Raw genomic sequence first — 144,179 nt, 5'->3', positions numbered from 1 at the left:
ATGCTTCAAAACTCACCAAATTTAACACACACATCAAGACTAGCGAAAATTGCTATCTAATCAAAAAAAACAAACCCTAAAACTCAAAATATGCCCTCTAGCGCCCCCTAGGAGGAAAACACAGACAAAACTGTCTCTAACTTCCAGTAGGAATGTCGGAGAAACATGAAACAAAAACCACTATGTAGGTCTCAGTCAGACCTATATTTCATCCACTGACATCCCATGGCTAAAATCAACAGGAAGTTCGCTACTCCCACTTTAATACAAAAGTTGGCTAAAAAAATGTCGTTTTTTTCCAAACGTCATCTCCTCTGAAGCCGTTTATCGTTTCGGCTTCAAATAATAATAATAATAATAATAATAATAATAATGGATTAGATTTATATCGCGCTTTTCTATTGTTAGATACTCAAAGCGCTCACAGAGAAAACAAGCTGACTCCAATTGTTCCCGTACGGGAGGTCTAGACGCTCCTCTTTGGGATCGCAAATTGGATTACCTTTTATCTTCAGAAAAGGGGAAATGAACGTCCGCATGTGTTCATCTCAACACCCTACTATTTATATAAAGTCACGTGTTACCCACCGGGAGAGAAGCCAAATATATAACTCGCATTATATCCCTCATTATTAGGGACCGATGTCCCTTTGGGACGGAGGACCCTATTGAATTTCTAAGGTTTTATTATTATTCTATATTATTATTCCGCCGCCTCTTTGAGCTATAATTTGACCCTCTTAACATGCTTCAAAACTCACCAAATTTAACACACACATCAGGACTGGCAAAAATTGCGATCTAATAAAAAAAACAAAAAAAACCTAAAACTCAAAATATGCCCTCTAGCGCCCCCTAGGAAGAAACACAGACAAAACTGTCTCTAACTTCCAGTAGGAATGTCGGAGAAACATGAAACAAAACGCACTATGTAGGTCTCAGTCAGACCTATATTTCATCCACTGACATCCCAAGGTTAAAATCAACAGGAAGTTTGCTATTCCCACTTTAATACAAAAGTTGGCTAAAACATGTCGTTTTTTTCCAAACATCATGTCCTCTGAAGCCGTTTATCGTTTCGGCTTCAAATAATAATAATAATAATAATAATAATAATAATGGATTAGATTTATATCGCGCTTTTCTATTGTTAGATACTCAAAGCACTCACAGAGAAAACAAGCTGACTCCAATTGTTCCCGTACGGGAGGTCTAGACGCTCCTCTTTGGGATCGCAAATTGGATTACCTTTTATCTTCAGAAAAGGGGAAATGAACGTCCGCATGTGTTCATCTCAACACCCTACTATTTATATAAAGTCACGTGTTACCCACCGGGAGAGAAACCAAATATATAACTCGCATTATATCCCTCATTATTAGGGACCGATGTCCCTTTGGGACGGAGGACCCTATTGAATTTCTAAGGTTTTATTATTATTCTATATTATAATTCCGCCGCCTCTTTGAGCTATAATTTGACCCCTTAACATTCTTCAAAACTCACCAAATTTAACACACACATCAAGACTAGCGAAAATTGCTATCTAATCAAAAAAAACAAACCCTAAAACTCAAAATATGCCCTCTAGCGCCCCCTAGAAAGAAAACACAGACAAAACCGTCTCTAACTTCCAGTAGGAATGTCGGAGAAACATGAAACAAAAACCACTATGTAGGTCTCAGTCAGACCTATATTTCATCCACTGACATCCCATGGCTAAAATCAACAGGAAGTTCGCTACTCCCACTTTAATACAAAAGTTGGCTAAAAAAATGTCGTTTTTTTTCCAAACATCATCTCCTCTGAAGCCGTTTATCGTTTCGGCTTCAAATAATAATAATAATAATAATAATAATAATAATGGATTAGATTTATATCGCGCTTTTCTATTGTTAGATACTCAAAGCGCTCACAGAGAAAACAAGCTGACTCCAATTGTTCCCGTACGGGAGGTCTAGACGCTCCTCTTTGGGATCGCAAATTGGATTACCTTTTATCTTCAGAAAAGGGGAAATGAACGTCCGCATGTGTTCATCTCAACACCCTACTATTTATATAAAGTCACGTGTTACCCACCGGGAGAGAAACCAAATATATAACTCGCATTATATCCCTCATTATTAGGGACCGATGTCCCTTTGGGACGGAGGACCCTATTGAATTTCTAAGGTTTTATTATTATTCTATATTATAATTCCGCCGCCTCTTTGAGCTATAATTTGACCCCTTAACATTCTTCAAAACTCACCAAATTTAACACACACATCAAGACTAGCGAAAATTGCTATCTAATCAAAAAAAACAAACCCTAAAACTCAAAATATGCCCTCTAGCGCCCCCTAGAAAGAAAACACAGACAAAACCGTCTCTAACTTCCAGTAGGAATGTCGGAGAAACATGAAACAAAAACCCCTATGTAGGTCTCAGTCAGACCTATATTTCATCCACTGACATCCCATGGCTAAAATCAACAGGAAGTTCGCTACTCCCACTTTAATACAAAAGTTGGCTAAAAAAATGTCGTTTTTTTTCCAAACATCATCTCCTCTGAAGCCGTTTATCGTTTCGGCTTCAAATAATAATAATAATAATAATAATAATAATAATGGATTAGATTTATATCGCGCTTTTCTATTGTTAGATACTCAAAGCGCTCACAGAGAAAACAAGCTGACTCCAATTGTTCCCGTACGGGAGGTCTAGACGCTCCTCTTTGGGATCGCAAATTGGATTACCTTTTATCTTCAGAAAAGGGGAAATGAACGTCCGCATGTGTTCATCTCAACACCCTACTATTTATATAAAGTCACGTGTTACCCACCGGGAGAGAAACCAAATATATAACTCGCATTATATCCCTCATTATTAGGGACCGATGTCCCTTTGGGACGGAGGACCCTATTGAATTTCTAAGGTTTTATTATTATTATTCTTTATTATTATTCCGCCGCCTCTTTGAGCTATAATTTGACCCCTTAACATGCTTCAAAACTCACCAAATTTAACACACACATCAGGACTAGCGAAAATTGCTATCTAATCAAAAAAAACAAACCCTAAAACTCAAAATATGCCCTCAAGCGCCCCCTAGGAAGAAAACACAGACAAAACTGTCTCTAACTTCCAGTAGGAATGTCGGAGAAACATGAAACAAAACGCACTATGTAGGTCTCAGTCAGACCTATATTTCATGCACTGACATCCCAAGGTTAAAATCAACAGGAAGTTTGCTATTCCCACTTCAATACAAAAGTTGGCTAAAACATGTCGTTTTTTTCCAAACATCATGTCCTCTGAAGCCGTTTGTCGTTTCGGCTTCAAAAAATAAATAAATGATAAATGGGTTGTACTTGTATAGCGCTTTTCTACCTTCAAGGTACTCAAAGCGCTTTGACACTACTTCCACATTCACCCATTCACACACACATTCACACACTGATGGAGGGAGCTGCCATGCAAGGCGCCAACCAGCACCCATCAGGAGCAAGGGTGAAGTGTCTTGCTCAGGACACAACGGACGTGATGAGGTTGGTACTAGGTGGGATTTGAACCAGGGCCCCTCGGGTTGCGCACGGCCACTCTACCACTGCGCCACGCCGTCCCTTAATAATAATAATAGTAATAATAATAATAATGGATTAGATTTATATCGCGCTTTTCTATTGTTAGATACTCAAAGCGCTCACAGAGAAAATGGGAACCCATCATTCATTCGCACCTGGTGGTGGTAAGCTACATCTGTAGCCACAGCTGCCCTGGGGTAGACTGACGGAAGCGTGGCTGCCAGTTTTGCGCCTACGGCCTCCTCCGACCACCACCTATCATTCATTCATCATTCATTCACCAGTGTGAGCGGCACCGGGGGCAAAGGGTGAAGTGTCCTGCCCAAGGACACAACGGCAGCAATTTGGATGTCAATAGGTGGGAAGCGAACCTGCAACCCTTAAGTTTCTGGCACGGCCGCTCTACCCACTACGCCACGCCTCTTCCAACATGAATGTGCACCAGTGCACAAAACAAGGTCCATAAAGACATGGGTGTGGATGAACTTGACTGGCTTGCACAGAGTCCTGACCGGAACTCAATAAGACACATTTGAGATGAATTAAAACCATGCCTTCTCCTGTCACCTTACCAATACGCTTTTGGAAAAACGGTGGAAAGTTCCTATAAACACACCCCGCAACCTTGTGGACAGCCTTCCCAGAAGAATTGAAGTTGTATTAGCTGCAAAAGGTGGACCGACATCATATTGAACCCTATGGGTTAGGAATGGGATGGCACGTCAAGTTCATATGTGAGTCAAGGCCGGTGGCCAAATACTTCTGGCAAATTAGCGTATGTCATTGTTATGTGCTAACCCTGCTAATTGCCCCCTAGTGGCCATTCCAGCACCCCCTAATACCCCCTTTAGGATGTCGGAATGGTGGGTTTAAGTTCTTTGCGCTTCTCATTTCCTGTTTCCAGCGGACCGCTCCATGTATATATTTCTTTTAGATCCTGATCCTCCGCAAGTGGGAACCATGTGATTGTTATTGCAAACATGGCAACCGAGGAGTAACTTGAAGCAAAGTCTAAATGTTTTTCCGGAGCTGACCTTTCCCCCCCCGGCTCTAGCAGATGTGCGAAATGTGTCTTATTAAGTCATATCAATCAAGTAGGTCAAGTCTGAAATCAACCTGAGAGTACAAACCCCAAAACCAGTGAACTTGGCACGTCGTGAAAACGGTAAATAAAAACAGAATACAATTATTTGTTGATTATTTTAAACTTATATTCAATAGAATAGACTGCAAAGACAAGATATTTAACGTTCGAACAGGAAAACGTTGTTATTTTTTGCATATATCAGCTCATTTGGAATCTGAAGCCTGCAACATGTTTCAAAAAAGCTGGCACAAGTGGCAAAAAAGACTGAGAAAGCACTTATTTGGAACATACCACAGGTAAACATGCTAAGTGGGAACAGGTGGGTGCCATGATTGGGTTTATAACCACCTTCCATGAAATGCTCAGTCATTTGCAAACAAGGACGGGGCGAGGGTCACCACTTTGTGAACAAATGTGTGAGCAAACAGTTTATTTCCTGCCAGAATTTAGGGATTTCACCATCTACGGTCCGTAATATCATCAAAAGGATCAGAGAATCTTGAGAAATCACTGTACGTAACATTGAATGCCTTTGACCTTCGATCCCTCAGGCGATACAGCATCAAAAAGCGGCATCAGTGTGTAAAGGATATCACCACATAGGACACTCCAGAAAACTACTGTCAGTAACTACAGTTGGTCGCTACATCTGTAAGTGCAAGTTAGAACTCTACTATGCAAAGTCAAAGCCATTTATCAACAACACCCAGAAATGCCGCCGGCTTCGCTGGGGCCGAGCTCTTTTAAAATGGACTGATGCAAAGTGGAAAAAGTGTTCCGTGGTCTGAGGAGTCCACATTTCAAATAGTTTTTCTTGGAAACTGTGGATATTGTGTCCTCAGGACCAAAGAGGAAAAGAAGAAGAACATTTCTCAACGGGTTATTGCAAGGAATTTAGGGATTTTATCATCTACGGTCTGTAATATCATCAAAAGGTTCAGAGAATCTTGAGAAATAACTTCACGTAACATTGACTGCCTGTGACCTTCGATCCCTCAGGCGATACAGCATCAAAAAGCGACATCAGTGTGTAAAGGATATCACCACATAGGACACTCCAGAAAACTACTGTCAGTAACTACAGTTGGTCGCTACATCTGTAAGTGCAAGTTAGAACTCTACTATGCAAAGCCAAGCCATTTATCAACAACACCCAGAAATGCCGCCGGCTTCGCTGGGGCCGAGCTCATCTAAGATGGACTGATGCAAAGTGGAAAAGTGTTCTGTGGTCTGACGAGTCCACATTTCAAATAGTTTTTCTTGGAAACTGTGGTCATCGTGTCGTCCAGACAAAAGAGGAAAAGAAGAAGAACATTTCTCAACGGGTTATTGCAAGGAATTTAGGGATTTTATCATCTACGGTCCGTAATATCATTAAAAGGTTCAGAGAATCTTGAGAAATAACTGCACGTAACATTGAATGCCTGTGACCTTCGATCCCTCAGGCGATACTGCATCAAAAAGTGACATCAGTGTGTAAAGGATATCACCACATAGGCTCAGGAACACTCCAGAAAACTACTGTCAGTAACTACAGTTGGTCGCTACATCTGTAAGTGCAAGTTAGAACTCTACTATGCAAAGCCAAAGCCATTTATCAACAACACCCAGAAACGGCGCTGACTTCGCTGGGGCCGAGCTCATCTAAGATGGACTGATGCAAAGTGGAAAAAGTGTTCCGTGGTCTGACGAGTCCACATTTCAAATTGTTTTTCTTGGAAACTGTGGACATTGTGTCCTCAGGACCAAAGAGGAAAAGAAGAAGAACATTTCTCAACGGGCTATTGCAAGGAATTTAGGAATTTCACCATCTACGGTCTGTAATATCATCAAAAGGTTCAGAGAATCTGGAGAAATAACTGCAAGTAACATTGAATGCCTGTGACCTTCGATCCCTCAGGCGATACTGTATCAAAAAGCGACATTAGTGTGTAAAGGACATCACCACATGGGCTCAGGAACACTCCAGAAAACTACAGTCAGTGACTACAGTTGGTCACTCCATCTGTAAGTGCAATTTAGAACTCTACTATGCAAAGCGAAAGCAACAACACCCAGAAATGCCGCCAGCTTCGCTGGGGTTGAGCTCATCTAAGATGGACTGATGCAAAGTGGAAACAGTGTTCCGTGGTCTGATGAGTCCACATTTCAAATTGTTTTTCTTGGAAACTGTGGACGTTGTGTCCTCAGGACCAAAGAGGAAAAGAAGAAGAACATTTCTCAACGGGCTATTGCAAGGAATTTAGGGATTTCATCATCTACGGTCCGTAATATCATCAAAAGGATCAGAGAATCTTGAGAAATAACTGCACGTAACATTGAATGCCTGTGACCTTCGATCCCTCAGGTGATACTGCATCAAAAAGCGACATCAGTATGTAAAGGACATCACCACATGGGCTCAGGAACACTCCAGAAAACTACTGTCAGTAACTACAGTTGGTCGCTACATCTGTAAGTGCAAGTTAGAACTCTACTATGCAAAGCCAAAGCCATTTATCAACAACACCCAGAAATGCCGCCGGCTTCGCTGGGGCCGAGCTCATCTAAGATGGACTGATGCAAAGTGGAAATGTGTTCTGTGGTCTGACGAGTCCACATTTCAAATAGTTATTCTTGGAAACTGTGGACATTGTGTCCTCAGGACCAAAGAAGAAAAGAAGAAGAACATTTCTCAAGGGGCTATTGCAAGGAATTTAGGGATTTCATCATCTACGGTCTGTGATATCATCAAAAGATTCAGAGAATCTGGAGAAATCACTGCACGTAACATTCAATGCCTATGACCTTGGATCCCTCAGGCTGTATCGATGATACAGCCTGAGGGATCCAGCTTTTCGATGCTGTATGCATCGAAAAGCGACATCAGTGTGTAAAGGATATCACCACATGGGATCAGGGACACTTCAGAAAACCACCGTCAGTAACTACAGTTTGTTGCTACATCTGTAAGTTCAAGTTAAAACTCTGCTATGCAAAGCCAAAGCCATTTATCAACAACACCCAGAAATGCCGCCGGCTTCCCTGGGGCCGAGCTCATCTAAGATGGACTGATGCAAAGTGAAAAAAGTGTTCCGTGGTCTGACGAGTCCACATTTCAAATTGTTTTTCTTGGAAACAGTGGACATCGTGTCCTCCAGACCAAAGAGGAGAAGAACCATACGGAATGTTCTAGGTGCAAAGTTGAAAAGCCAGCATCTGTGATGGTATGGGGGTGCATTAGTGCTCAAGGCATGGGTAACTTACACATCTGAAGGCACCATGAATGCTGAAAGGTACATACGGGTTTGGGTTGGGATGTCCGATAATATTCCACTGCTGATATCATCGGCCGATAAATGCTTTAAAATGTAATATCGGAAATTATCGGTTTCAAAAAGTAAAATTCATGACTTGTTAAAACGCCGCTGTACGGAGTGGTACACGAACGTAGGGAGAAGTACAGAGCGCCAATAAACCTTTGCGTGCCGTCCAGATCACATATTATCTACCGCTTTTCACACACACAAGTGAATGCAAGGCATACTTGGTCACCAGCCATACAGGTCACACTGATGGTGGCCGTATAAACAACTTTAACATTGTTGCAACACACCAAAACAAGAATGACACACACATTTTGGGAGAACATCCACACCGTAACACAACATAAACACAACAGAACAAATACAGAGGAACCCCTTCCAGCACGCTGCAGTATATAGGTACACCCCCCGCACCCTCAACCCCGCCCACCTCAACCTCCTCATGCTCTCCCGGGGAGAGCATGTCCCAACATTCCAATTTGCTGTTTTGAGGCATGTAAAAAAAAAAATAATGCACTTTGTGACTTCAATAACAAATATGGCAGTGCATTTTTTTTCCCATAACTTGAGTTGATTTATTTTGGAAATCCTTATTACATTACTTAATGCATCACAACAAAATTAGGCATAACAATGTGTTGATTCCACGACTGTATATATCGGTATCGGTTGATATCGGAATCAGAATATCGGCAGAAAAAAGGCATTATCGGACATCTTGTCAGAGTCAGTTGTTGACGAACCCCAAGATGCAGAAATGGAGGCAGGCATTGAATAAGAAAACATGGTTTTAATTTACACACAACAACAAAACCAAACAAAGGGTACAAACAAAAAGCGCGTACTAGGCGGATAAAAGACAAGGCTGTGAACAAACAAAACTGGAAGCAAGGAACAAAAGACAGTAAGCTACACAAAGCTACCAAATATAGCTCACCGCTACGCTGCAACGACACGACACGACAGGAGCGACAATACAATACAATAATCCAGCACTGACTGGATGGGAAGACAGGTCTAAATAGGAATCGGGCTGATTGACACCAGGTGTGGCCAGGTGCCAATCAGCCGCAGCTGAGAGGACACAGCACTCAGGGAGAAAGACAGGAAAAAGACAAAATGAGAGCGCTGACAGGAACTAAAGACAGGAAATACTACACACACAGAAGAAAAACCAAAACACAAACAAACTGTCAGGGACAAGCCTGACGCATCTCTAGTTTTGGAGCAACATATGTTGCCATGCAGGCAACAAAATTACCATGGACGCCCCTGCTTATTTCAGCAGGACGATGCCAAGCCGCGTGTTAGAACGGCGTCGCTTAATATTAAGAGAGTGCGGGTACTAGACTGGCCTAATAAAACATTATATAATTAAAAATATATACATACCGTATTTCCTTGAATAGCCTGCCTTGAATTACTGCCGGGTCAAACTCGCTCCCCAAATTTAGTAGCGTAGTGACGCTTCCCCAGTCGTCATTTCCAAAATGGCGGCGGAGTTTTTTTTTGTGCTTTTAGTATGTGTAAACCAGGGAGTCTTGTTTCACAGCCACACAGATCACACTGACGGTTGTGATATAAAACAACTTTAACACTCTTACTAATATGCGCCACACTCTGTGAACCCACACCAAACACATTTCTGTCACTGCTGTTGTGTCCTTGGGCAAGACACTTCCCCCCCCTGCTCCCAGTGCCACCCACACCGGTTTAAATGTAACTTAGATATTGGGTTTCACTATGTAAAGCGCTTTGAGTCACTAGAGAAAAAGCGCTATATAAATATGATTCACTTCACTTCACTTCACTTCTGGAGAACATTGGCTCTGTAACACATTATGAACGCAACATAAGGATTACCCAGAATTCCAATGCATCAATGACTCTTGGCTATATTATACACCACCGTAGCACCAACCCCCCGCCGAAATGTGACAAACACATCTTGGGAGAACATCCCCACTGTAACACATTATAAACGCAACATAACAAATACCCAGAATCCCATGCATCCTTGGCTATTCCGGGCTCCTTTATACACCTCCACTAACCCCCCCGCCCCCGGGGTTGGGGGCGCGTGTATAATATAGCCAAGAGTCATGGATGCATTGGAATTCTGGGTAATTCTAATGTTGCGTTTATAATGTGTTAGCCGGCGGCTATTCGAGGAAATACGGTATTTAAAAAAAGAAGCGCCGATCCAGCCACTAAGATACATAGTTCCCACGTACCACTGCGCTTCTTTGCCCTTAAAAGCAGACGCGTCATTTCCAAAATGGCGGAGGAGGTTTTTTTTTTTTGCTTTTACTATGTGTAAACCAGGGAGTCTTGTTTCACAGCCACACAGATCACACTGACGGTTGTGATATAAAACAACTTTAACACTCTTACTAATATGCGCCACACTCTGTGAACCTACACCAAACACATTTCTGTCACTGCCGTTGTGTCCTTGGGCAAGACACTTCCCCCCCTCCCCCCCCTCCCCCCCCCTGCTTCCAGTGCCACCCACACCGGTTTTTAATGTAACTTAGATATTGGGTTTCACTATGTAAAGCGCTTTGAGTCACTAGAGAAAAAGCGCTATACAAATATGATTCACTTCACTTCACTTCTGGAGAACATTGGCTCTGTAACACATTATCAATCAATCAATCAATGTTTACTTATATAGCCCTAAATCACTAGTGTCTCAAAGGGCTGCACAAACCACTACGACATCCTCGGGCAAGGAAAACTCACACCCAGTGGGACATCGGTGACAATAATGACTATGAGAACGTGATACTGTGATACTGATGATACTGATGACTATGAGAACATATGAGAACATGATACTGTGAAAGATCAATCCATAATGGATCCAACACAGTCGCGAGAGTCCAGTCCAAAGCGGATCCAACACAGCAGCGAGAGTCCCGTTCACAGCGGAGCCAGCAGGAAACCATCCCAAGCGGAGGCTGATCAGCAGCGCAGAGATGTCCCCAGCCGATACACAGGCGAGCAGTACATGGCCACCGGATCGGACCGGACTCCCTCCACAAAGGAGAGTGGGACATAGAAGAAAAAGAAAAGAAACGGCAGATCAACTGGTCTAAAAAGGGAGTCTATTTAAAGGCTAGAGTATACAAATGAGTTTTAAGGTGAGACTTAGCGCAACATAAGAATTACCCAGAATTCCAATGCATCCATGACTCTTGGCTATATTATACACCCCGCTAGCACCAACAAACCCCCCCCCCCCCCCCCCCACTGAAGGTTGTGATATAAACAACTTTAGCACTCTTACTAATATGCGCCACACTGTGACAAACGCATTTCGGGAGAACATCCCCACTGTAACACATTATAAACGCAACATAATAAATACCCAGAATCCCATGCATCCCTGACTATTCCGGGCTCCATTATACAAGAAGTGCCGATCTAGCCACTAAGATACATAGTTCACACGTACCACTGCGCTTCTTTGCCCTTAAAAGCAGACGCGAGCGCTCTTCCGCCGCCTCACCTTTCCGTCAGAGTCCATATCTCCTCGCCGGCGTGCCGTCATCTTTTACTATTAGCTATCAATTGGCGGCTAATCGCGGTAACAAGGCAGCTAGCCGGCCGGTGACAGAGCGCTAACGGCCTCGCAGGGAGCATTAAGGAGCCCGGGTGCTGCTGTGGGCCGTTAACGACCTGCAGGCGCTGCCTAATGGCTCCAAATGACCTCCTCAGCGGCTATTAGCACATAATTAGAACCTGTAGACCAGCGGTGACCTCCGCTGGACGCACGCCATCACTCCTGGCTTCCTGTGGCCTTTCCTTCGCCGCCTCTGGTCGACTTCCTCCTTCTTTGGGATGCTTCCTGCCCGCCGCGGCCTCTAATGCGCTGCAGGATTACATTAACTCCCTGCTGGGGACACTACCACTAAAATTAATCTTTTATTTTACACCGGGGCCCCGTACAAAAATACTCCTCATCCACGCGCTCCCGATTATTCTTAACGAGGAGGTGTCATGCTTACCAAAATAATAATAAAAAAGGTATTCACTTTTGACTCCAACAAACCTCCGGTTTAGTTCCAGTATTGGGGTCTTATGGCCACTTATGTGGACGCTTATACTGCCATCTGGTGGTGGCAGAAGAGTATAATAAACAATGGAATTTTGAGGGGAAAAAAAGGTGTAAAAATAAGAATTAGCATGTCACTAAACGTGAAGTACACGTTTGTGTACTTATGGACTAAGTACATCATATCAAAAAATTATTTGTTTTTTTGTGTAATTGGGGTCCAATAAGCGACAAGATCACACTTTAGCACTTGAAAAGTGCATATTTATACTTTTAACTACAATAAACCTCCACCAGCAGTTAACAAAAGTGGAACTAAACCGTGACACTGCGGCAAAATAAAATACAAGGCAACCTCAATCAACTTTCCGGTTTGTGAACATTTAGATCGGACCTGGGCAATTATTTTGACTCGAAGGGGGGCCACATTGAGAGAAAAAAATGTGTTTGGGGGGGGCTGAATGAATGATATATACACATTCAGCTATAAAAATCTGCTGTACATTATTAAAAGGCTTAGTTGGCCACATGCGTGGACAGCACCGTTTGGCTGTTATTTCCAAAATGGTGTACACTACTGTATTGGGGTCTTATGGCCACTTATGTGGACGCTTATACTGCCATCTGTTGGTGTCAGAAGAGTTTAACAAACAATGGAATTTTGAGGAAAAAAAAGGTGTAAAAATAAGAATTAGCATCTCACTAAACGTGAAGTACACGTTTGTGTACTTATGGACTAAGTACATCATATCAAAAAATTATTTGTTTTTTTTTGTAATTGGGGTCCAATAAGCGACAAAATCACACTAGCACTTGAAAAGTGCATATTTATACTTTTAACTACAATAAACCTCCACCAGCAGTTAACAAAAGTGGAACTAAACCGTGACACCGCGGCAAAATAAAATACGAGGCAACCCCAATCAACTATCCGGTTTGTGAACATTTAGATCGGACCAGCGCAAATATTTTGACACGAAGGGGGGCCACACAGAGAAAAAAAATGGTGATATTTACATATTCAGCTGTAAAAATCTGCTGTACATTATTAAAAGGCTTAGTTGGCCACATGCGTGGACAGCACCTTTTGGCTGTTATTTCCAAAATGGTGTACACTACTGTATTGGGGTCTTATGGCCACTTATGTGGACGCTTATACTGCCATCTGTTGGTGTCAGAAGAGTTTAACAAACAATGGAATTTTGAGGGAAAAAAAGGTGTAAAAATAAGAATTAGCATGTCACTAAACGTGAAGTACACGTTTGTGTACTTATGGACTAAGTACATCATATCAAAAAATTATTTGTTTTTTTTTGTAATTGGGGTCCAATAAGCGACAAAATCACACTAGCACTTGAAAAGTGCATATTTATACTTTTAACTACAATAAACCTCCACCAGCAGTTAACAAAAGTGGAACTAAACCGTGACACCGCGGCAAAATAAAATACGAGGCAACCCCAATCAACTATCCGGTTTGTGAACATTTAGATCGGACCTGCGCAAATATTTTGACTCGAAAGGGGGCCACACTGAGAGAAAAAAAATGGTGATATTTACATATTCAGCTGTAAAAATCTGCTGTACATTATTAAAAGGCTTAGTTGGCCACATGCGTGGACAGCACCTTTTGGCTGTTATTTCCAAAATGGTGTACACTACTGTATTGGGGTCTTATGGCCACTTATGTGGACGCTTATACTGCCATCTGTTGGTGTCAGAAGAGTTTAACAAACAATGGAATTTTGAGGAAAAAAAAGGTGTAAAAATAAGAATAAGCATCTCACTAAACGTGAAGTACACGTTTGTGTACTTATGGACTAAGTACATCATATCAAAAAATTATTTGTTTTTTTGTTTTTTTGTAATTAGGGTCCAATAGGCGACAAGATCACACTTTAGCACTTGAAAAGTGCATATTTATACTTTTAACTACAATAAACCTCCGCCAGCAGTTAACAAAAGTGGAACTAAACCGTGACACCGCGGCAAAATAAAATACAAGGCAACCTCAATCAACTTTCCGGTTTGTGAACATTTAGATCGGACCTGGGCAATTATTTTGACTCGAAGGGGGGCCACATTGAGAGAAAAAATGTGTTTGGGGGGGCTGAATGAATGATATATACACATTCAGCTATACAAATCTGCTGTACATTATTAAAAGGCTTAGTTGGCCACATGCGTGGACAGCACCTTTTCGCTCTTATTTCCAAACTTGTGAACACTACTGAATTGGAGTCTTATGGCCACTTATGTGGACGCTTATACTGCTATCTGGTGGTGGCAGAAGAGTATAACATACAATGGAATTTTGGGGGGAAAAAGTGTAAAAATAAGAATTAGCATGTCACTAAACGTGAAGTACACGTTTGTGTACTTATGGACTAAGTACATCATATCAAAAGATGATTTTTAGTTTTTTTTATTCTAATTAGGGTCCAATTAGCTCAAATAGCAAAGAGAAATAATAATATAAAAAAACATGTAAACAAACAGCTTGGGCTTTAAGAGGGTATGTGTGTTTGAGTACCTTTTTTACAGGAATACTAACCATTGCTTTCGGTCTCCCCTAGAGAGAGGGGGTTGGGGGGGGGGGGGTTGCCCACACATGCGGTCCTCTCCAAGGTTTCTCATAGTCATTGTCATCGACGTCCCACTGGGGCGAGTTTTTCCTTGCCCTTATGTGGGCTCTGTAACGCAAATGGCATTGTGGCTTGTACAGCCCTTTGAGACACTTGTGATTTAGGGCTATATAAATAAACATTGATTGATCGACTAATAGCAAAAGTCACAGTGTCCGATAGTTCTAAAAACGTTATGACAGACCACCTCAAAAAAATGGAAAGTAAGTGTGAGTGTGTAAGTATGTAAGTGTATTTTTTAAGTGTATGTATGTAAGTGTAAGCGTGCAAGTATATGTGTTATTTTGTACTGTAAGTAAGTCTAAGTATGTAAGTGTAAGTGTGCAAGTATGTAAGTGTAACTGTTTTATTATGTACTGTAAGTAAGTATATAAGTATAAGTGTGGTATTATTTACTGTAAGTGGGCAAGTATGTGTTTTATTATGTACTGTAAGCAAGTGTGAGTGTGTAAGTATTTAAATGTATTTTTTAAGTGTATGGATGTAAGTGTAAGTGTGTAAGTATGTAAGTGTATTTTTTAAGTGTATGTATGTAAGTGTAAGTGTGCAAGTATATGTGTTATTTTGTACTGTAAGTAAGTCCAAGTATGTAAGTGTAAGTGTGCAAGTATGTAAGTGTGTTTTATTATGTACTGTAAGTAAGTGTAAGTGTGCAAATATGTAAGTGTATTTTTTAAGTGTACGTATGTAAGTGTGCAAGTGTAAGTGTTTTATTATGTACTGTAAGTGTGCAAAAATGTAAGTGTATTTTTTAAGTGTATGTGTGTAAGTGTGCAAGTATGTAAGTGTATTTTTTAAGTGTATGTATGTAAGTGTAAGTGTGCAAGTATGCAAGTGGTTTATTATGTACTGTAAGTAAGTGTAAGTGTGCACGTATGTAAGTGTATTTTTAAGTGTATGTATGTAAGTGTGCAAGTATGTAAGTGCAAGTGTTTTATTATGTACTGTAAGTAGTGTAAGTGTGCAAGTATGTAAGTGTATTTTTTAAGTGTATGTATGTAAGTGTAAGTATGCAAGTGTTTTATTATGTACTGTAAGTAAGTGTAAGTGTGCACATATGTAAGTGTATTTTTTAAGTGTATGTATGTAAGTGTGCAAGTATGTAAGTGTAAGTGTTTTATTATGTACTGTAAGTAAGTGTAAGTGTGCAAATATGTAAGTGTATTTTTAAGTGTACGTATGTAAGTGTGCAAGTATGCAAGTGTAAGTGTTTTATTATGTACTGTAAGTGTGCAAATATGTAAGTGTATTTTTTAAGTGTATGTATGTAAGTGTGCAAGTATGTAAGTGTATTTTTTAAGTGTATGTATGTAAGTGTAAGTGTGCAAGTATGCAAGTGTTTTATTATGTACTGTAAGTGTAAGTGTGCACGTATGTAAGTGTATTTTTAAGTGTATGTATGTAAGTGTGCAAATATGTAAGTGCAAGTGTTTTATTATGTACTGTAAGTAGTGTAAGTGTGCAAGTATGTAAGTGTATTTTTTAACTGTATGTATGTAAGTGTACGTGTGCAAGTATGCAAGTGTTTTATTATGTACTGTAAGTAAGTGTAAGTGTGCACATATGTAAGTGTATTTTTTAAGTGTATGTATGTAAGTGCAAGTGTTTTATTATGTACTGTAAGTAAGTGTAAGTGTGCAAGTATGTAAGTGTATTTTTTAAGTCTATGTATGTAAGTGTGCAAGTATGTAAGTGTAAGTGTTTTATTATGTACTGTAAGTAAGTGTAAGTGTGTAAGTATGTAAGTGTATTTTTTAAGTGTATGTATGTAAGTGTAAGTGTGCAAGTATGCAAGTGGTTTATTATGTACTGTAAGTAAGTGTAAGTGTGCACGTATGTAAGTGTATTTTTAAGTGTATGTATGTAAGTGTGCAAGTATGTAAGTGCAAGTGTTTTATTATGTACTGTAAGTTTAAGTGTGCAAGTATGTAAGTGTAAGTGTTTTATTATGTACTTTAAGTAAGTGTAAAAGTATGTAAGTGTATTTTTAAGTGTATGTATGTAAGTGTGCAAGTATGCAAGTGTAAGTGTTTTATTATGTACTATAAGTAAGTGTAAGTGTGCAAGTATGTAAGTGTATTTTTAAGTGTATGTATGTGAGTGTAAGTGTGTAAGTATGCAAGTGTAAGTGTTTTATTATGTACAGTAAGTAAGTGTAAGTGTGCAATTATGTAAGTGTAAGTGTTTTATTATGTACTGTAAGTGTGCAAGTATGTAAGGGTATTTTTTAAGTGTATGTATGTAATTGTAAGTGTGCAAGTATGCAAGTGTAAGTGTTTTATTATGTACTAAGTAAGTGTAAGTGTGCAAATATGTAAGTGTATTTTTAAGTGTATGTATGTGAGTGTGCAAGTATGCAAGTGTAAGTGTTTTATTATGTACTAAGTAAGTGTGCAAGTATGTAAGGGTATTTTTTAAGTGTATGTATGTAATTGTAAGTGTGCAAGTATGCAAGTATGTTGGTTGTGTCTGCTTTCGGTTCTCAAAAGGACAGTTTTGGAACGGATTAATGACAAAAAACCAAGGTGCCGCTTTTTCTCCGCGGTGGGGGGTGTTGTGTATTTTAAAGCCGACGTCCACCAAACAAAAAAGGGTTACAAAGTCAATCAAACCTTGGAAAGGCAACATGAACAATTTGAGGACTCCCAAGAATTCCAAACAGCCGTGAGAACGCGGCCAGAAGTTGGGAGAAGCCAGGGTGGGTGGTGGCGCTATCTCAGGTGCGGCGAGGGAGGGTCCCGAGATAAGGCGCCACCTCGCCGCAAAAAAAAAAGGACACGACCCGCGTTATGTCCCGACAAAAGCCATGCATCATTGTGGGTTGTGTAGTGTGTGTGTTGTGTAGTCAAGGACTTTGACTAGTTGCATACAACACCTTGGATTAGGTCGCTGGTGAAAAAACAAGACATTTAAAAACAGACAAGACAGTAAAAAAAAAAACAGGGGGGGGGGGGGGGGGTGATGCGTTCAAGGTCTGCTCGCTGTAAAATTGTCATTATCAAAAACTTTAAAAGTGGACCCGCCAAGGACGAGCTGCCTACCTAAAATCAGAAAATACACAATGTTGGCCTTAAAGGAGCACAAAAAAAGTCCTTTCAAAAATAAGGATGAATATTTGGTTGGACTACAGTTGGCAGAGACATCATTGGGACTATCTTTAGTTTTTAGGCCAAAAATGCGTCCGTTCTCCCTTTTCTGTCCACACTGTGTCTGCTTGTGAGTACTCTGTGCGTTTGCGCTGCCAAACATGCTCCTCTACTCGCAAAACCAGCAATGTCATTATGTGACGACTTACCGTTTTTAATTCTTTACATCGTTTGGATGACACCCCAAATTTAGGTATCGATTCGATACCAAGTCATGCGGGATCATACAGTGGTCATAACTTAAGTCTGCATGTGACATATTTCCTGAGTAATTTATATATTTTTTTAACTATTATGTGATAACTATCGCTGTAATCAGAGTAGTATCGACTAGATACGCTCCTGTATTTGGTATCATTACAGTGGATGTCAGGTGTAGATCCGCCCCTGGCATTTGTTTACATTGTGAAACCGTTGAGCTACGGTGTGTAGTAAAGCACGTTTAGCAATTCCTCGTCCTGCAGTGATAATGGTACTTGTAAGAAACTGACTTTATTTGTCGCCATGGAGGCCTTTTAAGTGTTATAACTTCACCTTTATCTTTAGTTTTTAGGCCAAAATGCGTCCGTTCTCCCTTTTCGGTCCACACACTGTGTCTGCTTGTGAGTACTCTGTGCGTGTGCGCTGCCGAACATGCTCCTCTTCTTATAAAACCAGCAATGTTGCAACGTGACGACATGCCTGTTTAAAAAAATAAATAAATAAAATAAAAAAGTGGGCCAGGTACTTTTCTAGAGGCGGTATAGTACCGAATATGATTCATTAGTATCACAGTACTATACTAGTATAGGTGAATTATATTTATATAGCACTTTTCTCTAGTGACTCAAAGCGCTTTACATAGTGAAACCCAATATCTAAGTGACATTTAAACCAGTGTGGGTGGCACTGGGAGCAGGTGGGTAAAGTGTCTTGCCCAAGGACACAACGGCAGTGACTAGGATGGCGGAAGCGGGGAATCGAACCTGCAACCCTCTAGTTGCTGGCACGGCCACTCTACCAACCGAGCTATACCGCCCCGGCAATAATTTTAGTTAGGAGCGTAAGTGTATTGGCATGTACTGTAAGTAAGTGTAAGTGTGTAAGTGTAAGTGTATTGGGATGTACTGTAAGTAAGTGTAAGTGTGTAAGTGTAAGTGTATTGGGATGTACTGTAAGTAAGTGTAAGTATGTTGGTATGTACTGTAAGTAAGTGTTAGTGTGTAAGTCTATTGGCATGTACTGTAAGTAAGTGTAAGTATGTTGGTATGTACTGTAAGTAAGTGTAAGTGTGTAAGTCTATTGGGATGTACTGTAAGTAAGTGTAAGTGTGTAAGTCTATTGGGATGTACTGTAAGTAAGTGTAAGTATGTTGGTATGTACTGTAAGTAAGTGTAAGTGTGTAAGTGTAAGTGTATTGGCATGTACTGTAAGTAAGTGTAAGTATGTTGGTATGTACTGTAAGTGTACGTGTATAAGTAATTAAAGGAAAAGTATGTAAGTAGGCGTGCAAGTGTGTTAGTATGTGTGCTACTATGTAAGTGTGCAAGCTGGTGAGTGTGCAACTATGTAAGTGTGTTGGCATGTACTGTAAGTAAGTGTAAGTGTGTAAGTGTAAGTGTATTGGCATGTACTGTAAGTAAGTGTAAGTATGTTGGTATGTACTGTAAGTAAGTGTAAGTATGTTGGTATGTACTGTAAGTGTACGTGTATAAGTAATTAAAGGAGAAGTATGTAAGTAGGCGTGCAAGTGTGTTAGTATGTGTGCTAGTATGTAAGTGTGCAAGCTTGTGAGTGTGCAACTATGTAAGTGTGTTGGTATGTACTGTAAGTACAGTAAGTGTAAGCGTGCAAGTATGTAAGTGTAAGTGTGTTGGCGTGCACTGTAAGTAAGTGTAAGAGTGTCAGTATGTAAGTGTACTGTAAGTAAGTGTAAGAGTGTCAGTATGTAAGTGTAAGAATTTAAGTGTAAGTGTGCAAGTATGTATATGTAAGTGTGCAGGTATGTAAGTGGGTTGGTATGTACTGTAAATATGTGTGCAAGTATGTAAGTATAAGTGTGTTGGCATGTACTGTAAGTAAGTGCAAATATGTAAGTGTGCAAGTATATAACTGTGTTGGGATGTACTGTAAGTAATTGTAAGCGTGTAAGTATGTAATTGTCTTACTATGTACTGTAAGTGAGTCAAAGTGTTTTAGTATGTAAGTGTAAGTATGTAAGTGTAAGTGTGCAAGTATGTAACTATAAGTGTGTTGGTATGTACTGTAAGTAAGTGTAAGCGTGCAAGTATGTAAGTGTAAGTGTGTTGGTATGTACTGTAAGTAAGTGTAAGTGTGTAAGCGTAAGTGTATTGGCATGTACTGTAAGTAAGTGTAAGTATGTACTGTAAGTGTACATGTATAAGTAATTAAAAGAAAAGTATGTAAGTAGGTGTGCAAGTGTGTTAGTATGTGTTAGTATGTAAGTGTGCAAGCTTGTAAGTGTGTTGGTATGTACTGTAAGTGTAAGCGTGCAAGTATGTAAGTGTAAGTGTGTTGGTGTGTACTGTAAGTAAGTCTAAGTGTGTCAGTATGTAAGTGTAAGAATGTAAGTGTAAGTGTGCATGTATGTATGTTTAAGTGTGCAGGTACGTAAGTGTGTTGGTATGTACTGTAAGTAAGTGTAAGCGTGCAAGTATGTAAGTGTATGTGTGTTGGCATGTACTGTAAGTAAGTGCAAGTATGTAAGTGTGCAAGTATGTAACTGTGTTGGGATGTACTGTAAGTAAGTGTAAGTGTGTAAGTATGTAATTGTCTTACTATGTACTGTAAGTGAGTCAAAGTGTGTTAGTATGTAAGTATAAGTATGTAAGTGTAAGTGTGCAAGTATGTAACTATAAGTGTGTTGCTATGTACTGTAAGTAAGTGTAAGCGTGCAAGTATGTAAGTGTAAGTGTGTTGGCATGTACTGTAAGTAAGTGCAAGTATGTAAGTGTGCAAGTATGTAACTGTGTTGGGATGTACTGTAAGTAAGTGTAAGTGTGTAAGTATGTAATTGTCTTACTATGTACTGTAAGTGAGTCAAAGTGTGTTAGTATGTAAGTATAAGTATGTAAGTGTAAGTGTGCAAGTATGTAACTATAAGTGTGTTGCTATGTACTGTAAGTAAGTGTAAGCGTGCAAGTATGTAAGTGTAAGTGTGTTGGTATGTACTGTAAGTAAGTGTAAGTGTGTAAGCGTAAGTGTATTGGCATGTACTATAAGTAAGTGTAAGTATGTACTGTAAGTGTACATGTATAAGTAATTAAAAGAAAAGTATGTAAGTAGGTGTGCAAGTGTGTTAGTATGTAAGTGTGCAGCTATGTAAGTGTGTTGGTATGTACTGTAAGTGTAAGCGTGCAAGTATGTAAGTGTAAGTGTGTTGGTGTGTACTGTAAGTAAGTCTAAGTGTGTCAGTATGTAAGTGTAAGAATGTAAGTGTAAGTGTGCATGTATGTATGTTTAAGTGTGCAGGTATGTAAGTGTTTTGGTATGTACTGTAAGTAAGTGTGCAAGTATGTAAGTATAAGTGTGTTGGCATGTACTGTAAGTAAGTGCAAATATGTAAGTGTGCAAGTATATAACTGTGTTGGGATGGACTGTAAGTAATTGTAAGTGTGTAAGTATGTAATTGTCTTACTATGTACTGTAAGTGAGTCAAAGTGTGTTAGTATGTAAGTATAAGTATGTAAGTGTAAGTGTGCAAGTATGTAACTATAAGTGTGTTGCTATGTACTGTAAGTAAGTGTAAGCGTGCAAGTATGTAAGTGTAAGTGTGTTGGTATGTACTGTAAGTAAGTGTAAGTGTGTAAGCGTAAGTGTATTGGCATGTACTGTAAGTAAGTGTAAGTATGTACTGTAAGTGTACATGTATAAGTAATTAAAAGAAAAGTATGTAAGTAGGTGTGCAAGTGTGTTAGTATGTGTTAGTATGTAAGTGTGCAAGCTTGTGAGTGTGCAGCTATGTAAGTGTGTTGGTATGTACTGTAAGTGTAAGCGTGCAAGTATGTAAGTGTAAGTGTGTTGGTGTGTACTGTAAGTAAGTCTAAGTGTGTCAGTATGTAAGTGTAAGAATGTAAGTGTAAGTGTGCATGTATGTATGTTTAAGTGTGCAGGTACGTAAGTGTGTTGGTATGTACTGTAAGTAAGTGTAAGCGTGCAAGTATGTAAGTGTATGTGTGTTGGCATGTACTGTAAGTAAGTGCAAGTATGTAAGTGTGCAAGTATGTAACTATAACTGTGTTGGGATGGACTGTAAGTAAGTGTAAGTGTGTAAGTATGTAATTGTCTTACTATGTACTGTAAGTGAGTCAAAGTGTGTTAGTATGTAAGTATAAGTATTTAAGTGTAAGTGTGCAAGTATGTAACTATAAGTGTGTTGGTATGTACTGTAAGTGTAAGCGTGCAAGTATGTAAGTGTGTTGGTATGTACTGTAAGTAAGTGCAAGCATGTAAGTGTGCAAGTATGTAACTATAAGTGTGTTGGTATGTACTGTAAGTAAGTGTAAGCGTGCAAGTATGTAAGTGTAAGTGTGTTGTATGTACTGTAATTTAGTGTAAGTGTGTAAGCGTAAGTGTATTGGCATGTACTGTAAGTAAGTGGCAGTATGTTGGTATGTACTGTAAGTGTACATGTATAAGTAATTAAAGGAAAAGTATGTAAGTAAGTGTGCAAGTGTGTTAGTATGTGTTAGTATGTAAGTGTGCAACTATGTAAGTGTGTTGGTATGTACTGTAAGTAAGTGTAAGCGTGCAAGTATGTAAGTGTAAGTGTGTTGGCGTGTACTGTAAGTAAGTGAAAATGTGTCAGCATGTAAGTGTAAGAATGTGAATGTAAGTGTAAGTGTAAGTGTGCAAGTATGTATGTGTAAGTGTGCAGGTATGTAAGTGTTTTGGTATGTACTGTAAGTAAGTGTAAGTGTGCAAGTATGTAAGTGTATGTGTGTTGGCATGTACTGTAAGTAAGTGCAAGTATGTAAGTGTGCAAATATGTAACTATAACTGTGTTAGTATGTACTGTAAGTAAGTGTAAGCATGTAAGTATGTAATTGTCTTACTATGTACTGTAAGTAAGTCAAAGTGTGTTAGTATGTAAGTTTAAGTATTTAAGTGCAAATGTGCAAGTATGTAACTATAAGTGTGTTGGTATGTACTGTAAGTAAGTGTAAGCGTGCAAGTATGTAAGTGTGTTGGTATGTACTGTAAGTAAGTGTAAGTATGTAATTGTAAGTATGTAAGTGTGCAAGTAACTATAAGTGTGTTGGTATGTACTCTAAGTGTAAGCGTATAAGTATGTAATTGTTTTATGTGCTGTAAGTAAGTCAAAATGTGTATAAGTATGTAAGTGTAAGTGTGTTTGTATGTACTGTAAGTAAGTGTAAGTGTGTAAGTTTGTAAGTGTAAGTTTGTTAGTATATACAGTAAATGAGTATAAGTGTCTAAGTGTAATGTGTAAGTCTAAGTGTGAGAATTGAAAAACAAATGGACTATTTTCAATCCTTAAGAGAATATGTTGGTTAGTAGACTAGAAAATAAGTCAATATTACTCTTGTATTTTAATTGGTTTCATCTATTTACATTTTCTTAATCAAAACCTAAAAAGTTGCCCTAGAGCCCACCAAATGAACGATATTATACTTTGTAAAACTATTAACTTCATATCCAAACTCTTCATTGCCGCAATTGTGCTCGACATAACATCTCCCCAAAGTGTACTCACGGAGCATTCAAAGTGTACTCAGCAACCCGACAAATTCCCTCTTTTTTTTCCGCGCAGGCAAGGAAAGCAACGCCGGGAAAATTGCACTTCCACATCATCCATTTCCCCCCCGCAGATGGGCCGCCAACCCTCGGACACACTTAATCAGGGAAAGGGCACACCTCCGAGTATCCGATCTTTTGTAACGGCATTAGAACGCGCGGGGAAGATTTAGCGATCCCTTAATGCGCCCGAGTCTTCTGCATAAAAGTATATACAAAGGTTAATATTGCAATAATATGTTCCTGGAGGGCATTGTAATCATTATCTCTCTGCTGGTATCAATTAGAAGCACTTTACTGCAGGTAATGACTGAGAATCCGCTGCAAAATGACATTATTATTATTATACTCATCTATAATTTCAGAGTGGATACACAAGGAAAAAAGGGAAGCGTAAGTTCAACGAAAGGTGGCCTTAAAAAGTGAGAGGATTTCAGGAAAGCAACTCAGTTCACTGTCAGTGTGTGTTCTTGTATTTCTACCCTTCTTGAGACATCAACATGGAAAAGTTTCGTCCATGTGAGGACCGGTGAACAAGTTAGGACATAAATCCTGGTCCCGATGTGGAAAACCATTGGATCCAATATAAAATGTCTCAATTGCAACCCTGGTAATGAAATAACAACAACAACATATGAAATAACAAGTGTGTGTAAAAATTGGAAGTGTTCCCCTTCTGGCCAACATATGTAATTGAAGTGTGTATAAGAAATTGGACTTCAGGAAGGAAACTCAGTTCACCTTTAGAGTGTGTGTGTGTGTGTGTGTGTGTGTGTGTGTGTGTGTGTGTGTGTGTGTGTGTGTGTGTGTGTGTGTGTGTGTGTGTGTTCTTGTATCATCAACATGGAAAAATTCCGTCCATGTGAGGACCGGCGAACAAGTTACGACATAAATCCTGGTCCCGATACGGAAAACCATTGGATCCAATATAAAATGTCTCAATTGCAACCCTGGTAATGAAATAACAACAACAACATATGAAATAACAAGTGTGTGTAAAAATTGGAAGTGTTCCCCTTCTGGCCAACATATGTAATTGAAGTGTGTATAAGAAATTGGACTTCAGGAAGGAAACTCAGTTCACCTTTAGAGTGTGTGTGTGTGTGTGTGTGTGTGTGTGTGTGTGTGTGTGTGTGTGTGTGTGTGTGTGTTCTTGTATCATCAACATGGAAAAATTCCGTCCATGTGAGGACCGGCGAACAAGTTACGACATAAATCCTGGTCCCGATACGGAAAACCATTGGATCTAATATAAAACGTCTCAATTGCACCCCTGGTAATGAAATAGCAATAACAACATATGAAATAACAAGTGTGTGTAAAAATTGGAAGTGTTCCCTTTCTGGCCAACATATGTAATTAGAAGCGTGTTTAAGAAATTGGACTTCAGGAGGGAAACTCAGTTCACCTTTAGAGTGTGTGTGTGTGTGTGTGTGTGTGTGTGTGTGTGTGTGTTCTTGTATCATCAACATGGAAAAATTCCGTCCATGTGAGGACCGGCGAACAAGTTAGGACATAAATCATGGTCCCGATACGGAAAACCATTGGATCCAATATAAAATGTCTCAATTGCACCCCTGGTAATGAAATTACAATAACAACATATGAAATAACAAGTGTGTGTAAAAATTGGAAGTGTTCCCCTTCTGGCCAACATATGTAATTGAAGTGTGTATAAGAAATTGGACTTCAGGAAGGAAACTCAGTTCACCTTTAGAGTGTGTGTGTGTGTGTGTGTTCGTGTGTGTGTGTGTGTGTGTGTGTGTGTGTGTGTGTGTGTGTGTGTGTGTGTGTGTGTTCTTGTATCATCAACATGGAAAAGTTCCGTCCATGTGAGGACCAGCGAACAAGTTAGGATATAAATCATGGTCCCGATACGGAAAACCATTGCATCTAATAGAGAATGTCTCATTGGTGGTGACATATATCAAAATGAGGGTGCATCGGTTTTAAAAGTGCTCCATCTCTGGTCAACATATGAAACAACAAGTGTGTGTAAACATTCAAAGTGTTCCCCTTCTGGCCAACATATGTAATAAGGAGTGTGTGTGAGAAATTGAAATGCACCCCCTTTGGCCAAATTAATAAAATAAATATGTATTTAGAGACATACTTTGAAATTTGAAGTAAACAGTGAAGATTAAGAAGTAATTACAAACAAAAAACAAAACTAAAAGCATCCTTAAAAAGTGAGAGGACTTCAGGAAGGTAAATCAGTTCACCGTCAGTGTGTTTGTGTGGTTTTGTTTCTACCCTTCTTGAGACATCAACAAGGAACAGTTCCGTCCATGTGAGGACCGGCGAAAAAGTTAGGACATAAACCATGGTCCTGATACGGAAAACCATTGCATCTAATAGAATATGTCATGTGTAATGAAATCTATCAGAATGAGGGTGTATCGGTTTTAAAAGTGCTCCACCTCTGGTCAAAATATGAAATAACAAGTGTGTGTAAAAATTCAAAGTGTTCCCCTTCTGGCCAACATATGTAATAAGAAGTGTGTGTGAGTAATTGAAATGCACCCCCTTTGGCCAAATTAATAATATAAATAAAATAAATATGTATGTAGAGACATACTGTAATAACGAAGTAAATAATGAAGATTAAAAAGCAATTACAAACAAAAAACCAAAACTGAAAGCAGTCATTTTCTCACAATGTGTCAACTTTTTTCTTATACAATTGGGAACAAATTCTCATATATTTTCTGTTTTTGTAATATTGCAATATTTTTCTTAAAAAGATTACTTTTTCATGTAAAATTATTACTTTTCCACGCAAAATGGTGATATTTTTCATAAATCGTGGTCTTAATACGAAAAACCTTTATCTAATAGAAAATGTCCCATGTACACCCCTGGTGGTAAGATCTATCAAAATGAGGGTGTATCGGTTTTTAAAGTGCTCCCCCTCTGGTCAACATATAAAATAACAAGTGTGTATAAAAATTCGAAGTGCTCCCCTTCTGGCTAACATATGTAATAAGCAGTGTGTGTAACAAATTGAATAAGCCCCCTTTGACCAAAATTAATCAAAGAAATAAAATAAATATGCAAGTAGATACATACTGCAATAACTTGAAGTAAATAATGATGATTAAAAAGCAATTACAAACCAAAAAAAAACTAAAAGCAGTCATTTTTTTCACAATGTGTCAACTTTTTTCTTATAAAATTGGGAACAAATTCTCATTTATTTTCTGTTTCTGTAAAATTGCAATATTTTCTGTTAAAATGACTACTTTTTCATGGAAAACGGTGACATTTGTCATATAAATTCGGACTTTTGTCACAATACTGCCAACTTTTTTGCTGTTCTTGTAAAATAGTGAAATTTTTTGAGTAAAATAATGAATTTAGTCATGATTTTGCCAAGTTAAATTTTGATCAGTCTTATAAAAATTGCCAAAATTTTACAGTTTTTTTTATAAAATTGTGACTTTTGTCGAGTAAAATTACGGCTCAAAATTTCAAGCATTTCCTTTTAAAATGCGATTGTTATTGAGTAAAATTCCAACCTTTATCTAACAGAGCACAAATGTTCAGTTTTTTTTTTTAAATGTTGACTTGCGGTGAGTAAAATTACAACTTTTATTATAACACTGCCAAAATTCTAAGTTTTTCTTGTGAAATTGTGACCTTTTTCTTGTGAAACTCCAACTCATTTTTCACAACAAGCTTTTTCTTTTATATTTGCATAATAAGCATATATTATTAATGTTGTAAATACACATTTTTACATATCAATCAATCAATGTTTATTTATAAAGCCCTAAATCACCAGTGTCTCAAAGGGCTGCACAAACCACAACGACATCCTCGGAATATCTAGAAAAGGTGGTCCTAAAGAAGTAGGCATTATTTGGAGGATCTCGAGAAGGTAAGAAATACAAAAGTGTGTGTGTGTGTGTGTGTGTGTGTGTGTGTGTGTGTGTGTGTGCAGCCTCTTTCAAAGGCGCCTAATAATACACAAATAAAAATGTGCTTCCTCTTATTCATGCCTTCACTGTGTGTGTGTGTGTGTGTGTGTGTCCCACTTTCCTCAAAGCAGCTTGTGTGCACGTGTGTGTGTGTGTGTGTGTGTGTGTGTGTGTGTGTGTGTTTTGGGGGGGGTTGGGGTTAGGGGAAGTGTTCAAAAACAACCTGGAAAACAAATATTTGCATTCCTCAAAGCAATCACACTATTGTTCTTTTGCTCTCTTTGCCGCGGAGAAAGTTGCAAAAGCTGCGCGTTTGTGACCTTTGCGTCCATCTCCCGGCGTTCCTAACGAGCACTCGGACCCCGCCCACACACACACATTAAATACGTGAATATTTGTGGGATTAAAAAAAAAAAAAAAAAAATTGCATCGGGTCACACACACTTTTAGATTGAATAAGCACAGGCGGTAACGAGCGCGCGCGGCGGCTGGCGGCGTCCTTTAATTGGCCGGCGCCGGCATCCATCACGCGGTTGTCATGGCGCTGACCTTTCAGCGCGGGCTATTCATAACCAGGAAGTTCTGCGCCGCCTCCGCGCGGTCCCGCCCCCCCCCCCCCTGTTAGCATGACGTGTTGCTTCCAGTTGACTCCGCCCCCTTTGGCCTCCCCCCAGATGGACGGATGGTCCTCGGCAGTCCACTGAGGGATCTGGCAACCACACAACCATGCGTCCCGACGACAGCCGCGTCCTCAAATCGTGACGTTTGTTGACTCAACTGCAGAGAGTGACAGGCACTTCTGTGACGCAAGTGACTACCTTTTGTACGGACTTCTGCCATGAAGTGCTATATAAATATAATTCACCTATACTAATATAGTACCGTGATACTAATGAATCATATTCGGTACTATACCGCCTCTAAAAAAGTACCTGGCCCACTCTTTTTTTTTTTTTTTTAACGGGCATTTCGTCACGTTGCAACATTGATGGTTTTATAAGAAGAGGAGCATGTTTGGCAGCGCACACGCACAGAGTACTTACAAGCAGACACAGTGTGTGGACCGAAAAGGGAGAACGGACGCGTTTTGGCCTAAAAACTAAAGATAAAAGGGAAGTTATAACACTTAAAAGGCCTCCATGGCGACAAATAAAGTCAGTTTCTTACAAGTATCATTATCACTGCAGGACGAGGAATTGCTAAACGTGCTTTACTACACATCGTAGCTCACCGGCGTCACAATGTAAACAAAAGCCATGGGCGGATCTACACCTGACATCCACTGTAATGATACCAAATACAGGAGTGTATCTAGTCGATACTACTCTGATTACAGCGATAGTTATCACATAATATTTAAAAAAATATATAAATTACTCAGGAAATATGTCACATGCAGACTTAAGTTATGACCACTGTATGATCCCGCATGACTTGGTATCGAATCGATACCCACATTTGGGGTATCATCCAAAACTGATGTAAAGAATCAAAAACGGTACTATACTGTGTTTGAAAAGTACCGCTTACCGGGCATGATGGCGCGTCGTCACATAATGAAATTACTGGTTTTGCGAGTAGAGGAGCATGTTCGGCAGCGCACACGCACAGAGTACTCACAAGCAGACACATTGTGTGGACCGAAAAGGGAGAACGGACACATTTTGGCTTCAAAACTAAAGATAAAGGTGAAGTTATAACACTGAAAAGGCCTCCATGGCGACAAATAAAGTACGTTTATTTCAAGTACCATTATCACTGCAGGACGAGGAATTGCTAAACGTGCTTTACTACACACCGTAGCTCACCGGCGTCACAATGTAAACAAAAGCCATGGGCGGATCTACACCTGACATCCACTGTAATGATACCAAATACAGGAGTGTATCTAGTCGATACTACTCTGATTACAGCGATAGTTATCACATAATATTTAAAAAATATATAAATTACTCAGGAAATATGTCACATGCAGACTTAAGTTATGACCACTGTATGATCCCGCATGACTTGGAATCGAATCGATACCTAAATTTGGGGTATCATCCAAAACTGAGGTAAAGAATCAAAAACAGTACTATACTGTGTTTGAAAAGTACCGCTTACCGGGCATGATGGTGAGTCGTCACATAATGACATTGCTGGTTTTGCGAGTAGAGGAGCATGTTCGGCAGTGCACACACACAGAGTACTTACAAGCAGACGCAGTGTGGACAGAAAAGGGAGAATGGACGCATTTTGGCTTCAAAACTAAAGATAAAGGTGAAGTTATAACACTAAAAAGGCCTCCATGGCGACAAATAAAGTCAGTTTCTTTCAAGTATCATTATCACTGCAGGACGAGGAATAGCTAAACGTGCTTCACTACACACTGTAGCTCACCGGTTTCACAATGTAAACAAAAGCCATGGGCGGATCTACACCTGACATCCACTGTAATGATACCACATACAGGAGTGTATCTAGTCGATACTACTCTGATTGCAGCGATAGTTATCACATAATATTTAACAATATATATAAATTACTCAGGAAATATGTCACATGCAGACTTAAGTTATGACCACTGTATGATCCCGCATGACTTGGTATCGAATCGATACCTAAATTTGGGGTATCATCCAAACGATGTAAAGAATTAAAAACGGTACTATACTGTGTTTGAAAAGTACCGCCATATAATGACATTACTGGTTTTGCTAGCAGGGGAGCATGTTCGGCAGCGCAAACGTACAGAGTACTTAAAAGCAGACGCAGTGTGGACAGAAAAGGGAGAACGGACACATTTTGGCTTCAAAACTAAAGATAAAGGTGAAGTTATAACACTTAAAAGGCCTCCATGGCGACAAATAAAGTGAGTTTCTTGCAAGTACCATTATCACTGCAGGAGGAGGAATTGCTAAACGTGCTTTACTACACACCGTAGCTCACCGGTTTCACAATGTAAACAAAAGCCATGGGCGGATCTACACCTGACATCCACTGTAATGATACCAAGTACAGGAGCGTATCTAGTCGATACTACTCTGATTACAGCGATAATTATCACAAAATATTTAAAAAAATATATAAATTACTCAGGAAATATGTCACATGCAGACTTAAGTTATGACCACTGTATGATCCCGCATGACTTGGTATCAGATCGATACCCAAATTTGTGGTATCATCCAAAACTGATGTAAGGAATCAAAAACGGTACTATACTGTGTTTGAAAAGTACCGCTTACCGGGCATGATGGTGAGTCGTCACAAAATGACATTGCTGGTTTTGCTAGCAGGGGAGCATGTTCGGCAGCACAAACGCACAGAGTACTTAAAAGCAGACGCAGTGTGGACAGAAAAGGGAGAACGGACGCATTTTGGCTTCAAAACTAAAGATAAAGGTGAAGTTATAACACTTAAAAGGCCTCCATGGCGACAAATAAAGTGAGTTTCTTACAAGTATCATTATCACTGCAGGACGAGGAATTGCTAAACGTGCTTTACTACACACCGTAGCTCACTGGTTTCACAATGTAAACAAATGCCATGGGCGGACCTACACCTGACATCCACTGTAATGATACCAAATACAGGAGTGTATCTAGTCGATACTACTCTGATTGCAGCAATAGTTATCACATAATATTTAAAAATATATATAAATTACTCAGGAAATATGTCACATGCAGACTTAAGTTATGACCATAGTATGATCCCGCATGACTTGGTATCAGATCGATACCTAAATTTGGGGTATCATCCAAAGCTGATGTAAAGAATCAAAAATGGTACTATACTGTGTTTGAAAAGTACCGCTTACCGGGCATGATGGCGCGTTGTCACGTAATGACATTGCTGGTTTTGCGAGTAGAGGAGCATGTTCGGCAGCGCACACGCACAGAGTACTTACAAGCAGACACAGTGTGGACAGAAAAGGGAGAACGGACACATTTTGGCTTCAAAACTAAAGATAAAGGTGAAGTTATAACACTGAAAAGGCCTCCATGGCGACAAATAAAGTGAGTTTCTTGCAAGTATCATTATCACTGCAGGACGAGGAATTGCTAAACGTGCTTCACTACACACCGTAGCTCACCGGCGTCACAATGTAAACAGACACCATGGGTGGAACTACACCTGACATCCACTGGAATGATACCAAATACAGAATCGTATCTAGTCGATACTACTATGATTCCATCGATAGTTATAAAAAATATTTTTTTCAAAAATATATATTACGTTTATAAACTCAGGAAATATGTCACATGCGGACTTAAGTTATGATCATTGTATGATCCCGCATGACTTGGTATCGGATCGAGACCCAAATGTGTGGTATCATCCAAAACTAATGTAAACTATCAAACAAAATAAGAATAAGTGATTATTACATTTTATTATAATGGAACAAACACAGCAATTTGGGAATGTCCGGCAGGTCGGATTGAAAAGCTTAACGGGCCTTAATTTGCCCAGGTCTGCTTTAGTTCCAGGAACTTAAAGTGCCAGGAACTTAAAAATCATGAACTTTTTGGTGGGGAGACTCATAACTAAAATGATTGCTTCTAACCTAAAACATAACACCTGAAAAAATGGAATGGAATTAAAAAAAATATTACTGAATGAGACATCCAGAATTACATGAAAATAAAGAAAGTGAAAAGTTGTAAAAAAAAAAAAAAAAACCGTCACACCTATGGATTTTTTTTTGTCATGTTATGTTTTGATTTTGGACAATCAGTCACGTTTTGCACTTCCTAGTTGTGTTTGTTTCCATGCCAACCTATTAGTTTTCACCTTGCCCTCCTAGTCACGCCCCTGCCCTCAGTCCCGCACCTGTTCCTAATTATCACAGTCACTATTTAAATCATTGTCTTTCTGTCCATCAGTCTGGGATTTTTGCATTCTGCTTCATGCCACATTTCTATCACAAACCTCCATGCCTTGCCACGCTGCTAAACATTTGGACCACGCCACGTAAGATCCATGTATTCTTTCGCCTAAGTGCTGATTTTTTTAACGTTTTAGCATAGATTATTATCCGCCATCCAGCGTGCTTTTTGTTTTGCCTTTTGTATTTAAGTAACAAATAAAAAATGTACTTACATTCATGCCTGATTCGTCCCACATCATCCTTGCATCGAGGGAGCACAAACACCCACAGTCCAAGCCTGACAAAAACAGAATGGAATTAAAAAAATTTTACTGACTGAAACAAGTACATGAAAACAAAGAATGTGGGATTTACAATATTAACTATAACAGATAAAACACTGAATATTGACAACATATGAACGTCACACCCCCCCTCCATCCACATATTTTACAATCAAGCGAAACGCAACAAAAATGCAACAAACACAGCAATTTGGGAATGTCCGGCAGGCCAAATTGAAAAGCTTAACGGGCCTTAATTTGCCCAGGTCTGCTTTAGTTCCAGGAACTTAAAAAGCCTGAACTTTTGATGGAAAAAGGGCCTCTTGTACGACTTGCTACACCAACTAATGGGGAGGCTCATAACTAAAATGATTGCTCCTAACCTAAAACAAAACACCTGAAAAAACGGAATGGAATTTATTTATTTTTTTTACTGAATGAGACACCCAGAATTACATAACAATAAAGAATATTAACTATGAACAATAAAACACTGAATATTGACAACAAATGAACGTCACACCCCCTCTCCATCTACATATTTTATAGAACTTTCACAGTATTATGTTAGACCCTCTCGACATCCATTGCTTTTGGTCCCCTAAGGGGGGGGGGGGGGGGGGGGGTTGTGCCCACATATGTGGTCCTCTCCAAGGATCTCATAGTCATTATTGTCACCGACGTCCCACCGGGTGTGAGTTTTCCTTGCCCTTATGTGGGCTCTAACGAGGATGTCGTAGTGGTTTGTGCAGCCCTTTGAGACACTAATGATTTAGGGCTATATAAGTAAACATTGACTGATTGATTGACATATTTTACAATCAAGCGAACGCAACAAAAATGCAACAAACACAGCAATTTGGGAATGTCCGGCAGGTCGGATTGAAAAGCTTAACGGGCCTTAATTTGCCCATGTCTACTATAGTTCCAGGAACTTAAAGTTCCTGAACTTTTGGTGGAAAAGGGCCTAATGTTAGATTTGCTACACCAACTAGTGGGGAGACTCACAACTAAAATGATTGCTTCTAACCTAAAACAAAACACCTGAAAAAACGGAATGGAATTTATTTATTTTTTTTACTGAATGAGACACCCAGAATTACATAACAATAAAGAATATTAACTATGAACAATAAAACACTGAATATTGACAACAAATGAACGTCACACCCCCTCTCCATCCACATATTAGAACTTTCACAGTATTATGTTAGACCCTCTCCACATCCATTTCTTTCGGTCCCCTAAGGGGGGTTGGGGGGGGGGGGGGGGTCGTGCCCACATATGTGGTCCTCTCCAAGGTTCTCATAGTCATCATTGTCACCGACGTCCCACTGGGTGTGAGTTTTCCTTGCCCTTATGTGGGCCTACCGAGGATGTCGTAGTGGTTTGTGCAGCCCTTTGAGACACTAGTGATTTAGGGCTATATAAGTAAACGTTGATTGACATATTTTACAATCAATTGAACAACAACAAAAATTGAACAACCACAGCAATTTGGGAATATCCGGCAGGCCGGATTGAAAAGCTTAACGGGCCTTAATTTGCCCAGGTCTGCTATAGTTCCAGGAACTAAGTGTTCCAGGAACTTAAAATTCCTGAACGTTTTGGTGGAAAAAGGCCTATTGTCAGAATCGCTACGCCGACTAGGCCACTAAGAGCCAGAGTGTCCGCCCTGAGATCGGTAGGCCGAGAGTTCAAACCCGCCCGGCCGAGCCATACCAAAGACTATAAAAATGGGACCCATTACCTCCCTGCTGGGGTCACAATTGGGGGTTAAATCACCTAAATGATTCCCGAGCACGGCCACCCGTGCTGCTCACTGCTCCCCTCATCTCCCACGGGGTGGAACAAGGGGATGGGTCAAACGCAGAGAGTAATTTCACCACACCTAGTGTATGTGAGACTATCAGTGGTACTTTAACGTTTAACTTTAGTGGGAAGGCTCGTAACTAAAATGATTGCTTCGAACCTAAAACATAAATATCCCGAATTATTAGTGAACTGGAGAATTCGTAAACTGAAGTACGATTTACTTTTTGTTTTCTTGCCTGTTTGGGTGGAATTACCAACAAAAACCAAGGTTTGACTGTTCAAATGGGGACGGACTGAGGATCCTACACACTACCAACCTTTGTCTTTAGACTTTTCTAAAAACCTAAACTTAACATCTCTGAGACTGAATAAAACTGGTTGAGAGTTCATAATCAATAGTGTTTTTTTCTTTGGAAAGCCAAGCGGACCACACGGGAACCAAACGATGACTTGAGACCCGTTGAAAAAAACGTAAACATAACAAAACATCAACTCCGAAGCAGAAACAAAACGAAAGCGGGCGCCGGATGAAACGAGGTCGGCTTTTTGTTTAGTATAGCGTGTCACGTAGCGGACAGTCTGCTGACACGGGCGCGGAGCTGAGCGCCACCTGGCAAGGCGAGCGTCCTTTTAGAGAGTCAGAAGTTTGTTTGGAACACGGGAGGTGTTTACTCGGGCTTTCATAACACCGCCAGGAGTATTTCTCTCTCGCCACGCTGCTTTTTATAACTAAAAAAAAAAAATCAAGGAACGCAAGGCGTGATGAGGGACATCGGGAACGTGACCCCGGTCACGGCGAAGCTCTGACTTCAAACCCCGTTTCCGTATGAGTTGGGAAATTGCGTTAGATGTAAATATAAACAGAATGCAATGATTTGCAAATGATTTTCAACCAACCCATATTCAGTTGAATATGCTACAAAGACAACATATTTGATGTTCAAACTGATAAACTTAATTTTTTTTTGAAAATAATCATTAACTTTAGAATTTGATGCCAGCAAAACGTGACAAAGAAGTTGGGAAAGGTGGCAATAAATACTGAAAAAGTTGAGGAATGCTCATCAAACACTTATGTGGAACATCCCACAGGTGTGCAGGCTAATTGGGAACAGGTGGGTGCCATGATTGGGTATAAAAACAGCTTCCCCAAAAAAATGCTCAGTCTTTCACAAGAAAGGATGGGGCGAGGTACACCCCTTTGTCCACAACTGCGTGAGCAAATAGTCAAACAGTTTAAGAACAACGTTTCTCAAAGTGCAATTGCAAGAAATTTAGAGATTTCAACATCTACGGTCCATAATATCATCAAAAGGTTCAGAGAATCTGGAGAAATCACTCCATGTAAGCAACATGGCTGGAAACCAACATTGAATGACCGTGACCTTCGATCCCTCAGATGGCACTGTATCAAAAACCGACATCAATCTCTAAAGGATATCACCACATTGGCTCAGGGACACTTCAGAAAACCACTGTCACTAAATACGGTTCGTCACTACATCTGTAAGTGCAAGTTAAAGCTCTACAATGCAAAGCGAAAGCCATTTATCAACAACATCCAGAAACGCCGTCGGCTTCTCTGGGCCCGAGATCATCTAAAATGGACTGATGCAAAGTGGAAAAGTGTTCCGTGGTCTGACAAGTCCATATTTCACATGTTTGGAAATATTCAACATTGTGTCATCCGGACCAAAGTGGAAGCGAACCATCCAGACTGTTATCAACGCAAAGTTCAAAAGGCAGCATGTGTGATGGTATGGGGGTGCATTAGTGCCCAAGGCATGGGTAACTTACACATCTGTGAAGGCACCATTATTGCTGAAAGTTACATGTAGGTTTTGGAACAACAAATGCTGCCATCTAAGTGCCGTCTTTTTCATGGACGCCCCTGCTTATTTCAGCAAGACAATGCCAAGCCACATCCAGCACGTTACAACAGCGTGGCTTCGTAAAAAAGAGTGCGGGTACTTTCCTGGCCCGCCTGCAGTCCAGACCTGTCTCCCATCGAAAATGTGTGGCGCATTATGAAGCGTAAAATACGACAGCGGAGACCCCGGACTGTTGAAGGACTGAAGCTCTACATAAAACAAGAATGGGAATGAATTCCACTTTCAAAGCTTCAACAATTAGTTTCCTCAGTTCCCAAACGTTTATTGAGTGTTGTTAAAAGAAAAGGTGATGTAACACAGTGGTGAACATGCCCTTTCCCAACTACTTTGGCACGTGTTGCAGCCATTAAATTCTAAGTTTATTATTATTTGCAAAAAACAAAATAAAGTTTATGAGTTTGAACATCAAATATGTTGTCTTTGTAGCGCATTCAATTGAATATGGGTTGAAAAGAATTTGCAAATCATTGTATTCTGTTTATATTTACATCTAACACAATTTCCCAACTCATATGGAAACAAGGTTTGTACAACCCACTTAACATTTACACAACGATCCAACTGCACTAGTTTTGGAGTGTGTCGTTGGGATAAGGTGTAACAAAAATACATTAAAAAAAAAAATCATATTTCATGGTAAAGTCTAGTTTTCCCTATTTTCAAGGTGGTTAAAATTAATCTTTTACATGGTGTTTGTTCAATATGTAATGAGATGATTTTGCAGGACAAAACAATATTGTCAATTTAGCGTGCATTTATGTATGTTTGTAGTTGGGATAAGGTGTAACAAAAATACATAAAAATGAATCATATTCCATGGTAAAGACAAATGCTAGTTTTCCCTATTTTCAAGGTGGTTGAAATTAATCTTTTAAATTGTGTTTGTTCAATATGTAATGAGATTAATTTGCAGGACAAAACAATAATGTCATATTAGCGTGCATTTATGTACGTTTGTAGTTGGGATAAGGTGTAACAAAATACATAAAAATAAATCCTATTTCATGGTAAAGACAAATGCTGGTTTCCCCTATTTTCAAGTGGTTAAAATTAGTCTTTTAAATGTTTTTTGTTCAATATTTAATGAGATGAATTTGCAGGAAAAAACAATAATGTCATTTTACCGTGCATTTATTTAAGTTTGTAGTTGGGATAAGGTGTAACAAAAATATATAAAAATGAATCATATTTCATGGTAAAGACAAATGTTAGTTTCCCTTATTGTCAAGGTAGTTAAAATTAATCTTTTACATGGTGTTTGTTCAATATGTAATGAGATTAATTTGAAGGACAGAAAAACAATGTCATATTAGCGTGCATTTATGTACGTTTGTAGTTGGGATAAGGTGTAACAAAAAAAATTATATTTCATGGTAAAGACAAATGCTAGTTTCCCCTATTTTCAAGGTTGTTAAAATTAATCTTTTACATGGTGTTTGATCAATATGTAATGAGATTAATTTGAAGGACAAAACAATAATGTCATATTAGCGTGCATTTATGTACATTTGTAGTTGGGATAAGGTGTAACAAAAATACATTTTAAAAAAATCATATTTCATGGTAAAGACAAATGCTAGTTTCCCCTATTTTCAAGGTGGTTAAAATTAATCTTTTACATGGTGTTTGATCAATATGTAATGAGATTAATTTGCAGGACAAAACAATGTCATATTAGCCTGCATTTATGTACAGTTGTAGTTGGGATAAGGTGTAACAAAAATACATAAAAATGAATCATATTCCATGGTAAAGACAAATGCTAGTTTTCCCTATTTTCAAGGTGGTTAAAATTAGTCTTTTAAATGGTGTTTGTTCAATATGTAATGAGATGAATTTGCAGTAAAAAACAATAATGTCATATTAGCGTGCATTTATGTACGTTTGTAGTTGGGATAAGGTGGAACAAAAATACATAAATATAAATCATATTTCATGGTAAAGACAAATGCTAGTTTTCGCTATTTTGAAGGTGGTTAAAATTAGTATTTTAAATTGTGTTTGTTCAATATTCAATGAGATTGATTTGCAGAACAAAACAATAATGTCGTATTAGCATGCATTTATTTATTTCATGTCCTGGAAATTGGCATAGATCGGGTGGAACGCAAAATAAAAAGAACATTCGACATGAATATCGTAGAAACGTGAAGGTGAAAAAGTGCTTTTTTTTTGTTCTTCGAGTGTTCAATAAGAGAAAAGGAGGAGTGTCTGAACGGATTCCGAGTTAATTCGTACGGGGCCGAGGTTATAGCACCTTCCTCCGCTGGCGCCCGCAGGCGATAGGCAGGAACATAAGAGAAATGGAAATCCACCCAAAGGGATTAGATTTTAAATAGATATCAGCCCATATATGAAGGCGGCGCTCTCGGGGCCCTCCTGTGTAAGTAGGTGTAATTTGAAGTGCGTAATGAAGGAAGAAAGCCGCTATAGGTTAATCTCATTGACCTCGCCGCTCGGGGGACGGCGGGCGACGATTTCGCCTAGATGCGCGCCGTCTCCCCAGCCGGCTCGCTCCGCCTGCCCTCCGAGAGGTAATGAAAGCTGGGGAGGTGACTGGGAGCGCCCGAGGAGAGGTATGGCGAAGGGGGCCGGGGGGGAGTGGTGGGGGGGTCTGGAGGAAAAAAAGTGGGTCTGCCGAGATAACCTGGATAAAAAGAGACAAGAGATGTTTCCTGTAGCGATACGGAGTCGCGGTTTTCACTTACGTCTCGTCACGCCTGGCCCGTGGATTTTCCTGAATGCGGCATTTTTTTTGTTTGACCGCAGCATCCTGGTTTTGTCCAATGATGATGGTGTAAAAAAATTAAAAAATGAAAAATAATTAAATCAATCACTAGGATGTTACTGACGTCACGTCCCGCCCATTAAATATGCGTGGTGGTCAAGTTCTCCTGCTGGACTGGACTCTCACACTACTTTACCACTATGGACTGGACTCTCATTATTATGTTAGATCCACTATGGACTGCACTCTCACACTATTATGTTTGATCCACTATGGACTGGACTCTCACACTATAATGTTAGATCCCCTATGGACTGGACTCTCACTATTATGTTAGATCCACAATGGACTGGACTCTCACTATTATGTTGGATCCACTATGGACTGGACTGTCACTATCATGTTAAATCCACTACGGACTGGACCGTCACTATTATGTTAGATCAACTATGGACTGGACTCTCACTATTATGTTAGATCCACTATGGACTAAACTCTCACTATCATGTTAAATCCACTATGGACTGGACTGTCACTATTATGTTAGAACCACTAAAGACTGGACTCTCTCTATTATGTTAGATCCACTATGGACTGGACTCTCACTATCATGTTAAATCCACTATGGACTGGACTGTCACTATTATGTTAGATCAACTATGGACTGGACTCTCACTATTATGTTAAATCCACTATGGACTGGAATGTCACTATTATGTTAGAACCACTAAAGACTGGACTCTCTCTATTATGTTAGATCCACTATGGACTGGACTCTCACTATCATGTTAAATCCACTATGGACTGGACTGTCACTATTATGTTAGATCAACTATGGACTGGACTCTCACTATTATGTTAAATCCACTATGGACTGGACTGTCACTATTATGTTAGATCAACTATGGACTGGACTCTCACTATTATGTTAGATCCACTATGGACTAAACTCTCTCACTATTATGTTAGATCCACTATGGACTGGACTCACACCATTATGTTAGATCTACTATAGACTGGACTCTCTCACTATTATGTTAGATCCACTATGGCCTGCAGTTTCAATATGATATTAGATCCACTATGGATTTGATTCTCACTATTATTTTAGATCCACTATGGACTGGACTCTCACTAATATGTTGGATCCACTATGGACTGGAATCTCACTATTATGTTAGATCCACTATGGACTAAAATCTCTCACTATGATGTTAGATCCACTATGGACTGGACTCTCACTAATATGTTGGATCCACTATGGACTGGACTGTCACACTATTATGTTAGATTCACTATGGCCTGCAGTCTCAATATGATATTAGATCCAGTATGGATTTGATTCTCACTATTATGTTAGATCCACTATGGACTGGACTCTCACTATTATATTAGATCCACGATGGACTGGACTCTCACTATTATGTCAGATCCACTATGGACTGGACTCTCACTATTATGTCAGATCCACTATGGACTAAACTCTCTCACTATTATGTTAGATCCACTATGGACTGGACTCTCACAATATTATGCTAGATCCACTATGGACTGGTTTCTTACATTATTATGTTAGATCCACTATGGACTGGACTCTCTCACTAATATGTTAGATCCACTATGGACTGGACTCTTACACCATTATGTTAGATCTACCATGGACTGGATTCTCACAATATAATGTTAGATCCACTATGGACTGGACACTCACTATTATGTTAGATCCATTATGGACTGGTTTCTTACATTATTATGTTAGATCCACTATGGACTGGGCTCTCACTATTATGTTAGACTGCGAAGAGGTGGCCACTTGTCCAGGGTGTAGATCACCTTCCGCCTAATTGCAGCTGAGATAAGCCCCAGCCCCCCCCCCCCACAACCCCAAAAGGAATAAGTGGTAGAAAATGGATGGATGGGTATTATGGTAAATCCACCATGGACTGGACTCTCACAATATTATGCTGGATCCACTCGATGTCCATTGCACCGGTCGCCCACATATGCGGACCTCTCCAAGGTTTTTCATAGTCACTGTCACCGACGTCCTACTGGGGTGAGTTTTTCCTCGCCCATGTGGGGGGTCTGTACCGCGGATGACAAGCTATCCTCACTAAGGTACGGCTGGAAATCGGGAGAAATACGGGAGAATGGTTGTCCCGGAAGATTTTCGGAAGAGGCGCTAAAATTTCATGAGTCCCTCGGATAATTCGGGAGTATGCGACAATGTCTTTTAAAAGTCCCCACTTTGACCGAAACGGCGAACATGGGAGGCGTTCCCCTGAAGGCCTCACGAGTAGGGCGTGCGAGGTGTGTTTTCTTTCCCACGCCTGGGACGTACAAACGTATAATAGTCTCCTTCTTGTTGTGTGTGCAGTTGCGTACTGAGTTCCAAAAGCCGTATAATGTTATATCGTGACTGGGCCGGCACGCTGTTTATCAGGAGGAAACGCGGACGTGACGGCAGGGTGTCCTCACTCAGGTCCGGCTGGAAATCGGGAGAAATTCGGGAGACTGGTTGTCCCGGGAGACGCACTGAAATTCGGGAGTGTCCCGGAATATTCGGGAGTATGCGGCAATGTCTTTTAAAAGTCCCCACTTTGTCCGAAACGGCGAACATGGGAGGTGTTCCCCTGATGGCCTCACGAGGTACCCGTGTAGATCGAGCGAGGTGTGTTTTCTTTCTCCTTCTGGTTGTGTGTGCAGTTGTGTACTGAGCTCCAAAAGCTGTAGATGTTATAACATGACTGGCCCGGCACGCTGTTTATCAGGAGGAAACGCGGACGTGACGGCAGGGTGTCCTCACTCAGGTCCGGCTGGAAATCGGGAGAAATTCAGGAAAACTGTTGTCCCGGAAGATTTTTGGGAAAGGCACTGAAATACGGGAGTCTCCCGGAAAATTTGTGAGAGTGCGGCAATGTCTTTTAAAAGTCCCCACTTTGACCGAAACGGCGAACATGGGAGGCATCCCCCTGAAGGCCTCACGACGTACCCATGTGGGTCGAGCAAAGTGTGTTTTCTTTCCCACGCCTGGGACGTACAAACGTATAATAGTCTCCTTCTTGCTGTGTGTGCAGTTGCGTACTGAGCTCCAAAAGCTGTAGATGCTATACCGTCACTGGGCCGGCACGCTGTTTATCAGGAGGAAACGCGGACGTGACGGCAGGGTGTCCTCACTCAGGTCCGGCTGGAAATGGGGAGAAATTCAGGAAAACTGTTGTCCCGGAAGATTTTCGGGAAAGGCACTGAAATACGGGAGTGTGCCGGAAAATTTGTGAGAGTGCGGCAATGTCTTTTAAAAGTCCCCACTTTGACCGAAACGGCGAACATGGGAGGCATTCCCCTGAAGGCCTCACGACGTACCCATGTGGGTCGAGCAAAGTGTGTTTTCTTTCCCACGCCTGGGACGTACAAACGTATAATAGTCTCCTTCTTGCTGTGTGTGCAGTTGCGTACTGAGCTCCAAAAGCTGTAGATGCTATACCGTCACTGGGCCGGCACGCTGTTTATAAGGAGGAAAAGCGGACGTGACGGCATGGTGTCCTCACCCAGGTCCGGCTGGAAATCGGGAGAAATTCAGGAGAACGGTTGTCCTGGGAGATTTTCGGGAGAGGCACTGAAATACGGGAGTCTCCCGGAAAATTTGTCAGTATGCGGCAATGTCTTTTAAAAGTCCCCACTTTGTCCGAAACGGCGAACATGGGAGGCGTTCCCCTGATGGCCTCACGAGGTACCCATGCAGGTCGAGCAAGGTGTGTTTTTTTTCTCCTTCTGGTTGTGTGTGCAGTTGCGTACTGAGCTCCAAAAGCTGTAGATGCTATACCGTGACTGGGCCGGCACGCTGTTTATCAGGAGGAAACGCGGACGTGACGGCAGGGTGTCCTCACCCAGGTCCGGCTGGAAATCGGGAGAAATTCAGGAAAACTGTTGTCCCGGAAGATTTTCGGGAAAGGCACTGAAATACGGGAGTCTCCCGGAAAATTTGTGAGAGTGCGGCAATGTCTTTTAAAAGTCCCCACTTTGTCCGAAACGGCGAACATGGGAGGCGTTCCCCTGATGGCCTCACGAGGTACCCATGCAGGTCGAGCAAGGTGTGTTTTTTTTCTCCTTCTGGTTGTGTGTGCAGTTGCGTACTGAGCTCCAAAAGCTGTAGATGCTATACCGTGACTGGGCCGGCACGCTGTTTATCAGGAGGAAACGCGGACGTGACGGCAGGGTGTCCTCACTCAGGTCCGGCTGGAAATCGGGAGAAATTCAGGAAAACTGTTGTCCCGGAAGATTTTCGGGAAAGGCACTGAAATACGGGAGTCTCCCGGAAAATTTGTGAGAGTGCGGCAATGTCTTTTAAAAGTCCCCACTTTGACCGAAACGGCGAACATGGGAGGCATTCCCCTGAAGGCCTCACGACGTATCCATGTGGGTCGAGCAAAGTGTGTTTTCTTTCCCACGCCTGGGACGTACAAACGTATAATAGTCTCCTTCTTGCTGTGTGTGCAGTTGCGTACTGAGCTCCAAAAGCTGTAGATGCTATACCGTGACTGGGCCGGCACGCTGTTTATAAGGAGGAAAAGCGGACGTGACGGCATGGTGTCCTCACCCAGGTCCGGCTGGAAATCGGGAGAAATTCAGGAGAACGGTTGTCCTGGGAGATTTTCGGGAGAGGCACTGAAATACGGGAGTATCCCGGAAAATTTGTCAGTATGCGGCAATGTCTTTTAAAAGTCCCCACTTTGTCCGAAACGGCGAACATGGGAGGCGTTCCCCTGATGGCCTCACGAGGTACCCATGCAGGTCGAGCAAGGTGTGTTTTCTTTCTCCTTCTGGTTGTGTGTGCAGTTGTGTACTGAGCTCCAAAAGCTGTAGATGTTATAACGTGACTGGGCCGGCACGCTGTTTATAAGGAGGAAAAGCGGACGTGACGACAGGGTGTCCTCACTCAGGTCCGGCTGGGAATGTGGGAGAAATTCAGGAAAACTGTTGTCCCGGGAGATTTTCGGGAGAGGCACTAAAATACGGGAGTGTGCCGAAAAATTCGGGAGTATGCGGCAATGTCTATTAAAAGTCCCCACTTTGTCCGAAACGGCAAACATGGGAGGTGTTCCCCTGATGGCCTCACGAGGTACCCATGTAGGGCGAGCGAGGTGTGTTTTCTTTCCCACGCCTGGGACGCACATCAACACACACACACACAGCAGGTAAACTGCGTGTGGTCCCAACACGTAGTGACATTGCGACCGCGCCTATCTTGTCCTCGGCAAATAAACAAGCCGCACGTAATCGTTGGCGAGCAGGACCATTGATACTTGTGTATTTATTACACCTGAGTGCGCGCTATCAGGCGGGCGGCGGAAGGGGGGGGGGGGGGGTTGTCCGCCGAGATATCGGCTTACAGCCCCCCCCCCTCGTGTTTAAGATAAAGGATATTTAATATCCAGCGGCTAAGTAGCGCGCAGGTAATGCCTTCATCTTTGTCTAAACACACTTTTTATGGACTTTCAAGTGTAATGATAGAAGGGGGAGAGGGGTCACAGATAAATGTAGCGTAATGGCTCAAAGCGGCAGATTAGCCGTGTAGCCTGTCTAGGGGATAACGCTTCAAGGCAATTCCTCCGAAAAGGTGTTATCTCCTCCCACACACACACACACACACACATATATATATATAAATATATATATATATATATATATTAAATAATAAGCTCCTCTACTTTGCTGTCTCTTCTCCGGAGCGTCGTGTCACTTTGCGTTAGGATGGATGGCGGCGCGGCGGCGGAGTCGGCGTGAAGGCCCGTAATGAACGTTACGATGCCGACGTGCACATTAGTGCGTGCAAACACCTCCCCGGGAGAAAGACATTACCTTTTTTTTTTTTTTTGCCCATTTTTCCGCCCTAAATGATAACGAGCGTTCAAATGATGGCCTGTATCGTTTAGCGGCGATACGACAAAAGAAGACGACGACGACGAAGAAAAAGGGAAGCGAGGAAGAGCGGGCGCACTCGAAGGCCATTTAGAGAGCTTCTTCACAGATCAATCAGGTGGCCTCTTCATCCATTACTGACGAGGAGGGGGAGGGGGGTTGGGGGGGGGTTGGGGGGGCTCGCAGTTGTGCCAGGAAGAGAATAGCGTTGTTGTCCTAATTATGCGGCGGGCCGATGCATTATTCACCGCCGCAACATACATCGGCGCGGCTGCATATGAGGAAAATTATTTATGACAACATCTCTTCTCTTTCTCTCAGCAGCATCCCCCCGCCCCCCCCCCCCTTGTGCACCCACCCACCCTTCGCTGTCTGTCCTGCATTCTCATCATTTTTTACCCCCCGCCTCCTTTAAATCAAACTTCAATAAAACGCGCCGCCCGTATTCATTTTGCATGAGTCTTCCGTGAAAGACAAAAAAAAAAAACCCTTCCCGAGTGGCGAGACGTGTTTTTGCGTCGGGAGCGGAAAAACAAAAACACTAAGAATGGGGGCTAAGGGGGGGGTTCGTAACCTTTGAGAGCGCACTTAAAACGCTCTGAAATGTTGTTTTTAAATGGAAGACGGCCCACACATGTCGGAAAGGGTACCGGCGTAGACGTATTTAACCTGCTCAGTGGTCTTGTGGTTAGAGTGTCCGCCCTGAGTCTGGAAGGTCGTGAGTTCAAACCCCGGTCGAGTCATAGCAAAGACTATAAAAATGGGATCCCATTGCCTCCCTGATTGGGGGTTAAGTCAATTAATCAATCAATCATAGTTTACTTATAAATCCCCTAAAATCATGAGTATCTCAAAGGGCTGCACAAGCCACAACGGCATCCTCGGCTCAGATCCCACATCAGGGCAAGGAAAAAAACCCAATGGGATACAATGACAAACTTTGGAGGGGACCGCAGATGTGGGGACCTAGTGTGGATCTAGTTAATGGTGTGAGAGTCCAGTCCATACTGGATCTAACATAATAATGAGAGCCCAGTCCATAGTGGATCTAACATAATAATGAGAGCCCAGTCCATAGTGGATCTAACATAATAATGAGAGCCCAGTCCATAGTGGATCTAACATAATACTGTGATAGTACAGTCCATAGTGGATCTAACATAATAATGAGAGTCCAGTCCATAGAGGATATAACATAATAGTGTGAGAGTCCAGTCCATAGTGGATCTAACATAATAATGTGAGAGTCCAGTCCATAGTGGATCTAACATAATAGTTTGATAGTTTAGTCCATAGAGGATCTAACATAATAGTGTGAGAGTCCAGTCCATAGTGGATCTAACATAATACTGTGATAGTACAGTCCATAGTGGATCTAACATAATAATGAGAGTCCAGTCCATAGAGGATATAACATAATAGTGAGAGTCCAGTCCATAGTGGATCTAACATAATAGTTTGATAGTTTAGTCCATAGAGGATCTAACATAATAGTGTGAGAGTCCAGTCCATAGGAAATCTAACATAATAGTGTGATAGTCCAGTTCATAGTAGATCTAACATAATAGTGTGCGAGTCCAGTCCATAGTGGATCTAACATAATAGTGTGAAAGTCCAGTCCATAGTGGATCTAACATAATAATGAGAGTCCAGTCCATAGTGGATCTAACAAAGTAGTGTGAGAGTCCAGTCCATTGTGGATCTAACATAATAGTGTGAGAGTCCAGTCCAAAGTGGATCTCACATAATAATGAGAGTCCAGTCCATAGTGGATCTAACATAATAGTGTGCGAGTCCAGTCCATAGTGGATCTAACATAATAGTGTGAGAGTAAAGTCCGTAGTGGATCTAAAATAATAGTGTGAGAGTCCAGTCCATAGTGGATCTAACATAATAGTGTGAGAGTCCAGTCCTTAGTGGATCTAACATAATAGCGAGAGTCCAGTCCATAGAGGATATAACATAATCGTGTGAGAGTCCAGTCCTTAGTGGTTCTAACATAATAGTGAGAGTCCAGTCCATAGGGGATCTAACATAATAATGAGAGTCCAGTCCATAGTGGATCTGACATAATAGTGTGAGAGTCCAGTCCATAGTGGATCTAACATAATAGTGTGCGAGTCCAGTCCATAGTAGATCTAACATAATAGTGTGCGAGTCCAGTCCATAGTGGATCCCCTCAACGCCCTGACTGCACCTAGAAACACATTTATTTAATCGGAATGTTGTGTACATAAATAAACTCAGTCCTTTATTGGAATTGTCTGAAGACGCCGCACCGATATGCCTGTCGATCTCACGATCCACTCTTCCCCCACTCGTGAACAAGACTACCGAGGTTCTAGAACTCCTCCACATGGGGCAAGATCTCCTCCCCAACTCGGAGATGGCACTCCACCCTTGCCTGGGCGCGAACCCTGGACTCGGACTTGGAGGTGCTGATTTTCATCTCAGTCGCTTCCCACTAAGCTGCGGACCGATTCAGTGAGAGCTGACGATCCTGGCCAGACGAAGCCATCAGGACTGAATCATCTGCAAAAAGCCGAAACCTAATCCTGCAGCCAACAAACCGGATCCCCTCAACGCCCTGACTGCGCCTAGAAATACATTTAGTTAATCGGAATTTTGTGTACGTAAATAAACTCAGTCCTTCATTGGAATTCAGTCTGAAGACACCGCACTGATCCGCCTGTCGATCTCACGATCCAGTCTTCCCCCACTCGTGGACAAGACTCCGAGGTACTTGAACTCCTGCACATGGGGCAAGATCTTTTCCCCAACTCGGAGATGGCACTCCAACCTTGCCCGGGCGCGAACCCTGGACTCGGACTTGGAGGTGCTGATTCCCATCCCAGTCGCTTCCCACTCGGCTGCGGACCGATCTAGTGAGAGCTGACGATCCTGGCCAGACGAAGCCATCAGGACCGAATCATCTGCAAAAAGCCGAGACCTAATCCTGCAGCCACCAAACCGGACCACCTCAACGCCCTGACTGCGCCTAGAAATTAATGTATCTAATCGGAATTTTGTGTTCATAAATAAACTCAGTCTTTTATTGGAACTGTGTTGGAAGGGTAGTCAACTTGACAAATCAGAGTCAGCTTTTCTGGCTGGAGAGAGACCCAGGAGCAGCACACACCCACACCCAGGAAGGAATGTGTGTGTGTTGGCGATAAGGCAAGTTTTTAAAGATAGGAAGCAGTAATTAGTAGATTTCCTGCTGGACATTCCCGTGACTTCAAGTCGCTCGTCCTGATCATCAAAGCCTCCCTGGCCTCCTCTTGTCCTCATTCATGTTCGGAGCATCTAACCAGACCTGTGCAGTCATCTGAAGACCAACCTGGGGAGGTCATTGCTCCCCCCTGAAGGGTGGGTTTTCTGATGTGTCTTCTGAAATAAGTCCCTGCTGCCATCTTTGAAGCCAAAGAAGAAAGAAAATGTCCAGGAAGTGGAACAGGAAGTCTTCATGTCCCAACCAGAAAAATACAAACGCTTTGTCGCTTTGTATGTCGGTGGTTCTTAGGGTTGCAAAGGGGTGGAAAGTTTCCGGTAAATTTTCTGGAAACTTACCACGGAAGGTGAAGCTTGGGAAGTTTTGAAATAAAGACCATTTTTTGAGTACTCAAAGGTGGACACGGTCTATGTGAATTAATGGGAATTTTTCTTTAGTTTAGTCTTTAATTGAATGGACAAGGCACAGAAACATTAAGTTCAAAGACAGATATGTTCTGTACCAGATTATAGCTAAATAGCTCATTTCCATCTGCAGTACCTGGCTACCTAAATTAAAGGGAAAAAATGACAATAAAATCATACCATATCACGTAATCAAATTCATAAAATGCCCTTTCATGGACACATACTTAATATACAACGCAACCACATCTAATTTACATCATCACATAAAGACAATACATGCTCTTGTTCACATCTGTCATCATTTGTAAGAACAACCATGATTTTAACAGACACAACTCACAATTTACAACAAAAATGCTGTCATGGATAAATACAATACACATTAAGTTGATCTGCCCAACATAGTGGCCACCTTAGTGACCGTGTGAGCAGCTTTGACTGTTCCAAAGCCACTTTTTAACTTCCATCCATTTTCTAACGCTTATTCCCTTTCGGGGTCGCGGGGGGGCGCTGGGGCCTATCTCAGCTACAATCGGGCGGAAGGCGGGGTACACCCTGGACAAGTCACCGCCTCATCGCAGGGCCAACACAGATAGACAGACAACATTCACACACTAGGGCCAATTTATTGTTGCCAATCAACTTCCATCCATCCATTTCCCACCGCTTATTCCCTTTCGGGGTCGCGGGGGGCGGTGGCGCCTATCTCAGCTACAATCGGGCGGAAGGCAGAGGACACCCTGGACAAGTCACCCCCTCATCGCAGGGCCAACACAGATAGACAGACAACATTCACACACTAGGGCCAATTTATTGTTGCCAATCAACTTCCATCCATCCATTTCCTACCGCTTTTTCCCTTTCGGGGTCGCGGGGGGCGGTGGCGCCTATCTCAGCTAAAATCGGGCGGAAGGCAGGGTACACCCTGGACAAGTCACCCCCTCATCGCAGGGCCAACACAGATAGACAGACAACATTCACACACTAGGGCCAATTTATTGTTGCCAATCAACTTCCATCCATCCATTTCCCACCGCTTATTCCCTTTCGGGGTCGCGGGGGGCGCTGGCGCCTATCTCAGCTACAATCGGGCGGAAGGCGGGGTACACCCTGGACAAGTCCCCCCCTCATCGCAGGGCCAACACAGATAGACAGACAACATTCACACTCACATTCACACACTAGGGCCAATTTATTGTTGCCAATCAACTTAAATTACAATCATTTTATATTATCGGGCACTTGTCTACATGCTTACTGCATCTTTGTGGCATTTTTGACGTAGCTCTTTCAGCCTTTCCGCCTACATTGTTCAAGGTGAAATGTCTCCACACATCGGATGGTGTAGGTGGCATTATTCGGTTTGTATTTGTTTATTCACGTAAAACACTAAAGCAGTGCCACACAATAGTCAGCTAAACAATTGGGGTAGTCTTTAAAAATATTTTACTGATGGACACATGAGTAGAAATAGGCTCGATGAATAAGTGAACACTCAAATCAGCATGCTAAGTCAAACTATAAGCTACATTCTTGTATGACGACAGAATGGCTCGCAGAGGAAACGACAGGTTTTAGTTTAGTATTAACTTTACAGATCACAAAAAAGGTCAATTCGGATCGCTAACGTTGTTAGCATAAATGAATGGGATTTAACATAGAGAAAATTAGCATCACAGCTAACGGAGAAATATTTTCGCTTCATTATGAGACTGCGGTGGTACGTAAACCTAGCTAGCGAGAGATATTGGCCCCACAATTGTTTGACAAGTACAGGAACACCTAGCTAGCTTGAGTGGAAGTCTGCTGGAGTAGTCTAGAACAGTGGTCCCCAACCACCGATTGGTACCGGGCCGCCTAATAATTTTTTATTACTTTTTTTTTTAAATGTTTAATTTTTTCATGACAAAAAGCTCCCTTTTTCATGACAAGGAAAAAAATAAAAAAATAATTAAATTTAAAAAAACCTGCCGGGCCGCAGGACAATTTATCAAGCGTTGACCGGGCCGCAGCTACAAAAAGATTGGGGACCACTGGTCTGGAAGAATTTTTAATTATTTTTTTAATTTTGTCATGAAAAAGGGAGGTTTTTGGGGTTGGTGCACTAATTATAAGTGTATCTTGTGTTTTTTATGTTGATTTAATAAAAATAAATTGAATTGAATTGAATTATATTTATATAGCGCTTTTCTCGAGTGACTCAAAGCTCTTTACATAGTGAAACCCAATATCTAAGTTACATTTAAACCAGTTTGGGTGGCACTGGGAGCAAGTGGGTAAAGTGTCTTGCCCAAGGACACAACGGCAGTGACTAGGATGGCTGAAGAAGGAATCGAACCTGGAACCCTCAAGTTGCTACCAACTGAGCTATGCTGCCCCCCAAATAGAAGAAAAGAAAAATATATATATTTTTTAAAATAATAGAAAATTCTTCTGTGGCCCGGTGGTTGGGGACTAGGGTTGGGTATCGTTTGAATTCGAACGATTCCGATTCTTTGTTTCGATTACGATTCCTGACGACTCTCGATTCCGATTCTTGTTGTGTGAGAGTCCAGTCCATAGCAAGCTTGTTTGCCAGGTAGTCCCTGGAAGGTGGTATGTATTTTGGGTTGAGAGTTTTCACCATATCCCTGCAAACATAAACAAACCGCTAACCACGAACCCATCAGGAGCAAGGTTGAAATGTCTTGCTCAAGGACACAACGGAGGTGACGAGGTTGGTAGAAGGTGGAGATTGAACCAGGAACTCTCAAGTTGCTGGCACGGACACTCTCTCAACTCTGCTACGCCGTCCCTTTAAATGACAGCTCAGAACCAGGCACAGTTTTCAAGATGGCTGGTTGCAGAAGCTCGGTGATCTTCATGTTTTTTGGGGTTTTTGTCTTTTGGTCTGAACCGTTTCAGGATTGTCTCAACAAGATGTGGAGCTGTCGGATCTTCCTCGGAGGAGCCTTTAGGCCAAGGCCATGTTTGCACCGGAGTCCATGTAGGGAGACCGGATGAGATGGGAAGGAAAAGACGGGTGTTGAACGTCGGGATGAAGGAACATGTACCGTACCCTTTGGGATTGCAAAAAAACTTGGCACAACAGTATTTTTACCACTGTGTTACATGGCCTTTCCTTTTAACGACACTCAGTAAACGTTTGGGAACTGAGGATACCACATTTTGAAGCTTTCCAGGTGGAATTCTTTCCCATTCTTAACAGTTCGAGATGCTGCCTCAGTAGAAGCATTTAAGTCTCATCTTAAAACTCATCTGTATACTCTAGCCTTTAAATAGACCTCCTTTTTAGACCAGTTGATTTGCCGCTTCTTTTCTTTCTCCTATGTCCCCCCCTCCCTTGTGGAGGGGGTCCGGTCCGATGACCATGGATGAAGTACTGACTGTCCAGAGTCGAGACCCAGGATGGACCGCTCGTCGGGACCCAGGATGGACCGCTCGCCTGTATCGGTTGGGGACATCTCTACGCAGCTGATCCGCTTGAGATGGTTTCCTGTGGACGGGACTCTCACTGCTGTGTTGGAGCCACTATGGATTGAACTTTCACAGTATCATGTTAGACCCGCTCGACATCCATTGCTTTCGGTCCCCTATAGGGGGGGGTTGCCCACATCTGAGGTCCTCTCCAAGGTTTCTCATAGTCAGCATTGTCACTGGCATCCCACTGGATGTGAGTTCTCCCTGCCCACTGGGTGTGAGTTTTCCTTGCCCTTTTGTGGGTTCTTCCGAGGATGTTGTAGTCGTAATGATTTGTGCAGTCCTTTGAGACATTTGTGATTTGGGGCTATATAAATAAACATTGATTGATTGATTCTTGCTTGATGTACAGCTTCAGTTGTTCAACTGTTCGGGGTTTCCGTTGTGGTATTTTAAGCTTCATAATGTCTAACAATTTTAATGGGAGACAGATCTGGACTACAGTCTAGTGCCCGCATTCGTGCAGAATGTGGCTTGGCATTGTCCTGCTGAAATAAGCAGGGGCGTCCATGAAAAAGACCTTGCTTTTGCCATAAAACCAGTACGTACCTTTCAGCATTAATGGTGCCTTCAAAGATGTGTAAGTTACCCATGCCTTGGACACTAATACACCCCCATACCATCACAGATGCTGGCTTTTGAACTTTGCGCCTATAAGAGTCCGAATGGTTCTTTTCTTTTTGGTCCGGAGGACTCGTCAGACCACAGAACACTTTTCCACTTTGCATCAGTCCGTCTTAGATGAGATCTGGCCCAGTGAAGCCGGCGGAATTTCTGGGTGTTGTTGATAAATGGCTTTGGCTTTGCATACAGATTAAGCGACAAACTGTAGTTACTGACGGTGGGTTTCTAAGGTGTGCCTGAGCACATGTGGTGATATCATTTACACACCGATGTCGCTTTTTTTTATGCAGTACCGCCCGAGGGATCGAAGGACACGGGCATTCAATGTTGGTTTTCGGCCTTGCCGCTTGTGTCCAGGGATTTCTCCAGATTCTATGAACCTTTTGAGGATATTACGGACCTTACAAGGTGAAATCCCTAAATTCCTTGCAAAAGCTGGTTGAGAAATGTTGTTCTCAAACTGTTGGACGATTTGCTGATCCGCCTCCGCTTGAGATGGTTTCCTGTGGACGGGACTCTCGCTGCTGTCTTGGATCCGCTTTGAACTGAACTCTCGCGGCTGTGTTGGAGCCACTAAGGATTGAACTTTCACAGTATCATGTTAGACCCGCTCGACCTCCATTGCTTTCGGTCCCCTAGAGGGGGGGGGTTGCCCACCTCTGAGGTCCTCTCCAAGGTTTCTTATAGTCAGCATTGTCACTGGCGTCCCACTGGATGTGAATTCTCCCTGCCCACTGGGTGTGAGTTTTCCTTGCCCTTTTGTGGGTTCTTCCGAGGATGTTGTAGTCGTAATGATTTGTGCAGTCCTTTGAGACATTTGTGATTTGGGGCTATATAAATAAACATTGATTGATTGCTCACGCATTTGTTGACAAAGTGGTGACCCTCGGCCCGTCCTTGTTAGTGAACAACTGAGCATTTCTTGAAAGCTGCTTTTATACCCAATCGTGGAACCCACCTGTTTCCAATGAGCCCGCTCACCCGTGGGATGTTCCAAATAAGTGTTTGATGAGCATGCCTCAACATTCTCCGTCTTTTTTGCCACTTGTGCCAACTTCCAAATGAGCTAATATTTTCAAAAACTTAAGTTTTCCAGTTCGAACGTTAAGTATCTTGTCTTTGCAGCCTATTCAGTTGATTATAGGTTGAACATTATTTGCAAATCATTGTATTTTGTTTTTATTCACCATTTACACAACGCGCCAACTTTACTGGTTTTCTAGAAACGCTACCACTAAAAGTGGCAGCTGGTTGCATCAGCTCTGGGCTCTTTTAAGGTATGTCCTTTGTGTCTCTTCTTTTCACCTTTCCTATCCCCTCTAAAATCAAACAATAATTCAATTAGAAATAGGCAAAAATGAAGATGCCAATAAACTACCAAATAGAAAATAATAATTATGATCACCTATTGACCAAAAATCTGTAAATTCCCATGTTTGGATATTTTGACAAACCGCCTATGTCGTTAATCAGAATGTCTGAGACACGTCGAGACAAGCGGCTCGTACTCTATTTAGAATTCCAATGCCCCAATTTTTTGTTTACTTAAAAAGAATCATTTATTTTTTGCAAATGTGTCTGATGTTTTGTCTGTTGGTGCTTCCAACACGGTGCCGAGAACCAGAAGGGGGACCAGAACAGCTGGCGGGGGGTCGGGTTGACTCCATTTCGGGTGAAATGTGAGCTCCTAACGACATCAGACTAATGCAATCAAGTCCTTGATGGAATCTTACCTGAAGGTAACCCGTCTTTATTGATGTTAAAATAATATGTTTTTAATATGCTGCTTCCACCGCGAATATGATAATAATAATAATAATAATAGATTTTATTTGTAAAAAAAGCACTTTACGTTGAGAAAACAACCTCAAAGTGCCACAGTGTAAAAACATAATAATAATAATAAAAAGATAATAAAAATAAATAAAATATAAAATTAGAAACATCCCAATTGCTAGAACCAGCATGCATATCTATAAAAATACTTTTTTTCTATAAAAAAAAAAAAAAAAAGAAGGGTTTTTAAGCCTTTTTTAAAAGCATCCACAGTCTGTGGTGCCCTCAGGTGGTCAGGGAGAGCGTTCCACAGACTAGGAGCAGCGTAGCAGAAAGCCCATACTCCCATTGTTTGTAGCTTTGTCCTTGGAGGTTGAAGGAGGTTAGCCTGTTTGGAGCGGAAGTGACCGTGTGGAGGATTTTGGGTGTGAGCAGTTCTTTGAGGTAGATGCAGGAAGTACGCATTGCCAAATAGAAAAGAGACTGGGGGAAGATCTTGGAGGTGTTTGCTGCGGACGTGGGCCGGCTGGTTGCGGAGGCGTTCCCGGCGGTCTTGCTGCTGACCCTTCGTGCTAGGAGACATTAGTTGGTGGTCTGAGCAGTGCAGAGTATGTCGGACCCGCCGGTGCCCTTAAAGTAGCTGTGGGCGGGTCACAGATTTGTCGCCCCCTCCCAAAGGGTGGCCATGGACATTCTGGAGTTGCCCATAAGTCCAGTCCATAGTGGATCTAACATAATAGTGAGAGTCCAATCCATAGTGGATCTAACATAATAGTGAGAGTCCAGTCCATAGTGGATCTAACATAATAGTGAGAGTCCAGTCCATAGTGGATCTAACATAATAGTGAGAGTCCAGTCCACAGTGGATCTAACATAATAGTGAGAGTCCAGTCCATAGTGGATCTAACATAATAGTGAGAGTCCAGTCCACAGTGGATCTAACATAATAGTGTGAGTCCAATCCATTGTGGATCCAACATAATAGTGAGAGTCCAAATCCAAAGTGGATCTAACATAATAGTGTGAGATTCCAGTCCATATCATAATATTGATAGTCCTGTCCCTAGTGGATCTTGCATTATAGTGTGAGAGTCCAGTTCAAAGTGGATCTAACATAATAGTGAGAGTCCAGTCCATTGTGGATCCAACATAATAGTGGGAGATTCCAGTCCATAGTGGATCTAACATAATAGTGTGAGAGTCCGGTCCATAGTGGATCTAACATAATAGTGAGAGTCCAGTCCATAGTGGATCCAACATAAATGTGATAGTCCAGTCCATAGTGGATTTAACATAATAGTGAGAGTCCAGTCCATAGTGGATCTAACATAATAGTGAGAGTCCAGTCCAGAGTGGATCTAACATAATAGTGTGAGAGTCCAGTCCACAGTCGATCTAACATAATAGTTATAGTCCAGTCCATAGTGGATCTAACATAATAGTGAGAGTCCAGTCCTGAGTGGATCTAACATAATAGTGATAGTCCGGTCCATAGTGGATTTAACATAATAGTGAGAGTCCAGTCCATAGTGGATCTAACATAATAGTGTGAGAGGCCAGTCCACAGTGGATCTAACATAATAGTTATAGTCCAGTCCATAGTGGATCTAACATAATAGTGACAGTCCAGTCCATAGTGGATTTAACATGATAGTGAGAGTCCAGTCCATAGTGGATCTAACATACTAGTGTGAGAGTCCAGTCCATAGTGGATTTAACATAATAGTGAGAGTCCAGTCCATAGTGGATCTAACATAATAGTGAGAGGCCAGTCCATAGTGGATCTAACATAATAGTGAGAGTCTAGTCCATAGTGGATCTAACATACTAGTGTGAGAGTCCAGTCCATAGTGGATTTAACATAATAGTGTTAGAGTCCAGTCCATAGTGGATCTAACATAATAGTGAAAGTCCAGTCCATAGTTGATCTAACATAATAGTGAGAGTCCAGTCCATAGTGGATCTAACATAATAGTGAGAGTCCAGTCCATAGTGGATCCAACATAATAGTGAGAGTCCAGTCCATAGTGGATCTAACATAATAGTGTGAGAGTCCAGTCCATAGTGGATTTAACATAATAGTGAGAGTCCAGTCCATAGTGGATTTAACATAATAGTGAGAGTCCAGTCTATAGTGAATCCAACATAATAGTGATAGTCCAGTCCATAATGGATCTAACATAATAGTGAGAGTCCAATCCATAGTGAATCTAACATAATAGTGAGAGTCCAGTCCATAGTGGATTTAACATAATAGTGTGAGAGTCCAGTCCATAGTGGATCTTACATAATAGTGAGAGTCCCGTCCATAGTGGGGCCAGCAGGAGACCATTCACAAGGGCGAGGGGGGTAAAGGAGACAATAAAAGAAATGGCAGATCAACTGGTCTAAAAAGGGGGTCTATTTAAAGGCTAAAGTATACAAATAAGTTTCAAGATGGGACTTACTGTAAATGCTTCTACTGAAGTAGATTCTCTAACTGTTACCGGGAGGGCATTCCAGAGTACTAGAAAACACTCTATAGCCCGCAGACTTTTTTTGGGCTCTGGGAATCACGAATAAGCCAGAGTTCTTTGAACGCAGATTTCTTTCTTAAATTAGCAAGTAGAATAATATTCACTCAGTGTGACAACGTTGTGAGCCACAAATACACACTTCTATGAACTGCCTGCTTACAGCGACTGGGGGGCCAAGTGGTTTCGGTGTAGAGAACCACGCCTGGCTACATTGCTCGATGGCAACTAGAGAGCTAATCGCTGGCTCGCTTTAACTCTAAGAAGAATACAAGACACGTGAACATATTCCCCGTTACAAAAGTCAGACCTACTTGTGTAAACACATAACTGGGGCGTTATCGCTCGGCTGGTAGAGCGGCCGTGCCAGAAACTTGAAGGTTCCAGGTTCAATTCCCGCTTTCGCCATAGTCACTGCCGTTGTGTCCTTGGGCAAGACGCTTTACCCACCTGCTCCCAGTGCCACCCACACTGCTTTAAATGTACAAACCCCGTTTCCATATGAGTTGGGAAATTGTGTTAGATGTAAATATAAACAGAATACAATGATTTTCAACCAACCCATATTCAGTTGAATATGCTACAAAGACAACATATTTGATGTTCAAACTGATAAACAGTTTTGTTTTTTTTGCAAATAATCATTAACTTTAAAATTTCATGCCAGCAGCACGTGACAAAAAAGTTGGGAAAGGTAGCAAAAAATACTGATAAAGTTGAGGAATGCTCATCAAACGCTTATTTGGAACATCCCACAGGTATGCAGGCCAATTGGGAACAGGTGGGTGCCATGATTGGGTATAAAAACAGCTTCCCAAAAAAATGCTCAGTCTTTCACAAGAAAGGATGGGGCGAGGTACACCCCTTTGTCCACAACTGTGTGAGCAAATAGTCAAACAGTTTAAGAACAACGTTTCTCAAAGTGCAATTGCAAGAAATTTAAGGGTTTCAACATCTACGCTCCATAATATCATCAAAAGGTTCAGAGAATCTGGAAAAATCACTCCACGTAAGCGGCATGGCCGGAAACCAACATTGAATGACCGTGACCTTCGATCCCTCAGACTGCACTGTATCAAAAACCGACATCAATCTCTAAAGGATATCACCACATGGGCTCAGGAACACTTCAGAAAACCACTGTCACTAAATACAGATCGTCGCGACATCTGTAAGTGCAAGTTAAAGACCTACTATGCAAAGTGAAAGCCATTTATCAACAACATCCAGAAACGCTCATTGTATTCCGTTTATATTTACATCTATAAATAAATAGTAAATAAATAAATGATAAATGGGTTGTACTTGTATAGCGCTTTTCTACCTTCAAGGTACTCAAAGCGCTTTGACACTACTTCCACATTTACCCATTCACACACACATCCACACACTGATGGAGGGAGCTGCCATGCAAGGCGCTAACCAGCACCCATTAAGAGCAAGGGTGAAGTATCTTGCTCAGGACACAATGGACACGACAAGGTTGGTACTAGGTGGGGATTGAACCTAACACAATTTCCCAAGTCAGATAGAAACCGGGTTTGTAACTCAGATATTGGGTTTCACTACGTAAAGCGCTATATAAATATAATTTTCACTTCACTTCCCGGCTGTGAGTGATAAATATAAAGTTCCACACATGACGTGGCACAAACTGCGAGTTAAACGCCACGTTCTGCTTGTATCATGAAAAGGAAGCATGACTGAAATTACACTGACAAATTCTACTTATGTATTTTTAGCTCCTGAAAATTATTCTGGTAGTCATTGAATGAATATTAATTTGTTTTTTTTGGGTAACGTGTAGATAATCATCTGTCCTCGGGTTCCAAGTACAGATAAGTATCTGTACTGGTGTGACCGCGTCTACAGAAATGGAGCCTGTTTGACAGTGCGGATATGACATGTAAAAAGGATATTTTGATTACTTAATCGCATGTTTTTGTCTCCCCGGCCCATGATTTCTTCAAATCTGATAACATTACGAGTGGGGATGTCCGATAATATCGGACTGCTAATATTATCGGCTGATAAATGCTTTAAAAGGTAATATCGGAAATTATCAGTATCGGTTTCAAAATTATCGGTATCGGTTTCACAAAGTAAAATGTCAGACTTTCTGTGATCACGGACCTTAAAGGCACTGCCTTTGCGTCAATTATCTACAGCTTTTCACACACACACAAGTGAAGGCAAGCACACTTGGTCAACAGCCATACAGGTCACGCTGAGGGTGGCCGTATAAACAACTTTAACACTGTTACAAATATGCGCCACACTGTGAACCCACACCAAACAAGAATGACAAACACATTTCTGTCAGGCTTGGTAAAAAGGATAGGACTCAGATGCAGGGTCTGGAACTTTGACAGGCTTTTATTTTGGTAGCCTCCTTTCACCTCTAGAGTCAAGGAATTACAATATCAATATTAAAGCTGCAAGCAGAGATGGACGGGACCGACCTTTGCTGGTATTTCCTGCCTTTACCTATTCAACATATCTTTACCTGCACAGTACCTACCTTCTCTGCATTGTGTGGTCACGCTGGTGCTTCCTGCTTTTAAGCGGCCATCTTGAGACGGCAGCAGCATCAGCGCAGCCGTTATTTGAAGGCTCGTAAAATCAAAACCGGAGCAGTTAGAAAAACCATTTGCGCAACTTTTAATCAGAAGGGTTCAATCTCTTTCCTGTGGTAGTTGGAAGCCGACACAACAAACGCGCTCAAAGGAGATAATGTTTGAAAAAATGTGATGGGTTTTTACAAAACTTTTGTTTTGAAGGGGTAATTGCCAACTTCCTGTTGATTTTTGCTGAAAGATGTCAATTAATGGAATGTAGGTCTGAGTGAGACCTACATAGAGGTTTTTGTTTCATGTCTCTACAACATTCCTACCGGAAGTTACAAGCGGTTTTGTCTGTTTTCTTCCCAAGAGCACTTGTGTCAGTGTTTTATTCCTAGAGGGCGCTAGAGCGCATTTTTGAGTTTTTTTTTTTTTTTTATTAGATTGCAATTTGACCAGTTGATCTGCCGCTTCTTTCCTTTTTTGTCCTATTCCCCCCCCTCTCTTGTGGAGGGGGTCCGGTCCGATGACCATGGATGAAGTACTGGCTGTCCAGAGTCGAGACCCAGGATGGACCGCTCGCCTGTGTATCGGTCGGGGACATCTCTACGCTGCTGATCCGCCTCCACTTGAGATGGTTTCCTGTGGACGGGACTCTCGCTGCTGTCTTGGATCCGCTTTGAACTGAACTCTCGCGGCTGTGTTGGAGCCACTATGGATTGAACTTTCACAGTATCATGTTAGACCCGCTCGACATCCATTGCTTTCGGTCCCCTAGAGGGCTCCGTTCGGGCTCCAGTACTCTGGAATGCCCTCCCGGTAACAGTTCGAGATGCTACCTCAGTAGAAGCATTTAAGTCTCACCTTAAAACTCATCTTTATACTCTAGCCTTTAAATAGACTCCCTTTTTAGACCAGTTGATCTGCCGCTTCTTTCCTTTTTTGTCCTATGTCCCCCCCCTCCCTTGTGGAGGGGGTCCGGTCCGATGACCATGGATGAAGTACTGGCTGTCCAGAGTCGAGACCCAGGATGGACCTCTCGTCGGGACCCAGGATGGTTGGGGGACATCTCTACGCTGCTGATCCGCCTCCGCTTGAGATGGTTTCCTGTGGACGGGACTCTCGCTGCTGTCTTGGATCCGCTTGAACTGAACTCTCACTGCTGTGTTGGAGCCACTATGGATTGAACTTTCACAGTATCATGTTAGACCCGCTCGACATCCATTGCTTTCGGTCCCCTAGAGGGCTCCGTTCGGGCTCCAGTACTCTGGAATGCCCTCCCGGTAACAGTTCGAGATGCTACCTCAGTAGAAGCATTTAAGTCTCACCTTAAAACTCATCTGTATACTCTAGCCTTTAAATAGACCTCCTTTTTAGACCAGTTGATCTGCCGCTTCTTTCCTTTTTTGTCCTATGTCCCCCCCCTCCCTTGTGGAGGGGGTCCGGTCCGATGACCATGGATGAAGTACTGGCTGTCCAGAGTTGAGACCCAGGATGGACCGCTCGCCTGTGTATCGGTTGGGGACATCTCTACGCTGCTGATCCTACTCCGCTTGAGATGGTTTCCTGTAGACGGGACTCTCGCTGCTGTCTTGGATCCGCTTTGAACTGAACTCTCGCGGCTGTGTTGGAGCCACTATGGATTGAACTTTCACAGTATCATGTTAGACCCACTCGACATCCATTGCTTTCCGTCCCCTAGAGAGGGGGGGTTGTCCACATCTGAGGTCCTCTCCAAGGTTTCTCATAGTCAGCATTGTCACTGGCGTCCCACTGGATGTGAATTCTCCCTGCCCACTGGGTGTGAGTTTTCCTTGCCCTTTTGTGGGTTCTTCCGAGGATGTCGTAGTCGTAACGGTTTGTGCAGTCCTTTGAGACATTTGTGATTTGGGGCTATATAAATAAACATTGGTTGATTCTCATTCCGGTCGCTTCACACTCGGCTGCGAACCGATCCAGCGAGAGCTGAAGATCCCGGTCAGATGAAGCCATCAGGACCACATCATCTGCAAAAAGCACAGACCGTAACGCCTTGACTGCGCCTAGAAATTCTGTCCGTAAAAGTCACGAACAGAATCGGCGACAATAGCGTTTAATTCGCCGTCTTGTCCGCCGGGCGCTACATGTGTGCAGGGTCCGGTGTCGAGCGCGGCGGGAGAAAAGGGGGTCAGGGATTAGAAGCGAACATCCCCCCCTCGACTACCCCGGCTCGTCTGATGCTTTGTTGTCGCGGCGCCAGCGACGACGTCCCCCGCCAAGGCCCCCGAAGTGACGGCGCTTCTTTGATACATACTTAAGTACACATCAGAGCACGTCAAATATTCATCCAAGTGCCGCGCTCGCCGGCCAAACAACATCCGTCTCCAAACATCAGCTAATATCCCACACACACCCACTTTCTCTCTCTCTTTCGCTTTATCAATTCCGCGCAATTCAAATATCGGGAATAAAATGTAGCAAACAGAGACAAGCATGAAAACACATCAGATTTATTCCCGCCCGCCTTGTTTACCGCTTCACGCAACACTGCACGCAAACAGAATGCAAATGTCTTTTGATTGGATCAGGTGACGCCGAGGTAATTGTATTTGGAGAAATGTCCAAGATTTCACCCCCCCCCCCCCCTCCGCCGCCGCCACCATTCGCCGTCATTATCAGCAAAGGGGGGGGGTTTCTTTATGAAATCCATCTTAAACAAAAGCTATCATCGCCGCCGAGCGTTGTGATCTTCCTTTGTCACACGCGGATGTGGATGCATCTTTAATTTCCTTTCAATTAAAAGTAAATACGCGCCTTTATTCCCCCCCCCCCCCCCCCCCGCCCCCCCCACCGGGAAATCCAAACAAGGGGAGTCAACACCAGCCGACAGGTGAGGAATATTCATTTAAAAACCCGCCAGACGTTTGCTCCCTTTCCCCCCCCCACCCCCCGCCACGCCGATGACGGGATTCAACAGGGTTCTATCAAACACCCGCGCCAATTTGTAGTTAAAAAAAAAGCACAAAAACATTCCCTCATCCGCGCTCGCTTGCTCGTCTTGCCCGGGAAGCGTTAGACGAACGACAACAGGCTAAAGTTGCTCATTAGGCGGCTGTTAATCGACGCCTCCCGTCGACGCGGCGGTTTTTGATCACGCCGACGACGACGTGGCGTCCCGGCGTCTCGCTGCTCGTCATCGTCGGTGTCGCTCCCTTGACGGCCACTGCTGCGATTTCAACCTGCGGCCCTTGCAAACTTTTTTTTTTTTTTTCTACTTCCAGAACTTTGAAAAACACAATCACAACAACGTGAAAAAACGACGTCATGTTTATTGCAACCAAAGTGAGCACGCTTATAGAATAGAATACAAACCCCGTTTCCATATGAGTTGGGAAATTGTGTTAGATGTAAATATAAACAGAATACAATGATTTGCAAATGATTTTCAACCAACCCATATTCAGTTGAATATGCTACAAAGACAACATATTTGATGTTCAAACTGATAAACATTTTTTTTTGTGTGCAAATAATCATTAACTTTAGAATTTGATGCCAGCAACACGTGACAAAAAAGTTGGGAAAGGTGGCAATAAATACTGAAAAAGTTGAGGAATGCTCATCAAACGCTTATTTGGAACATCCCACAGGTGTGCAGGCTAATTGGGAACAGGTGGGTGCCATGATTGGGTATAAAAAACAGCATCCCAAAAAATGCTCAGCCTTTCACAAGAAAGGATGGGGCGAGGTACACCCCTTTGTCCACAACTGTGTGAGCAAATAGTCAAACAGTTTAAGAACAACGTTTCTCAAAGTGCAATTGCAAGAAATTTAGAGATTTCAACATCTACGCTCCATAATATCATCAAAAAGGTTCAGAGAATCTGGAGAAATCACTCCACGTAAGCGGCATGGCCGGAAACCAACATTGAATGACCGTGACCTTCCATCCCTGTATCAAAAACCGACATTAATATCTAAAGGATATCACCACATGGGCTCAGGAACACTTCAGAAAACCACTGTCACTAAATACAGTTCGTCACTACATCTGTAAGTGCAAGTTAAAGCTCTTTTATGCCAAGCAAAAGCCATTTATCAACAACATCCAGAAACGCCGTCGGCTTCTCTGGGCCCGAGATCATCTAAGATGGACTGATGCAAAGTGGAAAAGTGTTCTGTGGTCTGACGAGTCCACATTTTAAATTGTTTTTGGAAATATTCGACATTGTGTCACCCGGACCAAAGGGGAAGCGAACCATCCAGACTGTTGTTGACGGAAAGTTCAAAAGCCAGCATCTGTGATGGTATGGGGGTGCATTAGTGCCCTAGGCACACATCTGTGAAGGCACCATTAATGCTGAAAGGGGTACATACAGGTTTTGGAACAACAAATGCTGCCATCTAAGTGCAGTCTTTTTCATGGATGCCCCTGCTTATTTCAGCAAGACAATGCCAAGCTACATTCAGCACGTGTTACAACGGCAAGGCTTTGTGAAAAAAATAGTACGGGTACTTTCCTGGCCCGCCTGCAGTCCAGACCTGTCTCCCATCGAAAATGTGTGGTGCATTATGAAGCGTAAAATATGACAGCGGAGACTGTTGAAGGACTGAAGCTCGACATAAAACAAGAATGGGAAAGAATTCCACTTTCAAAGCTTCAACAATTAGTTTCCTCAGTTCCCAAACGTTTATTGAGTGTTGCTAAAAGAAAGGGTGATGCAACACAGTGGTGAACATGCCCTTTCCCAACTACTTTGGCATGTGTTGCAGCCATGAAATTCTAAGTTAATGATCATTTGCACAAAAAAAAAGTAAAGTTTATTAGTTTGAACATCAAATATGTTCTCTTTGTAGCATATTCAACTGAATATGGGTTGAAAAGGATTTGCAAATCATTGTATTCTGTTTATATTGACATCTAACACAATTTCCCAACTCATATGGAAACGGGGTTTGTACAAGTAAAAACATATAATTATAACTGCACAATACAGAAAAAAAATAAAAGTATCAATAAGAACAAGCAAACAATTTACAGTCATCGAATAATAATGACCATATAAACATAACTACACAATACAGAACCAAACAAAATAATCAACAAGCAAACTAATTTAAAAACTCAGATAAAACATTATTTTATTTTTCTCATGTTTTGTGGTCACGCTCTGTTTTGTTTTGGATTCATTGGGCACTCTTGTTTGTTTTGTCACCATGCCAACCCATGAAAAGTGCATAATTTTACAAGAAAATACGCAAAATTATATTAGAAATATACCGAAGACAAAACAGCACTTGTACTTCCGGTTGAAAGCACTGAATGGAAGGAAGCAAATTTGTCCAAAAGATGGCTAAGTGGCACAAACAATCACACACCTTTACATTGTATTTGCCTTTTTTTTTAACTATTTGAAAAATACATACATATGTTGCACGTTTTAATAGTTGCTGGGGTCAAAGTGAAGGAAAAACGTCAAAACATAGTCCGGGATTTAAGGTGTTAGTTTTTGATCACGCATATGCATGAAAACACATGAGATAGTTTGGTAAGAAATATTTTTGTTAGTTTCTTGGAATGAGGAATGAAGAAGTCATACAAGTAGAAACGCTATGGACTATAAATATAGCCCTAATAATGCTTGAAAAACATGCATAATTTTACAAAAAAAACACAAAACAATATTAGAAATATATCCCTAATAATACATGAAAAGTGCATAATTTTACAAGAAAATACGCAAAATTATATTAGAAATATACCGAAGACAAAACAGCACTTGTACTTCCGGTTGAAAGCACTGAATGGAAGGAAGCAAATTTGTCCAAAAGATGGCTCCGTGGCACAAACAATCACACACCTTTACATTGTATTTGCCTTTTTTTTAACTATTTGAAAAAGACATACATATGTTGCACGTTTTAATAGTTGCAGGGGTCAAAGTGAAGGAAAAACGTCAAAACATAGTCCGGGATTTAAGGTGTTGGATTTTGATCACGCATATGCATGAAAACACATGAGATAGTTTGGTAAGAAATATTTTTTTTAGTTGCTTGGAATGATGAATGAAGAAGTCATACAAGTAGAAACGCTATGGACTATAAATATAGCCCTAATAATGCTTGAAAAACATGCATAATTTTACAAAAAAAACACAAAACAATATTAGAAATATATCCCTAATAATACATGAAAAGTGCATAATTTTACAAGAAAATACGCAAAATTATATTAGAAATATACCGAAGACAAAACAGCACTTGTACTTCCGGTTGAAAGCGCTGAATGGAAGGAAGCAAACCCGTCCAAAAGGTGGCTCCGTGGCACAAACAATCAATCACCTTTACATTGTATTTGCCTTTTTTTTTAACTATTTGAAAAATACATACATTTGTTGCACGTTTTAATAGTTGCAGGGGTCAAAGTGAAGGAAAAACGTCAAAACACTTAAGGTGTTGGTTTTTAATCAGGCATATACATGAAAACACATGGGACAGTTTGGTAAGAAATACTTTTTTTAGTTTCTTGGAATGATGAATGAAGAAGTCATACAAGTAGAAACGCTATGGACTATAAATATAGCCCTAATAATGCTTGAAAAAAATGCATAATTTTACAAAAAAAACGCAAAACAATATTAGAAATATATCCCTAATAATACATGAAATGTGCATAATTTTACAAGAAAATACGCAAAATTATATTAGAAATATACCAAAGACAAAACAGCACTTGTACTTCCGGTTGAAAGCACTGAATGGAAGGAAGCAAATTTGTCCAAAAGATGGTTCCGTGGCACAAACAATCACACACCTTTACATTGTATTTGCCTTTTTTTTTAACTATTTGAAAAATACATACATTTGTAGCACGTTTTAATAGTTGCAGGGGTCAAAGTGAAGGAAAAACGCCGCAACATAGTCCGGGATTTAAGGTGTTAGTTTTTGATCCCGCATATGCATGAAAACACATGAGATAGTTTGGTAAGAAATATTTTTTTTAGTTGCTTGGAATGATGAATGAAGAAGTCATACAAGTAGAAACGCTATGGACTATAAATATAGCCCTAATAATGCTTGAAAAAAATGCATAATTTTACAAAAAAAACGCAAAACAATATTAGAAATATATCCCTAATAATACATGAAATGTGCATAATTTTACAAGAAAATACGCAAAATTATATTAGAAATATACCAAAGACAAAACAGCACTTGTACTTCCGGTTGAAAGCACTGAATGGAAGGAAGCAAATTGGTCCAAAAGATGGCTAAGTGGCACAAACAATCACACACCTTTACATTATATTTGCCATTTTTTTTAACTATTTGAAAAATACATACATTTGTTGCACGTTTTAATAGTTGCAGGGGTCAAAGTGAAGGAAAAACGTCAAAACATAGTCCGGGATTCAAGGTGTTAGTTTTTGATCACGCATATGCATGAAAACACATGAGATGGTTTGGTAAGAACTATTTTTTTTAGTTTCTTGGAATGATGAATGAAGAAGTCATACAAGTAGAAACGCTATGGACTATAAATATAGCCCTAATAATGCTTGAAAAACATGCATAATTTTACAAAAAAAACACAAAACAATATTAGAAATATATCCCTAATAATACATGAAAAGTGCATAATTTTACAAGAAAATACACAAAATTATATTAGAAATATACCGAAGACAAAACAGCACTTGTACTTCCGGTTGAAAGCGCTGAATGGAAGGAAGCAAACCCGTCCAAAAGATGGCTCCGTGGCACAAACAATTAATCACCTTTACATTGTATTTGCCATTTTTTTTAACTATTTGAAAAAGACATACATATGTTGCACGTTTTAATAGTTGCAGGGGTCAAAGTGAAGGAAAAACGTCAAAACATAGTCCGGGATTTAAGGTGTTAGTTTTTGATCACGCATATGTATGAAAACACATGAGATAGTTTGGTAAGAAATATTTTTTTTTAGTTTCTTGGAATGATGAATGAAGAAGTCATACAAGTAGAAACGCTATGGACTATAAATATAGCCCTAATAATGCTTGGAAAAATGCATAATTTTACAAAAAAAAAAACACAAAACAATATTAGAAATATATCCCTAATAATACATGAAAAATGCATAATTTTACAAGAAAATACGCAAAATTATATTAGAAATATACCGAAGACAAAACAGCACTTGTACTTCCGGTTGAAAGCACTGAATGGAAGGAAGCAAATTGGTCCAAAAGATGGCTCCGTGGCACAAACAATCACACACATTTTACATTGTATTTGCCTTTTTTTTTTTTAACTATTTGAAAAATACATACATTTGTTGCACGTTTTAATAGTTGCAGGGGTCAAAGTGAAGGAAAAACGTCAAAACACTTAAGTTGTTGGTTTTTAATCAGGCATATACATGAAAACACATGGGACGGTTTGGTAAGAAATATTTTTTTTAGTTGCTTGGAATGATGAATGAACAAGTCATACAAGTAGAAACGCTATGGACTATAAATATAGCCCTAATAATGCTTGAAAAACATGCATAATTTTACAAAAAAAACACAAAACAATATTAGAAATATATCCCTAATAATACATGAAAAGTGCTTAATTTTACAAGAAAATACGCAAAATTTATATTAGAAATATACCGAAGACAAAACAGCACTTGTACTTCCGGTTGAAAGCGCTGAATGGAAGGAAGCAAACCCGTCCAAAAAGTGGCTCCGTGGCACAAACAATCACACAAATTGTATTTGACTTTTTTTTTTTTTAACTATTTGAAAAATACAAACATTTGTTGCACGTTTTAATAGTTGCAGGGGTCAAAGTGAAGGAAAAACTTCGCAACACGGTGCTAATTTTTGATCACATTGAAGCAAAACTTGCGAGGAATCTTGTCATTTTTTTTCATTGGTTTCTTTGATAAGTAATAGATCAGAAAATCCTTTTTTTTTTTGCTAAAAAATAAATAAATCTTATTTTATGTATTTATTTCGCCCACACCGACGAGTGATGCGCCGAAAAATTCGGTCACTGCCAAAACAGGATGTTGTAATGACGTAAGCGGAGGCTTTGTCCCGCCCACGTTTTGCCCAGCGTCTCAGAAAGTGGGCTCGGCCACGGCTGGCCCGGACGCCGGGCTTCCATCCATCTATTTTCTCCCACTTGTCCCTCTCAGGACCGCGGGGGGGGGGCTGGAACCTATCCCAGCTGGCAAGATAATTGGACGATCCGTCTGAGGCTGAATCCCTTTTTTTGATTGTCGCTAACTTGAGCAAAGCAGTTAATTATTGACATTTTGACAATTCTTTAAGTAAAGTCTAGCATCTTTCTATCTTTCATCCGTTATTGGAGACCGGACTCGTGTTTAGAGAACAGCTGAAAAGGAGCTTCGCCTATTTGAAAGACCAGCAGCCAGCACCGTATTGTGTACAATAAGCTGAAACACCAGTTATAATACACACAATTCAATCAATCAATCAATGTTTACTTATATAGCCCTAAATCACTAGTGTCTCAAAGGGCTGCACAAACCACCACGACATCCTCGGTAGGCCCACATAAGGGCAAGGAAAACTCACACCCAGTGGGACGTCGGTGACAATGATGACTATGAGAACCTTGGAGAGGAGGAAAGCAATGGATGTCGAGCGGGTCTAACATGATACTGTGAAAGTTCAATCCATAATGGATCCAACACAGTCGCGAGAGTCCAGTCCAAAGCGGATCCAACACAGCAGCGAGAGTCCCGTTCACAGCGGAGCCAGCAGGAAACCATCCCAAGCGGAGGCGGATCAGCAGCGCAGAGATGTCCCCAGCCGATACACAGGCAAGCAGTACATGGCCACCGGATCGGACCGGACTCCCTCCACAAAGGAGAGTGGGACATAGGAGAAAAAGAAAAGAAACGGCAGATCAACTGGTCTAAAAAGGGAGTCTATTTAAAGGCTAGAATCAATGTTTACTTATATAGCCCTAAATCACTAGTGTCTCAAAGGGCTGCACAAACCACTACGACATCCTCGGTAGGCCCACATAAGGGCAAGGAAAACTCACACCCAGTGGGACGTCGGTGACAATGATGACTATGAGAACATGATACTGTGATACTGATGATACTGATGACTATGAGAACATATGAGAACATGATACTGTGAAAGATCAATCCATAATGGATCCAACACAGTCGCGAGAGTCCAGTCCAAAGCGGATCCAACACAGCAGCGAGAGTCCCGTTCACAGCGGAGCCAGCAGGAAACCATCCCAAGCGGAGGCGGATCAGCAGCGTAGAGATGTCCCCAGCCGATACACAGGCGAGCAGTACCTGGCCACCGGATCGGACCGGACTCCCTCCACAAAGGAGAGTGGGACATAGAAGAAAAAGAAAAGAAACGGCAGATCAACTGGTCTAAAAAGGGAGTCTATTTAAAGGCTAGAGTATACAAATGAGTTTTAAGGTGAGACTTAATTATACATATTAAAAGCCTACTGAAAGCCACTACTAGCGACCACGCAGTCTGATAGTTTATATATCAATGATGAAATATTAACATTGCAACACATGCCAATACGGCCTTTTTAGTTTACTAAATTGTAATTTTGAATTCCGCGCGAAGTATCCTGTTAAAGATAACAGATTGTAGCGGACATGTTGTTCCAGCCCCGATCCCAGCTATAAGTCGTCTGCTTTAATCGCATAATTACACAGTATTCTGGACATTTGTGTTGCTGAATCTTTTGCAATTTGTTCAATTAATAATGGAGACGTCAAAGAAGAAAGACGTAGGTGGGAAGCGGTGTACTGCGGCTGCCTTTAGCAACAGAAACAGCCGGTGATTCCTTCTTTACATTCCCGAAGGTGAAGCTTTACTATGGAACAGTGCGGTCAAGCGAACATGGTTCCCGACCACATGTCAACCGGCAGATTGTGGTAATAAGTCGGCTCTTACCGTAGACATTAACAAAGAGCTTGCGCCGTTCCTTGTGCAGCTGCGAACTCTCTTGCCTCCTCCGACCGGCCGCCCCCGGACGCGGGATGCTTCCACCGTGGAGAGAGGGGGAAAAAAAAAAATTTCAGCCCGGCCTAAGCGGTTGCCTTCGCTTCCGCCTCGTCGGGAAACGTGGTTTCCCTTAGAGACACCCCTCTGACTTTCAAGTACGACCATATAATCTCACTAAAACACTAGTAACACAATAAACAGATAAGGGATTTTCCAGAATTATCCGAGTAAATGTGTCTAATAACATCTGAATCGCACCCACTGCCCTCGTCTTTATTTTTACTAGTCCTTCACTCTCACTTTCCTCATCCACGAATCTTTCATCCTCGCTCAAATTAATGGGGAAATCGTCGCTTTCTCGGTCCGAATCGCTCTAGCTGCTGGTGGCCATGATTGTAAACAATGTTCAGATGTGAGGAGCTCCACAACCCGTGACGTCACGCGCACATCGTCTGCTACTTCCGGTACAGGCAATGCTTTTTTATCAGCGACAAAAAGTTGCGAACTTTATCATCGATGTTCTCTACTAAATCCTTTCAGCAAAAATATGGCAATATCGCGAAATGATCAAGTATGACACATAGAATGGACCTGCTATCCCCGTTTAAATAAGAACATCTCATTTCAGTAGGCCTTTAATACTAATAATGACAAATAAAAGCGTCATCCTGATGATGCAAATGATATGATGTCACATTGTCACGTTGACCACGCCCCCCCCCACCGCCACACTTTTATGTTTCAAATGTGTCGACACGTGACATCGGCGTCGTGGCAGCTGATGTGGTATCGCGTCCTGTTTTGGACTCGCTCCCTCGCTCCCTCCTCTAATTAACATCCCTCATCCGACTCTTGACGCCGGACAGCTGAGGGGTCAGAGGGCAGGACTATCGTGAAACAACATCACTCCTAATGGAGGTAATGACATGTGATGCGTGCAGACGGAGGGGATGAACAGACAGCCTGAAGTGTGTCGATGGGAAATAAGACAGGATAGGTGGGCTGTTGTGGTAGAGCAGCGATCACAGGAGTCACGATCCTCTTCTTGTTGGCTCCCTTTGGAGGACGACTGAACAGGAGGTGGCTGTTTGGAAGCAGTGTGTTGTCATGGATGATGCATGGATGGATGATGCAGTGATGGGTGCAAAGATTCAGGGATGACTGGATGATGCGAGGACGCCAGGATGGATGGATGGATGGGTGATTGCATCGATGGATGGATAATGCAAGGAAGGATGGGCGATGGATGGATGAATGGGTGATGATGGATGGATGCAAGTACGCAAGTATGGATGGATGGATGCAAGGATGGATGGATGCAAGGACGCAAGTATGGATGGATGGATGCAAGGATGGATGATGCATGGATGGATGATGCAGTGATGGGTGCAAAGATTCAGGGATGACTGGATGATGCGAGGACGCAAGGGTGCATGGATGGATGCAAGGATGGATGGATGACTGGGTGGATAACGCAAGGATGGATGGATGGGTGATTGCATCGATGGATGGATAATGCAAGGATGGATGGATAGGTGGATGGGCGATGGATGGATGAATGGGTGATGATGGATGGATGCAAGTACGCAAGTATGGATGGATGATGCAAGGATGGATGGATGACTGGGTGGATGGCTGATGCAGGGATGGGTGGATGCAAGGACGCAAGTATGGATGGATGGATGCAAGGATGGATGATGCAAGGATGGATGGATGACTGGGTGGATGGCTGATGCAGGGATGGATGGATGCAAGGACGCAAGTATGGATGGATGGATGCAAGGATGGATGGATGCAAGGACGCTAGTATGGATGGATGGATGCAAGGATGGATGATGCATGGATGGATGATGCATGGATGGATGATGCAGTGATGGGTGCAAAGATTCAGGGATGACTGGATGATGCGAGGACGCAAGGGTGCATGGATGGATGCAAGGATGGATGGATGACTGGGTGGATGGCTGATGCAGGGATGGATGGATGCAAGGACGCAAGTATGGATGGATGGATGCAAGGATGGATGATGCATGGATGGATGATGCATGGATGGATGATGCAGTGATGGGTGCAAAGATTCAGGGATGACTGGATGATGCGAGGACGCAAGGGTGCATGGATGGATGCAAGGATGGATGGACGACTGGGTGGATAACGCAAGGATGGATGGATGGGTGATTGCATCGATGGATGGATAATGCAAGGATGGATGGATAGGTGGATGGGCGATGGATGGATGAATGGGTGGTGGATGGATGGATGCAGGGATGGGTGGATGCAAGAATGCAAGTATGGATGGATGGATGCAAGGATGGATGGATGACTGGGTGGATAGCTGATGCATGGATGGATGCAGGGATGGATGGACGCAAGGACGCAAGTATGGATGGACGGATGGATGACTGGGTGGATGGGCAATGGATGAATGAATGGGTGATGGATGGATGCAGGGATGGGCGGATGCAAGTACGCAAGTATGGATGGATGGGTGCAAGGATGGATGGATGATTGGGTGGGTGGCTGATGCAGGGATGGATGGATGCAAGGACGCAAGTATGGATGGATGGATGCAAGGATGGATGGATGACTGGGTAGATAATGCAAGGTTGGATGGATGGATGACTGGGTGGATGGATGAATGGGTGATGGATGGATGCAGGGATGGGTGGATGCAAGGACGCAAGTATGGATGGACGGATGGATGACTGGGTGGATGGGCAATGGATGAATGAATGGGTGATGGATGGATGCAGGGATGGGCGGGTGCAAGTACGCAAGTATGGATGGATGGGTGCAAGGATGGATGGATGACTGGGTGGATGGCTGATGCAGGGATGGATGGATGCAAGGACGCAAGTATGGATGGATGGATGGATGACTGGGTGGATGGCTGATGCAGGGATGGATGGATGCAAGGACGCAAGTATGGATGGATGGATGCAAGGATGGATGGATGACTGGGTAGATAATGCAAGGTTGGATGGATGGATGACTGGGTGGATGGATGAATAGGTGATGGATGGATGCAGGGATGGGTGGATGCAAGGACGCAAGTATGGATGGACGGATGGATGACTGGGTGGATGGGCAATGGATGAATGAATGGGTGATGGATGGATGCAGGGATGGGCGGATGCAAGTACGCAAGTATGGATGGATGGGTGCAAGGATGGATGGATGACTGGGTGGATGGCTGATGCATGGATGGGTGGATGCAAGGACGCAAGTATGGATGGACGGATGGATGACTGGGTGGATGGGCAATGGATGAATGAATGGGTGATGGATGGATGCAGGGAGGGGCAGATGCAAGTACGCAAGTATGGATGGATGGGTGCAAGGATGGATGGATGGACACATGTATTGATGGATGGATGGATGAATGGATGGATGCAAGCATACATGGATGATGCATACACAGATGCATGGATGGATTGATGGATGCAAGGATGGATGGATAACTGGGTGGACGGGCGATGGATGGACGAATGGGTAATGGATGGATGCAGGGATGGGTGGACACATGTATGGATGGATGGATGCAGGGATGGATGGATGACTGGGTGGATGGCTGATGCATGGATGGATGCAAGTACGCAAGTATGGATGGATGATGCAAGGATGGATGGATGACTGGGTGGATGGCTGATGCAAGGATGGATGGATGCAAGGACGCAAGTATGGATGGATGGATGCAAGGATGGATGGATGACTGGGTGGATGGCTGATGCATGGATGGGTGGATGCAAGGACGCAAGTATGGATGGACGGATGGATGACTGGGTGGATGGGCAATGGATGAATGAGTGGGTGATGGATGGATGCAGGGATGGGCGGATGCAAGTGCGCAAGTATGGATGGATGGGTGCAAGGATGGATGGATGACTGGGTGGGTGGCTGATGCATGGATGGATGCAGGGACACATGTATTGATGGATGGATGGATGAATGGATGGATGCAAGCATACATGGATGATGCATACACAGATGCATGGATGGATTGATGGATGCAAGGATGGATGGATAACTGGGTGGACGGGCGATGGATGGACGAATGGGTAATGGATGGATGCAGGGATGGGTGGACACATGTATGGATGGATGGATGCAGGGATGGATGGATGACTGGGTGGATGGCTGATGCATGGATGGATGCAAGGACGCAAGTATGGATGGATGGATGGATGCAAGTATAGATGACTGGGTGGATGGGTGATGAATGGGTGATGATGGATGCAGGGATGGGTGGATGCAAGTACGCACGTATGGATTGATGAATGGATGCAGGGATGGATGGATGACTGGGTGGATGGCTGATGCATGGATGGATGCAAGTACACAAGTATACGGGCAATGACTGGATGAATGGTTGCAGGGATGGGTGGATGCAAGTATGCACATATGGATGGATGGATGTAGGGATGGATGGATGACTGGGTGGATGGGTGGATGCAAGGACGCAAGTATGGATGATGGATGCAAGTATGGATGGATGACTGGGTGGACGGGCGATGGATGGATGAACAGCGGATGGATGGATGGATGCAGGAATGGGTGGATACAAGTATGCAAGTATGGATGGATGGATGCAAGGATGGATGGATGACTGGGTGGATGGCTGATGCATGAATGGATGCATGGATGAACGGATGCAAGGACGCAAATATGGATGGATGGACACAAGGATGGATGCAAGGATGGATGGATGACTGGGTGGATGGCTGATGCATGAATGGATGCAGGAATGCAAGTATGGATGGATGGATGCAAGGATGGATGGATGACTGGGTGGATGGGCGATGCATGGATGGATGGATGACTGGGTAGATGGCTGATGCATGGATGGATGCAGGGATGCATGGATGATACATACACAGATGTTTGGCTTCAAGCGGGAATATGTCGAACAGACATCCGTAATATGTCAAGTACGCGGCAAAAGCGTTGCTACAAAAAGTAGCATTACTGCTAATGTGTAGCATCATTTGAAAAGTAACCAGCCAGAGAATGAAGAGTGCTTACTCCGCATGTCAACATCTCTGTTCGGTGCCACACCCACAAAAAGTCGAGGCAACCATCTCCACATCAACACCTTGTGACAAAAATAGTCAACAACAGAAGGAGATAACGTCTGCAGGAACCTACCACATAGCGAAGGACATACACTGTACACTATTTGATTTCCTAATATGCATCTCATTTTTATTTGACACTTATTAAAATATATTATGTGACATCATGCACAAAAGTGCACTTTATTTGTTTTAAACAATCGGAATTGCGTTCTGTATAAAAAGTGCACTTTAGTGTTGTTTTGATACCGTATTTCCTTGAATTGCCGCCGGGTATAAAGTATGCGCCTGCCTAGAATTACTGCCGGGTCAAACTCGTTTCGCCAAATATTTAGCATATGCTTATAATTTCCACAGGGTCGAACTCGTCACGTCATAAGTGACACTTCACCTGTCATCATTTTCAAAATGGAGGAGGCTGATTTCAATAATTTGAAATCGCATAAAGCATGGGTGTCAAACTCCGGCCCACGGGCCAAATTTGGCCCGCCGTGTAATTTAATTTGGCCCGTGAGGCAATATCAAATTAACATTACACCTGGCCGTTATTACACAGCAGCGGTGCCGCTGTAACACCGCAATTTCTCACACTTGCCAATCCTCCCGAAGTTCAGTGCCCCTCCCGAAAATCTCCCGGGGCAAGCATTCTGCCGATTTCCACCCGGACAACAATATTGAGGGCGTGTTGTAAAGGCACTGCCTTTAGCATCCTGTCAACACGTCCGCATTTCCTCCATACAAACAGCGTGCAGGCCCACTCGCATAATATATGCAGCTATTACACACACATAAGTGAATGCAATGCATACTTGGTCAACAGCCATACAGGTCACACCGAGGGTGGCCGTATAAACAACTTTAACACTGTTACAAATGTGCGCCACACTGTGAACTCACACCAATCAAGAATGACAAACACATTTCGGGAGAACATCTGCACTGTAACATAACATAAACATGACATAACAAATACCCAGAACCCCTTGCAACACTAACTTTTTTGGGACGCTACAATATATTTTGATATTTACCTCAGAAGGATGCAAATAAAAAAAGAGGCATTACATTTGTATTTAAATTGTATTTGTTATGCAATTGATTATTTTTTTATTATTATTATTATTATTTGAAACTCAATTTTGCATATCACTATAAAGTTACTGTATATAAGCCTTGCTTGTTCAATGTTCAACGCAAAACTTGTTTGGGTCCCTATTAAAAGGTTAATTTCTTCAACCTTGGCCCGCGGCTTTGTTCAGTTTTAAATTTTGGCCCACTCTGTGTTTGAGTTTGACACCCCTGGCATAAAGGGAAGAAGATTAAGAGCTATTCAGTAGGATTTAAGGTCCAAGCTATTGAATATGCTATAAAGAACAGTAAGCAGCTATGTTTTATTAACATACCGTAGCTGCGTGTGTCAAATATGAGTCGTTAAATGACTCCCGCCTCCTGGTGGTAGAGGGCGCTAGTGATCCTTCTTGCGACTACTCGGCTGCAGAAGAAGTGACAACAAGCAACAAGAGTGAGCAGCGAACGTTTATTTTTTTCCTAATTTTCTAAAATAAAACACTTTTCTAAACTGGACTTTCAATGGAAGCAGGAAGTAATAAAGGAAGATCTCCATCGAGACAGCGAGACTTTTAAAACTGAAGAAAGATAAGGAAGACTTCTATAAACAAGTTATCGACGTTTTGATCAGAAGGAGCTGCGCCTGGACTTCATTTATAAGTAAAGGTAAGTGAAGTGAAGTGAATTATATTTATATAGCGCTTTTCTCAAGTGACTCAAAGCGCTTTACATAGTGACACCCAATATCTAAGTTACATTCAAACCAGTGTGGGTGGCACTGGGAGCAGGTGGGTAAAGTGCCTTGCCCAAGGACACAACGGCAGTAACTTGGATGGCACAAGCGGGAATCGAACTTGCAGCCCTCAAGTTGCTGACACGGCCACTCTACCAACCGAGAACATTATAATGTTTTTTTTTTATTAAATGTGCTTTTCCTGATGGTATCCTTACATCACACTCAAATGTATAGGCGCAGGCCTAAATTTACCGCATGCCTTTGGTAAACGCCGGAGTGAGAAAAGGTTTTAAATTAATTAGCGCCTAGGTGGCAATTTAAGGAAGTACGGTATGTCATCTTAGTGACATCCTGCACCAAAGTGCACTAATAGCTTGTTTTGTTTTGTTCGGGCTCCAGTACTCTGGAATGCCCTCCCGGTAACAGTTCCAGATGCTACCTCAGTAGAAGCATTTAAGTCTCGCCTTAAAACTCATTTGTATACTCTAGCCTTTAAATAGACTCCCTTTTTAGACCAGTTGATCTGCCGTTTCTTTTCTTTTTCTTCTATGTCCCACTCTCCCGTGTGGAGGGGGTCCGGTCCGATCCGGTGGCCATGTACTGCTCGCCTGTGTATCGGCTGGGGACATCTCTGCGCTGCTGATCAGCCTCCTCTTGGGATGGTTTCCTGCTGGCTCCGCTGTGAACGGGACTCTCGCTGCTGTGTTGGATCCGCTTTGGACTGGACTCTCGCGACTGTGTTGGATCCATTGTGGATTGAACTTTCACAGTATCATGTTAGACCCGCTCGACATCCATTGCTTTCCTCCTCTCCAAGGTTCTCATAGTCATCATTGTCACCGACGTCCCACTGGGTGTGAGTTTTCCTTGCCCTTATGTGGGCCTACCGAGGATGTGGTAGTGGTTTGTGCAGCCCTTTGAGACACTAGTGATTTAGGGCTGTATAAGTAAACATTGATTCTAGCCTTTAAATAGACTCCCTTTTTAGACCAGTTGATCTGCCGTTTCTTTTCTTTTTCTTCTATGTCCCACTCTCCTTTGTGGAGGGAGTCCGGTCCGATCCGGTGGCCATGTACTGCTCGCCTGTGTATCGGCTGGGGACATCTCTGGGCTGCTGATCCGCCTCCGCTTGGGATGGTTTCCTGCTGGCTCCGCTGTGAACGGGACTCTCGCTGCTGTGTTGGATCCGCTTTGCACTGGACTCTCGCGACTGTGTTGGATCCATTGTGGATTGATCTTTCACAGTATCATGTTCTCATATGTTCTCATAGTCATCAGTATCACAGTATCAATCAATCAATCAATCAATGTTTATTTATATAGCCCCAAATCACAAATGTCTCAAAGGACTGCACAAATCATTACGACTACAACATCCTCGGAAGAACCCACAAAAGGGCAAGGAAAACTCACACCCAGTGGGCAGGGAGAATTCACATCCAGTGGGACGCCAGTGACAATGCTGACTATGAGAAACCTTGGAGAGGACCTCAGATGTGGGCAACCCCCCCCCCTCTAGGGGACCGAAAGCAATGGATGTCGAGCGGGTCTAACATGATACTGTGAAAGTTCAATCCATAGTGGCTCCAACACAGCAGTGAGAGTCCCGTCCACAGGAAACCATCTGAAGCGGATCAGCAGCGTAGAGATGTCCCCAACCGATACAGGCGAGCGGTCCATCCTGGGTCTCGACTCTGGACAGTCAGTACTTCATCCATGGTCATCGGACCGGACCCCCTCCACAAGGGAGGGGGGGACATAGGAGAAAGAAAAGAAGCGGCAGATCAACTGGTCTAAAAAGGAGGTCTATTTAAAGGCTAGAGTATACAGATGAGTTTTAAGATGAGACTTAAATGCTTAAATGACTTAAAAGTAACGTGTCCGACTCACATCCTCAGAGAGTATGGGGTATCGGAATGTCTTATTGTGGCGGTCCACTCCCAGTATGATCAGTGTCAGAGCTTGGTCCGCATTGCCGGCAGTAAGTCGGACACGTTTCCAGTGAGGGTTGGACTCCGCCAAGGCTGTCCTTTGTCACCGATTCTGTTCATAACTTTTATGGACAGAATTTCTAGGCGCTGTCAAGGCATTGAGGGGTTCCGGTTTGGTGGCCGCAGGATTAGGTCTCTGCTTTTTGCAGATGATGTGGTCCTGATGGCTTCATCTAGCCGGGATCTTCAGCTCTCGCTGGATCGGTTCGCAGCCGAGTGTGAAGCGACCGGAATGAGAATCAGCACCTCCAAGTCCGAGTCCATGGTTCTCGCCCGGAAAAGGGTGGAGTGCCATCTCCGGGTTGGGGAGGAGACCCTGCCCCAAGTGGAGGAGTTCAGGTACCTAGGAGTCTTGTTCACGAGTGAGGGAAGAGTGGATGGTGAGATCGACAGGCGGATCGGTGCGGCGTCTTCAGTAATGCGGACGTTGTATCGATCCGTTGTGGTGAAGAAGGAGCTGAGCCGGAAGGCAAAGCTCTCAATTTACCGGTCGATCTGCGTTCCCATCCTCACCTATGGTCATGAGCTTTGGGTCATGACCGAAAGGTTAAGATCACGGGTACAAGCGGCCCAAATGAGTTTCCAGGTCTCTCCCTTAGAGATAGGGTGAGAAGCTCTGCCATCCGGGAGGAGCTCAAAGTAAAACCGCTGCTCCTTCACATGGAGAGGAGCCAGATGAGGTGGTTCGGGCATCTGGTCAGGATGCCACCCGAACGCCTCCCTAGGGATGTGCTTAGGGCACGTCCAGCTGGTAGGAGGCCACGGGGAAGACCCAGGACACGTTGGAAAGACTATGTCTCCCGGCTGGCCTGGGAACGCCTCGGGATCCCCCGGGAAGAGCTAGACGAAGTGGCTGGAGATAGGGAAGTCTGGGCTTCCCTGCTTAGGCTGCTGCCCCCGCCACCCGACCTCGGATAAGCGGAAGATGATGGATGGATGGATGGACTTAAAAGTATCATGTTCTCATAGTCATCATTGTCACCGACGTCCCACTGGGTGTGAGTTTTCCTTGCCCGAGGATGTCGTAGTGGTTTGTGCAGCCCTTTGAGACACTAGTGATTTAGGGCTATATAAGTAAACATTGATTGATTGATTGATTGGTTTTAAAGTGTCTCTAAACAATCTCGTACAGATTTTGCAGCGCCGCGAGACAATCGTCAGCTGCGCAAGTCAAACACCAAGCACGTAACGCGGTGGAACTGGATTATGTCGAGGTTGTTTGCTCAATTTCACGAGTCTATTTTCGGTGCGAGACGGCGACACCTACTTGTGGATATTTCAAAAAGCCCGTTTTGTCGGCGGCTTACCCGGGGAAAGAAAGGCCGACTCCTCCGCTTTCAAGCGGGAGTCCCCAGGCGGCGCCGCACAATGGGGGCCCCGAAGAGGAAGATCACGGCCGCGTAATTGCTTAAAGCATCCACCAGCCAGCGCCTTTAAGAAAGAAAAAAAATCGGATCAACATGAATCGCCTCTTTGAGCGCCTTCTTTTTTAATTGCCGTCTTCCGCTACCCCGACGCCGCCGTGACTCGGCCCGACTCGCAAATATCGGCGGCGTTTTTTTTTTTTTCCGCGGCGAACCGCTGAGCTGTACTCTAACAACTAAGGAGACTATTCAGCCTTAATTGATATGGCCTTTCTTACCATGAAAAGAACAATTATTTGCCGCGCCGCATGCTTCTTATCCTCACAGTCAGCAATCAACACAAAGTGGAAGCGGCGCACCCACATTCCACCTAAAAAGGGGAATTAAAGAAGCAGACTTTCCGCTTTTTATTTTATTCGCCCTCGAGGAAAAACAATCAAAGATGGTAAAAAAAAATGAAAAATAAGCCAGTGCATTAGCGCAGGAATGCGTGGAATAACACCGAGCTCGGCGAAAAACTAACACGCGCGCATTTGTTAACATGCTTACCCGCTGACTGCTATTATCCTTGTTGTATTATACTAATATACTTTTTCTCTCCCACTGAGAATCATGGCGTGAACTGCTTGTAGTTTGCATATTCGCTGACATTGTTTGAACCAAATCAAAAAGGGGGCCATCTTTTTATTTTTTTATTTCAAACCAATAATGATAACTTTCCTGCTTCCTGGCAATGACACAAATACCTTGTGGAGAGGCGGGGCGGAGCACGCTGGAGCCCTGCCCAAGATGGCGGCAAGGAGGCATCTAATTCCGGTGCGAACAATTAACTCATCTCCTTACGCTGTATAAAAGGAGAGAAGGAGGAGAGATCAGGGCAGAAGGAGTAGGACATGGGTGTCAAACTCTGGCCCGCCGTGTAATTTAATTTGATTTGGCCCTTGAGGCAATATCAATTTAGCATTAGAGCTGGCCCGCCGGTGTTTTATAGCGACAGTTTTTATATGTCATCTTAGTGACATCATGCACAAAAGTGCACTTTATTTGTTTTAAACGTGGGACGGCGTGGCGCAGTGGGAGAGTGGCCGTGCGCAACCCGAGGGTCACTGGTTCAAATCCCACCTAGAACCAACCTCGTCACGTCCGTTGTGTCCTGAGCAAGACACTTCACCCTTGCTCCTGATGGGTGCTGGTTGGCGCCTTGCATGGCAGCTCCCTCCATCAGTGTGTGAATGTGTGTGGGAATGGGTAAATGCGGAAGTAGTGTCAAAGCGCTTTGAGTACCTTGAAGGTAGAAAAGCGCTATACAAGTACAACCCATTTATTTATTTATTTATTTATTAAACAATTGGAGTGGCGTTCTGTACAAAAAGTGCACTTTAATTTAGTGTCGTTTTGATATGTCATCTTAGTGACATCATGCACAAAAGTGCACTTTACTTGTTTTGAACTACTGTAGTGGCGTTATGTACAAAAAGTGCACAGTAGTGTTGTTTTGATATGTCATCTTAGTGACATCATGCACAAAAGCGCAATTTATTTGTTTTGAACTATTGTAGTGGCGTACTGTACTAAATGTGCACTTTAATCTAGTGTTGTTTTGATACGTCATCTTAGTGACATCATGCACAAAAGCGCACTTTAATTGTTTTGAACTATTGTAGTGGCGTTCTGTACAAAAAGTGCACTTTAATTTAGTGTCGTTTTGATATGTCATCTTAGTGACATCATGCACAAAAGCGCACTTTAATTGTTTTGAACTATTGTAGTGGCGTTCTGTACAAAAAATGCACTTTAGTGTTGTTTTGCTATGTCAATCTTTGTGACATCATGCACAAAAGTGCACTTTATTTGTTTTAAACAATTGGAGTGGCGTTCTGTACAAAAAGTGCACTTTAATTTAGTGTCGTTTTGATATGTCATCTTAGTGACATCATGCACAAAAGCGCACTTTAATTGTTTTGAACTATTGTAGTGGCGTTCTGTACAAAAAGTGCACTTTAGTGTTGTTTTGCTATATCAATCTTTGTGACATCATGCACAAAAGTGCACTTTATTTGTTTTAAACAATTGTAGTGGCCTTCTGTACAAAAAGTCCACTTTAATTAAGTATCGTTTTGATATGTCATCTTAGTGACATCATGCACAAAAGCGCACTTTAATTGTTTTGAACTATTGTAGTGGCGTTCTGTACAAAAAAATGCACTTTAGTGTTGTTTTGCTATGTCAATCTTTGTGACATCATGCACAAAAGTGCACTTTATTTGTTTTAAACAATTGGAGTGGCCTTCTGTACAAAAAGTGCACTTTAATTAAGTATCGTTTTGATACGTCATCTTAGTGACATCATGCACAAAAGCGCACTTTATTTGTTTTGAACTATTGTAGTGGCGTTATGTACAAAAAGTGCACTTTAGTGTTGTTTTGATATGTCATTTTAGTGACATCATGCACAAAAGCGCAATTTATTTGTTTTGAACTATTGTAGTGGCGTTCTGTACAAAAAATGCACTTTAGTGTTGTTTTGCTATGTCAATCTTTGTGACATCATGCACAAAAGTGCACTTTATTTGTTTTAAACAATTGGAGTGGCCTTCTGTACAAAAAGTGCACTTTAATTTAGTGTCGTTTTGATATGTCATCTTAGTGACATCATGCACAAAAGCGCACTTTATTTATTTTGAACTATTGTAGTGGCGTTCTGTACAAAAAGTGCACTTTAGTGTTGTTTTGATACGTCATCTTAGTGACATCACGCACAAAAGCGCACTTTATTTGTTTTGAACTATTGTAGTGGCGTTCTGTACTAAAAGTGCACTTTAATCTAGTGTCGTTTTGATACGTCATCTTAGTGACATCATGCACAAAAGTGCACTTTACTTGTTTTGAACTACTGTAGTGGCGTTATGTACAAAAAGTGCACAGTAGTGTTGTTTTGATATGTCATCTTAGTGACATGATGCACAAAAGCGCAATTTATTTGTTTTGAACTATTGTAGTGGCGTTATGTACAAAAAGTGCACTTTAATTTAGTGTCGTTTTGATATGTCATCTTAGTGACATCATGCACAAAAGCGCACTTTAATTGTTTTGAACTATTGTAGTGGCGTTCTGTACAACAAGTGCACTTTAGTGTTGTTTTGCTATGTCATCTTTGTGACATCATGCACAAAAGTGCACTTTATTTGTTTTTAAACAATTGGAGTGGCCTTCTGTACAAAAAGTCCACTTTAATTAAGTATCGTTTTGATACGTCATCTTAGTGACATCATGCACAAAAGCGCACTTTATTTGTTTTGAACTATTGTAGTGGCGTTATGTACAAAAAGTGCACTTTAGTGTTGTTTTGATACGTCATCTTAGTGACATCACGCACAAAAGTGCACTTTATTTGTTTTAAACAATTGGAGTGGCCTTCTGTACAAAAAGTCCACTTTAATTAAGTATCGTTTTGATACGTCATCTTAGTGACATCATGCACAAAAGCGCACTTTATTTGTTTTGAACTATTGTAGTGGCGTTATGTACAAAAAATGCACTTTAGTGTTGTTTTGCTATGTCAATCTTTGTGACATCATGCACAAAAGTGCACTTTATTTGTTTTAAACAATTGGAGTGGCGTTCTGTACAAAAAGTGCACTTTAATTTAGTGTCGTTTTGATACGTCATCTTAGTGACATCATGCACAAAAGCGCACTTTATTTGTTTTGAACTATTGTAGTGGCGTTCTGTACAAAAAGTGCACTTTAGTGTTGTTTTGCTATGTCATCTTTGTGACATCATGCACAAAAGTGCACTTTATTTGTTTTAAACAATCGGAGTGGCCTTCTGTACAAAAAGTCCACTTTAATTAAGTATCGTTTTGATACGTCATCTTAGTGACATCATGCACAAAAGCGCACTTTATTTGTTTTGAACTATTGTAGTGGCGTTATGTACAAAAAGTGCACTTTAGTGTTGTTTTGATACGTCATCTTAGTGACATCACGCACAAAAGTGCACTTTATTTGTTTTAAACAATTGGAGTGGCCTTCTGTACAAAAAGTCCACTTTAATTAAGTATCGTTTTGATACGTCATCTTAGTGACATCATGCACAAAAGTGCACTTTACTTGTTTTGAACTACTGTAGTGGCGTTCTGTACAAAAAGTGCACTTTAGTGTTGTTTTGCTATGTCATCTTCGTGACATCATGCACAAAAGTGCACTTTATTTGTTTTAAACAATTGGAGTGGCGTTCTGTACTAAATGTGCACTTTAATCTAGTGTCGTTTTGATATGTCATCTTAGTGACATCATGCACAAAAGCGCACTTTAATTGTTTTGAACTATTGTAGTGGCGTTCTGTACAAAAAATGCACTTTAGTGTTGTTTTGCTATGTCAATCTTTGTGACATCATGCACAAAAGTGCACTTTATTTGTTTTAAACAATTGGAGTGGCCTTCTGTACAAAAAGTGCACTTTAGTGTTGTTTTGCTATGTCATCTTTGTGACATCATGCACAAAAGCGCACTTTAATTGTTTTGAACTATTGTAGTGGCGTTCTGTACAAAAAGTGCACTTTAGTGTTGTTTTGCTATGTCATCTTTGTGACATCATGCACAAAAGTGCACTTTATTTGTTTTAAACAATTGGAGTGGCCTTCTGTACAAAAAGTGCACTTTAATTAAGTATCGTTTTGATACGTCATCTTAGTGACATCATGCACAAAAGTGCACTTTATTTGTTTTTCAACTATTGAAGTGGCGTTCTGTACAAAAAGTGCACTTTAATTTAGTGTTGTTTTGATATGTCATCTTAGTGACATCATGCACAAAAGCGCAATTTATTTGTTTTGAACTATTGTAGTGGCGTACTGTACTAAATGTGCACTTTAATCTAGTGTTGTTTTGATACGTCATCTTAGTGACATCATGCACAAAAGCGCACTTTAATTGTTTTGAACTATTGTAGTGGCGTTCTGTACTAAAAGTGCACTTTAATTTAGTGTCATTTCGATACGTCATCTTAGTGACATCATGCACAAAAGCGCACTTTATTTGTTTTGAACTATTGTAGTGGCGTTCTGTACTAAAAGTGCACTTTAATCTAGTGTCGTTTTGATACGTCATCTTAGTGACATCATGCACAAAAGCGCACTTTATTTGTTTTGAACTATTGTAGTGGCGTTCTGTACTAAAAGTGCACTTTAATCTAGTGTCGTTTTGATACGTCATCTTAGTGACATCATGCACAAAAGCGCACTTTATTTGTTTTGAACTATTGTAGTGGCGTTCTGTACTAAAAGTGCACTTTAATCTAGTGTCGTTTTGATACGTCATCTTAGTGACATCATGCACAAAAGTGCACTTTATTTGTTTTAAACAATTGGCGTGGCCTTCTCTACAAAAAGTCCACTTTAATTAAGTATCGTTTTGATACGTCATCTTAGTGACATGATGCACAAAAGCGCAATTTATTTGTTTTGAACTATTGTAGTGGCGTTCTGTACTAAATGTGCACTTTAATCTAGTGTCGTTTTGATACGTCATCTTAGTGACATCATGCACAAAAGCGCACTTTAATTGTTTTGAACTATTGTAGTGGCGTTCTGTACAAAAAATGCACTTTAGTGTTGTTTTGCTATGTCAATCTTTGTGACATCATGCACAAAAGTGCACTTTATTTGTTTTAAACAATTGGAGTAGCGTTCTGTACAAAAAGTGCACTTTAATTTAGTGTTGTTTTGATACGTCATCTTAGTGACATCATGCACAAAAGTGCACTTTACTTGTTTTGAACTACTGTAGTGGCGTTATGTACAAAAAGTGCACAGTAGTGTTATTTTGATATGTCATCTTAGTGACATGCTGCACAAAAGCGCAATTTATTTGTTTTGAACTATTGTAGTGGCGTACTGTACTAAATGTGCACTTTAATTTAGTGTCGTTTTGATACGTCATCTTAGTGACATCATGCACAAAAGCGCACTTTATTTGTTTTGAACTATTGTAGTGGCGTTATGTACAAAAAATGCACTTTAGTGTCGTTTTGATATGTCATCTTAGTGACATCATGCACAAAAGCGCACTTTATTTGTTTTGAACTATTGTAGTGGCGTTCTGTACAAAAAGTGCACTTTAATTTAGTGTCGTTTTGATATGTCATCTTAGTGACATCATGCACAAAAGCGCACTTTATTTGTTTTGAACTATTGTAGTGGCGTTATGTACAAAAAGTGCACTTTAATTTAGTGTCGTTTTGATATGTCATCTTAGTGACATCATGCACAAAAGCGCACTTTATTTGTTTTGAACTATTGTAGTGGCGTTCTGTACAAAAAGTGCACTTTAATTTAGTGTCGTTTTGATATGTCATCTTAGTGACATCATGCACAAAAGCGCACTTTAATTGTTTTGAACTATTGTAGTGGCGTTCTGTACAAAAAGTGCACATTAGTGTTGTTTTGCTATGTCATCTTTGTGACATGATGCACAAAAGCGCAATTTATTTGTTTTGAACTATTGTAGTGGCGTTCTGTACTAAATGTGCACTTTAATCTAGTGTTGTTTTGATATGTCATCTTAGTGACATCATGCACAAAAGTGCACTTTATTTGTTTTGAACTACTGTAGTGGCGTTCTGTACAAAAAGTGCACTTTTTGTACAGAACAATTCTTTTTGTTTTATAGCGACAGTGCCGCTGCAACACCGCATTCACCGCTAATACTCATACATACTAACCCTCCTAATATTCCCGGTAGACTCCCGAAGTTCAGTGCCCTTCCCGAATTTCTACCGATTTCCACCTGGACAACTATATTGGGGGCGTACATTTAAAGGGGAACATTATCACAATTTCAAAAGGGTTAAAAACAATAAAAATCAGTTCCCAGTGGCTTGTTGTATTTTTTGAAGTTTTTTTCAAAATTTTACCGGTCCCGGAATATCCCTAAATAAAGATTTAAAGTGCCTTATTTTCGCTATCTTCGAAACCACTATCCATGTCTCTGTGACGTCACACAGGGCTGCCAATACAAACAACATGGCGGCTACCACAGCAAGATGTAGCGACATTAGCTCGGATTTCAGCGGCTTAAGCGATTCAACAGATTACGCATGTATTGAAACGGATGGTCGGAGTATGGAGGCAGATAGCGGAAACGAAATTGAAGAAGAAATTGAAGCTATTGAGCGAATAGCTATTGACGCTATTCGGCCATGGCGTGGGTGTACCTAATGAAGTGGCCCATAGCATGGCTGCCTTATTAGCATCGCCGGTAAAATGTGCGGACCAAACGATCAGGACTTTCGCATCTTGTGACACTGGAGCAACTTAAATCCGTCGATTGGTAAGTGTTTGTTTCGCATTAAATGTGGGTATCTAGTTTCAAATGTACAAAAAGCTAGCGTAAAATAGCCTGTTAGCATCGATTAGCGTAGCATCCTAGCATCGATTAGCTGGCAGTCATGCTGCGACCAAATATGTCTGATTAGCACACAAGTCAACAACATCCACAAAACTCACCTTTGTGATTTTGTTGACTTAATCGTTGCAAATGCAGGTTATCCATACATCTCTGTGCCATGTCTGTCTTAGCATCGCCGGTAAAATATGAAGACACTTTGGTACATTCAATGGGGGTCTGGCGGCAGTTTCTTTGCCAGTGGTGCAACTTGAATCCCTCCCTGTTAGTGTTGTTACACCCTCCGACAACACACCGACGAGGCATGATGTCTCCAAGGTTCCAAAAAATTGTCGAAAAAACGGAAAATAACAGAGCTGAGACCCGGTGTTTGTAATGTTTTGAAAATGCACAAGTGAATGCAAGGCATAGTTGGTCAACAGCCATACAGGTCACACTGAGGGTGGCTGCATAAACAACTTTAGCACTGTTACAAATATGCGCCACACTGTGAACCCACACCAAACAAGAGTGACGAACACGCACCGTAACACAGCAGAACAAATACCCAGAACCCCTTGCAGCACTAACTCTTCCGGGAAACTTCCAGCAAACTGACCAATAATTGACGTTTTTATTCATGCATTTTCTCTTGCTACTTCAAGGCTTGAATGTTTGTTTCATTCATTATTGTTATTTTATTTTCAAATTTATTATTAGCCTGTGGAATTTTTTTTTATATTTACTTCAGAAGATTGCAAGTAGAAAAAAAGGCATAACATTTTTATTCAAATTTGATTTGATATGCCATTGATATTTTTTTTATTATTATTATTATTATTTGAACCTGGATTTTGCATGTCACTGATGTTACATAAGCCTCGCTTGTTCAATATTTAATGCAAAACTTGTTTGGGTCCCTATTAAAAAGGTTAATTTGTTCAACCTTGGCCCGCGGCTTTGTTCCGTTTAAAATTTTGGCCCACTCTGGATTTGAGTTTGACACTAATGGAGTAGGAGAACCCGCAGCAGCACCGGAAGAGAGAGAGCGACAGAGAGCGAGCCGAAGACAGCGACGACGCGGCCGGCTGAAAGCGAGCGAGGAGCGAGCAGGAGAGAAGGAGCTGAAAAGCGACCCGGTCTGAAGACAAGCTTGTGTTATTGAAAGAATAAACAAGAGTAAAACTTGCTCAGCGATGTCTTTCCTGGGTGGTCCATGGAACCCGCACGACGACGGCGAGAGTCTGTCACATACCTCATTACTTATTAATATGCGTTACTTAAACCGGGGGTGTCAGAATCATTTTAGATCGGGGGGTAGAAAAAATCGACTCCCAACTGGTAAAATCACGGCACGATAACTTCAATCAATCAATCAATCAATGTTTATTTATATAGACCCAAATCACAAATGTCTCAAAGGACTGCACAAATCATTACGACTACAACATCCTCGGAAGAACCCACAAAAGGGCAAGGAAAACTCACACCCAGTGGGCAGGGAGAATTCACATCCAGTGGGACGCCAGTGACAATGCTGACTATGAGAAACCTTGGAGAGGACCTCAGATGTGGGCAACCCCCCCCCCTCTATAAAGACAACTTCAGATTGTCTCTTTGTTAAAAAAATAAAACAAGCACATTCTGAAAATGTCCATCCATCCATCTATCTTCTTCCACTTATCCGAGGTCGGGTCGCGGGGGCAGCAGCCTAAGCCGGGAAGTGAAGTGATGTGAATTCTATTTATACAGCGCTTTTTCTCTAGTGACTCAAAGTGCTTTACATACTGAAACCCAATATCCAATTTTACATTTAAACCAGTGTGGGTGGCACTGGGAGCAGGTGGGTACAGTGTCTTGCCCAAGGACATAATGGCACTGACTAGGATGGCGGAAACGAGAATCGAACCTACAACCCTCAAGTTGCTGCCAAGTCCACTCTACCAACCGAGCTATGCCGCCCCAGACCTTCCTCTCCCCAGCCACTTTGTCCAGCTTTTCCCGGGGATCCCGAGGCGTTGTCACGCCCATGGGATCATGTTTTGTTTTGGTCATGTTCGCTTTTCTTTTTTGGACATTGTTTCCTGCTTTTGCACTTGCTTTGTTTCCATGCCAACCCATTAGTTTTCACCTGTCCCCATGTCATGCACCTGTTTTCAATTTCAATCACCATAGTATTATTTAAGCCACGGATACCATCCATCCATCCATCTTCTTCCGCTTATCCGAGGTCGGGTCGCGGGGGCAACAGCCTAAGCAGGGAAACCCAGACTTCCCTCTCCCCAGCCACTTCGTCTAGCTCTTCCCGGGGGATCCCGAGGCGTTCCCAGGCCAGCCGGGAGACATAGTCTTCCCAACGTGTCCTGGGCCTTCCTCGTGGCCTTTTAGGGAGGCGTTCGGGTGGTATCCTGACCAGATGCCCGAACCACCTCATCTGGCTCCTCTCGATGTGGAGGAGCGGCGGCTTTACTTTGAGCTCCACCCGGATGGCAGAGCTTCTCACCCTATCTCTAAGGGAGAGACCCAAACTCATTTGGGCCGCTTGTACCCGTGATATTATCCTTTCGGTCATGACCCATTACTCATGACCATAGGTGAGGATGGGAATGTAGATCGACCGGTAAATTGAGAGCTTTGCCTTCCGGCTCAGCTCCTTCTTCACCACAACGGACCGGTACAACGTCCGCATTACTGAAGACGCCGCACCGATCCGCCTGTCGATCTCACGATCCACTCTTCCTCCACTCGTGAACAAGACTCCTAGGTACTTGAACTCCTCCACTTGGGGCAGGGTCTCCTCCCCAACCCGGCGATGGCACTCCACCCTTTACCGGTCGAGAACCGAGGACTCCGGGAAGGCTGAAAATAACCGTCCGGAATGTTCTAGGCGCAAAGTTCAAAAGCCAGCAGCTGTGATGGTATGGGGGTGCATTAGTGCCCAAGGCATGGGTAACTTACACATCTGTGAAGGCACTATTAATGCTGAAAGGTACATACAGGTTTTGGAGCAACATATGTTGTCATCCAAGCAACGTTATCATGGACACCCCTGCTTATTTCAGCGAGTACTTTCCTGGCTCGCCTGCAGTCCAGTCTCCCATCGAAAATGTGTGGTAAAATACGCCAGCGGAGACCCCGGACTGTTGAAGGACTGAAGCTCTACATAAAACAAGAATGGGAAATAATTCCACTTTCAAAGCTTCAACAATTAGTTTCCTCAGTTCCCAAACGTTTATTGAGTGTTGTTAAAAGAAAAGGTGATGTAACACAGTGGTGAACATGCCCTTTCCCAACTACTTTGGCATGTGTTGCAGCCATGAACTTCTAAGTTTATGAGTTTGAACATCAAATATGTTGTCTTTGTAGTGCATTCAACTGAATATGGGTTGAAAAGGATTTGCAAATCATTGTATTCCATTTATATTTACATCCAACACAATTTCCCATCTCATATGGAAACTGGGTTTGTACATATATATATATATATATATATATATATATATATATATATATATATATCCAAGCAACGTTATCATGGACGCCCCTGCTTATTTCAGAAATACAAGTGTTACAACAGCGTGGCTTCGTAAAAAAAAGAGTGCGGGTACTTTCCTGGCCCGCCTGCAGTCCAGACCTGTCTCCCATCGAAAATGTGTGGCGCATTACGAAGCGTAAAATACGACAGCGGAGACCCCGGACTGTTGAAGGACTGAAGCTCTACATAAAACAAGAATGGGAAATAATTCCACTTTCAAAGCTTCAACAATTAGTTTCCTCAGTTCCCAAACGTTTATTGAGTGTTGTTAAAAGAAAAGGTGATGTAACACAGTGGTGAACATGCCCTTTCCCAACTACTTTGGCATGTGTTGCAGCCATGAAATTCTAAGTTAATTATTATTTGCAAAAAAAAATAAAGTTTATGAGTTTGAACATCAAATATGTTGTCTTTGTAGCATATTCAACTGAATATGGGTTGAAAAGGATTTGCAAATCATTGTATTCTGTTTATATTTACATCTTATCAGAGCAAAGCATTTTTGGTTGAAAAAAAGAGATAAAGAAGTAAAATACAGCACTATGTCATCAGTTTCTGATTTATTGAATTGGATAACATTGCAAAATATTGCTCTTTCTTGAACTATTTGGAAAAAAAGATTTAAAAATAACTAAAAACTTGTTGAAAAATAAATAAGTGATTCAATTCTAAATAAAGATTTCTACACATAGAAGTAATCATCAACTTAAAGTGCCCTCTTTGGGGATTGTAATAGAGATCCATCTGGATTCATCAACTTCATTCTAAACATTTCTTCACGAAAGGTGACGTCATACGCAAATACGGTGTTAGCTTTCACTGTTATGCTGATGACACCCAACTCTACATGCCCCTAAAGCTGACCAACACGCCGGACTGTAGTCAGTTGGAGGCGTGTCTTAATGAAATTAAACAATGGATGTCCGCTAACTTTTTGCAACTTAATGCCAAAAAAACGGAAATGCTGATTATCGGTCCTGCTAGACACCGACCTCTATTTAATAATACAACTTTAACATTTGACAACCAAATAATAAAACAAGGTGACTCTGTAAAAAATCTGGGTATTATCTTCGACCCAACTCTCTCCTTTGAGTCACACATTAAAAGCGTTACTAAAACGGCCTTCTTTCATCTCCGTAACATCGCTAAAATTCGCTCCATTTTGTCCACTAAAGACGCCGAGATCATTATCCATGCGTTTGTTACGTCTCGTCTCGATTACTGTAACGTATTATTTTCGGGTCTCCCCATGTCTAGCATTAAAAGATTACTTTTGGTACAAAATGCGGCTGCTAGACTTTTGACAAGAACAAGAAAGTTTGATCATATTACGCCTGTACTGTATATACCTTTATATACATATATACATACATATATACCTGTACTGTATATACCTTTATATACATATATACATACATATATACCTATACTGTATATACCTTTATATACATATATACATACATATATACCTATACTGTATATACCTTTATATACATATATACATACATATATACCTGTACTGTATATACCTTTATATACATATATACATACATATATACCTATACTGGCTCACCTGCACTGGCTTCCTGCGCACTTAAGATGTGACTTTAAGGTTTTACTACTTATGTATAAAATACTACACGGTCTAGCTCCATCCTATCTTGCCGATTGTATTGTACCATATGTCCCGGCAAGAAATCTGCGTTCAAAGGACTCCGGCTTATTAGTGATTCCCAAAGCCCAAAAAAAGTCTGCGGGCTATAGAGCGTTTTCCGTTCGGGCTCCAGTACTCTGGAATGCCCTCCCGGTAACAGTTCGAGATGCCACCTCAGTAGAAGCATTTAAGTCTCACCTTAAAACTCATTTGTATACTCTAGCCTTTAAATAGACCTCTTTTTTAGACCAATTGATCTGCCGCTTCTTTTCTTTTTCTTCTATGTCCCACTCTCCTTTGTGGAGGGAGTCCGGTCCGATCCGGTGGCCATGTACTGCTCGCCTGTGTATCGGCTGGGGACATCTCTGCGCTGCTGATCAGCCTCCGCTTGGGATGGTTTCCTGCTGGCTCCGCTGTGAACGGGACTCTCGCTGCTGTGTTGGATCCGCTTTGGACTGGACTCTCGCGACTGTGTTGGATCCATTATGGATTGATCTTTCACAGTATCATGTTCTCATAGTCATCATTGTCACCGATGTCCCACTGGGTGTGAGTTTTCCTTGCCCTTATGTGGGCCTACCAAGGATGTCGTAGTGGTTTGTGCAGCCCTTTGAGACACTAGTGATTTAGGGCTATATAAGTAAACATTGATTGATTGATTGATTGAATATTTATGGAACATGTCCACAAAAGACGGCGGGCGGTGTTGATGAACGTGGACCCCGACTTAAACAAGTTGACAAACTTATTGGGGTGTTACCATTTAGTGGTCAATTGTACGGAATATGTACTGTACTGTGCAATCTACTAATAAAAGTCTCAATCAATCAATCAAAAAAAGCACTTTATATGTAGAAAGGTTTCGTTAAGAAAACATTCTGAGCCTTAACTTATTTAGTTTTTATTTTATATATGTTATAAATGTATTAACCCTGGCAATATATATATATATAAGGGCTTCACGGTGGCAGAGGGGTTAGTGCGTCTGCCTCACAATACGAAGTTCCTGGAGTCCTGGGTTCAAATCCAGGCTCGGGATCTTTCTGTGCGGAGTTTGCATGTTCTCCCCGTGAATGCGTGGGCCTTAGTGTGTGAATGTGAGTGTGAATGTTGTCTGTCTATCTGTGTTGGCCCTGCGATGAGGTGGCGACTTGTCCAGGGTGTACCCCGCCTTCCGCCCGATTGTAGCTGAAATAGGCGCCAGCGCCCCCCGCGACCCCAAAAGGGAATAAGCGGTAGAAAATGGATGGATGGATGGATAAATGTATTAACCCTGGCAATGAACCCTGTGTGTATATGTATGTTATGCCATTGTTTACAAATTTGGTAAATAAATAACCAAAAAATGTATATTTTGTTGTTTTCTTTCCGTACCGAAAATGAACCGAACCGTGACCTCTAAACCGAGGTACGTACCGAAACTAAATTTTTGTGTACCGTTGCACCCTTATATATATATATATATATATATATATAAGGGCTTCACGGTGGCAGAGGGGTTAGTGCGTCTGCCTCACAATACAAAGTTCCTGCAGTCCTGGGTTCAAATCCAGGCTCTGGATCTTTCTATGTGGAGTTTGCATGTTCTCCCCGTGAATGCGTGGGTTCCCTCCGGGTACTCCGGCTTCCTCCCACCTCCAAAGACATGCACCTGGGGATAGGTTGATTGGCAACACTAAATGGTCCCTAGTGTGTGAATGTTGTCTGTCTATCTGTGTTGGCCCTGCGATGAGGTGGCGACTTGTCCAGAGTGTACCCTGCCTTCCGCCCGATTGTAGCTGAGATAGGCGCCAGCGCCCCCCGCGACCCCAAAAGGGAATAAGCGGTAGAAAATGGATGGATGGATGGATAAATGTATTAACCCTGGCAATGAACCCTGTGTGTATATGTATGTTATGCCATTGTTTACAAATTTGGTAAATAAATAACCAAAAAATGTATATTTTGTTGTTTTCTTTCCGTACCGAAAATGAACCGAACCGTGACCTCTAAACCGAGGTACGTACCGAAACGAGATTTTTGTGTACCGTTGCACCCTTATATATATATATATATATATATATATATATATATATATACATACACACATATATATACAGACACACATTTAAATAATATAAATTAATTCCATCCATCCATTTTCTACCGCTTATTCCCTTTTGGGGTCCCGGGGGGCGCTGGCGCCTATCTCAGCTACAATCGGGCGGAAGGCGGGGTACACCCTGGACAAGTCGCCACCCCATCGCAGGGCCAACACAGATAGACAGACAACATTCACACACTAGGGACCATTTAGTGTTGCCAATCAACCTATCCCCAGGTGCATGTCTTTGGAGGTGGGAGGGGCCTATCCCCAGGTGCATGTCTTTGGAGGTGGGAGGAGCCTATCCCCAGGTGCATGTCTTTGGAGGTGGGAGGGGACTATCCCCAGGTACATGTCTTTGGAGGTGGGAGGAAGCCGCAGTACCCGGAGGGAACCCACGCAGTCACGGGGAGAACATGCAAACTCCACACAGAAAGATCCCGAACCTGGATTTGAACCCAGGACTGCAGGACCTTCGTATTGTGAGGCTGACGCACTAACCCCTCTGCCACCGTGAAGCCAAATTAATTAATTTGGCTAATTAATTTATAAATTAATTAATTGATCAAAAACATAAAAATATATATATATACAAATATCAGATCCCAGTGAGGTACTATTTTTTTTTATTTAAAATACTTGTGTATAGGTTAGATTTGTATTCTTCCCTTAACTCCAACACTAAAAAAGTCAGCTCCTGACCACACCCGCTCTACTCTGTGTTGATTGGCCAAAAAGCGAAGGCGGGCCCACAGAGACAAAGACGGTTGGATGGCCGACAAGAGGGTTCACTCCATTTCCTGCATATCCTTCCACAATGGAACAAAGACGACCGATGCAAAGAGCGAACTCTCTTGCGGGAAAGGCAGAAAAACAATTGTGTCCACCCTTTGAGTCCTTGGCTAAAGGCCCAGGTCTAGTAAGGGATCAAGTAACCTGAGATAAAAAATGTATTGCAACTATTTACCCAAACATTCCTGAATGTAGCTCCAGACTTCAGGCTTGATTGTGTTGACGACAAAAAGTCTTTGTGACAAATGAAGCAGGGCTGATGAGTGTAAACACGCTTGTTTGCTTTAAAAGCCGCCACTTTAAACAAGCCTCTCGCTTTTTCTCCGCAGGCGGGGAAACAAATACGTCCCGAAGCATAAATCAGCCCCAGCGAGAGGACTTTAAAAGGATCACCGATTGACGTGATTCTTAACAAAAACCGCCGCTGTCGCTTCTCCAGCCGTCCTGCGAGGAGACACGCGAGCCGGCCTGCTTCTTCGCGCCGAGCCGTGTCCCGCATCTGGACGTGGACTGTTTCAATAACATCCCGTTAAAAGGAAAAAAAAAAAAAAGAGGAATATTTACCAGTCTTTCCTCCCCAGGTAATTTTCTGCACTCCAGATATTTTTATCCTGTCGAACGTCTTTCACCCGTGGCGTTGACGTGCATAATCAAACAGCGGCGGATGATAAATATTCAAACGAAAACACAAGTCGACTCAATAAGTGAGCTTTTGTGTGAGGATTTTTAAAAAGAAAAAAAGGAAGTTGAGAGCAACAGTTTAAAGGCCTGCTGAAATCAATCAATCAATCAATGTGTATTTATATAGCCCTAAATCACAAGTGTCTCAAAGGGCTGCACAAAACACGACGGCATCCTCGGTAAAGCCCATATAAGGGCAAGGAAAAACTCACCCCAGTGGGTGACAGTGACTATGAAAAACCTTGGAGAGGACTGCATATGTGGGCAATCCTCCCCCCCGCCCCCCAGGGTAAAGACTCATTGAGATTAAAATCTCTTTTTCAAGAGCGATCTGACAAAAAGGGTGGCACAAACAAAGTTACAATTATAATTAAAGCTGCAAGCAGCGTTGGTCGGGTCCGCCGTTGGCCGCCGCCGCTGTGTCCCGGGTCCCGATCTTAGTCAAACCAACATAGAGGTTTTTATTTCATGTCTCTACGACATTTCTAACAGAAGTTACATGCAGTTTTTTCTGGGTTTTTTCCTAGGGGGCGCTAAGCGCAATTTAGATTTTTGGGGTTTGGTTTTTTATTAGATGGCAGTTTTTGCCAGTCCTGATATGTGTGTAAAATTTGGTGAGTTTTGAAGCATGTTAAGGGGGTGAAATTACAGATCGACAATTCTGGATGTTGTTGATAAATGGCTTTTGCTTGGCATAGTAGGGCTTTAACTTGGACTTTGAAGCATTTTAAGTAGGTCAAATTACAGTTTAAAGAGGCAAAAAAGACATTTTTTAGGAAACTTTGCGCAGGGGTTTTTTGAAGGGGCGTAAAATCCAAACCGGAGAACTTATCAACGATTTGTTTTCTACCACTTTTTTAAAAAGGGTTCAATCTCTCTCCTGTGCGAGTTTGAAGCCGAAACGACAAACGCACTGGGAGGAGTTTCGATTTGAAAAAGGTGACGGGTTTTCACAAAACTTTTATTTTGAAGGGGCAATTTTTAACTTCCTGTTTATTTTTGCCGAAGGATGTTGATTATCGAAATGTAGGTCTTAGTCAGACCTACCTAGAAGTTTTTGTTTCATGTCTTTCCGACATTCCTACCGGAAGTTACAAGCAGGTTTGTCTGTGTTTTCTTCCTGGAAGCAGTTTTTTCTGTGTTTTATTAAAAAATTGCGCTACAGCGCAATTTCGAGTTTTTTTTATTTTTTTTTTCATTAGATTGCAATTTCTGCCAGTCCTGATGTGTGTGCCAAGTTTGGTGAGTTTTGAAGCATTTTAAGGGGGTCAAATTGAAGCTCAAAGAGGCAAAAATAGCATTTTTTGCTAAAATTTTGCTTTGAATGAGTTTTTGCAACATTTCTGTTGATTTTGGGTATAGACGTTTTTTATTGGAAATGTAGGTCTAAGTCAGACCTACACAGCGGTTTTTGTTTCATGTCTCTACGACATTCCTAACGGAAGTTACAAGCAGTCTGTTTTTTGTCTCTTCCTAGGGGGCGCTAGCGCGCAATTTTCATTTTTGGGGTTTGGTTGCTTAATATGTTGTGGTGTCACGGTAGACCGACGCGTGTGTCAACTTTGGTGAGTTTTGGAATGTTAAAGGGGTGATATTGGGGCGCGACGGTGCGGAAGAATAATAATAAAGAATAATAATAATAATAAAACGCTACAGATTCAATAGGGTCCTTGCATGGCAAAGGACATGGAGTCCTTTGCCATTGCAGGGCGGACCCTAATTACAACAAGGTAATGTTGTCCCGATATAGAGATGTCCGATAATTGCTTTTTTGCCGATATTCCCCAATTGTTAATTACCGATTTCTGAGGTTTTCTTATTCAAACGGGGATAGTAGGTCCGTTCTATGTGTCATACTTGATCGTTTCGCGATATCGCCATATTTTTGCTGAAAGGATTTAGTAGAGAACATAGACGATAAAATGTGCAACTTTTGGTCGCTGATAAAAAAGCCTTGCCTGTACCGAAAGTAGCAGACGATGTGCGCGTGACGTCACTGGTTGTGGAGCTCCTCACATCTGAACATTGTTTACAATCATGGCCACCAGCAGCTAGAGCGATTCGGACCGAGAAAGCGATGATTTCCCCATTTAAACGGGGATAGCAGGTCCGTTCTATGTGTCATACTTGATCCTTTCGCGATATTGCCATATTTTTGCTGAAAGGATTTAGTAGAGAACATAGACGATAAAATGTGCAACTTTTGGTCGCTGATGAAAAAGCCTTGCCTGTACCGAAAGTAGCAGACGATGTGCGCGTGACGTCACGGGTTGTGGAGCTCCTCACATCTGAACATTGTTTACAATCATGGCCACCAGCAGCTAGAGCGATTCGGACCGAGAAAGCGATGATTTCCCCATTTAAACGGGGATAGCAGGTCCGTTCTATGTGTCGTACTTGATCCTTTCGCGATACTGCCATATTTTTGCTGAAAGGATTTAGTAGAGAACATAGACGATAAAATGTGCAACTTTTGGTCGCTGATAAAAAAGCCTTGCCTGTACCGGAAGTAGCAGACGATGTGCGCGTGACGTCACAGGTTGTAGCGCTCCTCACATCTGAACATTCATTACAATCATGGCCACCAGCAGCTAGAGCGATTCGGACCGAGAAAGCTTCTCCTTCCTCGCTATGAACTCAACTCATTTCTTTCTATTTCCGTCACCAGAAAGTGGGAAATCGCTTTTAGTGAAGTCTGAAAATATCAATTACCGTATTTCCTTGAATTGCCGCCGGGGCGCTAATTAATTTAAAACCTCTTCTCACTCCGGCACTTATCAAAGGCATGCGGTACATTTAGGCCTGCGCTTATAAATTTGAGTGTGATGTAAGGATGCCATCATGAAAAGCACATTTAATAAAAAAAAAAAGGTTGTTATGGTCTTACCTTTACTTATAAATGAGGTCCGTGCGCAGCTCCTTCTGATCAAGAGCATCCATAACTTGTTTATGGAAGTCTTCCTTATCTTTCTTCAGTTTTGGAAGTCTCTCTGTCTCGATGGAGATCTTCCTCACTCTTGCCGCTTGTTGTCACTTCTTCTGCAGCCGAGTAGTCGCAAGAAGGATCACTAGCGCCCTCTACCACCAGGAGGCGGGAGTCATTTAATGACTCGTATTTGACACACGCAGCTACGGTATGTTAATAAAACATAGCTGCTTACTGTTCTTTTTAGCATATTCAATAGCTTGGACCTTAAATCCTACTGAATAGCTCTTAATGGGACGGCGTGGCGCAGTGGAAGAGTGGCCGTGCGCAACCCGAGGGTCCCTGGTTCAATCCCCACCCAGTACCAACCTCGTCACGTCCGTTGTGTCCTTGAGCAAGACACTTCACCCTTGCTCCTGATGGGTGCTGGTTAGCGCCTTGCATGGCAGCTCCCTCCATCAGTGTGTAAATGTGGAAGTAGTGTCAAAGCGCTTTGAGTACCTTGAAGGTAGAAAAGCGCTATACAAGTACAACCCATTTAAAGCGACAATTTCCCCATTAATTTGAGCGAGGATGAAAGATTCGTGGGCTTCACGGTGGCAGAGGGGTTAGTGCGTCTGCCTCAGAATACGAAGGTCCTGAGTAATCCTAGGTTCAATCCCGGGCTCGGGATTTTTCTGTGTGGAGTTTGCATGTTCTCTCCGTGACTGCGTGGGTTCCCCCCGGGTACTCCGGCTTCCTCCCACCTCCAAGGACATGCACCTGAGGATAGGTTGATTGGCAACACTAAATTGGCCCTAGTGTGTGAATGTTGTCTGTCTATCTGTGTTGGCCCTGCGATGAGGTGGCGACTTGTCCAGGGTGTACCCCGCCTTCCGCCCGATTGTAGCTGAGATAGGCGCCAGCGCCCCCCGCGACCCCAAAAGGGAATAAGGGGTAGAAAATGGATAGATGGATGAAAGATTCGTGGACGAGGATAGTGAGAGTGAAGTGAAGTGAATTATATTTATATAGCGCTTTTCTCAAGTGACTCAAAGCGCTTTACATAGTGAAACCCAATATCTAAGTTACATTTAAACCAGTGTGGGTGGCACTGGGAGCAGGTGGGTAAAGTGTCTTGCCCAAGGACACAACGGCAGTAACTAGGATGGCACAAGCAGGAATCGAACCTGCAACCCTCAAGTTGCTGACACGGCCACTCTACCAACCGAGCTATGTCTAGGAGAAAAGAAAAAAAAAAAGACGAGGGCAGATGTTATTAGACACATTTACTAGGATAATTCGGGAAAATCCCTTATCTGCTTATTGTGTTACTAGTGTTTTAGTGAGATTATATAGTCATACCTGAAAGTCGGAGGGGTGTGGTGACCGCCAGTGTCTGTGAGGGAAGAATGTCGCAGCTGCCTCTTTGACAGCCGCAGGAGGAACGACACAAGCTCCGCTCATGTTGGCGGTAAGAGCCGACTTATTACCACAATTTCCTCACCGAAACCTGCCGGTTGACATGCGGTAGAGAACCATGTTCGCTTGACCGCTCTGTTCCATATTAAAGCTTCACAACAAACAAAGAAACACCGTCTGTGTTTGTGTTGCTACAGCCGGCCGCAATACACCGCTTTCCACCAACATCTTTCTTCCTTGACGTCTCCATTTTTAATTGAACAAATTGCAAAAGATTCAGCAACACAGATCTCCCGTCCAAAGGCAAAACCTAGTAACTCACTTCTAGCTGCTTTGGAGAAAACAAAGGACAACCAATCTATCTTGATGCTGTCTTACAAAGATCTACAATGTCATCAAAGGTATAGATGTTTTCTTGAGCTTTCATTTTCTCGCCGATTGAGCCATGGATTGAATCTGCTCTCATGAACGTGTGCCCTTTCTCCAGATATTTTATCACAATCTCGGGAGGGCCCCATTCTGCGTTCGCACATTGGGCAAGAAGCCGTGTACAGCGTCCAGTTTTTATTTTGACCTCCACAGTTATCTGCCCCAAAAGAGTATGCAAGGGGAAGAATCAAGAACAATACATTGAATGAAGGTGCTTGCAACGTCCTGGGCCAATCTTCCAAATATCCCCCCGTGCCATAATATCACATAATCAGGTTGACCGTCGTGCAAATGTCTCATTAAAGACAATAAGGCGACTGACAAAGAAGCTCCGATTGGTCCCTTGAGATACTAGGTTTTTTCTGTTGTATCTACGCGGTTATGTGGTAGTTGCTAGGTCCTGCCATGCGTGTAACAGCTTACTTACGGAACAAATTACAATATCGCATACACTAATGTGAAGCATATCACCTAGGAACTCCAAAATTATTATCAGCTCAGTTTTGACCAAAATTGAGTTACTGGGTTTTGCCTTTGGACGGAAGAGATGTCCAGAATATTGTGTAATTATGCGATAAAAACAGACTACTTTTAGCCGATATCGGTGCTGGGAACAATGGCTCCGACTATTGCAGGTACTGTCAGGCTTTCTTCTGTCAGTTTGTTTGTGTTTTAGTTTTTCCTGTGTGTGTGTGTGTGTGTGTGTGTGTGTGTGTGTGTAGTATTTCCTGTCTTTAGTTCCTGTCTTTAGTTCCTGTCAGCGCTCTTATTTTGTTGGTTTCCTGTCTTTCTCCCTGAGCGCTGTTTCCCCTCAGCTGCGGCTGTTTTTAAATAAATAAATAAATAAATGGGTTGTACTTGTATAGCGCTTTTCTACCTTCAAGGTACTCAAAGCGCTTTGACACTACTTCCACATTTACCCAGTCACACACACATTCACACACTGATGGAGGGAGCTGCCATGCAAGGCGCCAACCAGCACCCATCAGGAGCAAGGGTGAAGTGTCTTGCTCAGGACACAACGGACGTGACGAGGTTAGTTCTAGGTGGGATTTGAACCAGTGACCCTCGGGTTGCGCACGGCCACTCTCCCACTGCGCCACGCCGTCCCTAATCATATTTGTTTTTGTATAGTTTGTTTCATATTGGTTTTATGTTTATTTATTTTTAGTTTTATTCAGTCATTGGTGGAGCATAATATTGTTTTTTTTAATATTGTTTTTAACATGGCTGTGCATTACTTTGGAAACGTTATTGTTGTTTAAAAGTGCTATATAAATAAAGTGGATTGGATTGGTTTGGATTGATTGGCACCTGGCCACACCTGGTGTCAATCAGCCCGATTCCTATTTGAACCTGTTTTGTCCTCCGGTCGAGTGCTGGTGTAGTGGAATTCCTGACCTTTATACCATATTTTGTGTCCGTTTTAGTCCAAAAACAAAGTCTATCTAAAAGCTTCTGAATCACTGGAAGAGCATATGTAGGTGAAAGTTGAACTTGTGGTCGCTCTAACCATTCTACAAAATGTGTGGAGTTTGCATGTCCTCCCCGTGACTGCGTGGGTTCCCTCCGGGTACTCCGGCTTCCTCCCACTTCCAAAGACATGCACCTGGGGATAGGTTGATTGGCAACACTAAATTGGCCCTAGTGTGTGAATGTGAGTGTGAATGTTGTCTATCTTTACTGGCCCTGTGATGAGGTGGCAACTTGTCCAGGGTGTAAGCTGCCTTCCGCCCGATTGTAGCTGAGATAGGCATCAGCGCCCCCCGCGACCCTAAAGGGAATAAGCGGTAGAAAATGGATGGGATGGATGTTTGTTATGACTAAGGGATCCAAGGTTGTTGCGGAGCAAGCAGTTGCAAAACAACGGGGCCTTGACACATAAGGGAAACATATAAAAAGCCAGTAGACCAATATTTTATATGATTTGCATGATCTGGATCCTCCGGAGGACGCTGTCTGTTTGCATGGGCAATCCAATCCAACTCTGTACTTTTTGATATTGGGTAGATAAAACTTTTGTACTAAAACCACTTTGTTTGCTGTTTAAACTTCGGACAATCCACCACACTGGATTATTGGATTGTAGTGTCGCTCCTATCGCATCATGTCGTGTCGTGTCACTCCTGTTGTCATTGCAGCGTAGCGGTAAGCTAAATTTCGGTAGCATGAATTGATGAACGTGGACCCCGACTTAAACAAGTTGAAAAACTTATTCGGGTGTTACCATTTAGTGGTCAGTTGTACAGAATATGTACTGAACTGTTCAATCTACTAATAAAAGTATCAATCCATCAATCAATCAATAAATCAAAGCAGTTTGTAGCTTACTGTCTTTTGTTCCCTACTTTCAGTTGGTCTTTAAACAACACGTAACGACTTCTGTTTTCCTGCTCACTACCCGCTAGCTTCCAGGCTAGGCACTTTAGTTTTAGCTAGCTTCCATTCTAAGCTCCTTTTGTTTTCTAGCTCCCATGCTAGCTCTTTTAGTTTGTTATCCGCCTAGTGCGCGCTTTTTGTTAGCACCCTTTTGTTTGCTTGTGTTCTAGTATTTTAATTAAATCATGTTTTCCTGTTCAATGCCAGCCTCCTTCTCTGCATCTTCTGGTTCGTCACAAACTAACTCTAACAGATCATTTTTGGGGAAAATGGCACTCGGCTTCCAAGGAAGACACAGTTTAACCTTTTTGCTCGAAAAGACAAACATTCCGAGCTTCCGAGATCCTGAGACCAAAATAAGGCTGCACAATTCAAGAAAAAAAAAAAAGAATAATTTATTTCTATTGTGTATTTCACAATATCATGTTTGGATTTATTTAAGGAGATTCAATAGAGCTTTGAATCTTTAGGCACCATGTGATTCGATTAGATTTGGGTTCCGATTCAATTTAGACTCGATTCTCCATTTGAAATTGCTTTAAAATAACATCGGGTGCCAGTTTTATGATTAAATACATCCCTCCATGAAATAAACAGGGCTGATTAATGTCTCTATTACAAACCCCGTTTCCATATGAGTTGGGAAATTGTGTTAGATGTAAATATAAACGGAATACAATGATTTGCAAATGATTTTCAACCAACCCATATTCAGTTGAATATGCTACAAAGACAACATATTTGATGTTCAAACTGATTAACAATTTTTTTTTTTGTGCAAGTAATCATTAACTTTAGAATTTGATGCCAGCAACACGTGACAAAGAAGTTGGGACAGGTGGAAAATTAATACTGATAAAGTTGAGGATGCCCATCAAACACTTATTTGGAACATGCCACAGGTGTGCAGGCTAATTGGGAAAAGGTGGGTGCCATGATTGGGTATAAAAAAAATCTTCCCAAAAAAATGCTCAGTCGTTCACAAAAAAGGATGGGGCGAGGTACACCCCTTTGTCCACAACTGCGTGAGCAAATAATCGAACAGTTTAAGAACAACGTTTCTCAAAAACAGTCCATAATATCATCAAAACGTTCAGAGAATCTGGAAAAAAATCACTCCACGTAAGCGGCATGGCCGTAAACCAACATTGAATTTTAAAAAGTCATAAATTTTACTCTTTGAAACCGATACCGATCATTTCCGATATTACAGTTTAAAGCATTTATTGGCTGATAATATCAGCAGTCCGATATTATCGGACATCTCGACTTGTGACTTCACCTGGACTTGAGCCTTTTGACTTGACAAGACTGTGTACTTTCCCCAAAACCCAAAGATGAAAAAGTTATTCATATCTTTCATTTTGTACGTGTGTGTGTCTGTCATCCGACAACATTCATCCAATCAAATTGCAGGACAACCAACGAAGAAGAGCTGTTAAACAACGGGTCAGTGAGGGAAAATGATACCAAAGATAGTTTAATTCGGGTATAAAACTACGAGGCGGTCAACAAAAAACTAAATGCAGTAAGCAAATCAGGGGGTTCGAAGATTACAGACAGACAGACATGTAACAACTTCCAACTTCATTCGACATTTGAAGTTGCACAAAGAATGCTAATTTTGAATGTAAGCTCACGTTTATTGGCTAAGTAACGTAACTTTTATTTGCTCTGTAGTTAAATCGGTGAGACTGTAAACTCAATGCTAACGTTATAACATTTTTGCAAACACGGCAATCTGTTGCGTCCACTGCAGTTTGCTACCTTATTCATACTTTTTGTCAAGTGATTTTTTTTAAGCAGGGTTGCATGAGGTACCTACACATAACGCTATGTTAGTCAATGTATCACACACAGTAATGTAACGTTAGACGCAATCAGCAGCACCGCGTATTTTAGCCACGGACAAAAAGACAAACATAGTCAAATAAAGGTCAGTTAAAATGTATACTATATTAAGAATATGTGTACATATTGCATACAGTATGAGATGAAATCAACAAGATAAGGTAAGAACAGGACAGAAACTGCTGTGAAAGTAGTTACAATGCAATATGCCATGGAAATACAATGCTAACCCTTTTGTACAAAAAAGGAAAGTTGCACTTGTGTTTTCCAATGTATTTTTTGTGTATGGAATGAGTTAAATGTTTAAAATGACTGGTTAATAGTTCTATTATGAAGTGCAATGTCAGCACTATTGATTTCCTACAATTTCAAATGCACTTGTTTTAATAAATAAATACAGCGTTTTAAGACCATACCCCATCTGTGTATAAATATTAGTCTGTGGTTGAAGGGACGTAAAAGGACTCAAAATGCAGGACTTGGGACTTGACTTGAGACTTTCCAGTCTTGACTTTGGACTTGACTCGGGACTTGAGAGCAAAGACTTGAGACTTACTGGTGACTTGAAAAACAATGACTTGGCCCCACCTCTGCTATATGCAATATGCACTTTTCACAAAATACAACCAATATTACTTACAACACATTAGCACATGGGCACACACACAGAAGACCCTTTGGTGCCCTAACAAGTCACCAGAAAGCCCCCAAATCCTTAACTATAAAAACAATATTGCTACAATAATAAACATTTTATAACAAAACATTTTAAACAGTAAAATCCACTTACAGTACATGAACACATCGGCACACACACAGAAGACCCGTTGACGCCCTCACAAGTGACCAGAAAGCCCCCAAATCCTTAACTTGAACCACCTTAATGCTAGAATAATAAACATTTTAAACGGTAAAATACACTTACAGTACATGAACACATCGGCACACACACAGACAAACCTTTGGTGCCCTCACAAGTGACCAGAAATCCCCAAAATCCTTAACTTTAACCACTTTAATGCTAGAATAATAAACATTTTGAATGGTAAAATCCATTTAGAGTACATGAACACATCGGCACACACACAAGTCCCTTTGGTGCCCTCACAAGTGACCAGAAATCCCCCAAATCCTTAATTTTAACCACTTTAAAGCTAGAATAATAAACATTTTAAACAGTAAAATCCACTTAGAGTACATGAACACATCGGCACACACACAGAAGACTCGTTGACACCCTCACAAGTGACCAGAAAACCCCCGAATCCTTAACTTTTACCACCTTAATGCTAGAATAATAAACATTTTAAACTGTAAAATCCACTTACAGTACATGAACACATCGGCACACACACAGAAGAACCTTTGGTGCCCTCACAAGTGACCAGAAATCCCCAAAATCCTTAACTTTAACCACCTTAATGCTAGAATAATAAACATTTTTAATGGTAAAATCCACTTACAGTACATGAACACATCGGCACACACACAACTCCCTTTGGTGCCCTCACAAGTGACCAGAAATCCCCCAAATCCTTAACTTTAACCACGTTAATGCTAGAATAATAAACATTTTAAACAATAAAATCCACTTACAGTACATGAACACATCGGCACACACACATAAGTCCCTTTGGTGCCCTCACAAGTGACCAGAAATCCCCTAAATCCTTAACTTTATCCACTGAACTCACTATGTTCTCTGCTGGCTGTACATATCCTACTAAATAAGACCTACACTGTTTCAATGTCCACATTTCTCTGTTGATGCAATTGTTGATGACTGAAGTTCTGATATCAATCAAAGCTCCTCATCCCACCCCCCGGATTGTAAATAATGTAAATAATTCAATGTACATACTATGATGATTAACTTGTGTGATGACTGTATTATGTTGATAGTATATATTTGTACCATGAATTGATTAACGTGGACCCCGACTTAAACAAGTTGAAAAACTTATTCGGGTGTTACCATTTAGTGGTCAATTGTACGGAATATGTACTGAACTGTGCAATCTACTAATAAAAGTATCAATCAATCAATCAATCAAAACTTACAGTACATGAACACATCGGCACACAGACAAGTCCCTTTGGTGCCCTCACAAATGACCAGAAATCCCCCAAATCCTTAACTTTAACCACCTTAATGCTAGAATAATAAACATTTTAAACAGTAAAATCCACTTACAGCACATGAACACATCGGCACACACACAGAAAGACCCGTTGACGCCCTAAAAAGTGACCAGAAAGCCCCCAAATCCTTAACTTTTACCACCTTAATGCTAGAATAATAAACATTTTAAACAGTAAAATCCACTTACAGTACATGAACACATCGGCACACACACAAGTCCCTTTGGTGCCCTCACAAGTGACCAGAATTCCCCTTAAATCCTTAACTTTAACCACCTTAATGCTAGAATAATAAACATTTTAAACAGTAAGATCCACTTGCAGTACATGAACACATCAGCACACACACAGAAGACCCGTTGACGCCCTCACAAGTGACCAGAAAGCCCCTAAATCCTTAACTTTAACCACCTTAATGCTAGAATAATAAACATTTTAAACAGTAAGATCCACTTGCAGTACATGAACACATCAGCACACACACAGAAGACCCGTTGACGCCCTCACAAGTGACCAGAAAGCCCCTAAATCCTTAACTTTAACCACCTTAATGCTAGAATAATAAACATTTTAAACAGTAAAATCCACTTACAGTACATGAACAGATCGGCACACACACAGAAGACCCGTTGACGCCCTCACAAGTGACCACAAAGCCCCTAAATCCTTAACTTTAACCACCTTAATGCTAGAATAATGAACATTTTAAACTGTAAAATCCACTTACAGTACATGAACACATCGGCACACACACAGAAGACCCGTTGACGCAATCAGAAGTAACCAGAAAGCCCCCAAATCCTTAACTTGAACCACCTTAATTCTAGAATAATAAACATTTTAAACGGTAAAATACACTAACAGTACATGAACACATCGGCAAACACACAGAAGACCCTTTGGTGCCCTCACAAGTGACCAGAAATCCCCCTAATACCTTAACTTGAACCACCGTAATGCTAGAATGATAAACATTTTAAACGGTAAAATACACTTACAATACATGAACACATCGGCACACACACAGAAGAACCTTTGGTGCCCTCACAAATGACCAGAAATCCCCCAAATCCTTAACTTTAACCACCTTAATGCTACAATAATAAACATTTTAAACAGTAAAACCGAGAATTACCTCTGTGCTTTTCTTGACGCCTTCAAAAGTTTCGGCTCTTCTCCGCCTCCCGTCGAGTCTCCGTGCGAGTCCCGCCCACATCGCGTCAGCTGTCACCTCTGAGGTTGTTCAGCCTGCGAACGGAAGAGCAGGATGTTTGTGCTTGATGAGATTTTCCAGGGGAATGCGACCCAAACGATGTTTTTAATATTCACACGCCAGTTCCGCTGCGGTGTTAAAACGCTGCATTCAGCGGCGGAGGTGAGGTGGGGAGGAACATCGGTGCGGTGGAACATAAAAGCAATCAGTGTGTGATTTAACAACAACCTGAGATCATTAAAACCCACACACACACACACACACACACACACACACACACACTGTAAGAGTCACATGGTAAAGTAAAATGTCGAACATATCTGAAAGAAAAACAATGAAATGAGATGAAAATGATGGCGTGTTCGTGTCTATCCATGTTTGCGTACCTCCTGGAGGCACAAATGTCAGATTTGAGCAGTTTGTGGACCCCCTGCTAAGCTCTTGGACCGCTATGATCCAGACTGCTTCCATCTTCTGGACTTTTGGCATGCTGTGTTCCTGCTGCGGCCATCAGTGTGTGTGTGTGTGTGTGTGTGTGTGTGTGTGTGTGTGTGTGTGTGTGCTTGTATTTCCACCCGTCTTGAGACATCAACAAGGGAAAGTTCCGTCCATATGAGGACCGCTGAACAAGTTATCACATAAACCATTGCATCTAATAGAGAATGTCTCATTAGCACCCCTGGTGGTGAAATCTATCAAAATGAGGGTGGACCCCAAAAAGAAGGGATTTATCAAATTGACTGTGTCGGTTTTAAAAATGCTTCCCCTCTGGTCAACATATAAAATAACAAGTGTGTGTAAAACATTTCAAGTGCGCCCCCTCTGGCCAACACATGAAATAACAAGTGTGTGTGTAAAAATTTTAAGTGCTCCCCCTCTGGTCAACATATAAAATAACAAGTGTGTGTGAAACATTTGAAGTGCTCCCCCTCTGGTCAACATAAGAAATAACAAGTGTGTATAAAACATTTGAAGTGCGCCCCCTCTGGCCAAACATATGTAATAAATGTATGTAAAATATTTGAAGTGCGCTCCCTCTGGTCAACATAAGAAATAACAAGTGTGTGTAAAACATTTGAAGTGCTCCCCCTTTGGCCAAACATATGTAATAAGTGTGTGTAAAACATTTGAAGTGTGCCCCCTCTGGTCAACATATAAAATAACAAGTGTGTGTAAAACATTTGAAGTGCTCCCCCTTTGGCCAAACATATGTAATAACAAGTGTGTGTAAAACATTTGAAGTGTGCCCCCTCTGGTCAACATATAAAATAACAAGTGTGTGTAAAACATTTGAAGTGCGCCCCATTTGGCCAAACATATGTAATAACAAGTGTGTGTAAAACATTTGAAGTGTGCCCTCTCTGGTCAACATATAAAATAACAAGTGTGTGTAACACATTTGAAGTGCTCCCGTTTTGGCCAAACATATGTAATAACAAGTGTGTGTAAAACATTTGAAGTGCTCCCCCTCTGGCCAACACATAAAATAACAAGTGTGTGTGTAAAAATTTTAAGTGCTCCCCCTCTGGTCAACATATAAAATAACAAGTGTGTGTAAAACATTTGAAGTGCGCCCCCTTTGGCCAAACATATGTAATAACAAGTGTGTGTAAAACATTTGAAGTGTGCCCCCTCTGGTCAACATATAAAATAACAAGTGTGTGTAAAACATTTGAAGTGCGCCCCATTTGGCCAAACATATGTAATAACAAGTGTGTGTAAAACATTTGAAGTGTGCCCTCTCTGGTCAACATATAAAATAACAAGTGTGTGTAAAACATTTGAAGTGCTCCCGCTTTGGCCAAACATATGTAATAACAAGTGTGTGTAAAACATTTGAAGTGCGCCCCCTCTGGCCAAACATATGTAATAACAAGTGTGTGTAAAACATTTGAAGTGTGCCCCCTCTGGTCAACATATAAAATAACAAGTGTGTGTAAAACATTTGAAGTGCGCCCCCTTTGGCCAAACATATGTAATAACAAGTGTGTGTAAAACATTTGAAGTGTGCCCCCTCTGGTCAACATATAAAATAACAAGTGTGTGTAAAACATTTGAAGTGCGCCCCCTCTGGCCAACACATGAAATAACAAGTGTGTGTGTAAAAATGTTAAGTGCTCCCCCTCTGGTCAACATATAAAATAACAAGTGTGTGTAAAACATTTGAAGTGCTCCCCCTTTGGCCAAACATATGTAATAAGTGTGTGTAAAACATTTGAAGTGTGCCCCCTCTGGTCAACATAAGAAATAACGAGTGTGTATAAAACATTTGAAGTGCGCCCCCTCTGGCCAAACATATGTAATAAATGTATGTAAAATATTTGAAGTGCGCCCCCTCTGGTCAATATATGAAATAACATGTGTGTATAAAACATTTGAAGTGCACCCCCCTTTGGCCAAACATATGTAATAACAAGTGTGTGTAAAACATTTGAAGTGCGCCCCTTCTGGTCAACATATGAAATAACAAGTGTGTGTAAAACATTTGAAGTGTGCCCCCTCTGGCCAAACATATGTAACAACAAGTGTGTGTAAAATATTTGAAGTGCGCCCCCTCTGGTCAACATATGAAATAACAAGTGTGTGTAAAACATTTGAAGTGCACCCCCTCTGGTCAACATATGAAATAACAAGTGTGTGTAAAACATTTGAAGTGCGCCCCCTCTGGCCAAACATATGTAATAACAAGTGTGTGTAAAACATTTGAACTGCTCCCCCACTGGTCAACATATGAAATAACAAGTGTGTGTAAAACATTTGAAGTGCACCCCCTCTGGTCAACATATGAAATAACAAGTGAAAAAGAGTGGCCTGCCTATAGTCCAGACATGTCCCCTATTGGAAATGTGTGGCGCATTATGAAGCCTAAAATACCACGACGTAGACCCCGGACTGTTGAACAACTTAAGCTGAGAATGGGAAAGAATTCCACTTGAAAAGCCTCAAAAAATTGGTCTCCTCACTTCCCAAACATTTGCTGAGTGTTGTTAAAAGGAAAGTCCATGCAGCAGAGTGGTAAAAATGCCTGTGTGGCAACCATTACATTCTAAACTAATGATTATTTGCAAAAAACAAATGACATTTCTCAGTTGGAACATTAAACATCTTGTCTTTGCAGTCGATTCCATTGAATATACCGTATTTCCTTGAATTATGCGCCTGCCTAGAATTACTGCCCCGTCAAACTAGTTTCGCAAAATAATTAGCGCATGCTTAGCATTAACGCCGGCTCAGGATTAACGCTGGGTCAAACTCGTTTCGCAAAATATTATTTTTATTAGCGCATGTCTAGAATTTCCACCGGGTCAAACTCGTCACGTCACGAGTGACACTTCCCCTGTCATCATTTTCAAAATGGAGGAGGCTGGTTTCAATCATTTCAAATCGCATAAAGAGAAGAAGATTAAGAGCTATTCAGTAGGATTTAAGGTCCAAGCTATTGAATCTGCTAAAAAGAACAGTAAGCAGCTATGTTTTATTAATATACCGTAGCTGCGTGTGTCAAATATGAGTCATTAAATGACTCCCGCCTCCTGCTAGTGATCTTTCTTTCGATTACTTGGCTGCAGAAGAAGTGACAACAACCCGCAAGAGTGAGCAGCAATTGTTTATTTTTTCCTCTGGCTTGCACTTTTAACATGGAGGTTTACATATCTGAAAAAAAACACTTTTCTAAACTGGACTTTCAATCGAAGCAGGAAGTAATAAAGGAAGATCTCCATCGAGACAGAGAGACTTTTAAAACTGAAGAAAGATAAGGAAGACTTCTATAAACAAGTTATCGATGCTTTTGATCAGAAGGAGCTGTGCATGGACTTCATTTATAAGTAAAGGTAAGACCATAATAAAGTTGTTTTTTATTAAATGTGCTTTTCATGATGGTATCTTTACATCACACTCAAATTTATAAGCGCAGGCCGAAATCTACCGCATGCCTTTGGTAAACGCCGGAGTGAGAAGAGGTTTTAAATAATTAGCGCATGCTTGCTTTTACCGCATGCCTTTGGTAAGTGCCGGAGTGAGAAGAGGTTTTAAAATAATTAGCGATTCAAGGAAATACGGTAAGTTGGAAAAGGATTTGCCGAACATTGTATTCTCTTTTTATTTCCCATTTACACGAGGCGCCCACTTCACTGGTTTTGGGCTACGTGCGAGCACATGCGTCATGGCCAATTATGCGAATTGGACGACGTCATCACCTTTCCCCCGCCGCTACATTTGTTGTTTCTATTCTTATTAGCCGACGATTCATTCGGAATGTTAATTATTAGATTTCAAGCACCTGTGCTCCAACCCAACAGTATGATTGAGACCTCCACTAAAAAACACACACTTTTGTATCTTTAATAAAAGACATTTTTCTTGTTAAGGTTGTTCGTTTTTATTCAAAAAAAAAAAAAAAGATAAAACCGATAATTAAAGTCCATTTTTCTCGCAAATCCACGCGAGACCCTTTTTGCACGGCGCGAGACGAAGAGGGAAAAAAAAGACATTAAAGCGCAGCGTTTTTAAAAAAGCGTCTAACAGCTCCCGTGTGATCTTTGCAATAAAACGTCAAAGACGCCCCACAGTGTTGTTGCCGACAGTCTCCGAAAAAAAAGGCCTCCGGCGCGCGAGGAGTTAAAGACATCGTGCAGATGTAAAAATAATAAAAGTCACTTTTAGTGCCACGAGAAGGCATTAACTATTGAATACGACTGACAACAAAAAGTGATGACGCCTCCTTCTAAAAAAGAAAAAAAAGGGGGGTGTAAATAAAGCAAAAGTGCTGCGGCAGTGGAAGGCAGCAGGTATTGTTAAGAGATAAAGACGGCAACAATAAGGCGAGGCAGCCCATGGCGAGGAAGACGAGCGACAATGATGCTAAAACTGCTTTGGCGGGAGATGACAAACACTTGGCCCTTTAAAAAAATACCCCGTCCTTTTTTTTTTGCCATCCTGACGCTCCGCCAGGGGCCGCACGGAGTTGCGAGTGTGAGAGGGCGCCCGGGATAATGTTCCAGCGCAGAGAGGGCAAGCTTTGTCGAGTGTTTTTATTTATTTTTATTTCTTTTTTTCCCTTTTTAACCCGCGGCTATCAGTCGCATTACAATGTGGATCCGGAGGGCCTCCGCGGATTTGCTTTGCATGTAGTGCCAGCGCTGGTGAAAGAAAGAGCCCGCTAGGAATATCGCTAATCCCTTTCAAAACGGACATGACTTTGCAAAGAGGAGCGCCGGCAAGAGGGGGGGGGTTTATTTAATTTATTTTTTGGGAGGATTGGGGTGCAACGTGGAAAACATGATATACTGTTTTAAAGGAGAAATACTAATCAAAACTGACATTTGAAATATAACTACGACGTTACTATATGTCCAAAGGCATGGCTAATCAACTGAGACTTTTTCCCAAAAAGTCTGGATTTTTTTCCCAAAAAGTGTGGATTTTTTCGTCAAAAATTCAGTATTTTTTTCGTTCAAAAGACAGGATACTTTTGTCAAAAAGTCAGGATTCTTTTGTCAAAAGTTAGGATTCTTTTGTCAAAAGAGCAGAATTTTTTTTTTTTTTCAAAAAGTCAGGATTTTTGTCCAAGTGTCCAAAAATTTGGATTTTTTCTAAGAGTCAAAAAGTCAAAAAAAAAAAATACAGAAAGGATTTTTTTGTCAAAGTCAGGATTTTCTGTCAAAGAGTCTGGATTTTTTTGTCAATTAGTGGGGATTTTTTGTAAAATTGTCGGGATTTTTTTTCCTAAGTGTCAAAAAGTCAGGACTCTTTCTTAATGTCAAAAAGTCAAACATTTTTGTCAAAAAGTCAGGATTTTTTCTGAGTGTCAAAAAGTCAGGATTTTCCCCCCCAAAAGTCAGGATTTTTCCCCAAAAAGTCAGGATTTTTTTCCCCAAAAAGTCAGCATTTTTTTCCCCAAAAAGTCAGCATTTTTTCCCCCAAACGTCAGCATTTTTTTCCCCAAAAAGTCAAGATTTTTTTCCCAAAAAGTCAGGATTTTTCCCCCAAAAAAGTCAGATTTTTTCCCCAAAAAGTCAGGATATGTTTCCCAAAAAGTCAGGATTATTTTGTCAAAAAGTAAAAAAAAATTTTAGCAAAAAGTCAAACATTTTTTTTGTCAGAAATTCAGTATTTTTTTTGTTAAAAAGACAGAATACTTTTGTCAAAAAGTCGGGATTCTTTTGTGTAAAGTTAGGATTCTTTTGTCAAAAGGGCAGAATTATTTTTTGTCAAAAAGTCAGGATTTTTTTCTAAGTGTCAAAAAATCAGGATTTTTTTCTAAGAGTCAAAAATTTGGGATTTATTATAAGTGTCAAAAAGTCAAAAAAAATTCTAAAAGGATTTTTTTGTCGAAGACAGGATTTTTTGTCAAAGAGTCTGGATTTTTTGTCAATAAATGGGGATTTTTTGTAAAATTGTCCGGATTTTTTTTCTAAGCGTCAAAAAGTCAGGACTATTTCTTAATGTCAAAAAGTCAGGATTTTTACCCCAAAAAGTCAGGATTTTTCCCTCAAAAAGTCAGGATTTTTTACCCAAAAAGTCTGGATTTTTTACCCCAAAAAGTCTGGATTTTTTCCCCAAAAAAGTCAGGGTTTTTCCCCCCAAAAAGTCAGGATTTTTCCCCCCAAAAAGTCAGGATTTTTTGGGGGTCAAGAAGTCAAACATTTTTTGGTCAAAAAGTCAAAGATTTTTTTGTCCAAAAGTAAAAAAAAAAAAAATTATCCAGAAGTCAGGATTTTATGGTCAAAAAGTCAGGATTTTATGGTCAAAAAGTCAGGATTTTTTTGGTTAAAAAAAAAAAATCTGGATTTTTTGGGTCAAAAAGTCAGGATTTTTGGGGTCAAAAAGTTACGATTTTTTTGTCAAAAAGTCAGGATTTTTTTCCCAACAAGTTAGAATTTTTTTCTCCAAAAAGTCAAACATATTTTTGTCAAAAAAAAATCTGGATTTTTGGGTCAAAAAGTCAGGATTTTTTTTGGTCAAAAAGTCAGACATTTTTTTGTCAAAAAGTCAAACATTGTTTTGTCCAAAAGTCAAACATTGTTTTGTCCAAAAGTCAAACATTGTTTTGTCCAAAAGTCAAACATTGTTTTGTCCAAAAGTCAAACATTTTTTTTGTTTGAAAGTCAAACATTTTTTTGTCTGAAAGTCAAACATTTTTTGGTCCAAAAGTCAGGATTTTATGGTCCAAAAGTCAGGATTTTTTTGGGTCAAAAAGTCAGGATTTTTTTGAGTCAAAAAGTCAGGATTTTTTGGGGTCAAAAAGTCAGGATTTTTGGGGTCAAAAAGTCAGGATTTTTGGGGTCAAAAAGTCAGGATTTTTTGGGTCAAAAAGTCAGGATTTTTTTGGTCAAAAAGTCAGGATTTTTTGGTCAAAAAGTCAGGATTTTTTTCCCCAACAAGTTAAGATTTTTTTCTCCAAAAAGTCAATATTTTTTTTCCAACAAGTTAGAATTTTTTTCTCCAAAAAGTCATACATATTTTTGTCCAAAAAAAAATCTGGATTTTTTTAGTCCAAAAGTCAGGATTTTTTGGGGTCAAAAAGTCAGGATTTTTTTGTCAAAAAGTCAAACATTTTTTTTAACAAAAAGTCAAACATTGTTTTGTCCAAAAGTCAAACATTGTTTTGTCCAAAAGTCAAACATTTTTTTGTTCAAAAGTCAAACATTTTTTGGTGAAAAGTCAGGATTTTTTTTGTCGAAAAGTCAGGATTTTTTAGTCAAAAAGTCAGGATTTTTTTCCAAGAAGTTAGGATTTTTTTCTCCAAAAAGTCAGGATTTTTTTTTCCAACAAGTTTGAATTTTTTTCTCCAAAAAGTCAAACATTTTTGTCAAAAAAAATCTGAATTTTTTGGTCAAAAAGGCAGGAGTTTTTGGTCAAAAAGGCAGGATTTCTTCTAAGTGTCCAAAAAATCTGGATTTTTTATAAAGTGTCAAAAAGTGGGAAATGTTTTGGTCAAAATGCCGGGTTGTTTTGTAAGTGCCAAAAAGTCTGCAGTGCAAACATTCATTTCAATCATTATCCTGCATGTCTTCTTCCTCAGCCGCCATTGTTGATGAGATGGTTTAGGAGCGTCCTCCCTTCCTCCGCTGCAAAAGGTTGCTGTCAAAAGGCGAAAAAGCAGCAAAACGACAACTCATTACTCCCAAAAGCCGACAACGGCGCACTTCTACGCTCGTGTTTTCCACAGCGCTCGTGTTTCACCCCCGCCGCCTGCGCCGTGGCGTTTGACTTATTGATGAGACTTTACAAGTTCCTCGCCGGCGCTAAAGTCTAATTTAGGGAATGTCCTCTCTCGCCTCTCAGGCCTGTCAGACGAGACGCTCGCTCTCGTTTGTCGAGTCGTCTTCTCCGGGCATCGGGGCGGGGAGTCGCCGCCGCTGATTGCCGACTCTTTTCGTGCGGTTGTTGTTCGGCGAGCACAGGTAGCCGCCGCGTGGGTAGGGCTGGTGTCGTCGTTAAACGGAGGCGGAGAAGCGGTCGTTAGCGGGAAAAGATGAAATACGCCGTGAATGTTTTATGGCCAAACAATGATGACACAAAGTAATATTCATCTCCCCTGAATCCAATATTCCTTTTGCCGCCATCCACTATATCTTCCATTGTGTTTCCATTTGCCCTTTTTGGGCGACTCCATGATGTGCATTAGAAGCTAAATGGGCTAATGGCCGTCTGCATTTAGCTGGCTGCACGCCACCGATATCTGGGCTGCTTCTGGAAGGAATTGGTAATTACGCCGAAAAAAGTCAGGATTTTTTTGTTAAAAAGTCAAGATTTTTTTTTGTCAAAAAGTCAGGATTTTTTTTTTTTGTCAAAAAGTCAGGATTTTTCTTGTCAAAAAGTCAGGATTTTTTTTTTTTTTTTCAAAAAGTCAGGAATTTTTTTTGTCAGAAAGTCAGGATTTTTTTTGTCAAAAAGTCGGAATTTTTTTTGGCAAAAAGTCGGAATTTTTTTGGGCAAAAAGTCAGGATCTTATAGTCAAAAAGTCTGAATTTTTTGGTCAAAAAGTCAGGAATTTGTTTGTCAAAAAGTCAGGAATTTTTTTGTCAAAGTCAGGAATTTTTTGTCAAAAAGTCCGGATTTTCTGAGTGCCGGAAAGTCACGATATTCTGAGTGTCAAAAAGTCACGATTTTCTAAATGTTTTTGTCAAAAAGTCAAAACATTTTTTTGTCAAAAAGTCAAACATTTTTTGGTCAAAAAAGTCAAACATTCTTTTGTCAAAAAAGTCAAACATTTTTTTGTCAAAAAATCAGGAATTTTTTGTCAAAAAGTCTGGATTTTCTTGTCAAAAAATCCGGATTTTCTTGTCAAAAAGTCAGGAATTTTTTGTCAAAATGTCACGATTTTCTTGTCAAAAAGTCACGATTTTCTGAGAGTCAAAAAGTCATGAATTTCTAAGTGTCAAAAAGTCGAAAAAATTTTCTCAAAAAGTCTAACATTTTTTGTCAAAAAGTCAGATTTTTTTTTTGTCAAAACATCAGGATTTTTTGTCAAAAACTCAGGATTTTTTGGTCAAAAACTCAAGAATTTTTGTCAAAAAGTCAGGAATTTTTGGTCAAAAAGCCAAGAATTTTTTTGTCAAAAAGTCAGGATTTTTTGTAAGTGTCAAAAAGTCGAACATTTTTTTGTCAAAAAGTCTAACCTTTTTTTTTTTTTTTTTCAAAAAGTCAGGAATTTTTTGGTCAAAAGGGCAGGATTTTTTTGTCCAAAAAGCAGGAATTTTTTTGACTTTTTGACAAAAAATTCCTGACTTTTGGACAAAAAAATCCTGAGTTTTCAACCAAAAAAATCCTGACTTTTTGACAAAAAAAATTGCGACTTTTTGACTAAAAAATGTTCGACTTTTTGATGAAAAAATGTTTGACTTTTTGACGAAAAAGTGTTTGACTTTTTGAGAAAAAAGTGTTTGACTTTTTGACAGAAAAAATGTCAACTTTTTGACCAAAAATTTCAACTTTTTGACAAAATTTTTTTGACTTTTTGACAAAAAAATGTTTGACTTTTTGACAAGGAATTTTTGGTCAAAAAGTCAGGATTTTCAAAGTGTCAAAAAGTCGAAAATTTTATGTCAAAAAGTCGAACATTTTTTTGTCAAAAAGCCAAACATTTTTTTGTCGATAACTCAAACATTTTTTTGTCAAAAGGTCAAAAACATTTTTGTCAAAAAGTCTCAATTTTTTTGTCAAAAAGTCTCAATTTTTTTGTCAAAAAGTCGAACATTTTTTTGTCAAAAAGTCGAACATTTTTTTGTGAAAAAACTCAGGATTTTTTCATCAAAACCTCATCCACTATATCTTCCATTATGCTCCCATTTGCCCTTTTTGGGGCGGCTCAATGATGTGCATTAGAAGCTAAATGGGCTAATGCCCGTCTGTATTTAGCGGGCTGCGCGCCGCCAATATCTGGGCTGCTTCTAGAAGTAATTGGTAATTACGCCGGTCATTTAGGCAATCGCTGTCCGGCCCGGATTCATGTCATTCTTAAAAATAACTAGCTCTTAACCTTTGACACCGCCCCACGCTAAGTGTTCATCAGCGCCCACGCTCTCATTCTTTCCACACACATCATTTAAATGTAAAGGACAAGGCAGAATCCTACTTCTGACACCATTAGTTCCATTCCATAAACACCATATATAGACATTTCTATATATACATATATACATATATATGGACACATAAGGGTCATTTAACTTATCTCCTCCAAATTTGAAGTCATCTTTCATTCCACACCAAGCATCATTCATTGCTTCTTTCCCATGAATAATAAGCTCCCATGATATTTGCATTAAAATACCCCCCCCCATCCCCCTCCTCCTCCTCCCATTTACTGCTCCCTCCGCTGCATCATCATCATCATCATCATCACCAGACGCAGAGAGAGAGAGAGAGTTAGAGAGAGAGAGAGAGAGAGAACGGGAAAAATAAATAAATAAATAAATGAAAAAAAGGCCTCATTGTTTTGCTGTAGCTCGGCGGCGACGGCGTATCAGCAATTTTACAGTAATAAGCGGGCGGGCGCATTTTCATAAATTCTTCATATCCTTCATGAATATTTCATGGCGGGGGCCACTGACCACAGTCATGATAAATACACTCAAAGACACCCGCTAAATAAGCGCCTCTTACGGCAATTTACGCCGCCGGTGGGAACGCGGCGAAGGAAGCGACTTCGAGGAGGAGAAAAGTCGAAAACCCGGCGAGAATAAAGTTGGAAACCGGACGAGTGGAAAGTAGTAAAAGCAGGGGTGTCAAACTCGTTTTAGATCGGGGGGGCCACCTGGAGAAAAATCCACTCCCAAGTGGGCCGGATTGGTAAAATCACGGCGCGATAACTTAAAAATGAAGACGACTTCAGATTGTTTTGTTTGTTTAAAAATAAAACAAAAGCATTGTGAAATTGCACAAATCATAATGTTGTTGTTGTTTTTTACACTTGCATGTTGTGGTTACTTGGTTTCTCCTCTCTGAGCTGCCACCTGACCGTGGTAGAGGAGTTTGCGTGTCCCAATGGTCCTAGGAGCTATGTGGTCCAGGGGGCTTCTCTGCCCCCTGGTAGGGTCTCCTAAGACAAACAGGTCCTAAGTGAGGGAACAGACAAAGAGCACCTCGAAGACTTCTATGGAACTACAACAACCAAGACTCAGTTTTCCCTTGCCTGGACGCCGTTCACCGCCCCCCGCCCCCCCTCTCTGGAGCCAGGGCCGGAGTTGAGGAACAGCCCGAAACGGCAATGTGGGTACTCCCTCCGGACCCAGGCCCGGATTTGAGGTACAGCCCGAAAAGGCAACGTGGTTCCCTCCTCTGGAGCCAGGCCCGGAGTTGGGGAACAGCCCGAAAAGGCAACGTGGGTCTCCCCTCTGGAGCCAGGCCCGGAGTTGAGGTACAGCCCGAAAAGGCAACGTGGTTCCCTCCTCTGGAGCCAGGCCCGGAGTTGGGGAACAGCCCGAAAAGGCAACGTGGGTACTGCCTCCGGAGCCAGGCCCGGAGTTGAGGTACAGCCCGAAAAGGCAACGTGGGTCCCTCCTCTGGAGCCGGGCCCGGAGTTGGGGGACAGCCCGAAAAGGCAACGTGGGTCTCCCCTCTGGAGCCAGGCCCAGATGAGGTGGTTCGGGCATCTGGTAAGGATGCCACCCGAACGCCTCCCTAGGGAGGTGTTTAGGGCACGTCCGACCGGTAGGAGGCCACGGGGAAGACCCAGGACACGTTGGGAGGCAACCTACTCAGTGGCCTAGTGACTAGAGTGTCCGGCCTGAGATCGGTAGGTTGTGAGTTCAAACCCCGGCCGAGTCATACCAAAGACTATAAAAAAATGAGAGCCATTACCTCCCTGCTTGGCACTCAGCATCAAGGGTTGGAATTGGGGGTTAAATCACCAAAAGTGATTCCCGGGCGCGGCACCACTGCTCCCCACTGTTCCCCTCACCTCAAGGGGATGGGTTAAATGCAGAGGACAAATTTCACCACACCTAGTGTGTGTGTGACAATCATTGGTACTTTAACTTAACGTCTCCCGGCCTGGGAACGCCTCGGGATCCCCCGGGAAGAGCTGGACGAAGTGGCTGGGGAGAGGAAAGTCTGGGCTTTTCTGCTTAGGCTGCTGCCCCCGCGACCTGACCTCGGATAAGTGGAAGATGATGGTTGGATCGAAGTAATCATTTTACATTAAAAAAGTAATCATTTTCAAAGTGATTTAAAAGATATAACAGATTTTCCCCATTAGCTGCTTTGCGTGCTACCTAGAAGGAGTCGATTTTTACATGTTAGAATGCAAAAAAAACTTTTTGTCTTCTTGTTTCTCATAAGGATTGTGAAATATAGGTAAAATTCACGCATTCCACCAGTTATGACCTCCCTGCTTTTTTAAATTCAGTGTTGAAATGATATTACTGTACAGCAGGGGTGTCCAAACTTTTTCCACTGAGGTCCGCACATTGAAAAATCAAAGTACACTGGGGCCAAGTTGATATTTTTTTCATTTCCAAACCAATACAATATACACTTTTTAAAAAAACATTTATTATCGGGGCTCCCTCAAGTTAGGTCTTAAGGACCCAGAAGGGTTTCAGTCTTAAACAAGTTTCAATATAAGTCATATATATATATATATATATTTTTTTTTTTTTTCATAAAACCCTTGAATCGCTAATTCTACTATTGGGGCGGAATAGCTCGGTTGGTAGAGTGGCCGTGCCAGCAACTTGAGGGTTGCAGGTTCGATTCCCGCTTGTGCCATCCTAGTCACTGCCGTTGTGTCCTTGGGCAAGACACTTTACCCACCTGCTCCCAGTGCCACCCACACTGCTTTAAATGTAACTTAGATATTGGGTGTCACTATGTAAAGCGCTTTGAGTCACTTGAGAAAAGCGCTATATAAATATAATTCACGATTCACGAAAATTCCCCATAAAAGTGCAGTTCCCCTTTAAGTTTGACATTTTAGCATTTCGGGCAACAATTGCTCCCAAATCTGACTTTAGAGCTCCCAAAGTCATGTTATCTCTGCCGGGTTCATTCGGGAAAGTCGGCGAACAAGAGGCGATTTTCCGCCGCGCTAACGAGCTAGCGCGCTAAGGTATTAAGAAGCCTGAGAATTTCTGCAATTAAAAAAAAAAAGGAGAGTTTTAGTGCGGCGGCGGCGGCGGCAGCGAGACGTGACATGACAGCAGTGTGGCAGCACACTTAATCAACTTTTGCATTATTGAAATAAATCTTAGTGCAGACAGAAGGAGGTAAACATGAAAATAATTCATCGGGATAAAAGGCTGGCGTGCATATACATATATTTATGCCGGCACATATTCATGCGGCAGAGGAGAGGAGAAGGTTAAAACAATTCCGTGGTTTTCTTTGTACACTGGAGCCTAAAATGTGATTTGCACACCTTAATTCCTCCCTCCTGCAACGTTTGTCCCCACTCAGACGGAGAAATGAAATGAAATGAAGTCAAAGAAGAGTCTCTGTAATATTAATGAGACGCTGCAGTTTTGCACGCTCCCCCGTTTAGGGCGCCTTCCCCTCGCCCCGACAGTCTGCTCTCACCTGAGAAGCCTTCGCCAGACGCTAAAAGCCGCACGGGGGATCAACTTTAAAAAAAAAAAATTTTTTTTTTTTTTAAAAACACTTTGCTAACATTTCATTTGTTGTCGCGGCGACAAGAAATTGTCCTTGATTGTCAGCGTTCTGCTTTGATTAAACTTTCATCAGCCGCTCATTAAGACGCCAAACCGGAGACAATGGAGGACGAGCGGGGACGCTTTCATGCACGGCGGCGCTTTCGTTTTGTTTTGTTTTGTTTTGTTTTGTTCCCCCCCCTGTCAACACCACCTTCTTGAGGAGGCTTCTGGAACAGGTGGCGCGCAGATGACACAAAAAGATGGCCGTGCACCTCCACCATACTTGCCAACCTCGAGACCTCCGATTTCGGGAGGTGGGGGGGGGGGTGGTGGGTTGGGAGGCGTGGTCCGGGGTGGGGTTGGAGGCGTAGTGTGGTTGGGGACGTGGTTAAGAGAATTCACCAAATTAAGTATTTCATATATATATATATATATATATATATATATGTAGGTGTGGGAAAAATCACAAGACTACTTCATCTCTACAGAACTGTTTCATGAGGGGTTCCCTTAATCATCAGGAGATTTTAATGGAAGCATTCACATACAATGGTTTATATAGGGCACAGAGTGGGTGGGTACAGGCAGGCGTAGGGTGTGGTGATTGGCTCATGTGTTACCTAGGAGGTGTTTCCGTCTGTGGCGGCATGTTGAAATGATTTCACTGCGCTTGTTGAGGGATGACAGGTCTGGATGATATATAATAAACAGTTTCTCTTTTAAGCATAGGTTGCATCTTTTATTACCACTGTTGTAAGGGGTGCTGGATGCAAGAATTTGCCATGTTATTGAATATTCAACATTGTTGTCTTTGAGGTTCCAAATGTGTTTGCTGAGTTCTGTAGAATTCCGCAAAGTCTGGTTTCTAAAGGAGGCGTTGTGATTATTCCATCTTGTTTTGAACGCTCCTTCGGTTAATCCTACGTACGTGATCCTACGTACGTGTCGGATGTGTTAATGTCCTTGCGTATTACCTTTGCTTGGTAAACGACTGATGTCTGTAAGCACCCTCCGTTGAGAGGGCAATCAGGTTTCTTGCAACAGTTACATTCCTTATGCAAGAAACCTGATTGCCCTCTCAACGGAGGGTGCTTACAGACATCAGTCGTTTACCAAGCAAAGGTAATACGCAAGGACATGAACACATCCGACACGTACGTAGGATTAACCGAAGGAGCGTTCAAAACAAGATGGAATAATCACAACGCCTCCTTTAGAAACCAGACTTTGCGGAATTCTACAGAACTCAGCAAACACATTTGGAACCTCAAAGACAATAATGTTGAATATTCAATAACATGGCACATTCTTGCATCCAGCACACCTTACAACAGTGGTAATAAAAGATGCAACCTATGCTTAAAAGAGAAACTGTTTATTATATATCATCCAGACCTGTCATCCCTCAACAAGCGCAGTGAAATCATTTCAACATGCCGCCACAGACGGAAACACCTCCTAGGTAACATGAGCCAATCACCACACCCTACACCTGCCTGTACCCACCCACTCTGTGCCCTATATAAACCATTGTATGTGAATGCTTCCATTAAAATCTCCTGATGATTGAGGGAACCCTCATGAAACAGTTCTGTAGAGATGAAGTAGTCTTGTGATTTTTCCCACACCTACATATTGCGCTCTACCACGGTATCGAGCACTATTCTCTGGATAATCCAATCAAGACATATATATATATATATATACACATATATATATATATATATATATATATATATATATATATATATATATATATATATATATATATATAAATTAAAGAAATACTTGAATTTCAGTGTTCATTTATTTACACATATACACACATAACACTAGTCTACTCATTGTTGAGTTAAGGGTTGAAGTCAAGTCAAGTCAGCTTTATTTGTCAATTTCTTTACATGTAAAGACATACAAAGGAATCGAAATTTTGTTTCGCACTCTCCCACGCGTGGACAAAAAGAAAAAGAAAACACAAACAGTAAAGTGCAACATAAATATCTCTACCTACTAAAGCAGGGGTAGGGAACCTATGGCTTTAGAGCCAGATGTGGCTCTTTTGATGATCGCACCTGGCTCTCAAATAAATCTTAGCTGACATTGCTTAACACGATAAGTAATGAATAATTCCGCTGGTAATCACGGTGTCAAAAATAACGTTCAAAATATAAAACATTCTCATGCATTTTCCTCCATCCGGTTTCTACCACACCTGTTCAAGAAGTCGCATTAATGGTAAGAAGTATTTTATTTATTTTTGGTTAGCCTCAGAATAATAATGGTATGAAAAAGAATTAGAGACTCATTATACTGAAAAAATGTTGGTCTTTCTTAAAAATGCACGCATATTGTTGTATTCAGTGTTAAAAAAACAATAAATTATATGGCTCTCACGGAAATACTTTTAAAAATATTTGGCTTGTATGGCTCTCTCAGCCAAAAAGGTTCCCGACCCCTGTATTAAAGTGACTATATATATAGTTTGTTGTTTTTTAAATAGGATATGGCTGTAAACAATGAGTGTTTCATCAGTAGTGCAAATACTTATGATATGGAATTGTTGAATTGTCCATCCTTGTTCTATTCTCTGTCACTATTTTTCTAACCATATGCATGTACAGTAAATGCCAGTATTGTCCTGTTTAAGAGTGTCACATTATTGCTGTTTACGGCAGACGAACTGCTTTACGGTAGATGAAAACGCGACTGCTGTTGTTGTGTGTTGTTACCGCGCTGGGAGGACGTTAATGAAACTGCCTAACAATAAAACCACATAAGAAACCATGAACTCGCCCTTGATCATTCTACAGTTATAACGTCATTGGGCAAACACACTGTTTATATTGTGGGAAAACGGACGTGGAAACAGGCTGTCCTCACTCAGGTTCGCCTGAATTTCGGGAGAAAATTTGTCCCGGGAGGCTTCCGGGAAGGCGCTGAGTTTCGGGAGTCTCCCGGAAAATCCGGGAGGGTTGGCAAGTATGACCTCCACACTTACACTCTGAGAGCGTAAAGTGCAAGCTGGGTAGGGCTGGGCGATAAAACTACACTATATTGCCAAAAGTACTCGGCCACCCACCCAAATGATGCGAATCGGGTGTCCTAATCACAGGTGTATAAAATCAAGCATTTAGGCATGGGGACTGTTTCTATATATGAGTTGGGAAATTGTGTTAGATGTAAATATAAACAGAATACAATGATTTGCAAATCCTTTTCAACCCATATTCAATTGAATTTACTACAAAGACAAGATATTTGATGTTCAAATTCATAAACTTTACTTAATTTTTTTGTCAATAATAATTAACTTAGATTTTCATGGCTGCAACACGTGCCAAAGTAGTTGGGAAAGGGCATGTTCACCACTGTGTTACATCACCTTTTCTTTTAACAACACGCAATAAACGTTTGGGAACTGAGGAAACAAATTGTTGAAGCTTTGAAAGTGGAATTCTTTCCCATTCTTGTTTTATGTAGAGCTTCAGTCGTTCAACAGTCTGGGGTCTCCACTGTCGTATTTTACCGCTTCATAATGTGCCACACATTTTCAATGGGAGACAGGTCTGGACTTCAAGTGGGCCAGGAAAGTACCCGCACTCGTTTTTTACGAAGCCAAGCTGTTGTAACACTTGTCTTGCTGAAATAAGCAGGGGCGTTCATGATAACGTTGCTTGGATGGCAACATATGTTGCTCCAAAACCTGTATGGACCTTTCAGCATTAATGGTGCCTTCACAAATGTGTAAGTTACCCATTTCTTGGGCACCAATGCACCCCCATACCATCAAAGATGCTGGCTTTTGAACTTTGCGTCGATAACAGTCTGGATGGTTCGCTTCCCCTTTGGTCCGGATGACACGATGTCGAATATTTCCAAAAAACAATTTGAAATGTGGACTCGTCAGACCACAGAACACTTTTCCACTTTGCATCAGTCCATCTTAGATGATCTCGGGCCCAGAGAGGCCGGGGGCGTTTCTGGATGTTGTTGATAAATGGCTTTCGCTCTGCATAGTAGAGCGTTAACTTGCACTTACAGATGTAGTGACGAACTGTATTTAGTGACAGTGGTTTTCTGAAGTGTCCCTGAGCCCATGTGGTGATATCCTTTAGAGATTGATGTCAGTTTTTGATACATTGCCGCTTACGTGGAGTGATTTCTCCAGATTCTCTGAACCTTTTGATGATATTATGGACCGTAGATGTTGAAATCCCTAAATTTCTTGCAATCGCACTTTGAGAAACATTCTTAAACTGTTTGACTATTTGCTCACACAGTTGTGAAATACTGAGCATTTTTTGGGAAGCTGTTTTTATACCCAATCATGGCACCCACCTTTTCCCAATTAGCCTGCACACCTGTGGGATGTTCCAAATAAGTGTTTGATGAGCATTCCTCAACTTTATCAGTATTCATCGCCACCTTTCCCAACGTCTTTGTCACGTGTTGCTGACATCAAATTCAAAAGTTAATTATTATTTGCAACAAAAAAAAGTTTATCAATTTGAACATCAAATATGTTGTCTTTGCAGCATATTCAACTGAATATGGGTTGAAAATTATTTGCTAATCATTTTATTCTGTTTATATTTACATCTAACACAATTTCCCAACTCATATGGAAACAGGGTTTGACAAAATAATGAAGACAAAATAACAGATTTAATAGGTTTGCAGAGAACCATGTACAAAATGCACCCTGAAGGCATGATGCCACCATAGGTTTGCAGAGAACTATATACAATATGCACATTTCACAAAATGCAATTTTGGTACGTTAATGTTGAATTTTACTTGTGAAAAGTAATCCCCCGATTCCTCTTTTCAACAGTCCGCTCATTTGAGTAGGAAAACGCTGAACACCAGCCCAGCATCTTTGTTTTCTACCAGTCAACTGCCAATTTAGGCTGCTCGCCGGCACCTCATCACCACTTCAAGATGGCGGCCGAATTTCTCACCCCACAGTAGCTAATGCTGCGTCTACTTATAAGATGTCTATGGATATGACAGTCTCCCAAACTAAACTTCCTCCGTGTTTCTCCTCACCTTCTTGATTTAAAGGTTATTAAATTCAAACATTACAAACAAAAAAAAACGTGGTTATTACAAACAAAACAACAAGGCCCAACATGCTCTCCAAATGCCAACATTGTCTTATAAGCAGACAGAAAAACAAGTCTGACACTCACCAAACGTTGTAGAGTCAATAATCCAACTGGGTTGTTGCTGTAAATCCAACACGTGATGCTTCTGCTTCGTTATTGAAGAGAAAAAACAGCCAACAGTCTCAATTTAGCGTCCATTTTCCTTCACCTGTTGCACAAAAGTTAGGAACTGACCACGCCCCCCCACTTCCTGTCTAACGCAAACAGGAACAGGAAGTAGTGTAACCTAACTAAAATGTCCTCAAAAAGAAGAATGCTTGTCCAAAAATATATATATATATATTTTTTTAAATCTATTTTGGGAAGTGAAAACCAAACTTTAAAAGGATTTTTTAAATATATATTTTACTGAAATGACTAAATCTAAATTTTTACTTTTATTGTTTTTGCCATCAAAAAATATGTTTTGGTCGCTGTTGTTGTTTACAAAGACACGGTGTAAGTCTCAGGATACAAAAATACTTTGAGGACCCAAATAGTTGAAATGATAGCAAATAATTTAAATGTTGCTTGTTTTATTTTTGTTTAAAATCAATTGTATGCTGAGATAGGCGCCAGCGCCCCCCGCGACCCCAAAAGGGAATAAGCGGTAGAAAATGGATGGATCAATTGTATGAAGCATTTTATACCACATTCTAATACCCGAAAATCCTCTAAGCTTCAAATGTTGGCAATTTTATGAAAAGAGTCATAATTTTACTTGACAAAAGTCTCAATCTTATAAGAAAACTTAATAATGGTGGCAATATGATAATAATAATCGAAATTTTACTTGGCAGAACAATTTGTGAAAAATGATGACTTTTTGCCATCATTTTCACTGAATTATTATGACTTGTTGTCATACTTTTACTCATTTCACTATTTTACAAAAACAACAAACAAATTGGCAATATTGTGATAAAAGTCAGAATTGAATACGAAAAAATCTCACCATTTTGCATGAAAAAAATTAATAATTTAATGGGAAATATCGCATTGATACGGAAACAGAAATAGTATGAGAAATTGTTCGCAATTTTATAAGAAAAAGACTGATTTTACTTATCTATTTTTTTTTAATTCTTTGTTTGTAATTGTTTTTTAATCTTCATTATTTACTTCAAATTATTACAGTATGTCTCTCTGCACATATTTATTTATTTTTTGCATGAGTTTTGACCAAAATGGGGCACATTTCAATTTCTTAAACACACTTGTTATTTCATATGTTGACCACTTTTAAAACCGACACACAGTCAATTTGAAAAATCCCTCCTTTTTGGGACTACCCTCATTTTGATAGATGTCACCCCCAGGGGTGCAAATGAGACATTTTCTACTGGTTTTCCATATTGGGACCATGATTTCGGTCCTAACTTGTTCCTCGGTCCTCACATGGACGGAACTTTTCATTGTTAATGTTTCAGGAAGGGTTTTAGAAATACAAGAACACACACACAAACTATATTTTAAAAAGCTGATTGTTTTTTTATTGAATTATAATTAGAAGAGAGAAATTGGATGTTCATTTTGTCCCCAGGTTGCCTTCCTTTCTTTAAGGTGAAGCGGGAGGACCTAGCGTGCGTGTGCCAGCACATACACAATCCCTGGCACGCGTGGAGCGTTTAAAGCCGACACCTTCTCCAGGCCTTGTAGGAATTAACGTAGCAGAAGATCTCCTCTACGCGAGTTTTGAGCCGGCCATCGTTCCCGGGGAACATTCCACGGGCTTCCGCGTCGGCGAGGGGTCAAAGCGAACCGCCGACGTAAGCGTGCACCTCGCTCCTTCTGAACGGTCCAAAGAGCTTCTTGGCAGGAGAAGAAGCATCCAGAAGCATTTCAGCCAAAGAGCTTTTTCTTATGCGGAGAGAGCAAATGGGGGGTGGGGGTCCATCTGGCACCAGGAAACCTGGTTTTAAGGGGACCGGGGGCCTGGTGTATGAACAGTTGCCTGGATTTGCCACTAAACATTGGCGTACGTTCAAATCCTGAAAACAACATTGTGGAGAGGCGGAGCCGGCGAACGGGCAGCAGGGCCGGACACGCTAGAGCCCGGCCCAAGATGGTGGCGAGGAGGCGGAGAATGCAGTCACGTGCAGGTTGGTGGATCGCGCACCAGTACAAAATTAACTTATCTCCTCACGAATTATAAAAAGGGAGAAGGAGGAGAGATCGGGGCAGAAGGAGGAGGAGAGCCCGCAGCAGCGACCGAGGAGCAGAAACAAAAAGCAGACGAGGACGACGACGACGGCAGCTGAAAAGCAGACCGTGAGCGAGCAGTGAAACGCGATCCGACCTGAAGACAAAGCTTTATTTGAAAAAATAAAGAAGTCAAACCTGTTAAAGCAATGTCCTTCCTGGGTGGTCCATTGAACCCAAGCGACGACGGCTTAAGACGGTCACAAACATTCAACATCCGAGCGTATTTCTTTTGTGACGAGGTAATCCACGTTTGTTTATTAAAAAATAAAAAGGCAAATCCCATTGAAATCAACCATGTGCTCGGACCAATCAGGACTCATCATGAGTCAGTGGGAGGAGATTCTGTACCATGTTTCCAGGCTTGAGATTGTGGAGGAACTGAAAAAAAAACAAGAAAATGCTAACTTTTTTCCCGCTCATTTTGCCGCTCTACACCTCCGAGTCATACATCTTGGTATGTGGCACATGCTAACTATAAACATGCCGACGTTAGCATGCTATCATGGTAACGCTGGCAGAAGCCGAAACATTGGTGAAAAAAGTTAGCATGCTACCATGCTAACGTTAACATACGAACAGATTAGTCACGTAGTCTGAGGTGTAAGGTGGCAAAATTGGCACCAAAAAATAATTTAGCATGCGAATGTTAGCATGATTGCTTGCTAATGTTGGCATAATTATAGTTAGCATGTGCCAAATACCAAGTTATGTGACTGAGGTGTAGAGCGGCAAAATGAATAAAAAAAAAGTAAAAGTTAGCATGCGAATGTTAACGTTAACATACTAACAGCATTAGTCACCTGCCAAGTTAAAGGACTCTGAGGTGTAGGGTGGCAAAATTGGCACGAAAAAAAGAAGTTAGCATGCGAATGTTAGCATGATAGCATGCTAATGTTGGCTTGTTTATATTTAGCATGTGCCACATACCAAGTTATACGACTGAGGTGTAGAGCGGCAAAATTAGTAGAAAACAAGTAAAAGTTAGCATGCGAATGTTAGCATGATAGCATGCTAACTTTTTTTTTTGCTAATTTTGCCGCCCTGCACCCCAGAGTCCTTTAACATGGTACATGATGAATGCTAACTGTTAGTTTGTTAAAATTAGCATGGTAGCTTGCTAACATTAGGATGCTACACTGTAGGGCGTCAAAATTGGCTAAAAAAGTTAGCATGCGAATGTTAACTTGATAGCATGCTAACTTTTTTTTTTTTTGCCAATTTTGCCGCGCTGCACCAAAGTCCTTTAACTTGGTACAAGACAAATGCTAACTGTTAGCATGTTAACATTAGTATAGTAGCATGCTAACGTTAGCATGCTAACTATTTTTTGCTCTCATTTTGCCGGCCTACACCTCAGAGTCATTTAACTTGGTATGTGGCACACGCTAACTATAAACATGCCAACGTTCGTATGCTATCATGCCGGCATTCGCATGCTAACTTTTTTTTGCCAATTTTGCCGCCCTACACTATAGGGCGTCAAAATTGGCAAAAAAAAGTTAGCATGCGAATGTTAACTTGATAGCATGCTAACTTTTTTTTTTTTGTTGCCAATTTTGCTACCCTGCACCCCAGAGTCCTTTAACTTAGTACAAGGTGAATGCTAACTGTTAGCATGTTAACATTAGTATAGTAGCATGCTAACGTTAGCATGCTAACTATTTTTTTCGCTCATTTTGCCGCCCTACACCTCAGAGTCATTTAACTTCGTATGTGGCACACGCTAACTATAAACATGCCAACGTTCGCATGCTATCATGCCAGCATTCACATGCTAACTTTTTTTGAGCCAATTTTGCCGCCCTACACCTCAGAGTCCTCTACAGAGGTGGTAAGAGTAGCCAGAAATTGTACTCAAGTAAGAGTACTGTTACTTTACAGATTTATTACTCAAGTAAAAGTAAGGATTAGTCACCCAAATATTTACTTGAGTAAAAGTAAAAAGTATGTTGTGAAAAAACTACTCAAGTACTGAGTAACTGATGAGTAACCTGTTTGTTTAATGATTACGGCAACAAATAATGCACAAAAACATAAAAATAGCAATGAGCAAATTCAGAGCCAGGAATATCTCTTAAGCAACTAAAACAATAATATATATTAAATAATACTACATTAAAATAAAAAAATTAAGGCAAATTGACCCACAATACCTTAACAGCACCATAGGCTCAGTAGGCATTCATCGATTGATTGATTGATTGATTGATTGATTGATACTTGTATTAGTAGATTGCACAGTACAGTACATATTCCGTACAATTGACCACTAAATGGTAACACCGCAATAAGTTTTTCAACGTTTATCAATTACTTAATAAATGACCAAGTCGAGGTGATCTACCTCATATATACATACATACACACACATATCATTTATATTTATAAACAGTATATAATTTATATTATTTTGCCGTTTTTGTTGACATGTTAAAGATGTTTTAATGAATATACATGCATGTTTCACATATAGATTCCTATCTTTAATGAAGACAAGAATATAAGTTGGTGTATTACCTGATTCTGATGACTTGCATTGATTGGAATCAGACGTCCACGTTTTCAAATGGAGGAGAAAAAAAGTTCCTCTTTTCTGTCTAATACCACATGAAAGTCGTTGGTTTTTGGCATCTTATTTGTCCAGCTTCCATATTCGTTTTTATACACTTTACAAGAAATACATTGGCGGCAAACTCCGTAGTTTGCTAGCTTGTTTGCGCTGGCTTTCGGAGACTCTTATTTTGTTAGCGCAGGCGCGATGGAGCGGCGCTTTTATTGTGAAGACAGGAACTGTGCGATCAGTCTTTAGGCTTTTGACGGGAAGTACGGTTGAAATAAAAAGTGTCTTTTTTCATTTACACTTTTGATTGATTGATTGAAACTTTTATTAGTAGATTGCACAGTACAGTACATATTCTGCACAATTGACCACTAAATGGTAACACCCCAATAAGTTTTTCAACTTTTTTAGGTTGGTACAAGATGAATGCTAACTGTTAGCATGTTAACATAAGTATAGTAGCATGCTAACATTAGAATGCCAACTATTTTTCCGCTCATTTTGCCGCCCTACACCTTTGATTGGTCCAACGTCACCAGTGACTGCATTTGATTGGTGAAACGCAGGCATGTGTAGTTCCTACTTTGAATGCGTGTCTGACAAAATCAAAACAAACAAAGCGTGCATTAACAGATCGATAAAAAAAAAGTAGCGAGTAGCGACCTGATTGTAGATAAATGGAGTGGAGTAAAAGTAGCGTTTCTTCTCTATAAATATACTCAAGTAAAAGTATGTTGCATAAAAACTACTCTTAGAAGTACAATTTATCCCAAAAGTTACTCAAGTAGATGTAACGGAGTAAATGTAGCCACTAACTTGGTACGTGACAAATGCTAACAGTTGAAATGTTAATGTTAGCATGGTAGCTTGCCAACTTTAGCGCCCTGACTTCTGAAGCCATTTTTTCTCAGCCGTACACCTCAGATTTGTGTAACTCGGTACTTGAGGCATGCCAACTGTTACCGATGCTAACAGTAGCATGCCGGAGTCTATCAGAAAAAGACAGTGAGGGGATGTGCTGTAAAAAAAAATAAATAAATAAAAAATGATAATGTGTTAAATTCGCAGATGTTTTATGAAAATGAGAACGCAAATCCTCTCTAAGCTTTAATTAGAAGGTTGTTTAAAACACACACACACGCACACACACGCACACACACACACACACACACACACACACACATTCAGTCCAGTCTACCGTACAACTTTTAAAGTGTATTAAATGCTGCAATCATATTTAAAAACCTCATAATCTCTCCCTATAATTAGAATTGGAGGCGTAATAGAGAGTGCGAGTCACAGGTCAAGGTGAGTGTTAATTCTAATGCGACTGACCTTCCTCCCTTAGATTAATGAAAACAGCTCAAATACACTTTTATTATTTTTTTTTAGTATCATTACCGTCGTTATTACGGCGCTCAAGACTTGGGAAACAAAATCTCCTTAAGGGATTTTTGTCCCTCACTTTCAGCCCACGGTGAAGAACACAAACATTTGCATTCAGTAACACAAACCCCGTTTCCATATGAGTTGGGAAATTGTGTTAGATGTAAATATAAACAGAATACATTGATTTGCAAATGATTTTCAACCAACCCATATTCAGTTGAATATGCTACAAAGACAACATATTTGATGTTCAAACTGATCAACATTTTTTTTTTTTTAACAAACAATCATTAACTTAAGAATTTGATGCCAGCAACACGTGACAAAGAAGTTGGGAAAGGTGGCAATATATACTGAAAAAGTTGAGGAATGCTCATCAAACACTTATGTGGAACATCGCACAGGTGTGCAGGCTAATTGGGAACAGGTGGGTGCCATGATTGGGTATAAAAGCAGCTTCCATGAAATGCTAAGTCATTCACAAACAAGGATGGGGCGAGGGTCACCACTTTGTAAGCAAATTGTCGAACAGTTTTAGAACATTTCCCAACGAATTTAGGGATTTTACCATCTACGGTCCGTAAAATCATCCAAAGGTTAAGAGAATCTGGAGAAATCACTGCACGTAAGCGATGAAATTACAGACCTTTGATCCCTCAGGTGGCACTGCATCAAAAACCGACATCGGTGTGTAAAGGATATCACCACATGGGCTCAGGAACACTTCATAAAACCATTGTCAGTAACTACAGTTGGTCGCTACATCTGTAAGTGCAAGTTAAAACTGTATTATGCAAAGAAAAAAAACATTTATCAACAATATCCTGAAACGCCGCCGGCTTGGCTGGGCCCGAGCTCACCTAAGATGGACTGATGCAAAGTGGAAAAGTGTTCTGTGGTCTGACGAGTCCACATTTCAAATTATATTTGGAAACTGTGGACGTGGTGTCCTCCGGAACAAAGAGGAAAAGAACCATTCGGATTGTTATAGGCGCAAAGTTCAAAAGCCTTCCGCATTTTTCACCCGATTCCAACCGTTCTAAGTTATACTGTTCAGCTTAGTCGGGAACCGCGGGCTTTGCCATGAAAAATTCCAAAATTTCCCAGATTTCCCAGAATTCCAGGTTTTCTGGGACATTTTTTCTGTTCAAAATTAATTGGCCCTTTTTCTAACTTCCACCATTTCCCCATTTTTCAACTGATTCCAACTATTCCACCTTCAACACATTCCACCATTCTGGAAATTTAAGCTACAATTTTTCTACCTTCAAAAAAATTGCAGGATTTTCCAGAATTCCTACTTTTCCAAAGCTCTATTTCCACCCTATTTATTATTCTTTACAATAAAAAATAAATGTACTTGAACAATGATTTAAATTGTCAGGAAAGAAGAGAAAGGAATTTAAAAGGTAAAAAGGTATATGTGTTTAAAAATCCTAAAATCATTTTCAAGGTTGTATTTTTTCTCTAAAATTGTCTTTCTGAAAGTTATAAGAAGCAAAGTAAAAAAATAAATGAATTTATTTAAACAAGTGAAGACCAAGTCCTTAAAATATTTTCCTTGATTTTCAAATTCTCTTTGAGTTTTGTCTCTCTTTGAATTAAAAATGTCGAGCAAAGCGAGACCAGCTTGCTGGTAAATAAATACAATTTAAAAATAGAGGCAGCTCACTGGTAAGTGTCATGCCGCCCCCATTATTTACATTATGACCGTTAAAGACAAAAATACCATAAAATTATCTGCACCGTTTTATAAGCCGCAGGCTTCAAAGCGTAGGGAAAAAGAAAAAAACGTGGCTTTTTTTTTTTTTTTTTGACTTGAGCAGACGTGACGATGTTTGATAAAACTTAGTTCGACAAAAATAAATAGTTTTGGGGTGTAATATTATACCGGTGGAAAATATGTTAATAACTTAGATTCATATCGCGCTTTTCTAGACACTCAAAGATCTCCCAGAGAAGTGGGACTCAACATTCATTCACACCCTGGTGGTGGTAAGCTACATCAGTAGCCCCCCCCCGACCACCACCTATCATTCATTCATCATTCATTCACCGGTGTGAGCCGCACCGGGGGCAAAGGGTGACGCGTCCTGCCCAAGGACACAACGGCAGCGATTTTTTTGGATGTCAATAGGTGGGAAGTGAACCTGCAACCCTCAGGTCTCTGGCTGGCCGCTCTACCCACTACGCCATGCCGCCCCCATTATTTACATTATGACCGTTAAAGAAGAAAATACCATAAAATTATCTGCGCCGTTTTATAAGCCGCAGGCTTCAAAGCGTAGGGAAAAAGAAAAAACGTAGCTTTTTTTTTTTTTTGGACTTGAGCAAACGTGATAAAACTTAGTTTGAAAGAAATAAATAGTTTTGGGGTGTAATATTATACCGGTGGAAAATATGTTAATAACTTAGATTCATATCGCGCTTTTCTAGACACTCAAAGATCTCCCAGAGAAGTGGGACTCAACATTCATTCACACCCTGGTGGTGGTAAGCAACATCAGTAGCCCCCCCCCCGACCACCACCTATCATTCATTCATCATTCATTCACCAGTGTGATCCGCACCGAGGGGGCAAAAGTGTCCTGCCCAAGGACACAACGGCAGCGATTTTTTTGGATGTCAATAGGTGGGAAGTGAACCTGCAACCCCCAAGTCTCTGGCCGGCCGCTCTACCCACTACGCCATGCCTCCCAAATTATTTACATTATGACCGTTAAAGACGAAAATACCATAAAATTATCTGCACCGTTTTTTAAGCCACAGGCTTCAAAGCGTAGGGAAAAAGAAAAAACTTAGCTTTTTTTTTTTTTTTTTTTGACTTGAGCAGACGTGACGATGTTTTATAAAACTTAGTTCGACAAAAATAAATAGTTTTGGGGTGTAATATTATACCGGTGGAAAATATGTTAATAACTTAGATTCATATCGCGCTTTTCTAGACCCTCAAAGATCTCCCAGAGAAGTGGGACTCAACATTCATTCACACCCTGGTGGTGGTAAGCTACATCAGTAGCCCCCCCCCGACCACCACCTATCATTCATTCATCATTCATTCACCAGTGTGAGCCGCACCGGGGGGGAAAAGGGTGACGCGTCCTGCCCAAGGACACAACGGCAGCGATTTTTTTGGATGTCAATAGGTGGGAAGTGAACCTGCAACCCTCAGGTCTCTGGCCGGCCGCTCTACCCACTACGCCATGCCGCCCCCATTATTTACATTATGACCGTTAAAGACGAAAATACCATAAAATTATCTGCACCGTTTTTTAAGCCGCAGGCTTCAAAGCGTAGGGAAAAAGAAAAAACGTGGCTTTTTTTAAATTTTTTGACTTGAGCAGACGTGACGATGTTTGATAAAACTTAGTTCGACAAAAATAAATAGTTTTGGGGTGTAATATTACACCGGTGGAAAATATGTTAATAACTTAGATTCATATCGCGCTTTTCTAGACACTCAAAGATCTCCCAGAGAAGTGGGACTCAACATTCATTCACACCCTGGTGGTGGTAAGCTACATCAGTAGCCCCCCCGACCACCACCTATCATTCATTCATCATTCATTCACCGGTGTGAGCCGCACCGGGGGGGAAAAGGGTGACGCGTCCTGCCCAAGGACACAACGGCAGCGATTTTTTGGGATGTCAATAGGTGGGAAGTGAACCTGCAACCCTCAGGTCTCTGGCCGGCCGCTCTACCCACTACGCCATGCCGCCCCCATTATTTACATTATGACCGTTAAAGAAGAAAATACCATAAAATTATCTGCACCGTTTTTTAAGCCGCAGGCTTCAAAGCGTAGGGAAAAAGAAAAAACTTAGCTTTTTTTTTTTTTTTTGGACTTGAGCAAACGTGACGATGTTTGATAAAACTTAGTTCGACAAAAATAAATAGTTTTGGGGTGTAATATTACACCGGTGGAAAATATGTTAATAACTTAGATTCATATCGCGCTTTTCTAGACACTCAAAGATCTCCCAGAGAAGTGGGACTCAACATTCATTCACACCCTGGTGGTGGTAAGCTACATCAGTAGCCCCCCCCCCCCCCCGACCACCACCTATCATTCATTCATCATTCATTCACCAGTGTGAGCCGCACCGGGGGCAAAGGGTGACGCGTCCTGCCCAAGGACACAACGGCAGCAATTTTTTTTGGATGTCAATAGGTGGGAAGTGAACCTGCAACCCTCAGGTCTCTGGCTGGCCGCTCTACCCACTACGCCATGCCTCCCCCATTATTTACATTATGACCGTTAAAGAAGAAAATACCATAAAATTATCTGCGCCGTTTTATAAGCCGCAGGCTTCAAAGCGTAGGGAAAAAGAAAAAACTTAGCTTTTTTTTTTTTTTTTGACTTGAGCAGACGTGACGATGTTTGATAAAACTTAGTTCGACAAAAATAAATAGTTTTGGGGTGTAATATTACACCGGTGGAAAATATGTTAATAACTTAGATTCATATCGCGCTTTTCTAGACACTCAAAGATCTCCCAGAGAAGTGGGACTCAACATTCATTCACACCCTGGTGGTGGTAAGCTACATCAGTAGCCCCCCGACCACCAACTATCATTCATTCATCATTCATTCACCGGTGTGAGCCGCACCGGGGGGGCAAAGGGTGACGCGTCCTGCCCAAGGACACAACGGCAGCGATTTTTTTGGATGTCAATAGGTGGGAAGTGAACCTGCAACCCTCAGGTCTCTGGCCGGCTTTTCTACCCACTACGCCATGCCGCCCCCATTACTTGCATTATGACCGTTAAAGACGAAAATACCATAAAATTATCTGCACCGTTTTATAAGCCGCAGGCTTCAAAGCGTAGGGAAAAAGAAAAAACGTAGCTTTTTTTTTTTTTTTGACTTGAGCAAACGTGATAAAACTTAGTTCGACAAAAATAAATAGTTTTGGGGTGTAATATTACACCGGTGGAAAATATGTTAATAACTTAGATTCATATCGCGCTTTTCTAGACACTCAAAGATCTCCCAGAGAAGTGGGACTCAACATTCATTCACACCCTGGTGGTGGTAAGCAACATCAGTAGCCCCCCCCCCGACCACCAACTATCATTCAGTCATCATTCATTCACCAGTGTGAGCCGCACCGGGGGCAAAGGGTGACGCGTCCTGCCCAAGGACACAACGGCAGCGATTTTTTTGGATGTCAATAGGTGGGAAGTGAACCTGCAACCCTCAGGTCTCTGGCCGGCCGCTCTACCCACTACGCCATGCCGCCCCCATTATTTACATTATGACCGTTAAAGACGAAAATACCATAAAATTATCTGCACCGTTTTTTAAGCCGCAGGCTTCAAAGCGTAGGGAAAAAGAAAAAACGTAGCTTTTTTTTTTTTTTTTTTGGACTTGAGCAAACGTGATAAAACTTAGTTTGAAAGAAATAAATAGTTTTGGGGTGTAATATTACACCGGTGGAAAATATGTTAATAACTTAGATTCATATCGCGCTTTTCTAGACCCTCAAAGATCTCCCAGAGAAGTGGGACTCAACATTCATTCACACCCTGGTGGTGGTAAGCTACATCAGTAGCCCCCCCCCCGACCACCACCTATCATTCATTCATCATTCAATCACCAGTGTGATCCGCACCGAGGGGGCAAAAGTGTCCTGCCCAAGGACACAACGGCAGCGATTTTTTTGGGATGTCAATAGGTGGGAAGTGAACCTGCAACCCTCAGGTCTCTGGCCGGCCGCCCCCACTACTTGCATTATGACCGTTAAAGAAGAAAATACCATAAAATTATCTGCACCGTTTTATAAGCCGCAGGCTTCAAAGCGTAGGGAAAAAGAAAAAAACTTAGCTTTTTTTTTTTTTTTGACTTGAGCAGACGTGACGATGTTTGATAAAACTTAGTTCGACAAAAATAAATAGTTTTGGGGTGTAATATTACACCGATGGAAAATATGTTAATAACTTAGATTCATATCGCGCTTTTCTAGACACTCAAAGATCTCCCAGAGAAGTGGGACTCAACATTCATTCACACCCTGGTGGTGGTAAGCAACATAAGTAGCCCCCCCTGACCACCACCTATCATTCATTCACCAGTGTGAGCCGCAACGAGGGGGCAAAAGTGTCCTGCCCAAGGACACAACGGCAGCGATTTTTTTGGATGTCAATAGGTGGGAAGTGAACCTGCAACCCTCAGGTCTCTGGCCGGCCGCTCTACCCACTATGCCATGCCGCCCCCATTATTTACATTATGACCGTTAAAGACGAAAATACCATAAAATTATCTGCACCGTTTTATAAGCCGCAGGCTTCAAAGCGTAGGGAAAAAGAAAAAAACGTAGCTTTTTTTATTTTTTGACTTGAGCAAACGTGACGATGTTTGATAAAACTTAGTTCGACAAAAATAAATAGTTTTGGGGTGTAATATTATACCGGTGGAAAATATGTTAATAACTTAGATTCATATCGCGCTTTTCTAGACACTCAAAGATCTCCCAGAGAAGTGGGACTCAACATTCATTCACACCCTGGTGGTGGTAAGCTACATCAGTAGCCCCCCCATTCACCAACTATCATTCATTCATCATTCATTCACCAGTGTGAGACGCACCGGGGGCAAAGGGTGACGCGTCCTGCCCAAGGACACAACGGCAGCGATTTTTTTGGATGTCAATAGGTGGGAAGTGAACCTGCAACCCCCAAGTCTCTGGCCGGCCGCTCTACCCACTACGCCATGCCGCCCCCATTATTTACATTATGACCGTTAAAGACGAAAATACCATAAAATTATCTGCGCCGTTTTATAAGCCGCAGGCTTCAAAGCGTAGGGAAAAAGAAAAAACGTAGCTTTTTTTTTTTTTTTTGACTTGAGCAAACGTGATAAAACTTAGTTTGAAAGAAATAAATAGTTTTGAGGTGTAATATTACACCGGTGGAAAATATGTTAACTTAGATTCATATCGCGCTTTTCTAGACACTCAAAGATCTCCCAGAGAAGTGGGACTCAACATTCATTCACACCCTGGTGGTGGTAAGCTACATCAGTAGCCCCCCCCGACCACCACCTATCATTCATTCATCATTCATTCACCGGTGTGAGCCGCACCGAGGGGGCAAAGGGTGACGCGTCCTGCCCAAGGACACAACGGCAGCGATTTTTTTGGATGTCAATAGGTGGGAAGTGAACCTGCAACCCTCAGGTCTCTGGCCGGCCGCCCCCATTACTTGCATTATGACCGTTAAAGAAGAAAATAACATAAAATTATCTGCACCGTTTTTTAAGCCGCAGGCTTCAAAGCGTAGGGAAAAAGAAAAAACGTAGCTTTTCCCCGCTCCTTTTTTTTTTTTTTGACTTGAGCAAACGTGACGATGTTTGATAAAACTTAGTTCGACAAAAATAAGTAGTTTTGGGGTGTAATATTACACCGGTGGAAAATATGTTAATAACTTAGATTCATATCGCGCTTTTCTAGACACTCAAAGATCTCCCAGAGAAGTGGGACTCAACATTCATTCACACCCTGGTGGTGGTAAGCTACATCAGTAGCCCCCCCCCCCCGATCACCACCTATCATTCATTCATCATTCATTCACCGGTGTGAGCCGCACCGGGGGGGCAAAGGGTGACGCGTCCTGCCCAAGGACACAACGGCAGCGATTTTTTTGGATGTCAATAGGTGGGAAGTGAACCTGCAACCCTCAGGTCTCTGGCCGGCCGCTCTACCCACTACGCCATGCCGCCCCCATTATTTACATTATGACCGTTAAAGACGAAAATACCATAAAATTATCTGCACCGTTTTATAAGCCGCAGGCTTCAAAGCGTAGGGAAAAAGAAAAAACTTAGCTTTTTTTTTTTTTTGGACTTGAGAAAACGTGATAAAACTTAGTTTGAAAGAAATAAATAGTTTTGGGGTGTAATATTACACCGGTGGAAAATATGTTAATAACTTAGATTCATATCGCGCTTTTCTAGACCCTCAAAGATCTCCCAGAGAAGTGGGACTCAACATTCATTCACACCCTGGTGGTGGTAAGCTACATCAGTAGCCCCCCCCCCGACCACCAACTATCATTCATTCATCATTCAATCACCAGTGTGATCCGCACCGAGGGGGCAAAAGTGTCCTGCCCAAGGACACAACGGCAGCGATTTTTTTTGGATGTCAATAGGTGGGAAGTGAACCTGCAACCCTCAGGTCTCTGGCTGGCCGCTCTACCCACTACGCCATGCCACCCCCATTATTTGCATTATGACCGTTAAAGCAGAAAATACCATAAAATTATCTGCACCGTTTTTTAAGCCGCAGGCTTCAAAGCGTAGGGAAAAAGAAAAAACTTAGCTTTTTTTTTTTTTTTTGACTTGAGCAGACGTGACGATGTTTGATAAAACTTAGTTCGACAAAAATAAATAGTTTTGGGGTGTAATATTACACCGGTGGAAAATATGTTAATAACTTAGATTCATATCGCGCTTTTCTAGACCCTCAAAGATCTCCCAGAGAAGTGGGACTCAACATTCATTCACACCCTGGTGGTGGTAAGCTACATCAGTAGCCCCCCCCCCCCCCCGACCACCACCTATCATTCATTCATCATTCAATCACCAGTGTGATCCGCACCGAGGGGGCAAAGGGTGACGCGTCCTGCCCAAGGACACAACGGCAGCGATTTTTTGGGATGTCAATAGGTGGGAAGTGAACCTGCAACCCTCAGGTCTCTGGCCGGCCGCTCTACCCACTATGTCATGCCGCCCCCATTATTTACATTATGACCGTTAAAGACGAAAATACCATAAAATTATCTGCACCGTTTTATAAGCCGCAGGCTTCAAAGCGTAGGGAAAAAGAAAAAACTTAGCTTTTTTTTTTTTTTTGACTTGAGCAAACGTGATAAAACTTAGTTTGAAAGAAATAAATAGTTTTGGGGTGTAATATTACACCGGTGGAAAATATGTTAATAACTTAGATTCATATCGCGCTTTTCTAGACACTCAAAGATCTCCCAGAGAAGTGGGACTCAACATTCATTCACACCCTGGTGGTGGTAAGCTACATCAGTAGCCCCCCCGACCACCACCTATCATTCATTCATCATTCAATCACCAGTGTGAGCCGCACCGAGGGGGCAAAAGTGTCCTGCCCGAGGACACAACGGCAGCGATTTTTTGGGATGTCAATAGGTGGGAAGTGAACCTGCAACCCTCAGGTCTCTGGCCGGCCGCTCTACCCACTAGGCCATGCCGCCCCCATTATTTACATTATGACCGTTAAAGAAGAAAATACCATAAAATTATCTGCACCGTTTTATAAGCCGCAGGCTTCAAAGCGTAGGGAAAAAGAAAAAACTTAGCTTTTTTTTTTTTTTTTGACTTGAGCAGACGTGACGATGTTTGATAAAACTTAGTTCGTCAAAAATAAATAGTTTTGGGGTGTAATATTACACCGGTGGAAAATATGTTAATAACTTAGATTCATATCGCGCTTTTCTAGACCCTCAAAGATCTCCCAGAGAAGTGGGACTCAACATTCATTCACACCCTGG

The 144,179-nt window shown here is 41.5% G+C and overlaps 1 long non-coding RNA gene across 1 annotated transcript; it reads right to left on the bottom strand.

Annotated features, from left to right (window-relative positions):
• Positions 1-32,586: 32,586 nt before the first annotated feature.
• On the bottom strand, positions 32,587-128,666 carry LOC133535400 (uncharacterized). Its single transcript, XR_009802217.1, has 3 exons — positions 128,548-128,666; positions 109,179-109,291; positions 32,587-32,645 (listed from the first exon to the last, which is right to left on the bottom strand). It is a non-coding gene; the product is annotated as an uncharacterized LOC133535400 (long non-coding RNA).
• Between the last annotated feature and the right edge of the window lie 15,513 nt (positions 128,667-144,179).

This window comes from Nerophis ophidion, linkage group LG02 (assembly GCF_033978795.1).
Source record: "Nerophis ophidion isolate RoL-2023_Sa linkage group LG02, RoL_Noph_v1.0, whole genome shotgun sequence".
Lineage (NCBI taxonomy): Eukaryota > Metazoa > Chordata > Actinopteri > Syngnathiformes > Syngnathidae > Nerophis > Nerophis ophidion.
Note: the sequence above shows the minus strand (reverse complement) of the source record. Positions and strands in the feature narration are given on the sequence as shown.